The sequence below is a fragment of the Mugil cephalus genome, chromosome 20 (genome assembly GCF_022458985.1).
Source record: "Mugil cephalus isolate CIBA_MC_2020 chromosome 20, CIBA_Mcephalus_1.1, whole genome shotgun sequence".
NCBI classification, from domain to species: Eukaryota; Metazoa; Chordata; class Actinopteri; order Mugiliformes; family Mugilidae; genus Mugil; species Mugil cephalus.
Genome location: NC_061789.1, coordinates 5,008,287 through 5,121,422, shown reverse-complemented (window position 1 = coordinate 5,121,422; position 113,136 = coordinate 5,008,287). Strand labels below are relative to the sequence as shown.

General features: G+C 44.0%; 4 protein-coding genes and 1 non-coding gene across 9 annotated transcripts; 4 read left to right on the top strand and 1 right to left on the bottom strand.

Moving 5' to 3' along the window:
• The first annotated feature begins 2,731 nt into the window (after nucleotides 1–2,731).
• LOC124998150 (phosphoinositide 3-kinase regulatory subunit 5-like) lies at nucleotides 2,732–14,183 on the top strand. Its single transcript, XM_047572361.1, has 18 exons — nucleotides 2,732–2,908; nucleotides 5,302–5,413; nucleotides 5,790–5,890; nucleotides 5,979–6,047; nucleotides 6,126–6,264; nucleotides 6,793–6,862; nucleotides 6,948–7,125; nucleotides 7,216–7,387; nucleotides 7,473–7,541; nucleotides 7,622–8,463; nucleotides 9,492–9,617; nucleotides 9,879–10,010; nucleotides 10,092–10,185; nucleotides 11,389–11,465; nucleotides 11,551–11,644; nucleotides 11,747–11,826; nucleotides 11,912–12,030; nucleotides 13,705–14,183. The coding sequence occupies exons 2-18, from the start codon at nucleotides 5,302–5,304 to the stop codon at nucleotides 13,850–13,852; spliced, it is 2,622 nt and encodes an 873-aa protein (XP_047428317.1). The 5' UTR covers nucleotides 2,732–2,908; the 3' UTR covers nucleotides 13,853–14,183.
• A 914-nt stretch (nucleotides 14,184–15,097) lies between these two features.
• On the bottom strand, nucleotides 15,098–15,179 carry trnas-aga. Its single transcript has one exon. It is a non-coding gene; the product is annotated as a tRNA-Ser (tRNA).
• Nucleotides 15,180–17,083: 1,904 nt separating this feature from the next.
• Nucleotides 17,084–47,429, top strand: LOC124998147 (nucleosome-remodeling factor subunit BPTF-like). Of its 5 annotated transcripts, none has more exons than XM_047572355.1 (32): nucleotides 17,084–18,442; nucleotides 19,976–20,798; nucleotides 21,863–22,083; nucleotides 25,834–25,995; nucleotides 26,132–26,323; nucleotides 28,736–28,969; nucleotides 29,759–29,838; nucleotides 29,935–30,287; nucleotides 32,787–32,918; nucleotides 33,166–33,295; nucleotides 33,429–33,564; nucleotides 33,827–34,105; nucleotides 34,185–35,616; nucleotides 35,697–35,821; nucleotides 35,917–36,045; nucleotides 36,138–36,288; nucleotides 36,376–36,499; nucleotides 36,580–36,826; nucleotides 37,476–37,628; nucleotides 38,143–38,279; nucleotides 38,377–38,476; nucleotides 38,570–38,772; nucleotides 38,857–39,940; nucleotides 40,024–41,120; nucleotides 41,201–41,283; nucleotides 41,823–42,048; nucleotides 42,987–43,552; nucleotides 43,639–43,815; nucleotides 44,688–44,880; nucleotides 45,042–45,126; nucleotides 45,217–45,403; nucleotides 46,505–47,429. In XM_047572355.1, exons 1-32 carry the CDS (start codon nucleotides 17,887–17,889, stop codon nucleotides 46,593–46,595), a joined length of 9,888 nt encoding a protein of 3,295 aa, XP_047428311.1. In that variant the 5' UTR covers nucleotides 17,084–17,886; the 3' UTR covers nucleotides 46,596–47,429. The 5 variants fall into 5 exon arrangements, with proteins under 5 accessions (XP_047428311.1, XP_047428310.1, XP_047428314.1 ...); XM_047572354.1 differs by having other exon boundaries at nucleotides 17,085–18,442; nucleotides 33,824–34,105; XM_047572356.1 differs by having other exon boundaries at nucleotides 17,086–18,442; nucleotides 33,824–34,105; nucleotides 45,787–47,429.
• A 1,277-nt stretch (nucleotides 47,430–48,706) lies between these two features.
• Nucleotides 48,707–51,920, top strand: kpna2 (karyopherin alpha 2 (RAG cohort 1, importin alpha 1)). The gene is made up of 11 exons (XM_047572372.1): nucleotides 48,707–48,831; nucleotides 49,093–49,203; nucleotides 49,298–49,438; nucleotides 49,774–49,862; nucleotides 49,948–50,216; nucleotides 50,303–50,397; nucleotides 50,503–50,766; nucleotides 50,851–51,084; nucleotides 51,170–51,352; nucleotides 51,431–51,580; nucleotides 51,673–51,920. Exons 2-11 carry the CDS (start codon nucleotides 49,147–49,149, stop codon nucleotides 51,760–51,762), a joined length of 1,572 nt encoding a protein of 523 aa, XP_047428328.1. The 5' UTR covers nucleotides 48,707–48,831; nucleotides 49,093–49,146; the 3' UTR covers nucleotides 51,763–51,920.
• A 1,291-nt stretch (nucleotides 51,921–53,211) lies between these two features.
• Nucleotides 53,212–111,488, top strand: smurf2 (SMAD specific E3 ubiquitin protein ligase 2). Its single transcript, XM_047572366.1, has 19 exons — nucleotides 53,212–53,929; nucleotides 76,368–76,406; nucleotides 78,881–78,989; nucleotides 84,218–84,351; nucleotides 87,635–87,700; nucleotides 88,884–88,968; nucleotides 89,178–89,261; nucleotides 90,563–90,777; nucleotides 93,051–93,135; nucleotides 94,301–94,459; nucleotides 94,544–94,591; nucleotides 100,129–100,330; nucleotides 102,866–102,969; nucleotides 103,285–103,399; nucleotides 104,980–105,158; nucleotides 105,982–106,240; nucleotides 107,768–107,969; nucleotides 109,692–109,767; nucleotides 111,118–111,488. Exons 1-19 carry the CDS (start codon nucleotides 53,878–53,880, stop codon nucleotides 111,215–111,217), a joined length of 2,313 nt encoding a protein of 770 aa, XP_047428322.1. The 5' UTR covers nucleotides 53,212–53,877; the 3' UTR covers nucleotides 111,218–111,488.
• The last annotated feature ends 1,648 nt before the right edge of the window (nucleotides 111,489–113,136 follow it).

Below are 113,136 nucleotides of genomic sequence, written 5' to 3'. Positions count from 1 at the left end.
GGAAACCAGAATATGAAGACTTTTATTTATAATTTGTATACTACTCTCTAATATTAGTACTAATGCAAATAAAGTACTCTGTAGTTTTAGTACTAACGCATAAAAAGGACTCTTTAGTATTAGTAGTAATGGATATAAATCACTGTAGTATTAGTAGTAGTACAGTTAAAGGACTCTTTAGTATTAGTAGCAATGCAAGTAAAATGCTCTGTAGTTTTATTACTAGGGCAATTAAAGTACTCGGTAGTCTTAGTACTAATGCATATAAATCACTCTGTAGTATTAATAGTAGTATAAATTAAAGTACTCTTACCTAATTTCCCTGCAGGGATGAATAAAGTAATCTATCTATCCATCCATCTATCTATCTATCTATCTATCTATCTATCTATCTATCTATCTATCTATCTATCTATCTATCTATCTATCTATCTATCTATCTATCTATCTATCTATCTATCTATCTATCTATCTAAAGTATTAGTAATAATGCAAATAAAATGCTCTGAAACACTAGAAGTAGTGCAAATAAAGTACTCTGCAGTATTATTGCTACTGCGGTACTCTGTAGTATTACTGTGGTAGTTAACATAAAGTACTCTTGTACTATTATTACTGGTGCACACAATGTACTCTGTAGTATTAGTATCAGTAGTGCGTATAAAGTTCTCTGTGACACCTCAAAGTTAGAGCTACACTTTGTTTCATTAGTCCAGTGAGGAGGTATTTTCATCATTTTATGTGTATTTCTCAGGTTATACAAACCTAAACACTTAGTGTATTGAATCATATCAGGTGATGGGCGTGGCCTGAGGAGATCAACACAAGGTGTTCATAATTATTAGGCAGCTTCTTTACATTAACACTGGGACAACTAATACCTGGAGACAGATTCCTCAGAGGTTTTATGGACTGATGAGACCAGGTGGATGGACCTTGATCTGGTGTGGGCACAGAGCTCCACTTCCACTCTGACTCCAGTGAGGTGGAGGTGGGATACTGGCCTGGGTTGGTGTTATTAAAGATGCTTTTTTTTTTTTTTAGGAGACACTTTCAAGGAGTCGTACGGGAAAAAGTTTGCATCTTTCAAGAAGATTGATTCTACATGCAGTGCAATGCTGCATCACATACAAGTACTCAGCTGCATATCTACACCCAGTAAAGGCCTTAGAGATCACACAACATCAATATGACTCATTTCTTCACCTCACATAAAACCCACTGAGAACTTGTGGGCCTTTCTTAAGGCTCTTTTAAGGTCATGCAGCCTTTTATACTTGTTCCTCGTCAGTCTGTAATAACACCACCCAAACACTAGATGGCGGTGTGACATTTTTGTCAGTCGGGTTCATTTTTGTTTTCTACTTCATGCTTCACTTTCAACAACTGCAACGGAAACTTTCTCCGTACTTTCGCCAAAGACGAGTCCTACAGATGTTTGCCTCTCCTCAGTTTACCTTTCTTTGACGTGTTCCATCTTTATTGATCCAAAGCTATAAATTCTCTTGATACATTTCTGTCGAGGTGCACTTCACAGTTTGTAAACAATGTGACGGTTTTTAAGGGGCGGGGCTTAACTGGATGCCAAACATCTCAAACACTATAGCTTGTTAAAGGCAGTTAGCATATTTCAATGGACTGTTTTTCCAGGAATGGACGAGGAAAACGCATATTTGTCTCTACACTCTGACTTACTGGATGGACGATTTGTCCAAAGGAGGACACAGAGGGGACGAAGTCTGTTCTGTCTTTATGAAGTGAAGCCTGAATCTGACAAAGATATTACAGGAAGTAAGTGGAACCACTGCGGAGGATAACGTGATAAATGCAACTTCTGCTTGGAAACACGCAGCTAACGTTTGCGTTAGCTAGCGATTACCATTAGCATTGTAACAAAAATCCCCTAAACGATGATTGACGCAATTTCGGTCACGATTCAGTCAAACCCATAATGTTACCCAGGCCGAAACTGGTGGTGCATTAGATATTAATCTTATCAGATAAGAAGTGTGCACATTGTTGATTGTCTGCACTTCGAAACCAAAGTCGTCTACGACTGGCAGTGGCTGCTATGAGATAAATCTTCAAGATCGTGTTTTTGATTTTTAATACAGCACGATGACATTTTCATGGTTGACAGTGACAGTGTTCGCCTCGAGCTTCCCTCTGTTTTGCCTCCAGAGTGACGTAGGCCATGAAGGGGTCCATAAGATGGGCGATTTACTAAAGGAGGGGAGTACTAATGGGGCCTTTTGTGGACTAACCCACAAATACTTGATCAGTTTGTGATCTAGTGAATTTGGAGTCCAAGTCTGTGTCAGGCTGGATCCATCAAGGAGTGTCATAGCTATGGGGTGGGGAGTTGCCTGGTCTGGTCAATGTGGGTGCTACATGTCTAAGTAACATCCACATGAATGATCAGATACAAAAGTTTCCTAGCAAAACATTGAATTGTCAGTCCACCTGCCAGTGGTTTTAATGTTGTGACTGATTGGTTTATTTGTGCTCATATCCTCACAACTGAATCTCATCTGAATGCGAGACAGTTTCAACTTTATCCCCATTTGTGTTGGATCTGGTTACCCAGACATCACGTTCCAGAGCGTCGATTGTGTCAAACGAAGTCTGTCACAATCAGCATGACTCCTCCTCCCCCTCCTCCTCCTCCTCCTCCATCACCGGGACCGGCACAGCGTCTTGTGCAAGCGGTCGCTCTATCTGCGCAGACTCGCGCCGAGTTCCTGTTTTTCGCAGCACACGCTCTCTCGGGCGGCTGCAGTCGGAGGGGTCTATTTTTGAAAAGGCACCGTCAGGAGGAGGATGTGGTCTCCGTATTGTTTCCCTCTTCGGCGTGTCTCCGCTGCGGTAGATCTGGGATGATATAGGACACTGATTGCAGCAGCTACAGGTAAGACTCCTCTCTCCCTCTTGATTCATTTGCACGCTGCAGCATCTGTTCGCGCAGTGTGACCATTATAGCTTCATACATTCTCCGCTGTGGCAGGAACCGGGCCCCCTTACATGAGATCTTAATGCAAATTTTTTTTCAAGCTCTGCAGATTTCCTGTTTCCCCTTCTTATTTAAAAGCCGCCCAGCGCAACGAGCCGTCTATCTACTGGCTGCCGTGGGTAAATTAACGCTACCGAAGGTCAAGTTTACACTGGAAGTCTTTGCAGTGTAGCCTGACAGCACACAATGGGTTGACACCTGCTTCCTCAGAGGACAATTGATGCGGGAGATTCCAGGTAGCTGCTTCAGATAAATCACATATATAGGATTTGCTTTGCACTTTTTAAGGCTTTTGAGAGCTCGTCCCGCTGCAGCGACGGTGACTAATAAATGTCATGCGGATCCTCTAACTTAGTCCAAAAAAGAGGTAGTGTGATTGCAAACCTTTACACGTTTGACGCTGCAGATGTGATAATGGGGAAACGGTTAACGCGGATATAAAGGGGTAGTGGCTACTATATTCCTCCTACTTAATATCCAGCTTCCTGCCGCGTCTCGTCTTTAATTTTACATTGTGCGTCCCCTGAATGGGCTTTTTCCTGTTTTGTTGGGTGCAGGTGACCCCGGCTACTGTTTCCTTATTCACATCCTGGAGTAGCACCGCGGGGGGAAATATTCCTTCTCATCAGTCTCACAGCTGTAGGAAAATCAGCTCATATCTACACATCATTAGGTACACTAGTGGTGGGGAACGCATCCAGATATGAGACATGTTTGTCTCAGCTTCAAGACGGTTAGGATGTTCGGTTCATGTTGAAGCAGCGTCAGGAAGGTGGTGATTCATTTGTGTTGAACTGAATCGAAAATGACTTAAATCAAACTGAAAGAGCGCAGGGGTGTCAAAGAAGATTTGTTTCAGGGGCCACACACGCATACGGCCCCCAGTTTGATCTCAAGCATGAAAGATAGGTGTGACATTTCGGTTTAGGTGTGGGTCTCGGTGTTGTCTTCGACAGCTCTGGCTGAAACAGTGTGAACCGAAGCGAATTCACAGGACAAATTCAGATTAACAGTTATTGAAAGAATTGCAGTTAATATCTAATGTGTAATAAGTTAATCCTCAATTATTTTAAGAAGCTAATATAACTTGTTACTGAGATTCTCTTCTAGGTTCTTAGCTACGCTGATGCTTAAAACGACAACTATCACTACTCGAAATGTTATTTCATGCAGCTTGTTAAACATTTATAATGAAAAAAAAATGTAATTCACTGTTTTGTTGTCACTGTGATGCAGAGCAACAAATGCATTTACTGTAAAGTCACAACTATTAACCTCCTGAAAAAAAAAAAGAAACTTCATGTCCCCATAAGAGGACGCAGGGTCTCAGGAGGTTAATATTATTTAAACCATCCCCTTCATATTTTCCTCGTTTCAATTCAAATCTACTTGTTTTTAGTTTAAAAACACTAGTTTCCGGATATCTGATCGTTCTTTGAGACTACGATCAAGTCCACTTGTGCATGTCTAGTAACTTTCACTTTTGTGTTATTTTTATGTAACTTATTTTTCACCAAAACCACATGTAATCTGGGACAGTCCAGATGAACTAATTTGCTTGTTTTTAAGTAGGACTGAAAACAGTCGATAGTAAAAAAAAAATGAATTTTCAATGTCGTGTTAAAAATGTTAATATCATATAAAAGATCCAGTGCCGCTGTTGTTTTAAATGTAATTCGCCTCCCAAAAGCAAGAAAACAACACGCATCAAGTTAAATTTCCTGTATTTTGCTGTTAACTGTTTTCATTTCTGCGATCAATATCGTTATCGTGATATTTTTTTCGTCCTGTTTTCAAGGTTGTGGATTCGAGAAGATGTGTTGGGGTTAAAATAAGAACGGTTTTGTAACACTCTGACCCTTGAGTCATGCGAAATTTGTTGTCAGCAGCTGATTTTAAGAATGGAGAGGAAAAAAGTAGAAGTTGTGTTGCGGGTGTTTTGACGACCAGCTAATCTCCGGTCTGCTCATGCACTCTGACTCATTGGGGTTTTTTTTCTTTTTTTTTTTTCGGATAGGAAGTGCCATCGCTCTCCGTCCTCATGATGCATGTCTGTTATTTTTTATGTTAGGGTGGGGTGGAGAGGGCGAGAGGGGGTAGTAGTTGGACCTTTTTATGTATTTCATTTGATTGTTTCTGGAAAGGAACAACAGTGATTATAAAGCAGCAGCAGGAAGTTTAGATTACTGGAGAGACCCGTTGGTTTACCAGCTCACAATAAAAGGCCGTAATTCTTGTTTTTTTTATTTTTGGGACTTCCTGTTTTTCTTTGTCGTCTCTTATTTGTGAAGATGATGCAGACGATGGAGAGCAGCTCGTGCACCGAGGATCGTATCCAGCACGTCTTGGAGCGCTGCCTCTGTGACCTGGGTGTCGACACTCCTGACAAGCAGCTCTGGAACGGTAGGAATCAAAACCACATTTATTTATGACGCGAACTCAGGGACAAACACACCACGCAGTGTGGGAGAAGAAGCATGAGAAGAAATCATGTCAAAATGTCATGTAACGCGGCCGGCCGATAAGGAACATGTTGTCCGTCTGAAATGGGAAGAAATGGGAATTGAAAGTGGTGACGGACAAGACTGTGGAGGTGATTTTTTTATTATGTAAGATCAGTTGTGAAATCTCTAACAAAAAAGAACACCATTCAGAAATTTGGCCGCAAGCGAAACTACTGCAACCGAACTGCGGTTGCCTCGTGTCAAACTGATTCGTGGATCAGCGTGAAACCTGAAGAGTTCAGGTTGATGTTTTTTCCCCTCTTGTGTGATAACAGCCGGACTGTGCATAAACCGCTGGTGTTTGGAGGAACTTGTGAAGAGAGATGCCCACAACTTCCTCATCCTTCTGCAGAAAATTCTGAGGAAAACAAAGGAGGTGGAGAACTGAAAATAAAAAAACATTATTTTCGAACTTTACTATTTTTACAGCTTCCGTTCAACTTATTTTTTTATCTATTTTCCAGGTTTTAGAGCAGTGTCAGTATGAGCTGGTGGTTCCCCTCACGCTCCTGTTCTCGTCAACCCTCCTTAAGGTGAGTGGATGTCATATGTGATGAATGGAGCGGAGGCACGAGAAATTACTCATTTACGAGTTTCCTGTCTCTTTGCAGGCACCGTACGTGGCTCCGGACAGCGGCGTGCTGCAAGAGGCCTCGCTGCTGTTCCGTGGCTTCCTGACGTGGCCCGAACCTTGCAGCTCTGCCTGTAAACGTCTGCTTGAGATCATCCAGCAAGAGCTCCGAGCACCAGGTATCACTGCGCTTACAGAAAACAAGTGTGCGACACACTCAATCAGCCTCAACATTATGCCTAATATGGTGTACGTCTCTCTTGCTTCTCCAAAACTGTTGTGACTCATCAGAGAATAGACAAAGGCCTTCTGAAGGTGTCCTGTGGTGCCTTTAGGTCCTGTTTGTTGAGGGTGGGGGAATTTGTGAATCATCCCACAGATACTAGAGATACAATATGGGATTTAGTGAATTTGGAGGCCAGGTCTTTTGAGTTGTTCCTTAACTGTTTTTGCGGTTGCATCCTGCTGGGGATGGCTTCTGCCCTCAAGGAGTGTCATTGCAATGGGGTGGGGGTGCCTGCTCTGGTCTAGGTGGGTGCTACCTGAATGCCAGTTCCAGGTCCAACTGAGCACTTCTCCTGTCATAATGTCCGGTTATAATGTTGTGGCTGATTGGTGAAGGTGTTGAGTAGTTGAGAAGAAGTTGCATGGAACTGCTGTCCATGTGTCTACTCTTTATTCAGCTATTCTGCCCGTTTCTGTTGCAGGTATTTTATTCCATAGACTGGTGAGAGCAGAGCAAAGTATGTCCCATGAGGTCCACGGCACCAAAACCACGTAAGTTCATTCGAATCGCGACGTTAAAAATGAACTTCAAGCACGATCTCCGTACTTATCCAATGCGTGTGTGAACCTCCATTAGAATGGTGCTGTTGGTAAGTCAGGACGATGAAGTTTCTCCGGAGGTCCAGTCTGTGTTGGAGCAGCTGAGCACCACCCGGGAGTCCAGCAGAGACGTCACAATCACTCTGATCCTGCACAGCTTTCAGGCCACGTTGGGCACCAGACTCGACCTGCAGGCCCTCCACGCCGCCCTGCAGGTGACGCATCAGCTCAGTGCATTTAGTGCTTTTGGGTTCACAATTTCTACTATGCAGCTACAACAAAATTTTACTCACATGTTCCTCCAGAGGAAAGAGAGCGAAGAATTAGAGCAGCTCCTGGAGGAAGTGAACGACTGCATGGAGACGGCAGCCTCTGCAGCAGATCTCAGCGTAGCTAGACAGGATCTCCTCGACACCATGGAGAGACTTAGAGAAAGCCTCGCTGTTCCTGCTTCTGCTGATGAATGCAAAGACTCTGGTAAGACACAGGTTTGTGATCTGTTGCTTTGGTTTTCCTCTAATTGTCATGTGAATGTCCTAAAGTGTCACCTCCTCTCAATTAGGTGCGGTCGAGACGTTCGCGCTGCCCTTCCCCAAATGCCAAACGTGTACTTGGGAAAACGATATCTTTGGTAATTAGCTAATTTACTTCACCTTGTTGTACACCGACAGTTTTATCCGACTCTAACTCTATGGATTCTGCTTCATTAAGATATCCTGAAAGGTGTTCTTGCAGCCGAGTCCGACCTGGATTCACCTCCAGACTGTTTCCTCAAATCAGAAATGGACGAGGATTATAACAATGACACCAGCGTGGACGAGGAAGACGATTTGGACGGACCCAAAGCGTACGATGAGTTTCAGAGCCATCGGATCTCCACTGCATCTTCATCATCTAGGGACTCCATGTTTTCCAGCTATTCTCTGTCTTCCAGCTGGTCTGTGCCGTCGAGCTCGTCGGGCGTGGAAAGCGACTTGGGCGAGGACACCGCCCAAGAGGACGCAGAAGAAGGACAAGACAGTCAACCAAAACCTAGAAAGAAACCCAAAAAAAAGTCCAAATCCCTCTTGGGCATTGAGCGCTTCTCCATGCTTTTCAAGAATCCCCGCAGTCCTAACATTTGCCGCCGTGTCCAGAGTGCGGGCTTCCATGACGATTTGGGCAAAGACTTTCTAAGAATTGGGTCACAGCTCAAATACTCCAGGTCCTTGTCCCGAAAGTATCGTCCTCTGCAGACGCCCACCTCTCCGCTTTCTCCGCAGAAGCATGTGTGCGTCCGGAGGAGGCCGATCTTCAGCTGTGACGAGGAAAGTGTGGCGGAAGCGCCGACCCTGGTCAAAGTGGTGGTGTTTGGAGGCGACAGGGAGGCTGGCAGGCTGGCCAGAGCATACAGCGACCTGCATCAGAAAGAAAGCAAATGCCCCAGACTCACCAAGGTGTGCAAACTGCAGTTTTACTTTGTTCCTACGAAAAGGAGAACTGGAAGTCCAGGAGGAGGGCACACGTCAACTGAAGGGCAGACAGGAAGTTTAACCAAGACCGTTGCTTCTGTGGTGAGGACATCGACCTCAGTCACTCCTCATCTGGTTCAGTTTTTTTCCTCGTAAACATTCATAGAGGGTACAGATTTATAGCCAATAACAAATGCTAAATAAATTGATCATTTATAAGCCATTAACCATATAATGCCAAATGTATCACATTTGATATGTTTCTGAAACCCCTGCACCTTCCGCATAATCAATACTTACCTGAAAACTCTCTATATAAATAGAGCTGAAAAACCTATTTGAGACTTGCCTGCTGCCCCCTGGTGGATTTATCTGTGCTCTGCAGTCAGAGCAGGCTTTTGGCAACCTTTTCTAAAATGTCTACTTTAGTGAAATATTTTCTAATTTTTAAAAGATTACGATAAGACTGTAATTTGAATATATACTTTATTAAAGTAGCCCATGATTACTCCATATTTTATACATTATGTTACAGTAAACTTTTGTTATGCAGATATATATGATAATTTACCTTAATCATTACTTTGCCTCATTCACATTTTTTTCTAAATTTATTAAAGTGATTATCCAAAAGATTCAAATGCATTCTAAAAATATGCTTTATGCGTGATTTTTGTTTTTGCAAACTACTGTTCCAGAAGTTCACCTGGTAGCTACATATCGACAACTGAAATACATAGCAAGATAAATTGTTAATTAAACGTTAGCTAAGGATAATAGATAAAAACTTAGCTAAAAATGATGTATAAATATTGAAATAGTTGTCACATTTTAATGAATAGTGCACTAGACACAGAAGATAAATTGTTGTAATTGTTAGCAAAGAAATAGTGAATGCTGGAAGCAGCCAAAGCTAAAAGATACTGTAAATATTTAGGTAAATATAATTCATAAATGTTGGAATAGCTAGCTAAGAAGAAGAAGTAGGTTAAGTATCATCCCGAAGAAAGCTGGTATGAAAATGGTAATGTTTTATTAGACTCGCATGACTGGACAGATGATATGATGGCATTAAATATTTTCAAATAATTGAAGTATATGTTGTATCTCATATCTTTCCTTTCTGACAGGAGTCAAATGGCGAACAGATGGAGAGCAGTACAACCGAAATAGCCCAGATGTTGGGAATGGTGGATCCATGGTACGAGCGGAACATCCTCAGTCTGCTCAGTCTGTCTTCTGACGTCCTTTGTAAGGTACTTTTTCTCATGTCATCATTATAACCTTGACACAGAACACAAAAAAACTCAAAGGAGCAGCTGAAGAAAAGACCGCGGCTATCAGGTAGTGATACTATATGGACTAATACTGAAAGTCAGTTACATAAAAAATTACTCAGGCTGCTTGTATGAGTTGGTCAGAAAGAATTGTAAGCAAAAAGGAAATGGGGAACCCAACTCCTAGCATTTTCTCCATGTGTCACCACGTGTCACCATGAGTATTCTCGTATGACTCAGGCTGCTTCTAAGAACGACAGTGTCTCAGAGTGCAGTGGGCACACGCAGCACCTTCCTCTTCTGGCCGACTTGATGCTTTATTACTGCCGACATGCCGACCAGCCTGTTCTGGTGCAGCTCTATCAAGCTGAGGTCAGTGGAGCTCCAAAATGACCGTAAATTAATATGTGAGCGCTCAACGAACTAAATGTTTGACTTCCTTCCTCCACACAGCTGACCCTGGCTGGGGGAGAGAGGAGAAGGGAAGTGTTTATTCACTCTCTGGAGCTCGGGCACACCGCTGGAGCCAGAGCTGTCAAGGCCATGGGTGAGTAACACTATATTATGTGCTCTTTAATTAACAAAGACCACACCTTAATTGATGCAAGGAGGTTTATTGGATCGGATGGGAAATTGATGGTGGGAGGGAAGGGGTGATAGGAGTGGAAGGGAAGGTATGATAGTAGTGGAAGGGATAATGGGAGTCAAAGGGATGAAAGGAGTGGAAGGGAATGCATGATGGGTCCAAGGAATGAGGAGGGTTGTAGGGAGGGGATGATAGAAGTGGCATGGTAGAGATGATAGGAGTGGAAGGAAGGGAAGGGATGATAAAAGTGGAAGTGGAGGGATAATAGGAGTCAAAGGGATGATAGGAGCAGAAGGGAAGGGATGAAGGGTCCAAGGAATGAGGAGGGTTGTAGGGAGGGGATGATAGAAGTTCAAGGGTAGGGATAATAGGAGTCAAAGGTATGATAGGAGTCAAAGGGAAGGGATGATGGGTCCAAGGAATAAGGAGGATCGAAGGGAAGGTATGATAAGAATGGAAGGGAGGGATGATAGGAGTCAAATGGAAGGGGTAAGAAGGGTTGAAGGGAAGGGACAATAGGAGTGGAGGGGAAGGGATCTGAGGTGTCCAAGGAATGAGGACGGTTGTAGGGAGGGGTAGGGAAGGGTAGAGACGATAGGAGTGGAAGGGATAATAGGAGTAGAAGGGAAGGGGTGATAGGAGTTGAAGGGAAGGATTGAAGGGTCTAAGGAATGGGGTGAGTCATAGGGAAGACATGATTGAAGTGGAAGGGTAGAGATGATGGGAGTGGAAGGGGTAATAGGAGTATATTGGAAGGGATGATAGGAGTGGAAGGGAAGGGATGATCAGAGTGTAAGGAAGGGATGAAGGGTCCAAGGAATGAGGAGGGTCGTAGGGAAAGGATGAGAAGGGTCAAAGGGCTCGAATTATAGGAGTGGAAGGGAAGGGATGATAGGAGTTGAATTGAATGGATAAGAAGGGTTGAAGGAAAGGGACAATAGGAGTGGAGGGGAAGGGATGAGAGGCATCGAAGGGAGACAGTGAGAAGGATTGAATGGAAGGGATGAAAGCTTTCGAAGGGAAGGGATGAGGGTCAAAGAATGAGAAGGAAAGAAGACGCACCTTTATAGGAAAGCTCATGAAACAGAATGAAATGTGGCGTGGTATTGTTCCTCAGCTTGGACTTATAATAACTTAATAACGTTCATTGATTTGTTTTCCAAGGGGCGGCCAGCAAAAGGTTTGGGATTGACGAAGAGCGGGAGGCTGTCCCTTTAACACTAAGCGTGGCCTACAACAAGGTAGTGATTCCACGCACAGATTTCATGCAACAGCAACAATAAGAAGAGTTAAGAGTTGGAGATTTAATAAAGCTGTTGATTTCAGGTGGCTGTGAGTGGAAGAAGTCAGTGGATAAAGGCAGAAATCGTCTGCACATCGATTAATGTTTACAAAACGTACAAGAAACATGAGCAGCCAGGTGAGCACCACCCACAGTCCAAATGCTTGTGGCTGCTTTTAACTGATTCGATGGTGTGGTTTCCATTACTGTCGCTAAGAGTGTGTTGTGTTGTCTGTCCAGATTCAACAGGGAGTCTGCAGCTGACAATGACAGAAGTCCTCAAGAGGCAGTCTTCCAAGTCCAAGAAGGCATACAACCAAGTGAGTTGGAAATGTTGAACCGAAAACACTCCCCACTGAGAAACACCTCCCATCCTCTCACACTGACTTCTTCTCTGTCCGGCAGCAAATCTCAATATCAGAAGTGAAGGTGGACAGGGTGCAGGTGAACGGCGGAGAGGACGGGACAACGTTTGCTGTGTGTCTGGATCAGGACGAAAAGAAGTTCATCCAAAGCGTCACCAGGTACAACATAGCTAAATCTGAGGTCTTGTGTGTAGTTAAGATCATCCTTTCTATAGAGACTTTCTAGGGCCAGAATGCCACTTCCTAAGGCATCTCAGGCAATCGACCAGCAATCAACCTGGGATTTTATCGGCTCGGCTTCGATGCGATCATGAATGCCGCGTCGACCCGCTAATTTACACGATAACATTGGATGTACCTGCCTGTCACATTCTGATTCTGTAACTGGGCGGCCTGTCAGACTGTGTCATTGTAGAAGCTCCAGGGCTGCGAGCAGCTCAAAAACAGAGCAAAGTTTTGGTTTACTCCCATAAGAGACCGATCTCAGGAGGGCAGAGGTTTTTGTCAATTTTTTTCAATCAAACAAATCAAATGTGTTTCGATGTGACAGAGTTATTAGTTTTGTCTTTGCAGTCAGTTGTTTTCTTTTATAGATCGTGGTCTTTACTCTGAACCCCTACTTTGTTTTCTTTTGTTGTTTTTTTCTACTTGGATGTTCAGAAACTTAGGGTTAGAAGGTTAATGTTTAGGGAAACTTCCCTTCTTATTTGGTTTATTTCCCTTCTGTGTGGCTGGGTCACTGGGCAGAGGGAGCAGGGGAATTAGTCCCTGGATTGAATTTCCGGGCCACCCATGGTCTCTTTATGGATCCAGCGGAGGTCTTCACTGTGGGGAATGGACGTGAAGCTTCTCCTATTTAACAGTCTCTTAGTTTTGTCTTTGCAGTGAGTCGTTTTCTTTTTTAGATCGTAGCCCTTCCTCTGAAACCCCTACTTTCTTTCTTTTTTACTTGGTTGATCAGAAACTTAGGGTTAGGGTTAGATGCTTCCTAGAATCTGTTCCTGACAACAAGAGACAATGATTTCACTCAATCTTCTTACACATTTCTAACACTCATTCTCTGCAATGCTCCATATTTACTGAAGGTGAAGGTTCTCAGTCATCCAGGCTGAACTTGTAAAGGTTCTTTAAGATGTTCTGCCACTCATTTATGTAGACCCAAACAACCAAAAGCTGCTCGTACAATATTTATTTAATCTTTTTCATAGATTTCATACATAGATAGATTTGTGTATAATGCAGTGTTCAGTCACATCATTACACAGAGACAAGAGGAATTACAGTCATACATACATGTTATATTGTCATGTATATTTATTTAATTACATATACATACACCGATCAGCCATAACATTATGACCACCTTCCTTATAGCCAATAGCCAGCAGCCAATGCAGAAATCAGAATTTCCATTAGCCAATTTTTTTTCCCAGTGAAGGTAAGAGAGATTATGAGTGCCACTGAATGCATATGATCATTTTATTAACATTTTTTGCGTGAAAATCACACAGAAAGTACAATACATAACAATATATACACAGAAAGGTTAAATATTTCAAGTTTGGGATCAAAAAAACTTCCAAAAAACTTAGAAAACATGACGACATTTTTGTGATCTAACACAAACACGACCTGTCAGCCATGCTTTTTGTGTGTGTGATTGCCATCGTTGGTTGACATACAACTCGTGGCCTCCAGAGCACAAACACAGTGACGTAGCTACAGAGACTCCAGTTTATAGGGTCCAATAAAATGAGATTTACCTGATCCTGATAAGCTCTATTAGGATTGTGTGAACTGACCATTTAAAGTCATCTGCGTCCGTGTCTGCAGGTGTGAGGTGTCTCTGTGCTCTAAACCAGGAAGCAGTTCGGACTGGAGGTCCTACAAGGCGTTACCGGGCCAAGTCCAGCCTCTCCACCCGTCCTACTGCTCTTTGCTCTGCCTTCCCATCACCTCCTTCTCTGTCTCGTATCCGTGACACACTTGATGCTCCACCGGACCGAACTAAAAACATCTGTGTGATATTCACAAATACGCGGCTCACCACAGGAGAGCCAGGTCTTCAGGCCAGGATTCAGCCATCCACCTACACCTAGAGGACAAAGGGCGCTCCTTTGAGGACAACAGCGTCCAATAGCGTGGGATGTAATCCTATGACCTGACTACTTGAGTACTGATCCAATAATTATAATAAAATAAGCTATTTATTTAGATTTTTAACCACAAAAGCCTATATATGCATATATTCCAGATTTTATACGTGTTTTTAAATGTCACTGAACTGAATTAAAGCCTCTTTTGTTCTCGGTCTTCCTCTTCTGAGTTAATCACACAATAATTACTACCTGCTGTTATTATTTCCCTTGCGGCGAGCGGCAGAGGGGAATCTCCAGGAGGAAACTCTTTTCAAATTTAATTTTAGACTCTCACAGGAAGTTGTGAGTTACTGTAGCCACTGTATCGCAGTTTATTTACACAGGTAAGTGATTGTGGATGGAAAGTCACAGTAACCTTGGTATATCTGAAAGTATTTCCTAAATGTGAACACACATGTGTGTGGTCTGAAGTGGGACCAGTTCTCATTTTGTTATTTCCATGTTGAGGGTTCACAGGCAAAGCACGAAAACAGCAACTTTATTGTCACTGCATATAGTACAAGTGCATATGCAACGGAATTGCTCAGGTTGGCATCTAAGCAGAGGTGCAAATAGCAAAAAATTCCAAATAGTAAGATAAGATAAGATAAGATAAGATAAGATAGTACTTTATTGATCACCATTGGAGAAATTCAAAGTAGTAGAACAGTAGTAGTAGAGAACAACTATTGTATTACAAACACAAATATGTAAGTTGATACATGCAGTATTGAATAAATGATAAAATATCTTATTTTATCTTCTATGCCGTAGTGTTATTGTTTTTAGTATCAATCATTGGTCATAATTTTTGGTTCCTATCAAAAGTATTTTCTTTATTGGGAAAAAAAATAAATTAAAATGGCTATAAGCCTGCTTCAGCAGCAGAGGGCGCTGTGTCATTACTTTAAAACTATGGCAGCAGTAGTAGAGCCGAGCCTCAGTTCGTGTTTTATTACGACAACACGAACCTGGACGTGAAATCGTTTTGTAGAAACGTTCAGATATTTGTTTATTTGTGTTACTAAATAATATAATAGCTGAGAGCCGCTCAATGATAAATAGAAGAATTAACCAAAAAGGTTTTGCGTTGTCGGCAGGATTCGAACCTGCGCGGGGAGACCCCAATGGATTTCTAGTCCATCGCCTTAACCACTCGGCCACGACAACTCATAAACGTCCATATATACACGAATATATTTATAACTACATTAATACGACGGAAGACGAGAACACTACGACATTGAAATGTCCCAGCTCATCTTCTGCCTTTTAATCCTCACCAGGGTCACGGGGGTCGCTGGAGCCTATCCCAGCTGTCATCGGGCGAGAGGCGGGGTCCACCCTGGACAGGTCGCCAGCCAATCGCAGGGCTAATACACACAGGCAATTAAGAGTCAATTTACGGTCACCAATCAGATTAACGAGCATGTGTTTGGAGGTGGGAGGAAACCGGAGTACCCGGAGAAAACCTACGCAGACACAGGGAGAACATGCAAACGCAACCCGAAAAAAAGGCCCGAGCTGGACTCGAACCCGGACTTTCTCGCTGGGAGGCATCATCGCTAACCACCAACATTTAAACTACCCATGTTTAAGTATATGGCTCCAAACAGAGGTATTTTTGCGGTAATTAGTAAATGTAACAGTCCTAGGACACTGTTTTTCCGACTATTTTTGTAAACTTGTTCACAATGATAATTATATAAATATTTTATTTTTTATATATTGAATATATTGTGTGTTTATGTAAGTATACATCAGGTACATCCTGAATGTTCTGCACACACACATGCTTTAAATAATATGTTTGTACAGTACTATGTACCAAATATTGCACTAGTTTAGTAGCATGAAGTAGCTACTATATTTATTCTACACAGATACCTGCAATTACCACTTACACTGCACTTCTTGTTAAATGTGTAATGACAAACCTAATCTAAATGTAATCTAATCTAATATCCATTGACATCAGTACACAGTTAAATCAATTGATATTTTAAACAAATACCAGAAAACCAGAGCCTTGGTGAAGCTAACATGTAATGCTGCACTATTATTAGAGTGCATTTTGTTTTCAGTAGTGTAAGTAATGAACTGCCACGTGTATAAATTTAAACTAGTGACCATGTTAATGCTTTTATTGCTCAATATATTCACCCTGTGCACCTCGGACTTCAATTACAACACAGAGTCAAGTCATATGCAGAAGTACTGCAATTATGGGCTGTGTCAGGGATGGACAAGAAGAAGAATACAAAAATCTAGTAAACAACTTTGTCTCATGGTGAGAAGCGAAGCATGTATAAGTGCCTGGGTCTACATCTGGATCACACTGAACTTTTATAGGCATACAAAAGAAAAACAACAACAAAAAACAATCTAAAAGTGCATGACCTCCTCTCATTTTATTTCCCCTTTAGGTGGCCCTAATAATCTCTATATAAAAGAAAAGCAATAATACCAATAACAACAGTAACTGGTTGTTAATCCATGTCATTTCACCGTAATTAGTTTTGTATCCAATTATTTTAATTCACTTATTTAATAATTCTTATAAATATTGTCTACATAGTATATTGTGTTGTTTCTTCTGTTTTTTTTTTTTTGTTTGTTTTTTTAGTACATGTTATGTGTGGTGTCGAGTGAACTATAAGTGGTTAAATTTCTGCTGTCAAATTGGTGCCAAGGACAAAACGTATTAGTAAATTTGAAGGTAATAGGGGGGTTAAACATGAGTAATTTGGAGGATAATTGTCTTTTTGGTCGGAGACCACGTGACTCCTCTCGCTCTCTCTCCAGTGGAGGCGGGGCCTGCTGCTGTGGTGGTGTGCGATACCGTCAGTTTGGTATCAATCCGATACCAAGTAAATACAGGGCCACTATCGCCGATACCGATCCTTCTTTTTTTTTTTTTTTTTTTTTTTTTTTTTTACTAATTGGATTCATTACATTAAAAATCCAGTACAGAACGTGGGCAAAGTTTACAAGTAAATAGAAAATATTTTAGTATCGCAATAAAAGTTTTCGTCCAGAAACAAAACAAAACTGTTACTATCACCAGAGAACAAATGAAGAACACTGAAACTATTTCTCTCCTTTCATTGCACTTCTTCTTTTTATTGTTTTTTAATTAAACCAATTAGGGCTGTCAAGGTATACCAGTATCTATGATAATGGTGGTATTACAAAAAAAAAGAAAAAAATAAATTTCAATGTTATGATAAAAATGTGCAATTGTAATATCGTGTAATGATCCAGTGCCACCTGAAGCTAGTGTGTGGTTTAAATCTGTTTGTTTTCATCCGTTCTACTTTTATTTTTAGTGTAATTCATCTCCCCATAGACTAAAAACAACACAATAAAAGTTAAAGATGATTTATTTTTTTATTTTTTACAATTTTTATTTCAATTTTTGTCGATATCGTGATAATATCGTTATTTCTGTCCGCTATAATCGTGAAGTGGAAATCTCTCTATCGTGACAGACATTGACCTAAGTATACAAAACCATCACTTCAGTCGTCGTAGAAACTCGAGTATCGATGCAGTTGGTGGTATCGATCAACACCAACATTTTGTATCGATATTGTCGATATTTGGATAGATCCGCCCACCGCTAACTATCAGCCACAGAGGCAGAGAAGAACAAAGATGGCGGCTCTAGGCGAACCCGAGCGGGACGCCGGGCTAACGTTTTGAGCTTTCACTCTCGAAAAAGAAACCGGAGGGGAGGGCTTCAACGAGGGAGGGGGGTGGTCAGCGCACCGTTTGAATCCTCCCGAATCCAGGTTCGTGGCGGTGCCGCTTCTCTAAACAAAACGCTAAAGGTTGTTCAAAAAATTAAAAACAACAATAATACAGTTCGCCTATCATGCGAGGAAAAAGGGGCAGGCCGCCCAAACCGCTACAAACCGAGGAGCCATCTCCAGCCGCGGCCCGGGGCTTGAGACCCAGGAGGAATCTGAAGCCCCGGCTGAGGGACAGCGGGGATGAGGACGCCGAGAGCCCCATCAGGGAGACGCCGAAGGCGACCAGGAGGAGGAAGGGGGCGACGCCAGCGCGGGGCAGGGGGAGAGGGAGAGGTGGCGGCGGCGGCAGAGGAGGCAGAGGCGGCCGCGGAGGGAGGCGAACCACCGCGTCCAAAGCGGTGGTGTACGACGACCACGAGAGCGACGAGGACGAGGACGACGCCGTCAGCCTGAGGTCGGAGGAGGACGAGGAGTTCGTCGAGGAGGACCCTCAGTCCGAGGAGGAGGACGAGGCCCTCAAAGTCGACTCCGATTGCCTCGAAGATGATGTGCTGGACGAAGAAGAAGAAGAGGAGGAAGAGGAGGCGGCGGCGGCGATGGTGGAGGAGGAGGAGGATGGTGCCAGCTGCTGCACAGAGAGTAGCTTTCGGAGTCAGAGCACACACGCCAGCACTCCGGGTAAATAAATAAAACACAGGCCTTTATATTCTTTTATATACAGTGACCCCCTTCTCCTCAACAAACACTGTGGGTTTAGAAAATGCACCAAAAAAAAACCTGCTGCAGGTTTGAGTTTCTGGTCAGTGCAGGAAGCAGCTAAAGAAAAGGGTTATTGTTCAAAATGGAGAATGCACACACAGGCCGCAGTCCGATTTATTATTACTCCTCCTGCAGGTGGATTGAACCGGTGGGTTGTATCCCTGCCTCACCCGGTCACCATCCCCTGCCCGTGTGCACGTAATTCGGGCTTAGTTTAATGGAGCAACCGTCAAGCTATGTAGCTCCAAAACACCCATTTACATGCATGGCCTAGCTGCTAGCATGCTAACGTTAGCGAGAGAAATTAGCTTCGTCTAACTCGCAGTTTAATTAGATAACTCCAAACGTATGCAGCCACTATTATTAGTAGTAGTAGTATTCATATTACTATTTTCCTCGACATTAATTTACTTGTGTCCAATTAGAGGTAATTAACAAGGCGCTAAAGGCAGCTAACTAAACGTAGCATTCCTGTCACTTTATCTGCTCACGATTTAATTCATTCAAGTCCAAAGTTTAAAAAGACGTCGTGCGACAGAGTAGGAGAGGTTATAATAAGTACGAGGTCTGAGTAACATAATAGTAATAAATTGGCTTCGCTTGTTGGTGTTTTGCTACGTGTTGGTGGACGAAGAAGCCAATTAAAGCTAATAATGACACTGGCCATGTGTTGAGCCGGCTCAGCCAAAGCAGCAAACTGAAGCAAACTTTAAAAGTCATGCTTTTTTTCGTGCTTTTTAGTCAGATTAAATGAGTAATTAATTATACATGTATACATATGTGTTTGCATGTCGAAAATGCTACTATACTATGTAGCTTTATATTAAATTATATATAAAATATACGATTATCCACGTACTCCTTTCCTCCTGAAGGTATTTCTCATGTTTCTCATGTTTCAGCACTTTCTGAAAAATCTGCTTCTTCAAACTACTTACAAAACACTAGGGGAAGTGCAACTATGTAAATGGCTGCAGACTTGTTGGTTATTTATTTTGTTATTTATTATTTTTTAGCTTTTATTCAACTTGTTTTTTTAGTGTGTTTGTAGTAGTTGGAGAGTTTCTTTTTTGCTATTTTTAGTTTGTCTATGAGCGAGAGAAGAGCTCTGTGAAGTGCTGGTTGCTCAACTGAGGGGATTATTGTGTAAATTTGGACCATCGCAGCTTTTTTGTGTTGCCCTTTGCTCTTCATTTACTCCGTGCCAAACATTGCAGTAAACGTGCACTACCCCAGTAATCACCGTTGACAACGAAGCGCCGCTTTGTTTTCAATCGCTTTTATTTAGACCTGCTTTGCCTTTTGGCTGACGAAAAAGAGTCCCCTGCACCGCCTGTCATCACAAAAAATCTGCACAAATAGTGTGAACTTTTACGTAAAGCGGGAGCTAGAGGTTGAAATGACTTGCTCTGCCTTTTGTTTAATTCATAAATGTTGTGTGTCCCACCACAGGGAAGAGAAAAGCCCCAGCTCCCCGGCCTCGCACTCCCCTCCTCGAGGACCGGGAGATCCCTCCTCTCGAGCTTCCCGACACCTCCGAGGATCTCCTGGTGCCCAGCGAGGAGCTGCTGAACGCCACCTCCATCTACGAGGTGCTGAGGACCTTCTGCACCGTGCTGCGCCTCTCTCCGTTCCGCTTCGAGGACTTCTGCGCGGCGCTGGTCGGCCAGGAGCAGTGCACCCTGATAGCGGAGACGCACATTTCCCTGTTGAAGGCGATCCTGCGCGAGGAGGACTCCTCCAACACTACGTTCGGCCCCGCCGACCTCAAGGACAGCGTCAACTCCACTCTGTACTTTATTGACGGCATGACTTGGCCCGAGGTGTTGCGGGCGTACTGCGAGAGCGACCGGGAGTACCAGCACGTCGTGCCGTACCAGGAGGTGGACGACTATCCCTACGGCCCCCTCGAGAGCAAGATCAAGGTGCTGCAGTTCTTGGTGGACCAGTTCTTGACCACCAACATCGCGCGGGAGGAGCTCATGTCCGACGGCAGCATGCAGTACGACGACCACTGCCGGGTGTGCCACCGCCTGGGCGACCTGCTGTGCTGCGAGACCTGCTCGGCGGTCTACCACCTGGAGTGCGTGAAGCCGCCGCTGGAGGAGGTCCCCGAGGACGAGTGGCAGTGCGAGATCTGCGTGGCGCACAAGGTGCCCGGCGTCACGGACTGCGTGGCGGAGGCGCAGAAAAACAGGCCGTACATCCGCCAGGAGCCCATCGGATACGACCGCCACCAGAGGAAATACTGGTTCCTCAACAGAAGGATTATTGTGTAAGTTTGGACCGTTTGCAGCTTCTTTTTTTGTGCTGCACCTGAATTACCCTTCAAACACTAAACGAACACGGTTGCGAGGCTTTTGATTTGGTCAGAAGCTGCAAACAGTTCAAAGCGGATAGAAAACATCTGTAGCAGCCACTCGCAGTTATTAGAAATTAACATTCCACCGAGTTCTTTTGTGTTATTTTGTGTAATTATGCCATTAAAGTAATGTTTTTCAAGCAAATTGTCATCAAAAAAAGAACAATTTTTGGATTACACTTTTAATTTTCCTTCTGCTTTTGCACAAATTTGCCTCGTTACAATTTCTTTTTTGTTTCTGAATCGTTCTCATTTAGTTTTAGTGAAACATTGAGCATCGTGGGTGATATATTTAACCATAATCACACTAATGCAGAGACAGAAGCGAAGGTGTGAGAACCAAAGCCAACATGGTGATGGAGTCGGCTGCTGTTACTCGTCCTGCTCATGAAACTTTGTGATTTCACTAGATTGAACTGCGGTGACGTCGGCCGAACGTCGGCCAGGGGATTTTTCCAAATATGAAAACATGTGTAAACGTAATGGAAGCAAGTAGAACGGTTTCCTAGAGGATGGTCGCAAACGACGGGTTTTATGAGTGTTTGACTTTTCTCTTCCAGCTTTAAATATGAAACAGCTGTAGATGGGAAAGCGAAAGTCGCACAAAGCAGAAAACTGAGTCATATGTTCTTTCTAGATATTTCAAATGACATCATCAGTCTAAGTCTTTGTCTTTTACTGGCAGCTATGCTTTTCTTGAATGCATCCACGCCCCTCTGAATTCATGGTGTGTTTGAGCACAGTCTTCACAAGCAATTGATTTATTTATTTTTTTATTATTTGCATGGGGAGAATAAACAGACACGGATTAACCTCTCAAACTTTATTTTAATTTTCTTCAAAATAAATCTGCGTCCAGGTTGCAGCTAAAGATTAAAATTCACAAATCTCTGCAGATACAGTGAGTCATGTGATGGCTTTTTTTTATTATTAATACAGTCTGCATTGTACTGATGAGTCCTGGTTTCTCTTCCCAGAGAGGAGGACGGGGAGCACGAGAAGAAGAAGATCTGGTACTACAGCACCAAGGCCCAGCTGGAGGAGCTGATGGAGTGCCTGGATAAGGAGTACTGGGAGATGGACCTCCACGCCACCCTGGAGGAGATGAAGGAGGAAGTGGAAGCTCACATGGACATCACAGAGGACCTCACCAACAGAGCCCGTGGAAACAATAAAGCCTACCTCACTGCACTCAACGGTATAGATTTCATATTGTCCCCCCCCCAAAAAAAAAAATGACGGTTCGGTTTTGGTTGCGTTTACGTCGACGATACACCGATTAGCCAGAACAGTTGCGACTCATCTGAGAATGGACGTTGGTCTTCTGAGGGTGTCAGGATGTTGTTAATGGGCCTTTTGGGTCCTATGGGTTGAGATGAGGATCCTCTGTGGATCATCCCACAGATGCTTATGAATTCAGAGGCCAGGTCAACACCTTGTGCTGCTCTTCATGTCTTTTTTTGAGAACTTTTTGTGTAAAAGTAAAAAGTAACTCTTTTAGTTAATTGATCAGTTTGAGATGTAGTGAATTCGGAGGCCAGGTCAACACCTTGTGTTGTTTTTTTTTTTTTTTTTGTTGTTGTTGTTGTTCCTAAACCGTTTTTGTGGTTGCATCCTGCTGGTCTTGTCTACTTGTCTAAGTAACATCCACACAAATGAATACAAGGTCCTAAAGTTTCCCAGCAGAATATTGAACTGAAGCAAGATGGTCATAATCTTATTTACTTCTTCCTGGTCATAAAGTTGTGGCGGATCGGTGTACGTGTTAATGCTGATGCTGTGGAGTGAGTCCAATGATGTCCACATGGATTCAGGCTTTCATCTTCTTTCACTCCTATTTTAAACAACTGGTTGTTTTTTCCACCTCCATGTTTTTGTCCCTCCTGGAAACTCTTGATGTTTACACCACATGAGGCGAACATGCTCAGAAACAATGGATTTATTCCAACCAGAGAGAAACCATCACACCAAGTGTTTACATTTAGGCTTAACCGACCCCTCTGAATCAGTCGTTTACATTTACATGCACAGATTAATGGAGCTGTGCTCAAAATTCGACTTTCTGAATGAGTTTACAGTTTATATGCGAGAACATGTCCTCCTCCTCCTCCACACTAGGTGGCGATACGTGTCTTTTTAGCGGGTTAATACGACCCCCTTTCCGGTTGACCCATTGTGTCATATGATAAACGACCGGAGTCGATCATGTGGCAGACCGGCATTTCAAACAACAAGATGGATAATGGTTCAGCTTTTTAATGTGCGTGCTGCTTCTGGTGCAGATAAGATGAACGCTATCCCTCAGGTTGTTCTTCTTGTCTAGTTGAACTCGGTTTAGGGCGAGTACATGGCGGTGAAAATCGCATTATCTGTGTGTCTTAATTGGATAACTCCGATATAAGTTACTAGGGGTGGAAAAAAAATATCAATGTGGCAATATATTGCGAAAGTTTTTCTTCTGATACAATACCAGTTTTGAATGTCTCAACCCTCCGGAGTCCAGAGTATAATTAGCTGTTTTTGACTACTTTTGGTTTTACCTTTATATTTCATCTTAAAAAACGGTTTACAGTGCTTGTTTGGTTTCATTCTTTTCAGCTCAACCTCATTTTACAATTATTTTATTCATTTTGACAAACTGTATTAACACATTGGACCTAAAAACCATCAAATCCGAGTAGGAAAAAGTTCGATGAACATGGTTTCGAGCATTTGAAGCTGGTTAGTGATCTCCGCTAGCATTTTCCTTCTCACTGTTGTTTCTCTGTGCACCACTTGCACAATATTAAGAAATACTGTGCGGTAAATTATTTCTAATAAGCCTAGTTTTACTTGGCCTATCAACACAATTTAAAAACTGGTTTGTAGTTTGAAGTTGGCACTTTCTTCAAAAGGTGAAACGGAGACTCGGTGACGCTGTGTCTTGCTGCTACGTCGTCTTAAATTGGTCATGTGATTTGGACGCTCCGTCACATCCGTTGACTCTACAAGGTTAATGTTGATTTTAAAAGAAAAAGAATTTGTGTTTGTCTTTGGACTCAATTTTGTCCAATGAACTATCACTGATGTCATCTGATTTACATATATATACATTGTGTATTTTAGGCTGCGTTTAAAGTTTCTCAGTGAACTATGCAGTACATTACAATATATCGCGATATCATAACGTCGCAATAATGTATCGTATCGTGACTTAAGTATCGTGATACGTATTGTTGTATTCTATTAGTTTACATGCGCGTGAGTTGTCCAGTTAAAGTCAGATTAAGGCAATATTTTTTCTTTTGTAATTCTTGTGTAATGTGAACCCTTGTTCAGATGCTCGTTGGAGCAGATTTTGAAGGTGACATGGAGGAAATAATCGATTAGTCCACGTGTGTGAATCAAGCTGTGCGGCGTCTGTTTTGCATGGCTGCAGGGTCACGTTCTGCAGGGTCACGTTCTGCATGGTCACGTTCTGCAGGGTTATGTTCTGCATGGTCACGTTCTGCAGGGTTATGTTCTGCAGGGTTATGTTCTGCAGGGTTAGGTTCTCCAGCTGTGCGTCCAGAGCTCAGCCTCAGGATAGTTCTTCTCTTCACGCAGCTGTGGGACAAATGAAGGATTTTCACGTCTTATCTCACCTTCGCATCGATGACAGTTAGCTGCTGCGTTTTTCTTCCTCTGCCTCACATTCTCTCAGACACAACCAACTGTTATGGTTTTTCTTTTTTCTTCCCCCCTCCTCCTCCCCCGTCCTCCCCCTCCCTCCCGCTCGCTGCCTTCCTCCAAGGAGCCAGAGTGGTTAGAAGAGTTTTTGATTACCGAGCCAGCAGCTTCCGTTCCTGTTTGACACGCTGCCATATCTGTCTGTTTTTGTAACAGTTTTCCTGTGCGCCTGAGACCGTTCTCTCACACACACACACACACACACAAAAAAAAAAGTGACATTGCTGTGTTTTATTGAGGATCTGCCTCCGGTGTTCAGTCACAGGCTCGAAGGTCTGAGTGGATGAAGCCTGAAATGGAAGAAAGTGTGTTTTTGTAAATGTGATTTATGGGTATTGCTGGTTGTTTTTTTTCATTAACAGCTTCTACTACTTTTCTGCATTTCCACTCGTTGGGACGGTTTTCTCAAGATAAAATAAGAAAATCTGCCTTGTCTTAGGTCTGTGTGTGGAAATAGCTTTAATTTGTAAAGGACAGTTTATTCTCTTTATAATATAAGAAACTTGGTTAGTTGGACTAATTTGAATATGGGAACTAAGAAAATGTAAATTAATTAATTATTAACACATCATGAAAGATTAATCAATAATAGAAATAGTAAGATCGGTACAGTGCTGCCTTTATTTGAATAAGTTTTTATTAGGAAAAGTTCAGTTATCGTTCAGTTATTGTATCTTGCAGCTTAAATACCATGTTACAGCCATAACATTATGACCACCTTCCTAATATTTTGTAGGTCTCATTTGTTTCTCCAAAACTATCGCCAGAGGATGGACATTGGTCTTCTGAGGGTAGTGTTGTTAGTGGGGGGGGGCCCTTTGGGTCCTATGGGTTGAGGGGAGGGTCATCTGTGGATCATCCCACAGATGCTTATGAATTCAGAGGCCAGGTCAACACCTCGTGCTGCTCTTTATGTGTTTTTTGAGAACTTTTTGAGAACTTTTCACGCTCCTGCCATCAAGGAGTGTCACTGCCATGGGGTGGGGGTGTCTGGTCTGGTCTAGGTGGGGGCTACGTGTCTAAGTAACATCCACATGAATGAATGCCAGGTCCAACAGTTTCCCAGCAGAACACTGAATGGTCACAAAGATGTGTAAATGTTAATAACTTCTTCTCCTGTCAGTGGTCGTAATGTTATGCCGGATCGGTGGATACCATCGTTAAAAAAAATACTGCATCATAATTGAACTGTCGTACACATGCATTTTGCTTAAAGATGATTGTGTCCCCTCGTCTGCAGACGTGGTCACGGAGCATTTGAAGGTCAGACGGGAGTCGAGGAGGCGAGCGGAGGAGGCGAAGCAGGGAGCAGATCCCGATCCCGACTCCGCCGAGGTCGCGTCCCCGCTCAACAACGGGGAGCACAGAGCGGCCGAGCCGGCGGAAGAGTCTCGCTCGCAAGGTAAAAAAAAAAAAAAAAAAAAAACGCACCTGAAAATATAATTTACTCACCTGCCTTTCAACCCCTACACACACACACACGTGGAAACCTTAGACTTATTACCACATGAGTTCACCTCCGCCTTGTGCAACCGCAGCCGCCACCGAGGAGAGCTCGGACCCCGGCCTCGGCTCCGGCGGCCAGGATGCGACCGTGCCTAAAACAGAGCCCCTCCAACCGAACATGGAGCCACAGCATCAGCAGCAGCAGCAGCAGCAGCCGCCGCCTGTTCAGTCTGTGAACCAGGAGAGCGAGGAGGGCCCCCCGGTGGCGAAGCAGGAAAGGACAGGTAGCCCGAGTCGGGGTCTCGTGTTTGGTCCTCGGTCCACTTCATGCCAGCAGCCTGGGTGTCCATCCATCCATCCGTCCGTCCATCCATGTCCATCTGTCTGCTTGTCTCCTCCGTTTGCTGCTAACCGCACCCCGTCCTCTTATTTCATCAGAGATTTTGAGGCGTTTGCACATTTCTGGACGGAGGCTTTAATTTATGGGCATGCACCATCCCTGGAAGAGCGTCTTTCGGATTTAGTCGTCTCTCTGAACTCGTGTCTGATCACTTAGCATCGTGCAACCCCCGCCCCCACCTCCAGCCTCTAACTGCATTGCGTTGAGTCTTTGTTATTGTTGGCTGGCTGCTGGTGAATAAAACATTGGCATGACTTCCATGTTGTGATAAATATTCCCTCAGGCGAAAAAGAAACCAGCTTCTGTGGATGTCGCTGTCGTGCACATGCATAACAAAAACCCTCACGCTTCCTCAGGTGTTTCAGGCCTTCCTCTTCGCTCCGGACTAAGGCTTTATTTCTCTTCTGCTTTATTTCGCCTCTTGCTCGCATGTTCTTGAGAAGCACGTTTTTGGCAGCGCTGCAGCCGCGTCTGTCAAAAACTTTTTTTTTAAATATATATATATATATATATTCCTTATTCTGATTTATGTTGGGTTCCTGTTGCTCGCACAAAAGCCTCTTTGCCTGGAGGCCCCCACCCCGTCAACAAAGAGTCTTGATTTATTTATCGTTTGTTGATTTATTTCATAGGGACAGTGCACATTAAAGAACGTAGTAAACGTAAATATGCTGGATTATAGCAGTAAAGTGACAAGATTGGTTTGGTTTTGAAGGTTTGTCAGACATGGGAGGTGCAGTCCTTGTACATCACACAAGCAAATTTAAATTTTTTAAAAAATCCTCTACGATCATTAAATTGTACTTTGTAACTTGGGTTTGCAGCAGGTGTGCAGCTCGTTTCCCTCTGGGCTCTGGAAGATCAGCCTGATCCAGCCTGATCTTCTGCAGTTAATTGTTTTAGTCCTGCTGTAAACCACAACCAGCTCCCTGTAATCCAGTCGCACGGTTCTCACGTCATTTAGGAGAATACGAGGAAGATAAGGAACAGGAAATATACTGTTGATTTACGATGGGTGAGCAGAAAAACTTGATCGGGACGTCCCTAGTTTTGGAAGTGTGTCCTAGATTTTACTCTGACAATCAACTCAATGTACAAAACATTTGTACGACTCGTTTTTCGCAAAATTTCAGCGAAAGTTTCAGTTGCCAGTGAAGTAGGAAGTGGAAACGAAAATGAACCCAAGTATAAATGACTTTCACCAGCGTAGGCTACGTACGTAAGTTACGGCATCTATGTCCTACGGAGGCAGAAATGAGCCTTAAAGACAGAAAAACGTCTTCGTAACATACTGTAAACATGTTTATTCCCACTGTATTTTAACGTTTTTCAATCTCAGAATTTGCTGCTTGCTTCAAATGAATACTACTGAGAATTAAAGGTCCGATATGATGCACATGTGCATATGCATGTGGGGCCCCAGAAGTGACAAAATTCTGTCACTTGATCGCTCGCTTGCTCCACATTTTAGCAAATATGTGCTGAAATAGGCAGATCTGAGATTTTTCTCGTCTTGACGACATGAAATAACCACTCCCTCCAGTAGTGGATACTGCTTTTGATGAATCCGCCCTCTAAAATTACAGAGGAGGCGGCATTTTTTATTTCACATGGCAAAGGTGCTAGCAAAGCACGGCCGTCGCTTTGTTGTTGGCTGCATTAACGAACTGTAATAATTACTCTTACAGTTAGCGGAAGCTAGCGTTAGTTACATGGCAGTAACTGTAACAACACATACGGACAAACTAAGTATTCAGACACAATATTTTGTAGTAACCATTCAGAAACGTCTGAACTTCTTAAGGAACCTCTTCTTCTGGGTCAAATTCTGGTCCAAATTGGTTGAATGACAGCATCTCTACCAGCCATAGTCATAAACCCACTGTAAACATTGGCGCCAGTGAAAGTTACATCCTCTCCCTGAGAGAGGGGCGTGGAGTGGGCGTGGCCATACACAGCTCATTAGCATTTAAAGGTACAGACACAGAAGCAGCCAGTTCTCAGTAGAACTCTGACTTTTTCAGGACCAAGGCTGAATTTGGAGTAATACTCTTTCAAAACAATGACGTTGGACCTCTGATTCCTATATGAAATATTTGAAAAAATGTATAATATGGGACCTTTAAATAACTGCGGACGTTGTTTTTCTTTTTTTTTGTCCTGTGCTGATTTCGTTGTTTGCTTGCACAGTTTACCATCTTTACTCACAGCTTGCTGCTTTCTCTTGCACTTTTTCAAGTTAACTTTTTGCTCTTACCATCTACTGTTCTCACTCTTTCTCATCATATTTTTCTAGATGAAGTTGGGAAAGCAGAGCCCAGCAGTGAAAACACGCACCTTAATGACTCGAAAGCTCCGACCCAGGACGAACCTGGGCAACAGCAGCAGCAGCAGCAGCAGCACTCGTCTCATCCGGAGGCGAATACCGTCAGCAGCTACGTTTCTGGGTCTGGGAGCATCAAGAAGCCGGATCCACCGGACCTGGCGGACAGATCGTCCCAGTCGTCTTTCACCAGTCAGGATGGCACAGGTCAGCGTTTCCTTATGTGCATTTGGTCAGAATTTCTTTCCTGTATTACCGATAGTAGGGTCAGTTTTGAATTGGTCTTCCTTTGAAAGATCCATCTTCTGGTTAGAAATCTCACAAAACTGTTTTTCGTACGACTGGTCAAGCAGGACTAGTCCACGAAGAAGTGAAGAAGATCAGAAACATGACAGCAGCTCCGTCAGGCCTGACATGAAGACTGAGGCCAAACTGAGTATTGTGGAAAAAACCCACATCTTCAAGTCCCATGATCACAATGTTTCTGAAAAGTCTGTTTCATAATTAAGCAACAACCTTTTGAAAGTAGAACAGCTCTTAACCCAAGGCAGTTGTCAGTGCCACCTCAGGAAGCACTAAAGGTCTCATGAGTAAATTGTACCATGGTGTCAAATCATTGGATGAGGATACTACAAACAAGTCAAGACTGGAAAGAGAATTAGACACTGAAATGACTGAAAACATCTTCTGCCACCAACCTGATAACGATATTGCGTCACCCCAAGAAAGACCTGAGGCAATGCAGAGAAATCTCAGCTGATCGGGGACATATTTTCTTGACATGCCAATTAATTGAGATTTTCTGGAAAGAGGTGTCTATTTCTTGGGTTGTAGCTTGTAGGGTAAATAATGTGTCCTTATCGATCCAATAAGACACATGTTGACTAATATTTGGTATGGACCTTGTGTAGACCCTTTTTGTTTAGTTTGCCTGGTTTTTGCATCTGCTCGTTTGCACGTTTTAATGCAAAATCAAAATGCTTTGTGAATAAACAGACGAGTACAACGAAAGGGTCAAGTCCGAGAAAGGACCCGGACAGGAATCAAATAACCAAACGTCCAAAGGCAGCAAAGAGGTGAGTCCTGCTGGTCTTTTATATATCGTTTTTATTTAACGACGACATTCGCTCGATCGACGCCCGCGATTCATCTCCGCTCTCTTCACGTTCCAGTCGTCTCCCGTTGGCTCCGAGTCCGATTCCTCGCGCCTCAGCTTCCTGAAGCGGGACCTGACGGTGAATCTGAACAACCTGTTCAAACTGGGCCAGGAGGGCAAGTACAGGGTGTACCACAACCAGTACAGCACCAACGTCCTGGCGCTCAACAAGCACCAGCACCGCGAGGACCACGACAAGAGGCGCCACCTCTCCCACAAGTTCAGCCTCACCACGGCCGCCGAGTTCAAGTGGAACGGCTCCATCTACGGTTCGCGAAGCCTGACCATCTCCACCCTGCGCCTCACCATCATCCAGCTGGAGACCAACGTCCCGGGACCGTTCATGCATCCAAACTGGGCGTCTCACAGGTACACGTGTGAACATTGTCAAAAATTGGCTAAAAGTCCGTTTCCTAATCTGACCGGTAAGCTAACGGTACCAGCATATGAGCTACCGTTGGGAAGGTTTTCTCCTGCAGAAGTCTGTCGCGTCCAAATATGGTTGTATCCTTTGTATTAGCAGCTAATCGTGAAAGTAGAAAGGCTGATCCGAAGTTAAACTGAAACTCTCGATGGTTGGTGTCGATTTCTGACAACGTGATTGGTTCAAAAGCGTCACATGACCGGATTTTCTGACAGTCTGTGTTTTTCTGCAAGATTTCTGCAAAGCATGTTGTTTTCTCAAAATGAGTTTTTCTGCTACTCTGAGCCGGAAATCTCCACTTCAGTAGCACTTGCACACAGCAAACGTTACAGATTTATTCCCAACTACATTCTGCAGGTATTGACAGATGGGATTTTTTATATATCATCCAGAGCTGGATTTTTACAATGTTTTACTCCTAAAAACATGTCAAAATTTGATTTTCTTTTGGACAATTGACAGTGTTTTGTGATTTATAGAGAGACAAATACAGATTCTCTCTGTAAATACCTGGAGATCCAATATGTTAACAAAATGAAACAAGAATTTTGAACCTCACTTTAATCATTATTCAGATTTCTGTTCTGGAAATGTATGCAAATTAGCACATATTTAAGTAGATAAGTCCTCAATTTCATATTTTAATATGAATTCACAGTAACCTTTTAATACAAAAAAATGTTGTATTAATGTACAGGTGCTGGCCAGTAAATTAGAATATCATCAAAAAGTTGAATTATTTCAGTAATTCCATTCAAAAGGTGAAACTTGTATACTGTATACTTTCCTTCCACACATAGTGATATATTTCAAGTGTTTATTCATTTTCATTTTTATTATTACAACTGACAGCTAATGAAAACACCAAATTCAGTATCTCAGAAAATTAGAATATTCTGAAAAGGCTCAATATAGAAGACACCTGGTGCCACACTAATCAGCTGATTAACTCAAAACACCTGCAAAGGCCTTTAAAAGGTTCCTCAGTCTTGTTCTGAAGGCTCCACAATCATGGGGAAGACTTCCGACTTAACAGTTGTCCAAAAGACGACCATTGACACCTTGTACAAGGAGGGCAAGACACAAAAGTTGATTGCTAAAGAAGCTGGCTGTTCGCAGAGCTCTGTGTCCAAGCACATTAACAGACAGGCGAAGGGACGGAAAAAATGTGGTAGAAAAAAGTGTACAAGCTCTAGGGATAACCGCACCCTGCAGAGAATTGTGACGACAAACCCATTCAAAAATGTGGGGAGATCCACAAAGAGTGGACTGCAGCTGGAGTCAGCGCTTCAAGAACCACCACGAAGAGACGCATGAAAGACATGGGATTCAGCTGTCGCATTCCGTGTGTCAAGCCACTCTTGAACAAGAAACAGCGTAAGAAGCGTCTCGCCTGGGCCAAGGATAAAAAGGACTGGACTGCTGCTGAAGTTATGTTTTCTGATGAAAGCAAATTTTGCATTTCCTTTGGAAATCAAGGACCCAGAGTCTGGAGGAAGAGCGGAGAAGCACAGAATCCACGTTGCATGAGGTCCAGTGTAAAGTTTCCACCGTCAGTGATGGTGTGGGGTGCCATGTCATCTGCCGGTGTTGGCCCACTCTGTTTCCTGAGGTCCAAGGTCAATGCAGCTGTCTACCAGGAAGTTTTAGAGCACTTCATGCTTCCTGCTGCTGACCAACTTTATGGAGATGCAGATTTCACTTTTCAACAGGACTTGGCACCTGCACACAGTGCGAAAACCACCAGTACCTGGTTCAAGGACCATGGTATCCCTGTCCTTGATTGGCCAGCAAACTCGCCTGACCTTAACCCCATAGAAAATCTATGGGGTATTGTGAAGCGGAAGATGCAATGCGCTAGACCCAACAATGCAGAGGAGCTGAAGACGACTATCAGAGCAACCTGGGCTCTCATAACACCTGAGCAGTGCCACAGACTGATCGAGTCCATGGCACGCCGCATTAATGCAGTGATTGAGGCAAAAGGAGCCCCGACTAAGTATTGAGTGCTATACATGCGCATGCTTTTCATGTTCATTCTTTTCAGTTGGCCAACATTTCTAAAAAAAACATTTTTTTCATTGGCCTTTTCAATATTCTAATTTTTTGAGATGCCAAATTTGGTGTTTTCATTAGTTGTCACTTATAAATATCAAAATTAAAAGAAATAAACACTTGAAATATATCACTATGTGTGGAAGGAAAGTATACAGTATACAAGTTTCACCTTTTGAATGGAATTACTGAAATAATTCAACTTTTTGATGATATTCTAATTTACTGGCCAGCACCTGTAAGTAATTAGCTGGAGAAGTTTCATGGTGATATCTATTAGTTAAAATTTTTACCCTATTCACCTGTAGTGTCTGGCCTTAATATAGGACAAAGAAAGCTATTATACTGCTGTTTTAGTTTGTCTCTGTTCTGTTTTTTGTTTTTTCTAGGACCAACTGGAACAAAGCGGTGCAGATGTGCAGCAAGGCCAGAGAGTTCGCTTTAGCCCTGGGTATCCTGGAGTGTGCCATCAAACCAGTGGTCATGCTACCGGTGTGGAAAGATTCCCTCGGACACACCAGGTAAACAACACCAGTAGGAAGTAGTGTCTGGCGAGACTGTGTTTACATCAACGTCGACTTTCTACTAACTGGATTTTAACAATAAAAGTGCAAAAACACAACTAGAATTGACAACAAGTCTTTAATAATAAATAAGTTTGCTGCTTCTCTATATTCAGAACACTCAGACATTAAGTCAGTTGTCGTATCTTCTGTCATAAAGCCTAAAATTACATCTGAATATTGTTCCAATTTTTTTTTACTACAGGCTACATCGCATGACTTCCATGGAGCGGGAGGACAAGGAGAAGGTGAAAAAGCGTGAGAAAAAACTGGAGGACGAGGAGACGCTGCAGCAGGCCACTTGGGTGAAGTACACCATCCCCATCAAACACCAGGTAAAAGAGCAGCAGTTGTTCTCAGCGGTTCGTTGCTTTGGTTCTGTGCCCGTCTGCTCCTCCAAGCTGAAACCAAACCATTCCTTTCAGCCTGTTCTTTTTGTTATCGTGTGTGTGTGTTTTGCAAATAAAGGTGTGGAAGCAGAAGGGGGAGGAGTACAGAGTGACGGGTTACGGAGGTTGGAGTTGGGTCAGTAAAACCCGCGTGCCGCGGTTCCTTCCAAAGCTACCAGGAAACACAAACGTAAACTACCGCAAAGAACTGGAGGGTAAGCTTTTTATTTTCATCTGTATGGTCTACACCATCACACACATCAGCCATAACATTAATATTGTGTAGGTCAGGTCCGAAACACCATTGGATTGTCAGAAGATGGTTAATGTAACTTACTTCCTCCTGTCAGTGGTCATAATGTTGTGGCTGATGTGGTGTGTTATCTCCTCCTGCTGCTGCTGGTGACAGCTTTGGTGCATTTACTTTTATTTTATATATATATATGTTCTTGTTTTCTTTTGCTGTGTTCGCAGCAGCTAAAGTGAAAATGGAGAATGCAGCAGCTTGCACAACTAAGTCGAAACCAGAAACTGAGAAGCAAATGCCTCAAAACCCAGAAGAGACGGAACAAGCATCTGACGCTGCGTCGTCTCAGAGCCCTTCTTTAGAGGACGACTGCAAACCTGAGACTTCCGAAGAGGAAGAAAAACCTGCGAAAGAGGATCAGGGAAAAAGCGTAGACGAAGAGAAGACGGAAGATGAAAAGATGGAGCTCGACCCTTGCCCCAATGATGCTGCTTTAACCGACAAGAAAGGTAAATGCTTCAGATTAAAGTCTTTTCTTTATATTTGGATTTTTCTAGAAGCTAATTATGAACAAATATGTGTTTTTAGATGAAGCTGAAAACAAAGCGCCCTCTTCGCCTCCTGTGCATCCAACCGAGACGATCGAAGAACCCAAGAAGGTGGACGACGCGATGTCGAAACTCTTCTCGGATGTCGTGAACGTCAGCGAGGGCTTCCAGCTGCGGACCGTTTACAAGAAGAAGGTAAAGCCGTCCAAACTGGATGGGCTCCTGGAGCGCCGGGTGAAACAGTTCACGTTGGAGGAGAAGCAGCGACTAGAGCGGATGAAACAGGCACATTTGTTGTCCAAAATGGCGGCCGCAAAGTCCACTCCTGGGGTTAAGACGGAAGAATCTGCATCGAGCAAACTGCAGTCGGGTTTGACGCCGAGTGTCAAAGAAGAAGTGGTGAAGGACAGCGTGGTTAAGAAGCTTGACTTTGAGCAGGAGCAGATAAAAACTGACAACTCGGATGTCAAATCAGACGCCGCCACGGAGCCTAGCAATAGTAAAGAGAAGGAGGTAAACGCAGTGCATGGGAACGGAGGGGAGGCCTGTTCTCACAAAGAAGTGAACGGAGAACCCTTGGCAAGCACCGACCTCAATAATAAAAACAACTGCGTGTCAGAGGCAACCGAAAACAGCGAACAGAAGCAAGAGGTGGCTCGAGTGGGAGACAATCCCAAGAAACGAGGGTATGAAGAGATGGAGCAAGGCACCGGACAGAGCGCGGAGGTCTCCCCGAGCAAGACCGGTCCGTTGCAGGTCAATGGAAAAACAGCAGTTGACGCGCCGGCAGAACCAAACGCCGACAACTCGGACCTGACGAGTCGAGTCCAAGTTGATGTCAAAGAGCCTGTTAAGTCTCTGATGAACGGAAACATCTCGCAAAATGACGTGTCCAACATGGGTCACCCACCTCCACTGAAAGTCCCAAAGCTGGAGAACCATATTGGAGATAGGGAGCTTCAAACCTCAAGCACTTCAATCAATTGCACTACTAACGAAGATTTAAAGACTTCAATCGCTGCCGACATCTCCACGAAAGAGTCTCAAAATGCTGCTGAAGCATCTATTAGTAAGCCAGCAAGTAGCAGCGGTTCCTCCACCCAGCCCAACTCGGGAGCGGTTGTGCCTCAGAAGACGAAACCTCCCATTGCCGACACTAAATCGGGCGCCGCCGGTTCCACAGCGACCAACTCCATGACAATTAGCAAAGAGTATTCCACCAGAGACCGGGTCAGCCTGCTCAGGTTCTCTAAATCCAAGAAGGCGCGGTCTGGCACCGCCCTCCCGTCCTATCGCAAATTTGTCACCAAGAGCAGCAAGAAGAGCATCTTTGTCCTCCCGAATGACGACCTGAAGAGGATGGCAAGGAAGGCGGGCATCAGAGAGGTTCCCATCTTCAACTACAACGCCAAGCCGGCCCTGGATATCTGGCCGTACCCTTCACCTCGGCCCACCTTTGCGATCACGTGGAGGTTGGTAAAACATACCGTTTCTACCACATTGTGCATGTCTCACACATGTGCTTATGTTTTTTGTTTTGTTTTTTGTCCAGGTACCGTCTCCAGACTGTGAGGTCGCTGGCTGGGGTCAGTTTGATGCTAAGGCTGCTGTGGGCCTGCCTACGATGGGACGACATGGCCGTGAAACCCTCCGCTGCCGTAGGGACGACTCGGAAAGGTGAGAAAATGCACTTCGAAACACTTCGTCTTCCGCTCATATGTGCACGTTCCTCTTGTATTTCATGGTAATAAAAATATGCAATATTTCTAAAGAAACTACGGACACAGACATCACCACGACAGAGATTATAAAACGAAGAGACGTGGGGCCGTACGGCATCCGATCGGAGTACTGCATTAGGAAGATTATCTGCCCTCTCGGAAACAGAGACACTCCCAAAGGTACAAAACGTGATGTTTGGTCAGTCCAAAAGTTGGCGCTGGAGTTTCATGTGCACAAATAATGGTGAATTTGTTTGCTTTCCTTTGTGTAGAAACCCCAACTCCACAGAGGAAAGGCCTGCGCTCAAGTGCCTTGAGGCCGAAGAAGCAGGAACCAGCCAAACTGACTGGACCCATCGCTGTGGAGACGTGGGTGGCTGAAGAGGAACTGGAGCTGTGGGAGATCAGAGCCTTTGCAGAGAGGTGAGTGAATTACTTCTGGGCAGACAATTATTCTTCTGATCGGTCTCTAATTCACCATATTTTCGTCTGTTTATCCGGTTGTTACAGAGTGGAGAGGGAGAAGTCTCAAGGTATAGATCCCTCCAAGACTGGCAGTACTCTAAAGACGGCAGAGGAAGTGAAGGCCCATCTGGAGAATCAGCTAAAGCAGGCCAGACTGGCCGCACAGCAGGTGGGAACTCAGAGAACTGCACACAACTCAGGTTTAAGTCGATCAGAGGCAAGAAAATAATATGTCCATATTTCTTTTAGAAACGTTTTGAGCAGCAGAGGCCGATTACGACCGCCACCACGTCCACAACGACCGCCGCCGCCACCTCCTCCACCAACTCCCCCAGCACCCCGCTGTCCACAGGCCAGAGGGCAGGTCAAGTAACACCCGGAACCAAGATGGTCCTGGCCTCCAAACTGGGCTCTCCGGTTTCGTTCCAGCAGGACAAGAACTTCCACCAGTCCTTTGCAACCTGGGTGAAGCAGGGTCAGACCAACAACGGTTCAGGTGAGCGGGAAGACGGGGAGGGCTGTAACGTTTTGTTCATTTCCATCCATTGCCATCAGATCGAGACAGGAGGCCAATAAGAAGGCAGGTATATCATACGTATATCCACAAAAAAAAACAAGCTTGACCCAGGAGATTTAGTGTTTCATGTAGACATTTCATCCAAGTAGCTTAGAGAGTCTAGTTTCTGATGAGCAACACCCCAACTCTCTACTCGTCTTTAAGAATTCAAGACTTGGATGAAACGTCTTTAAGAAACTCTTCAAGTCCAGTTCGTGTTGTCTCAGCTTGTTTTTTTTTTCTTGGGGATATAATAAACCATGGATAACCGAGAACCTTCACAGACAAACGTCATCAGCGTCTTTCCATTTTTTTTTTTTTCCAACCCTGAGTGAAAAGTGAACCATCGGCATGACTTTTCATGACTTTTTTTCGTATCATTTTTCCACATCCGTTGCCGAAATTGTTTTGTGGCTCGTGGTGTCCACTCTTTTTTTATCCTCTTAATTAACTTAATATAAAACTATTAAATACAACGATAGAAAATGAACAAATAAATCTCCCAGTGGACACCACAGCCTGGTAGACTGGCTGTTGTGGTGGCCCTTGTGGGTACACATGACTGCAGGTGGCCTGGTGTGTCTTGCAGCCTCCACTGTGGCTAGCAGCGTCACCACCTCAGAGCAAACCTTCCAGATCGCTGGCAGCCCAGTGACTGTGGCTGGCCAGGTCCTCGCCGCCAAGCTACCGCTGCCCGCTAACAGCAAGATTGTCACGCTCAACATGCCCACTACTCAAGGAGGTAGGGAGCGCGAGTGTCATCGTTGTCTTTTTTTTTTTTGGCTAACACCTGCCAGAAATGGATGGAAGTGTGTCATGCAAGAAGCAAACATCTGTCTTGTGAACGTTGTGGACGCTGAGCATGGATGATGCCACGAGTGCCTGGTATAGGGTAGCATTCCCAAGAAGGATTCATTCCAGGAAGTATGTTTATGGACAATTTTAGTTTGCGATAACTTCATGTAGTGCAGAACCGCAACTTGTAAAGTGCTTATTGGTCTGAGAGTGTCCATTATCCAATCCAGTGTACCAAGAGATCATGTATTTTGAATGTCCTGTCTTGTCTTGTTAACATTTTGTCGTAGTTGTTATCATCGGACGTTAGTTTGAGCTCGTCAACGTCTCGTCTTGGGCTCAGAAATCATCAAAGTCTTCTTTTAAACAACTGTTATCCCACAAACTGAACTTCTGTACAACCTTGACTACTTCATAGTATGTATTTGCTTCCCTTGTTACAAAATTGTTGTTTTCAACAGGTGTAGTCCAACAAAAAGTCTTGGGCATCTTCCCCTCTGGACCTCCTGCGAATCTTAGGACGTACAGCACATTGCACCCCACGACCGGAAACATCAACCTCAGAGCCACAACCTCTGCCTCAACTACTCAGCAACAGGTCCGCTTGTCTTTCGTCACTTGCTTTTCAGTTTTTTGTAAAAATTCAATGCAAGGCAAAGTCACTGATGGATTTGCTGTTGGCTTTTATTTTCCAGGCCTCCACACCAGGAGTCCAAGCACAGCCTGGAACGACGATTAACCAGTCTCCAAATGCATCTACCTCTGTGGTTAGAAGTTCAACAGTGGCTCCTCAAGGTGTTCTGTCTAGACCTTTATCCTCAAATCAATGTCTTCAGCCATCGCGCCTTGCAAAAAGAAAACAAGTAAATTAATATTTCTTCCTTCCAGGCCAAGTTCAGCAGACTGCCACCCAGGTGGTGCGTGGCCAGCCTGCAGCCACAGCTGCACCTCGTTCCACGCCTGTGCAGAGAGCGGCAGGTCCTGCACCGACCACTCAGCCTCCGGTAGCTTCCCCTCAGACACCAAGACCACAGCAGGGTCAGGTCAAACTCACCATGGCACAGCTCATGCAGCTAACACAGGGTGCACAGGTAAGGTTCAGTTTCTGAAGTGTCCAAATAATTTTAAGGAGAAGGTTCGCGCTCTTCTAATTAGCTTTTTCTGCAACTCTGCAGGGAGGAAATCCAGGTCTGACGGTGGTGATCCAGGGTCAAGGCCAGACCCAGGGACAGCTGCAAATCATCCCACAGGGTGTAACAGTAATCCCTGGTCCGGGGCAGCAGTTGATGCAGGCAGCCATGCCCAACGGCCAGGTCCAGCGCTTCCTCTTCACTCCTGTGCCCCCATCCTCATCTGCAACATCAACTACAGCCCCTGCAGCTGCGAGCCCGGCAAAACCCGCCACAGCCCAGATCCCTCAAACCCAAATGCCAGCTCAAGTGAGAAGCATCGCGCAGGTCCAGACGACTCCATCATCTTTTGCCCAAACGCAGATGACGGCCCCGGTCCCGGCCCCAACGCATGTTGCAACCCCAACACAAATGCCAAGTTTAGCCCCAGCGCCAGTCACAGCACCCGTGTCTGCTCCACCACATTCCCAGCCCTCATTGCAAACACAAGTTTTACCCTCTACCACATCGTCCCTCCCTGCACAGATATCCACTCCTGTGTCTGCTTGGCAACAAGCTACAGCACAGACCTCCACCCAGGTTTTATCCTCCGTTGCTACACAACCCCAAACGTTAAACTCTGTTCCTGCCCCGGCTCAGACCCAAGTTCACTTTGCTGCCCAAACACAAGTCTCTGCCGTCACACAGTGTACTCTCCCCACTCAAACCCAAACTTTAGGTTCCCTTCCTGCCCCAGGACAAGTTGTAACCCAATCCCAAATCCCGGCACAAGCCCTAAACCCTGCCCCAGGCTTAACCTCAACCCTGGTCCAGATGCGTGTTCCTGCCCCGGCTTCATCCCCTCTATCAGTCAGGACCCAAGTTGCCGATACAGGGGCACCCGCTGTAACGAACGTGGCCCAGATCCCAGGTTCTGCCTCTCTTCCCTCACCAGTCCAAGTCCCAACCCCTGCTCTAGCGCCCGTCTCAGCCCCTGTCATGGCGGTTGTATCGACCCAGATCGCTGTCCCATCCCCAGCCAGGGCTTTAACCCAAATACAAGCTGCGGCTCCGTTTCCGCTTCATGCTGCCGTGGCAAATGCCGTCGTCACACCGGTCACAGCCACCTCTACTACGCCTTCAGTGCCAGGTAAAGAAATGAAATCAACACCGCCTTGCTTACGATTACCTAGAAACTTTCGTCGCTAACTTTTCTTCTCTGTCCTCTTGCAGCCCTGACGGAGCAGAGGGCAGCTCAGACTCCAGTTCAGCCGGCTCAGCAAGCTGCAGCTCCGGTTCAGCCTCCGACGTTGGCAACTGTAGCCTCCTCTGCCCCCACATTGATCTCCACGCTCTCCCCCGTTACCCCTTTGCCTCAAGCTTCTCTGACCCCTCAGTCTCAAGCACAAGTCCCGCACCCTGCCGTTGTCTCCATGCAGCAAATGTCTCAAATTCCAGTCTCGGCGGTGCAAGTTCACATGAAAGGATTGCCAGTGTCCTCCGTTGTGACCACCGTGAGACCCACGCAGCCTCCACTCCAGCCCCAAACTCAGCTTCAACCCCAGGCCCAGATCCGTGCACAGGTCCAAGTCCAGCCCTGTGCACAAGTCCAACAAATGCCACATGTTCAGACTCAAGCGCATCTTCAAGCACAAGGTCAGATTCACCCCCAAGTCCGAGTTCAGTTCCAGCCTCAAACTCCCCCAACCCAGATTCAACCTCAGGTGCAGTTTCAGTCCCCAACCAAGACCTTGCCCCAGCCCCAGCTCCAGCCAAGGATCCAGCCTCAGTACCAGCACCAGCTACAAGCTTCATTTCAAGCGCAGCCGCAAACTCAGCAACAGCTTCAGGTCCAAGCTCAACCCCAAGTCCAAGCGAAGCTCCAAGTCCAGTTCCAGCCTCAGAACCAAACTCAAGTTCAAACGCAACCTCAGCTTCAGGTCCAGTCTCCAATCAGGCAACTCATCACCGTTCCAGGCCTCCAGCAGCCGGTCCAGCTGCTCTCAGCGCTCCCGCCCCACGTTGCGGCGCAGATCCAAGCGCAGATCCAGGCGCAGCAGCAGCAGCAGGGCGGCGCTGTTCCCCAGCAGATCAAGCTGCAGCTACCGATCCAGATCCAGCAGACGGGGGGGCAACATCAGGCCCACCAGATCCAGAACATGGTCACCATACAGGCGCCAGCAAGCGTCCAGGAGCAGCTTCAGAGGATTCAGCAGCAGCAGCAGCAGCAGCAACTACAGCAACAACAACCAAAGAAGAAGAAACACCACGAGGCCAAAAAGGAGCAGAAAGAGCAGGTGGTTAGTCCTGGAGACGGCGTCCAGAAACAGGTGTGACTCAATGATTTAGAAGCATTCACACATGAGGTGTTTATATAACGTGTAAATGAACGTATTTGTTTCTAAATCAGGTGTTCGTGAAACCGAATTCATCATCGGAACAACTGAAACAGAGGAAGAGTTTGGCTGCAGCTGAGCGAGAGGAGAACCAGAGGTTTGGATTTTATAAATCAATGGACTGGAGACATTTAATATTCTCTATAAATTGAGTATTTCAATTTCCTTTTTTTTTCCCTTTTCATCTTTTCCTCCACCTTCTTCTTCTCCTACTCATTGTTTTTTTGTTCTTCTTTTCCTTCATATTTGTCTCTCATTTTTTTCTCAATATTCTCCTTCTTTTCCTGCCCTTCATGCTCTTGGCCTCTTCACATTGTTCTTCATCTTATTCTCATCCTCATTCATCTACTTCATCTCCTTCTCCACTTTTTTCTTCTTTTTCCTCCTCTTTTTAATCTTCACCCTTCATCTCCTTGATCTTCTCTTTCTTCTTCTCCTCATCTCCCCTTATTCTACTCCCTCTCCTCTTCCTTCATCTCTTGATCTCCGTCTTCTCATTCTTCTTCATCATCTTCTCCTCCTTCCTTCTTTTTCTTCTTCTTGCCAGAAGACTCGACCTGTTTTTGTTTTATGTCAGACACAGACACAGGTCTGATCGTTTTGAGATGATAATAATCCGCCGTCGTCTGTCCTCAGAATGATCGTGTGCAACCAGGTGATGAAGTTCATCCTGGACAAGATTGAGAAGGACGAGAAGCAGGCGGCGAAGAAGAGGAAGAAGGAGGAGGTGGTGGAGCAGAAACGCTCCAAGCAGAACGCGACCAAGCTGACAGCGCTGCTCTACAAGCACAAGGAACAGCTGAAGGCCGAAATCCTCAAGAAGAGGGCTCTGCTGGACAAGGAGCTGCAGCTGCAAGTGCAGGTCAGTGGGCAGGTTTTCTAATCATCGGGTGACTTCGCTGCATAGCTAAAGTGAGCTAAGGAGGTTTGGAGACATTTATATGAATCAGACTGGCCAAAAAAAAAAGAAAAAAAGACACACCGCCATCTAGTGTTTGGGTGGTGTTGTTACAGAGCGAGACCAGAATGTCTCACACTAGTGGGGGAGTTTAAACACGGGGTATTAATGATGTCACACCAGAGTTATCGGCTTTCCAGTTACAGAAGTCGAAAAACAAGATGGCGTCGTCCATGGAAGTGCTAGCCTTTTCCGAAAATGTAACTTTTTGAGTGCAAAGTGTATATATATATATATATATATATATATATATATATATATTTTTTTTTTTTTTTTAATTCTTGATATTAACTAACTGTTATTGCTATAATGTTAAACTAAGTTTAGACTGTTTAAGTTACACAAATTGCAAAGGGAGCAGATAACTTGAACCAACTCATGAGGTTTTTTTTTTTAACTAGAATTATTTGCAGTGATGAAATCTTCAAGACCACATGAGGATATATAAAAATATTCAAAATTGTAGAGAAAACAAATACACTTTTCATCACAATTTACCACGTTAGTGTTTAACCAGGCTACTATTTTTAGCCATTGTTAGTTGTTCCCAATGCATGAAAAACTTTAGTTTCACTGCATGTATGTGGAAAAATACCATCTATATGACGAATTAATGCCACAAAAACTAATCAGAAGTGCTAATAAACTCAATATCACAGGAGCTTCTGATTAATGTTTACACACGGGGCGGCCATCTTTGTAACTCAACTCGGATGTAGTGAGGATCCTCCGACTTTACGAGTAGGAAATCCCGACTTTCATGGCCGTTCCTCGGAAATTCTAACTTCTTAGTACAAATGTATCACACCATAAACCCGTTAAATGTCTCGTGTGTCTTCCAGGAGGAGCTGAGGCGAGACATCGTCAGGCTGCAGAGAGAAAAGGAGAAAGCCAGAGCTGCTATCGCCCAAGCCGCCGCCGCCACCGTCAAGGCCGCCGCCGCCACCGTCAAGGCCGCCGCCGCCTCCCACTCCTCACACTCCGCCCACCTCCCTCCCCCCTCACATTCCTCCCACGGCAGCCACGCCGCCACCACCTCGGCGCCCCCGTCCCACAAACGCAAGAGGGAAGACGAGAGGGACAAAGACAGGAACCGGGACCGGGACAGGCACCACGATAAGGATAAGAAACGGGACCGGGACAAGGACAAGGACAGAGACCGGCACCGGGACAGAGATAAAGATAAAGACAGAGAGCGGGAACGGGAGAGGGAGAGGGAGAGGGACAGAGAGCGGGACAAACACCGGGACAGGGACAGAGATAAGGACAAGGTCAGAGACGGGGAAAGAGAAAAGGACAGAGACTCACTAAAACACAAGAAGAAGAAGAAGCTGTCTTCTACCTCAAAGGATCACAAGAAGGACACCAAACTGTACTGTATCTGTAAAACGCCCTACGACGAGTCCAAGTAAGTAGAAGGGACGTCCCTCAACGTCTCATGTCTCATGTCAACCGGGTCCACGATCTAAATCGCTGTGTCTCCCGTCCCCTCAGGTTTTACATCGGGTGTGACCTCTGCTCCAACTGGTTCCACGGAGCCTGTGTGGGCATCACAGAGAAGGAGGCCAAGAAGCTGGAGGACTTCGTCTGCAACGACTGTAAACGAGGACAGGAGGGAGGAGCCAACGAGGAGCTGTACTGTATCTGTAGGACGCCCTACGACGAGTCACAGTGAGACGCCTTCTTCTCCTTCACTGAGACACAACCAGGAGGCTTCTCTCTCTCTTTCTTCTTCTTCCTTGCCTGCTCCTTCTTTTCCTTTCTTTTTCTTTCTGGTTTATTCCTCGTCCACCTCCTCTTCTTTCCCTACCTATTTTCTTCTTTGTCTTCATTTTCTTTCTTATTCTTCATCTTTTTCTCCTACTTCTTCCTCTTCTTCTTCTCCTGCTTCCTGCTTCTTTTCTGCTCCCTCCTCATCTTCTTTTTTGCTTCCCTTCTTATTTCTTCTTCCTCTTCTATTCTTCCTCCTCTTCTTCTCTTGTTCTTCTTTGTATTTCCTCTTCCTTTTCTTGCATTCTTGCTCTTCCTTTTCTTCCTCCTCTTCTGCTTTCTTCTTCCTCTTCCTTGTCTCCTTCTCTTTCTTTTTTCTTCCTTATTTATTTGACTTCCTCCTCTTCTTTTTCCAAGTCCTCCTCTTCTTCTCTTCTTCCTCCTCCTCTTCTTTTTCCAAGTCCTCCTCTTCTTCCACCTCATCTTCTTTCTACTTCTTTCATTCTTCCTCTTCTTTTTCTTGCTCTTCTTATTTCTTCTTCCTTGTCTTTTTCTTTCTCATGTATTCATCTTATTCTTCTTCCTTCTCTTTCTTCTTCTTCCTACTTTGATCTTCCTCCTCTTCCTTTTTTGTGTTGTGGTAGCTTTGATGCTAACCGACATTAAAAATTAAGAACCCTGTTCTTCTTCCTCTTTCTCTTGTTTCTTCATCTTCATCAGCAGAAGTCTTCTGAGTGGTTGAAGGACTCGCCACTTGTTTTTGTCGCTCTCTGTAAAGGGTTGAAAGAAGACTCACGGTGCTGCTGTTATATTTTTCTATTTATTTCTCTCAGGTTCTACATCGGCTGCGACCGCTGTCAGAACTGGTACCACGGGCGCTGCGTGGGGATCCTGCAGAGCGAGGCGAACCACATCGACGTGTACGTGTGTCCGCAGTGTCAGTCGACGGAAGACGCCATGACGGTGCTCACGCCGCTAACGGACAAAGACTACGAAGGCTTGAAGAGAATACTGCGCTCGTTACAGGTGCGTGACCCTACGACTCAGTGAAGCCACATTCTTCTCCAGCCTTTAAATGGTTTACGAATAATATTCATATCTTCTTCACCTTCTTCTTCTTTTATGTAGTATTTTTTACCTGAGAAAGGTGCTTTATAAATAAAGTTTTTTTTTTATTTACATCACAGTCTCATAAGATGGCATGGCCTTTCCTCGAACCGGTGGATCCCCACGACGCTCCTGATTACTACCGTGTCATCAAGGAGCCCATGGGTAAGATCTGAGCCGCCGACTGAGCTCAGTGCATTGAAGCCCGTCCTCCAGGCTGGTTTGTGGATTAACCCTGTGACTGTGACCTCGTAGATTTCTTGACGATGGAAACCCGCCTGCACAAGCGACACTACCACAAGCTCACCGAGTTCGTGGCGGACGTGACCAAAATCTTCGACAACTGCCGCTACTACAACCCCAACGACACGCCCTTCTTTCACTGCGCCGAGGTGCTCGAGGCCTTCTTCGTCCAGAAGCTCAAGGGTTTCAAAGCGAGCAGGTACGACTAAATCCCTCCTCCTCCTTCCTTACCTTCTTTACTTTCTACGTCTTTACCGCCTTCCTGTTCTCGTTCTCTTCTTCTTCTTCTTTACCATCTACTTCCTCTTCTTCATCAGACGCTCCATGTTTCCGTCTCTTTCTCCTCTTTCAGTCTTGACTGATGTTGTAACTCTTAAACTGTTGTTTTTGTTCCACTGTCATAGTGACCACTCTTATAGTGTCCGTTTAAAGCAACATGAAGACGTTGTTGTTGTTGTTATTATTATTATTACTACTACTCTGTGTCCTCTAGCGTGTGTCATCTTTGCATTTGTGTCTGTTCACCTGTTTGCTGCATGCCTTTTTGATTTATACCATCCCATTCTCTTCTTTTTCTTCCAGATTGTCAGATTCTTAAGTGGGGCCAGTCTAGCTGGAGTCTGGACTGGGAGATAATGACATAAAACAAACTTTTATGTTTCCAAAACCACAAAGAAAGAAAAAGTAAAAAAACACCAAATGTGCTTTCATGTAAAAAAACAAAACAAAAAAAACAAAACAAAAAAAACTTTCAGGAACCAGTTGTGATCACAGTTTTCATTTAACAGCAGCCACCTCGTTATTTCCTTCTCATCCCAAATCGGGGCCTTTCTGTGAACAATCACTCAACTCTAGCTTTTAGGTTGTGTTTCGGTAGAGTTTTAAAATCTGTATTTATTTCTGTTCCACGCCCGAAGTTCACTGAGGAGATAAAGCTGCACATTTTATTATAGAGAAATATTTATGAGATGTTTTTGTTTCCCTCTTCATGAGTTTGACTTGGCTGGCTGTTAAAGGTCTTGAATGTACATAACATTTTCTTTTTTTTTTATTATTATTATTACCATCATGTACAGTTGATGTAAGATGAATCTGTTTTAATAATAATAATGATAATAATAAAAAACATTTAAGATAGTATTATTTTATGAGACTAAAATCTTTTCCTTACTTCCCAGAGTAGTTTGTAGGACGTCTCTTCACTAATAAAAAAGGGGTTCATTAAACCACCGCGGCTGCAGGATCCTTCACTGTGTCCATCTACGGCAGTAAACTCTTCCCCTCTCTCCACATCCTGTAGGTCTCATAACAACAAGCTTCAGCCTCCTCCTCCTCCTCCTCCTCCTTCTTCTTCTTCTTCTTCTTCTACTTCTTCTTCTTCGGCCTCTTAGAAAGCGCCGCAGGTTGCGCAGATTTAAAAGGAAAAAAAAAATGAGGAAAAAAAAAAACAAAATGCACTTGCCAAGAATATGGCTTCTTTTTCTGAACTGTTGACTGTGTGACGGACTCATGCCTCCTCCTCCTCGGCCTCCTTCTCCTCCTCCTCCTCCTCCTCCTCCTCCACGGCCTCTGGAAGCTGCAACCACCTCTTTTCCACCTTTTCCAGGTGTTAAGGGACCTTTTCTGGACATCGGTGGGACTTCGTAACGCGAGGAGCGAGAAAACACCGGAGGCGTTTCAGAGAAAAAAGAAAGTTTACCTCGGAGAAAAGACTCTCACGTTTCCATGTCTTTTTATTATTTTGTTTCCTACCTCCCCTTCCCCTCCCCGTCGTCTCTCCTCAGGCCGTCCTCGTGTCCAGATATACAGTACATTAGACCGGCTGAGTTTTACTGAGCGTAATGTATCAAGAGTTTTGTGTCTGAATTCAGATATATCGCAGTGGAACGATGTTTTTCGCCCATTTCCACTCATTGTTTCGTCTGAAGTGGCATGAAAGACCATTTAAGTACTAAAGTACTAACTATCCGCTTGGTTAAACTCCTATAACGCTGGTGTTAAGCTATTGTAAATGAATTGCTTTGCAGTAGTGACTGACTGAGAAGGATGTATTTGAAGGTTCCTGCCCTGTTTGTTAAAAAACAACAAAAAAAAACTACAAAAAAAACTACAAAAAAAAAAGAAACTCATCTGATTTTTGACTTTATTTCTTTTTCTTTCTTTTTTTGTATTACAGCTGAAGAAATATTGATGTATATGGAACTTAATACAATTGAAAACACTGATTTCTTCCTCTGAGTTCTTTTTGAGTGGCACTACATGTAAAGCTGGACTAAAATAAAGACGACAGAAGTTATGTTGGCGGAAAGTTTTATAGTGACTCCGCTATAAAAATGAAGAATAAGAAATCTGGGATCGTACAAACCATGTACAGTTGTCATACAAAGTATTACATTTAAATTTAGGATTTTTTCCATACTTTTGTTTAAATTTTCTAAAAATTGTATTTAAAATTAATGAATCTTATTTGGGCTAGTGGCGAGTTTATTACTGTAAATTATACAATAACACGATCATTACTTTACGTTTTTTTATTAACATAAAATGTAAATATATGAAAATATATAGAATTAATTTTGTAGTGATAAAGTCAGAAATTTTAAATAATGGGTAGTAAATATCGCTTGTTTATATAATTATGAATCTTATTTTACTAGTAGCAAATGCATTGTAATGATGCGTATTTCCTTATGAGATAAGTTGTTAATTGTATGATTTATTAGAAGATGCATAGATGGATATAATACTTAATACTTTAACCAATTTATCTCAAACATGTATATTATTTTAAATGAAATATTTCTATATTATTCATATATAATGTTCAAAATCTAAATGTATTTGAGACATTAATAATTTAATTAATTAGTAGCAAATATGTCCTATTAGTTAATTATTAACCTAATTAGTAAAATCATGCAAATATTTGTGATTCACATAAATATATATGAATAATTAAAAAAAAAAACATTTATTTTAGACTAATTTACTTAATTAGATCAGTGTCCAGTACCTTCATCACACAGATTATTATTATTGTTACATTATTATTATAATTATTTAATAAATGGCAAATACATGATTTTAGGAGAAGAAAAACTTTAACACAAGTTTCAATGAAATTTTGTTTGTCTAGTACGTCTTGAGGTCAGATTATTTTTTATAAAGATAATAAATATGTATTAAATGTATAAATATAAAATAGATCACCGTGTCACCGTGTCATCTACAATATAAATATACTGCAGTATATAGTATTTCAGATTAAATTAGAAATAGAGGAGGGTTAACGTTCCTTCAGAAACAATAAAATGTTTTAAATATAATTTATTAAATACAATATATATCATATTACTTTGTATTAACTTGAAATATACATTTATTTGAGAGTAATAAAACATTTTCTTGTAGTTTACTTCCCAAGTTCACGAACAACTGGTTCTTACGACGTCTCGCGATATTTCGTGACGCCATTTCCGGTGCGATACGTGATTTTTTTCAAACGGCCCAATGAACGAAGGCGGCCGGATGCTTTTGCTCGAATCGCCCAATCACAGGAGTTTGTTGCAGGAATTTAAAGGTCTTTGCGGCATTTTCGACTAGACATAACCTCTGCTCGTGGATTAGGTAAGTTCCTATCGGCCTATTATGCACCAATTTAAACAAGAATCTCGTTATATTTGTTGAAAAGTTACATTTTTATGCGTTGCCTTCACTGTCATTGTAGCCATAAGTGACTGGCGGTGGGATTTTTTTGCCAAGTATGTCAAAAAAAAAGAAGCTGTTTGACATACTTGTCACCCCTGTCGAATCACGAGGCGAGCTCAAAGCGTTTCCGATAACCTTTCAATTCATTTATCGTTATTATTGTTATTATTTAATATCCAGGAATAAAACCTCAAGTTTCTCCGCTGCTGCTAAAACTTCCTGACACTTGGAAAAATGTCCGAGAACGTCGCACGGCTGACTCAGTTCAAGAACAAAGGCAAAGATGCTGGTGTAAGTTTCCCTCGGAACAAAACTGCTTTATAAAGCACCAAAAAAAGAAGGAAGATGAAGTTGTAAAGCTTGTATTTATTTATCTTTAATGCAGGAGCTTCGACGCAGGAGGGTGGAGGTGAACGTGGAGCTCAGAAAGGCGAAGAAAGATGACCAGATGTTCAAAAGGAGGAATGTGTCCGCCCTTCCTGAAGAGGCCACTTCTCCCCTTCAAGAAAGGACCCAAAACTCCCAGGTAAGATACTAAATTAACAAAGTATAGTCTGTTTATAGTCCTGCTGGCTTTCTTTTGTCTGAAACACATGTGTCAAACATATGGCCCGCGGGCCAAAAGCTGCACGCGAGAAGGTCTAAACTGGGCCCAAGAATGAATTTGCAAAAAAAATTACATATACATTTATTAAATGTAAATTGAATTTACTTCTTCTTTGCACTAAAAAAAAATAGGAAAACTATGGAGTTGTTGTTGCTTATAGGTTATTATGCTGTTATCTTACTGGTTGAGATTTACTTGGACGCCCCTCGTCTTAAAAACACCACATAAATGGGACTCTGATGATGCGTTCGCAGGCTATGAGGCAGTGGTCCGTCGCGGAGATCGTGGCAGGAGTGAACAGCGACAACGCCGAGTCCCAGCTCCAGGCCACCCAAGCTGCACGGTAATAAATCGTCGTCAAAAAATTTGCCGCGTGCCGCGTTTCACCGCTCTCTTTGTGACCCGTCTGTTATCTTGACGATTCGCAGGAAGCTGCTCTCCCGTGACAAGCACCCCCCCATCGACCAGATGATCAGCGCCGGCCTCATCCCCAAGTTCGTGGCTTTCCTGGGCCTCGCCGACTGCCCCCCCGTCCAGTTCGAGGCGTCCTGGGCTCTGACCAACATCGCCTCTGGGACGTCCGACCAGACGGCCGCCGTCGTGGAGGGCGGGGCCATTCCGGCCTTCATTAACCTGGTGCTGTCCCCTCACCAGCACATCAGCGAGCAGGCCATCTGGGCCTTGGGAAACATTGCTGGTACGATATTTAAATCTTTTATTTTGTATAAAACCTGAATCAACAAATGTATATATTTTTATTCGTAATGTATTCTTGTGTTTTAGGTGATGGATCCGCTCTGAGAGACAGGGTCATCAAGCATGGAGCCGTGGCCCCTCTGCTCAGTCTGCTGGCCGTCCCTGACCTCAATGCGTTTAGCGTAAGTGGGTTAATTTATGAATTTTATTGACCACTAGGAGGCGTCCTAGCTCAGTTAAATCCTAAAAAATGACACTTTATCCTCTTACATTTGACTGCCCTACAGGCCGGCTACCTCCGCAACGTGACATGGACGCTGTCAAACCTCTGCCGCAACAAGAACCCCTCCCCTCCCATGGCCGCCATCCAGCAGATCCTCCCCGCCCTCGTCCGCCTGCTCCACCACGACGACCCGGAGGTCCTCGCCGACGCCTGTTGGGCCGTTTCCTACCTCACGGACGGCACCAACGACCGGATCGAGGTGGTGGTGCAGACCGGTTTGATCCCCCGCCTGGTGAAGCTGCTCGGCTTTGAGGAGCTGGCTGTTGTCGTACGTATAAAACTCTCGTTTGTGTTGCATCATAACGGTCTCGTCCATCGTCCCAGGTTTTAACGCGACCTCTTCCCTGTTCAGACTCCTTCTCTGAGGGCGCTCGGCAACATCGTGACCGGCACGGACGAGCAGACTCAGGCGGTGCTGGACGCCGGAGCCCTGAGCATGTTCCCCCGTCTGCTGCGCCACAAAAAGGCCAACATCCAGAAGGAGGCGGCCTGGACTCTGTCCAACATCACAGCCGGGAAGGACACTCAGATCCAGGAGGTCATCAACTCAGGCATCGTTCCATACCTGGTTGAAATTCTTGTGCACGTAAGTTTGTTTTTGTTTCGTTTTGTGACTTTTTTTTTTAGCACTCGTTAGGATCCCAACATAATAACATTTCCTTTCTCCGCAGGGTGATTACAAAACTCAGAAAGAGGCCGTGTGGGCAGTTACAAACTTCACCAGCGGGGGCACTGTTCAGCAGGTGGTTTACCTGGTGCAGGCCAACGTGATCGAGCCTCTTCTGAACCTGCTCTCCTCCAAAGACAGCAAAACCGTCCTCGTCATCTTGGACGCGATCACCAACATCTTCTTGGTGAGTGAACAGCAGACGAAATTGGATTAGATGAGTCGACCGGCTAGATTACTTAAATGTTTCTGTTTCGTTCGCCAGGCCGGGGATAAAATCGGTGAGTCCGACAAGCTGAGCCTGATGATCGAAGAATGCGGCGGCCTGGACAAGATCGAAGCGCTGCAGTCCCACGAGAACGAGATGATCTACAAAGCTTCCCTCAACCTGATAGAGAAATACTTCTCTGAGGAGGTGGGCGTCGAGATATGTCGGCTAATTTGACCCTGTCCTGATCCCTTGTGTCTTCTAACTTTTGGTTTCTGTTATGTTTCGTTTTTTTAAAGGAGGAGGTGGTGGAGTGCGTCGCTCCGGACTCGACCGAAGACGGTTACGCGTTCCAGATCAGTGAAAACCAGAGCACTTTCAACTTCTAGATGACTGAAAAACCTCTTCTCTGAACTGTACTGTACCTCCACTGCCTCTGTTTGTCTTTTGTTCATGTAATTATGAGTTTGTTTTTTTTGTATGTTTTGTACATACTGTTTTATCATAACTGATCAAACAAGACTGTAAATAAAGTTGTCAGATCATGTGTTTGCTTGTGTCTTTGTGTGTGTGTATTGTACTTATTTTAGGGCGTTGGCACAAGTAACGTTTTGTTTCATTTCAATATATTTGGGCTCATTTAGCAGAAACACTGAGATGAACTCTTGATTTGCTGCCAGTTGAAGACTTTTACTTAAATAATTTACAATCCAAGCTTATCCTAAAATTGTCTAAAAAAGAAAATTGTGTCAACTTTCTATATTTACAAAGATATGGAATTGGATTTCTGCCAAAAACAACCAAAACATTTTGAGTTGCCATAAGGAAAATTTCTCACTTTCTGTATTGGCACAATGAGAAACCAATTGTGGTTTCCAATGGGTTTTCAAACCCAGAAATGACTCAGAATGTCACTTTCATATAAACGTTTCTCTTGAAAAGCAGTGACACCTTTACCTTTCCAAATTATGATCCATCACTGAAGCTAAATTTCCATCCAAACTGTGGAAATTTTTTGTCTGAATTTATATTTAACACAAACTTTGGTAAAAATTTGGCATTAATCTGCATTCTTACTGTTTCTGAGGTGGTTATTGATATGAACACTTGGTGGCGCCAGTTCTCCAGTTGAATGTAGGTGAACCACTGCTGGTGAAAAAGGTGACTTTCTGCTCCTACTGTGAAAGAAGTCGGTGAGAGACAAAAATAAATCTATTTTGGGTAATGTTTGGTAATTCAGGAGCTAATTATGCAAGTCAGGAAAGTCTCAGGTTCTTGTAAAGATAGTTAAGTAAACACTAATCTTTTTTGGGGGCGTTATATTTTAAGATGTTTTCCCCAGGTTTTGGCTTTTTGTTTCACTGAGTTCTTTTGCTTGGTGGTTGACTAAGCGGATGGAAACTCGTCACAGTTTTCTTTTTTTTCTTCTTTTTTTTTTGAGAATCCTTGAATATGAAATACGTGATGGGGTCATTCAGGGGCCTTGGAGATTTAAGGATGCTAGACAGCAGAGTTAAAAAAAAAAATCTTTTAAACCAGAAACCATACCCAGCAGCCCTCCGATTATCTATACACCTTTTAAGAGTAAGATTTTTTTTGTAAAATTTTTTAATAGCTCAAATTTGTAATTGAGTAAAGTTGTTTAAAACTGGTGAGGGGGGATCCTGGAGCTTTATGGAGAGTAGCTAAAGCCCTTAAATTGTGGTAAAACTGTTGAAATATTTCGAATCTAATTCTTGTAAATGGGATCTTTTCGGGAAGGGGTGGGGTGGGGGGGCACATGAGGGGGCCCTGTAGCTTTACGGATGGTAGCTACGCCCCTGTTAAAACTCGTAAATTGCTGCGTTTACTGCATCATACTTAAAATCGGCGATCAGAACCGCTCAGAAATACACTGGGTGTATGTGTGCGTGTGCTTGATTCACGGTTATGCGCCACATGTCGGAGAAATGTTTCACTCCCCCCAAAGAGCGCTGTCGTCACTGGTCAGATTCCCCGCAGCAGCTTCCTCCCGAAAGTGGGATCCACCGCCGTGGAGGGAGGAGGTCTCCGCACTCCTCCAACAACTCTCCAACCCGAGCTCAGAGGAAGGAGGACTCGGTCCGAGGCGGAGGACTCGCTCTCTCTCTTCTGAAGATGTGAACACAAACAGCGACTCGTACAATACCTCCCTTTTTTTTTAAAAAAAATTAATTTATTTTTTCTAAAAAAAATATTTTTAAAAAACCAAGGAAGTGAATTCTGGTAAATGCAAATCGCAGAATTCGATATTTTTTTTTATTTTTATTTTTTATTTTTTATTTTTTTTTTCATTCGCTATGGCAGTTGAGTCCACATCCGGGCCACAATGCTTTGACTCCATTATTGTCTAAAAACTGGCGGAGGGGTTCTTAAACCTTTCTTTTTTTATTCTTTAGCGACACATTTTTATTTTTGTATTTTTTTGTATTTTTTTTTAATTATTTTTTTTTATATACTGCGGTGAAGGCCGGGACCTAGAGGAGATGTCTAACCAAGGAGTTCGGCGGAATGGGCCGGTGAAGCTGCGATTAACAGGTATCTAGCAAAGCCTTTAAATCCCCCCCACTCAATATTCCCACACACTTCGCTGAGGAGGGCTCCGTCTACTTGCTGGACGGGGAAACAGCTCAACCCCTATGGCTAATGGAGTTGGCTCCTTCTCCTTTTATTTGCCACAATTTTATTTTCTAGAAACGCCACAATGCACGTTCAACACAAACCGCGTTGCCCTTTTGTGGGAAAACCCATGTGAAAATAGTGGAATTTGTGTGTTATTGCTCTTGGAAGTAGTCGCAGCCCTTGTGCCAGACATAACACGGGTCCCAGAGGAGAGGAAAGGAGAGGAGAGGAGGGGGGGGTTAGCGCAGTTTTATGTTGCTCTGCAAATTAACCGGTTCTCGCTTAATAAATCTAATAAATACGTGTATTTCTGTAACATTTGGACATATTTGCCCCCACGGTTTGCGTTGTGCGGGCTCACAGAAAGTTGACTAGCTGATGTTAGCGTAGCTTTAGCCTCCTAGCCTGGAGTCGAGCCTTTTATGCCCAGAACAAGGGCTTCTAGGGTCAGAGCTTTAGGGGTGCATTACATTTAAATAGATTCAACTTCATTGTTATTACACGTGTGCAGGTACAGAGCAGCGAAATGCAGCTTAGCATCCAACCAGAAGTGCATGTAGCATAAGTATGTAAGCGGTGTGGCACATGTATGGACAGTATTTACAGATAAAACCGTATGTGCAGGTGAGGGAGCAAGATGTGCAAGACAATGTTTGACTGAGATACTGTGGACACATCATACAGGCTGGACCGGGGGGACAACAGTGATGCTGTGGACAAGAAGGTCCTGAGTTGACTCTGAGGAAGCTCAGGTCTTTCGATGTGTGCAGCAAGTTGCTGGAGTCTCTCTACCTGTGTGTTGTCGTCAATCTGTTGGTTGTGGTTTGTTGAGGGAGCAGTATTAGCAAAAACAGAGACATCGACATATTGATCCGAACGGCTGGACGTGTGGAGACCTCGGTGAGGGGACAGGAGGACACCGGATAAACTGCTCTCTCCGTCATGGACAATCCATCCCATGCACTGCACGAAACATTAGAAATATGCAAGAGGAGCTTCACGACTTCGCTTATACCAAACCTTATCCAGCTGTGTAACAGCTAAGCCACTATGACCGAGTAATTTCCCTCGTGGGTCGTTAAAGTCGAACATAATCTACAGTAAAGGAAATGGGCAGGTGATAAATTGGGCGATACATAATAGTGAGCAGTGCATGAATAATAATAAGCAGTAGCTACGTAATCTTACCAAACTAGTGCGGTTATTCAGTCCACAGTACTGTGCCAGCTAGTGATGTCAAACTACTGTGTCGTTAAGAAAATTGCATTTAAATGAGGAGATGAGGTGGAGATGATAAGTGCAAAACAAAGTTAAAGATGGGCTGTGGGACACGCCTATGGTCTGCAGACAGACAGACAGACAGACAGCTGCCTCCTTTGTTTGTTAAACAGGTCAACTTTAAGTCCCTGCAACACAGCAGCAGCAGCATCAGTCCATCCAGAACCAAATGACCCACTCTCATCTGTATTTAAAACTCAAGACCAAGCGGTTTGTTGTCAGGATATGTGAGTTCGGACTCTCTCCTTCTAGTTTATCTTTACATGAGAGGCAGTGAAAAGACTCTGAACGGGGTCAGACAGCTGCCCCCCCCCCTTTCCTTTTTTTTTTTTTTGTGTTTGAACGTCCAGGATCTGACCTGAATCCAATTCCAGAGAAGAGCTTTCTGTTCCAGCAGGAAGGGCCAAATTAAACATTTAAGCTGGTGCTGTTTCTGATAGTGAATAAAAGTGGAGAAGGGCGGGGATCTCAAACGAACCGACCGGAGATGCTTTCTGCAGTATCTCTGCGGTCGCTCAAAGAGAAAAGTTTGGTGCGGGGGATACCTTTTAAGGCAGCCGGTGGACGATCGGACACATGGACGTTGGCTGTTATGGCATGAAATGTTGTAAAGACGGCATCGCAGCGTCGGCCTTGGTCTTATATAGTTACAGTCACAGTGACGCATCAACCACATTTGGGCCACAGCAGGCGACGAGAAGCTTAAAAAGCTGACGCCAAACGCTTGTCGATATAATTTCATCATTTTTTTAAACCCATTTTTCAACCAGGGCCGGGTTTTAATAAAACCTCCTCATGGTCTTGCGAGATTTTGGTTTGCCAAGAGCCAAGCAGATCTTGCGAAAGTGCGCACCAGGATCATTTCACGTCTGATGAAGATCCAATAGCAGGATCCAAAAGAAGCTCCAACTCCGAGAGCATATTGATTAGATTTAAAAAAAAAAGTGCAACGACGTGAGCGATGAGCTGGACAAAAGCAAAGGCAACACAAATTAGACTAGAGGTGAAATGTCTGGGGGATACCCGCGGTTACAAAACCGCATTAGTTTTGTAAAAAATCTCTTTGGTAACCGGGAGAAATAGTTTATGTGGTAACGTTGTGGTTACGTTGACCGTGTTAGTCGTTGACCAAGTTGCCTACGGTGTGTGTGAGCATTTATACGTGTGCGCTGGTTTGTTGCCGAGCTAATCACATTTGAGTTATTCAAGTTATTCAAGTAGTGTCAGTAAGAATAAAATTGGTCTCTACGTGGCAGAAAACTCCAGAACAAGCACGAAGGCAAAGTAAAAAAAGAGGAAACCACCATCATATGGAGAAACATGGCAGCTTCAGGCGGAAGGAGGGTGGATTTTTCTTTTCATGTCCAATCAGGGGGATGTTAGTGCGTCTTCTTGTTTGTGCGTAGTAAGTGCTTCTGGCATGAAGCTGAAGACAGCAAGTAAAAATATTTTGAGGAAACCTTGAGCAGAAACCACCATCAAACGGAGAGAGGATGCTCGAGAAGGAGGAAGGAGGATGGATTTCGCTGTGTTTCCATAAACCCCTAGACACAAGCAAAACCTAAATATCGTAATGGAAACGGCTACGTTTCTATAAACCTCTCGAATATCGTCTTTTTTCAGACGTGTCGATATGCGGAGATGATGCAGGGGGTCATGTGACCAGTTCATTCGAAGCCCTTCTTCCTCAAAGTGAAGGTCTCTGTGGAGAATTTAAGAGATTAATGGGTAAATATCGCGAGACGAGACTTTACGAGAGTTACCGCGAAACACCTTTCAATGGAAAGAAAGCGCAGTTTCAGTAAAAAAAAAACGCTTTTATTTGGAAAACGCAGCTACTGTGAGACATGGATGAGGAATGCGTAACTACATGGACCCTGGTGAAATGCTCGTTGTTGTGCATCCAGGACAGAAAAAGAACACGTTGTGGTTAGAGAGGAAATGCAACGGTGACCAACGGTAGTTACGCATCTGCAGCGCAAAAACTACAAATGAACCTCCTTCGTCCTAAAACGCGTCTTTTACGCTGAAACTCGGGCGAATCTACGCGAGTTTGTCGCTGCAGTTTGAGTGATTTTTCTGCTGGAATGCTAAGAATGTAAGTCCACCTCTTTTCTTAATGCTGAGCGCCACAGTGCACCCCCCCATTTTCCACCTTACCTACATCAGTCCCCCTTTTTTAAAGAAACCACCACCGCAAAAATCTATATAAAATCAGCGTCCTCTCGCATTCGTGTCGGTGGTTTAATAACCACCTGCAAACGCTGCTCACGGAAACTTTCCTGCAGAAATTACATAACGCATGTCCTCCGCTCGCTGAGCTCAGAGCAGGAGAGGAATCCCGCTTCCTAACTTTTTTTTCCGAGACGAGGAGTTTTCATTTCGCCGCGCGCCGCCGCCGCCGCCGCCGCTGCGTGCGTCTTTTGTTTAGCCCTGCGCCGCACACAGCTGTGTGTGTACTCGGCTGATTAGATCGCTGCAGAGGGAGTAATGAGCCCGGAGTGGTTGTTGCGTCACTCGAGCTCCGCGCTGTCATCCCCAGACGCACGAAGCTGCCGATTCATTTCATTTTTTTTTTTTTTTTTCGTTCCCAGGCAGGTTGTGAATGATGTTGTGAGTTGCTAGACTCAAACTAGTCCCCCTTTAGCTGTTTGTAGCAACCACCACCTCCACCACCACCACCACCACCACCACCTCCACCCCGTCCGTCCATTTGAACCAGATGTTGCAGATGTTTTGCCAGCTATTGAAGTGGAAGAAAAATATCTGCCTAAACCAACACATCACAACGCGGCGGGGGTCGAGATGGGGGGGGGGGGGCAGGTTTCCGTTATGCTAGTGGCGTAAGAATTACATCACTCTGTCAGGTCGTCTCTCCTGATACGGGGAAAGAGAACACGGCCCCCGTCAGAGAACCGAAGCTCTCGGACGTCCGGCTCGAGTCTCCTTATTTGCTGTTTTGTCTTCGCTTCGAGTTTACATGTGACTCGTCGCAGCATATGGTTTGCTCGTCTGAATTCTTTGGCCGGCGAAGGCGGGGGGGGGCGGGGGGGCGGGGGGCTATCTCAGTGGGATTCCCTAGTATTCTCCATTTGCGTTCCCACCTCTTCCTCTCCTCTTGAGTCACTCCCGTTCTTTTTTTTCCGACTGTAAGCTCCTTCCCCGGTCAGAGCCGAGCACATTTCAGTCCCAGCCTTACGTAACCCGGCTTCCTCTGCTCCTCTCTTTCTTTCCCTTCGTTTGTCACGTCTTTTCCTTTATTTAATGCTAAATTACGTAGCTCTATAAATATTATTATTTAAAGATGGCCGACGCAGAATAAAGCCGTATTTTTGGAGGTGCAACAAAGCCGTACTGTGCAGCTTGGTGTGATTTTTAGTGTAGTCTGCAGATGAGGGTCTCTGGATGTTGGTTAATTGAAGAAGAACCACCCCCCCCCTTCAAACACACAGCTGGGCACAGATGGGGCTATGGAGGGCGGCGTAGGACCTGATGATGAAGAAACTTTTCATGTGGTCCGCTGCATGGAAGTGATTTTAAGCTTCATCTGGGTGTTCAGACGGGGATACGTTGTAAATACAAAGTGATTAGCTGCATGTGGTGAAAGCGGCATTTTTTTATTTATTTTTTTAATTTTTGCTCTGACAAGTCGTGAAATAAAACACAATAATAATAGATAATACAAGAGGGAAGTTACGAGCAATTACAGCCCCCCCCCCTCAATGAGATCCGCCCATAATTTTAATTAATTGACTGGCCCGTTGTTGGTTCAGCTGCTCCACAACGAGGACAAAAGCCTTCTGCGGTCTCTCTGCCCTCGGCCGCCGCCAGCAGACGAGCCTCCGACTGCACCAGATGTAAGGGAGAGGAAGTGCTCCCCAGACCCCAACACTTGTCCAAACGTCGGCCCTGACAGGTGGGGGAGCAGAGCAATCCAGAAGAAACCCTCCCTTTTTCTTTTTGTTTCTTTTTTTGAGGTTTCCTTATCATAATAAAGCAAAGCGTTGCGGCCGTATTACTCAGCGGTCGCCCCGTGCAGCTTCGCCGTGTGTCGCCGTGTCTTTACCAGACAACGCCGCGGGTTTGAATAGTGGGCGGTGTGTGTGTGTGTGTGTGTGCGGTTTCGGGAGAGCGGCTCATCCCGCTGAGTCGTGTGCATCAGCACTTCATAATGGCTGCTTTGTGACATTAAAATAACAATGTTACTTTCCTGCATCGACTTGCACTGTTTTACCTGGTGACTGAGCGAAGAGGGAAACCGACCCACCGCGTTCTCTGCTCAGCGTGAACTCACCGCTCGCTAAGTTTTCATGGTTTTGGACGAGTTCTGCACGATTATGGCCAGAATGATAATCACGTTAGGGGAAAACATCTGTATTTTTATTGCACTACTTTTAAAACGAACAATATTCAAACAGTTTTCAGTGCAAAATGAAACTTTAAATTAGAATAAATGGATGTTTTTTTTTCGTCGATTGAACAGATGTGTTACTCTGCTGCACTTTTTGCATATAACTCCTTCTTGTTTCACGTCACTCGCCCTAAATCCAAAACAAGTCCGTGATTGCGCCGGGTAACTTGCTTATTATTTGTGCAGCTTAATGACGCCTGAGCCATGTGTTTGCCCCCTGGTGGTTGGCTGACTACTGGTGGAGAGACCGTAAATATCGCCGGCGATCAGATTCTTTCAATCGTGGCAGCCGAGATTGTGATCACGGTTAAAATTCGATTAAGTGTGCAGCCCTGGGGCTGGACGGCACGCCGGTTCATACTGAGCTTTTAATATACAGGCGGACCGTTGCATTGAACGGTGCGCAGCGAGTCAATATTTCAGACCGGACTATTTTAGATACTAGTAGTACTTCTAAACACGCATGGTGTGGCTGCATCACTTCGAGGCGTGGTGAAGGTGGAAAGGTCCGAAAAATGAAGCGGCAGATTGAAAAAAAATGTGACATTGACCAAAATAAATGAATAAATTTGCAAGTGTTGTTGGATTAAAGTTGTCGCAAAACGTGGCAACACAAGCAGTTTCCTCCACCACCTTGGCCGCAACCTTGGCCACGCTAACCTGTTTTTACTACTAATATGGGATTATTCTACCATATTTACTCACCATCACAGTAAAACAGTCCATCCTTAGTCAGTCTACTGCATTAACTCATCTCTCAACCCGTAGGAAATGTTGTGAACATTTGATTATGCATAAAAAATTTAGAAAAATACCGCGATATACATTTTCGTTCATACCTCCCAGCCCTAATTTGACCTGCACATACTAAGTTTTTGTGCGTTAACTGTGTGTGTCATGTCAGATCAGTCATTATAAGTTTTAGAAGGGCAACCAGAAAATCTAGTGGCGCTCCTTTAATCGACCTGCAGCGTAATTATACCCCCCCCACCACCTCCTCCACACCCATACGAACCACAAAAGGTGCAAACTGAACTCAACCACGTCCTTAAGAGCTACATGCTAATACAGGTGGCATGCAGCTGTGGCACATGAGTTAGCATAGTAGTTAGCGGATAACTTTACGCAACTAAAACACATTCATGTTGAGTTCTAGCTCATTAACCGAATCGACCGCAGCGTCTGAACGTTAACTCTGCTGGTTTGACGCACGTGCAGTTTCTTGTAGTAGAGTCTCTAAACCTTTTTTAGATGCACTATTATTAAACCTCTCTGACGATCCTTCACGTGGGCCGCAACTCATCCTTTGACCTATTTCGTACTCAAAACACACGCTCCGCTTCATCCTTGCACCCTCCAGGTAGAGCAGGATGATCGTCTCGCCCCCGAAAAGCGCTGGAAATTATGCAGTCGGTGCAGCGCGAGCCACGGTTAATTACAGCTCGTAAAAGAATTTAAATGAGTGCTGCGTTTTCAGGGTCTGACTGGGATGAGTCAGATGGGGATCTGTGTAAAGCCGTGCGCAGACGGAGACCGTCCCTTTGGTCTCGGAGAGGTCTCAGTCCTCCTGGGTGGTTTCGGGGAAAGACCTTCTTCAAAGGGGCCGCTCTGTTAACTCGGCTGCGGTGGTTAATGGGTCAGAATTGGATTAGTGGTGTGAGTGTGAGGGTGGGGAAACTCCAACCGAAAACTAAACTGATTCTTGTCCGCAGGCTTTTTTTTTTCTTTCCCTATCATTCCTCTGCATTCTGGCTGTTCCAACAACCCTGCCCCTCCCACCAAATCTTCGCCTCCTTGCTTCTTGACCGTTTTCACAAAAAAACGAGCGCTCCCTTTTTGAAGTCAGAAACTCGACTTGAGGCTGTTTTTCCAATGTCGGTCGAGAACCTCGTTTGACTTCAGACGCCCTTATTTTTTCACGAAACCCAAGTGCACTTGACATCAGACGTTTTTAGCAAAGACCTACGACTCTCTGGGTGATTTGCGAGGGATCTTGTGTCACGTTGATGGTTCAGACTTTGCAGGAATGTGTGAAATGAAAATGATGATTTCGTTTTCCGAAATAGTCGTGTTACGCGGTTTTATTGCTCCAGAGGAAACTGTGTTAAATCTGATAAATTGCTTCCATTGACGTCACTTGAGCCAGCGTCATTTTGGTCCGACGACTATGAAACAGGAAAGAAATACATGAATCTTGGAGTGTGAAGTTGGAAAGAATTAAGCCGAGAAAAGTGTGATGAGCTGGTTATTGTGCTGGTGTCGCTACATTACACACCTCGCTGCAAAGACACGGCTACGTCTTTAATAAGGACGTCCCGATCTGATACGGATCTTTTAATATCGAGCTCTGATCTTAACTAAAGTAAATTTCCTCCCGTGGACGTTCATGAAGGTTTTTCTTATCTCACTTTTATCCTCGCTGTCTCCAGGAAACTTTTCTCTTCTTTTAACGTAGCCCTCAGTGTTTGTTGTTTTTGTTTCCATGCAGTGCGAGTGGACTCTTCATATTCTGTTTTGTGGATGTTGAATCAGTTCGGTCGTATTGAATCATGATCTCCTGCTACCAACGCCGTTGCACAATGTGCTAATTTATGTCTGACTGACTTCATTATCCACAGAACAGACGTTATTAGTCATGTGTTTTTGCTTCTTCTTCTTCTTCTTCTGGGATTTCCAGCAGCTCTGGCTGCCAGTCACCCAGGAGAAGAAGAAGTTTTGACGCTATAGGAACATGGTTTTGGTTTATTTTCAGATGCGAAACAAGTAACTGTAAAAGAAGCTCGATTAAAAGCATGAATCATCGGGCCCGGTACCGATTGGGACATCTCTCGTCTGCACTAATATGTGTGTTTTTTTTTTCTGCGGTTAAAACTAAGGCTTTTTGGAAATGCTGTTCAACTTTGGGAAAACTTTGTGGTTGTAATTTTGTCAGAACAAATCTGCGTCATGTATCTGCCCTTAGCCTGATTCTCCACAGTCAAATCACATGCCCCCGTTTTTTTCTAAAATAAACTACAGGTGTCGTTCACGATAGCAGCTGTCGAATGCAACAGTTAATTTCTGCATTTTTAGCTAAAGCCACGTGCACGAGACGCAAGCTGTTATTTGAGCAACCCAATATATATTTAAGACACAATGGAAGAGCTCCCTTCTGCATGTTGAGCCAGCTATTATTAGTGTGGACTAAAGCCTTCAGGTTGCAGCCTTTTAAAAAAAAAAAAACGTCCTGACTTTTGATCTGCGGCATTGAAGCCCGAGGCGTTCGGTTTCATTTATCATCATCTCTCAGCAGCGTGAGCCCAGGTGAGCTCACTCAGCAAGTTTGCACAAGGTGTCGTTAGCTCTGATGAACATTCACACGTGCAAAGGGTCATTTCACTTTCCCTGGAAACGGAGTTGGTGGTGGTGGAGGCAGGTTCCCGCCCCAGCTGTCTGGAGAAAGGAGGGTAACCTGAGATTAATTCCTGGACGTGCCGGCTCGGCTTTAAACCTGGGACGGACACGGGGGTTGACGCGATTAACTCTGACTAACCTCAAGCAGATAGGGGTGGGGGTAGGGGGGGGTCGCTGTTACTTTAAGGGTGGTGGTGGCGGCGGAGGGGAGTGCCGGTGCAAAAGCCACAAGACGCCAACAGCTGACTGGAGACGTCTGTCCGTGCCTTCGCCCGACGTTTCGAGCCCCTTCGGTCCTCAGAGGAAGGCAGGATCAGACGGGAGATGTTTATATTCACACCAGATCGCATTTCAAATAACATCTCCGCTGAAGTTGAACAAATACACCAACAGGATTCTTGGGTAGTAAAAAAAAAAAAAAAAGAGAAGCAAATGTGACTCTTGGCTTGGATTTAAAAAAGAATCTTAAACATGTGTAGGACTCATAACGAGGCTCTGAGGTGAAACTGTCTGTGGTTGATAAGAGTCATGGTTTGCTTTCGCAGGAAGTCTGTAGTGAAACTAAGTGTTAAGCTCGACCAAAACTGGGAGTGCCTGATGATTCACCTCCCCGGCAGATGCTGCAGATGCCGTGATCCGTCATGTACGGAGACATAAACCAATATTTATCGTCGGGGTAATCGGTTGATTCACAAGTAAACCATCCAGACTCTAAGATAAAAAGGAGTTTACTCAGACGCTACTTCCTCTTGGGTTTCCTCCAACCCTGTCGCAAATAATCCAAATCATTCTGAAACCGAAGCCAGAAACACGTTTTAAAAAAAAAAAAAAAGACAAATGATTTCATCAGAGCTCAAGGTTAAATCCGGGATTAGACGTGATGACACGTGTCCCGTCGACGCTTTAAATATAACCTGCATTGAAAAAAAAAAAAAAAAAGATGAAGTTTACGGCGTGCACCTGCACAGAGTTCGCTCATGGCTTCGGATCAAAGGCACCACCGCTGGATCCTCCTTGAATCACCGCCGCTAATGTCTGCGATTAGCGTTAACGAGCGCCTCACGTCACTGAGGACCATCTTTGATTACGACACGATTATTATCCAGTCTAAGATTTAAAAAAAAAAGGGAAGATTAGAGATTCTTGGACGCCTACGCAGACGCTACTTCCTCCTCGGTTTCCTCCAAACCCTCATCCATATAATTTAAATCATTAGTAACTCGACGCCGGCAGCACGTTTAAAAATAAAAAGTCACACGGCTAAATTTGGGTTTAGACACAATGACCCTTGTCCCGTCCACGATGACGACACGATTCCGTCCGAACGCATTCGTTGGCGAAGCGCACGGCACAAAAAAAGAGTGTGGGGGGTAATGTGTCCGGGGGTTGGTGGCAATGATGTAACGCCGCTCCCAGACGAAGCTGTGAAATCATTCTTAGAAACCCGGGAGGGGGGAAATTCACGGGGAGGGGTGAAGCAAGCAGCATACGAAGCTAACACAGAAATGCGGTGGTCCTCGAACTTCTGTTAAACAGGTTGGTGCTACATCCACCCCCCCCCACTTTTTTTTTAGCTGCAGCGCCGGGTCCAGGCCTCTCCTTTTTTTTTTTTTTTTACTCTCCTCCATTACATCAGAGCGGCCGAACCAGCCAAAGGAGCTATAGGAGTAGCCAGCCGTGGACCGGGCCAACAGTGGGGTGCAAGCTTGCAGAAGCCCCGAAGCTGCTGCCTCCGCTCCGCTGGCATGTTTTTTTTTGACTCCGTCTTAGTCAGTGATGGCACTGTGGAAGACTTTACTCGGCCCTGGACGGCTGCATCACAGGAGTGGAAAAGACAGGGGAAGAGAGTGTGATGTGCTTTGCAGGGGTAACAGGAATGCCGCGAGGAGAAATTTTGCCATTGTGGCATGGTTTCCCCCACTATTCGGAGCTGAAAATAGGAGGAGCTGTTATGCAATTACAGTGGACTGTATCGCGGAGGGAAAAAGGTGACGTGAGATGGATGAAATGTTCTCACACTCGAGAAGCGCTGCCAGCCTCTTTCCCCTCACATGTGGATGTGCGTGGTGAGTTTTTTTTTTTTTTTTCCCCCCCGCATGTCGCGGATCAGGTTCTTTTTTTTTTGAAAAGGGAGATAAGCCCTTTTTGTTTTGCTTGTCTCCATTAGTGGATTTGTTATTTGTGTTTTTCCTCCTTGGCTTTTTTTTTTTTTTGTTTGAAGACCGGTCTGGCTGGAAAGCAGGCTTAGCTCATCACCAGGGTTTCCCACAGATTTCGCTGTCACACACACCAGAAAATATTTATATCTGAGAATGTGAACTCCGCTGTTTTTCAGCCTTTTAAAAAAATGACTCAGTCCGTTATTAAAACACTTGCTGGCTAATTTTACGCCGTTTGAAGACAAATCAGGTGATCGCCTCTTCCAGGATTTGATTCCATCCATTCAATCTGACGATATTTAGATGGAGTTTTGTGGTATTTCCATAATATTTTACCTCTACTTGGCACATGTTGGCTTTTCTTTTTGCACACCTCTCTCCGTCTTTCCTCTTCTTTTAAACGCAGCTTGTTGTGTGTCATTTATTTCGGCGTAGCCTTCGCCCTGAGAGGACTCGACCCGTTCCCCTCGGTCATCGTTCCTGTTGTTGTTGGTGAATCGAGCATCGAATGACGACGTCCCGCCAGCACCGCGCCAAGCGTCCGCATTGCACAATTTACACATATTTGTCGGACTGAGCTCACTTTCCAGATAAAAATACTTCCACCGCAGACATTCTTAGTCATGTGATTTAGTTTTTTTTCTTCTTCTCCTGGGATTTTTTTTTTTTTTTAGCAGCTTTGACGCCATTAAAAGAAGAGGAAGACGGTGTTTCGGTGGTTTTGGTTTATGACGGGCTCTGACTTCACCCTGATATCAATCGAATTTGAAGTAATCTCGGAGGTGACACCATGTTTAATTGCGCCATCCACAACTACAGTTTCTACCACCAAATTCAGGGTTGACGCCGAGGAGCAAATTGGGTTTATTATATGTGGAAGGAGGATTTAGCTTTTGCATTTAGCGTATTCTGTATCGCGTATCGTCAAATCTTTAAATTAAACAAACCAAACCCGAACTTCCTCGACTCGTTGCCTGTACATGAATAACGATCGCAGGGATTTACTGCTGCATCTTTTCTTTTTTTTTTTCTAACCGCAGCCATGTCGTCTATATTTTAACGCCACCTGGCAGAGCAGGAACCTGCTTCCTGTCAGTATCACGGGATCACTTTTCCACCAGCTGTTGAGCGCGATGCATAATGATATATCACGTCTTCTCGTAGCCGCCGGCTTCCATGAAAAGGAGCTGTGTGGTGGTGGGGGGGGGGTATCTTATGTTTTCATTTTCCTCCACTTCTTCTAGCCACAGTGATTTGACGCAACAGATGTCCCCAGATGTCTTTTTCCTGGTCGCAGCAGGAAGCCTGGGGAACCTAAATCTAATCCTCCGTGGTTTTTCCTTCGTTGTGTTTAATGAACGTCAGCGGGAGCGTCTTTAATATCCCCGGTTTCCTCGGTTGTCGGTGAGGTTGCTACGTCGCCTCCTGACTTCGGACGCATGTGAAAAAAGGAGATGGAGCGCCTGGAGTGCGTGTGCAGTTTTTTTTGAAAGGAACTCAATCACCGCTTTCCAGTTGTTCCTTTCTGTTTTCCTCTCGGTATAAAATTATACACAGGGAGGTATTTTGTTTCTCCCCTTTTTTTTCCTTTCTGATTTGCTAAATCCTGGAAATTGCAGGTCTGTTTAGAGGTATTTGGAGATTTTCCTGGCAGCTCCGCGGTTCCATGATCGCTCCAGCTACCCGAGACTGTAACATCTGTATTATGTGACCAGGAGAAAGTCTTATCAGATTTGCATATTACATAAGTGGATTTGCCAAGATAGAAAACCTTGAGCTTAGTGCCTACAAGAAGTCTTTTTTTTTTTTTTTTTTCACAGTAGCCTGCACCCTGTGAGGAGTTGGACTGAAATTCAACCCCACTTCCTCGCTCTATTCTGCCTGACTGCGTTTTAAGGCCTACAGTTAAGTGGTGTAGCGAGGTCTTTAAAAAGTAACCCACTTTTGTTATGGACGGCTCTGGTTGTGCTCGGTAAATGGGTGGTGCGGTCGCCTCTGTGGCAGACGCGCTGGACTTCCCCCATAAAGCGGGGCCTCTTTTTTTAGAGTTTAATTACCTCGCATCAGTCGTTAAGAGCTAATTAGGGGTTTTTTCGCTGCACTTCCACTTGTTTACATTAGGCATTCATAAAAAAAAAAAAAAAAAAAAATGTAAGTTGGCGTTAAATCATCTGTCATGTCGGTCGTTTTCGGTCCCGTGACGAGATGAGGTTCTCACGATGAGCTCAGAGGACTATAAATGTTTTTGAGGAAGTTGCGAAACTGAACTTTGATTCATGGAAACCGTGGTTCCATTAATAACTACTGGATTAATAACAATGGAGAAGTGACCCGAAATAGCATCAGCTTCAAATGTTACAGATAAGTGTATCAGTGACAACATGAAAATATCCACAGACGAGCATCAACCGTTGTGTTTATCATTGAGGCAACTTTAAAATAAGACGACGGGATACGACTCCTAAGATTCAGGTCTTTTTGAAGCACTTAAAGATCTTTTTACCCAATTCAGTCTTTACACTTGGTGCAGACGATGCTTTAACATCTTGCGATCTCAAGCTACAGCTGCCACCAGCTTTCTGAGCAATCACAGAGCAAATATAAAGAAGGGAGCCTGCCTGGCATTGCTTTATAGATGAACTGGCACCAATGACTGAGCCTATGTAATAGTCAGCGAGGACCAACCAGTCCTGGAGTCCATCGTCCTCCAACGTCCAACATCCTCCAGCAATGGGCCGGAGCATTCGTGTGTAAACTGAGGTGAAAAGGTTGCAGAGGTTCATTTCTTTCTGGCCCTCAAAGGAGAAATTTGAGTTTGAGTTGGTCGAGATTCTCACCGACCAACTTCCTGTCCCTGCAGACATGAAGCTTTAAATAAAATAATCACATCAACGAGGAATTAAGAAGATCCGGACGCCGCGTTACAAGATGGCGCCTCTTTCTTTTCGTTTATCTTAATGTGTCTCAGTCAGACGCGCTTTTTTTAAAATGTTTCCCAAGCTTCAACCCCCATGTTCCACGCAATTTGACATTATTCCCACCAACTTTAACGTCCTGTTTTTGCCGCCCACGCGCCCACTCGTACATGTGAACGGGCTGAGCCAAGTTAATCATAAGGCTTGTCAGGACTTTCCAAAACGCATCTTTTGTTGGATTCCAAAAAACCGTGGCGCGGCCCCGCTTTCACATGGAGTCTGCAGGAAAACACCGACGGCTATTTAGCTGTAGCACCTCATTTACAAGTCGAGGGAGGACTTTGTCGTTTAATATCGTGACAAAGTGTGGAAATGGGGTTTTCTCGCACCACTTCCTAGATGCACGGACGATTGATGCTCATCTCTACCTCTCATACATGTTTCTCCGTTATTTATTTATTCTTTACTAATTAAACACTTGCAATAAAGCCAATTTCCAGATCTTGATTTTAAAGATCTGTCATCGATTCAGAAAATCCAAACAACTTCGGTTACAAATCATGGTAAAATCTAGTGAGATGAGTCCACGTGTGATGGAGATGTAAAACATCAGACCTGGAAAAGTGGATTTTAAAAGTCATACGACAGAGAAGACATGTTTGAAAGACGTATGGAGGATGTGAAATCAGAGGTTGGAAACACCTGACTCCATCAGGACTTTTCGGTGCCTTCCTGGTGTTTTTTAATCAAACAGATCTATTGGTCTCTCGCTGAATCGCTTCAATCTAAAACCTACCCAGACGTACCCTCGCTGCACTCTGCTTTATTTCCTTCCTGCGTCACGTCGTGGGAGATTGCCGCTCGCTGACGCTCCAGTTCCCAGTGAGTTATCGGCCCTCGGCTGCAGCCCCCCTCCCCCTCTCCTCCCCCCTCCCTCCCTCCCCCCCGGTGATAGTCGTCTACAAAGAGCCCTGAAGACCAAACATTACCCAAAAACACGCTGTCACTGGTGACAGATTAGGAGTCGGCTCTGAGATTACGTCAGGAAGGCAGATAAAGAACAGGTTGACTTTCGCGCAGGTTTTCTCGGGAGTTTGCTCGCTCCCTCTCGGGGCTTTTAGCCCCAGAGTGGGTAGTGAGAGGGGGGGTGAGAGGGAGGGAGGAAGGCCCCCCCCACCTTTGTTTATGGAAGAACAATACTGCGCATGACGGTGCACGATCCTGGGCCGGGAGTCAAAACAGGACAGACGGGGGGGAAAGGATTGGATGAGTGGAGTACTCTTCTTCCTTGAAGATGTGTCAGACTGTCTGGTGGGGGGAGGAGAGTGGGGGGAGGATGGGTGGGAGGAGGGGGGGTGCACTAGACCAGAGGAACCAGGTAGATTCGGGTCAGAAGTCGGTCAACTTCTACAAATACCTCCTCCTCTCCAGCTTCTTCTCCTTCTTCTGCTGCTGCTGCCTGGGAAAAAGGATGGGAGTCATGGAGTATTACCAGGAGAGTGTCTCTGCCCCCCCCCCATCCCCCTCCACACCCCCCCACCCCGTTTCCTCTATACCTCATGTGCTCCAGTGTACTGGTTAACCACAGAGCCCAGAGGCGGCTCTTTTCCCATGCAGCCAACACGACGGATGAAAGTGGATCTACTTCCATCTTGTCCCGGGCCGAGACCAGCGATTGCTGCCATGGCAACGCAGCCTTACCCCTCGCCTCCTCCATGGACGCCACGTGATCCCTCCCACCCTCGCAAGCCAGGTGTTTGGCTTGCGCCCGGCCGGACTTCATTGATTCGCCCTCACACTGGGGCTCTTTGTGCCCCGGCCTGTGAGAAACTCTGTCCATCCTGTCCTACACAGGTGGACGACTTTAAGTTCTTCGTTGCCGCCGTTACCGTCGTCTTCGTCGTCGTCGTCGTCGCCGTTCAGATTGGGTAATTGATTTTTTTTTTTAACTGAGACGCAGGCCGGCGGAGGAAGGAGCTGAGCAAATGCAAGCTGATAACCACTTGTGTGTGGTGTTTGTTTAGCTTTGCCAGCTGTCCTCGGGGGGAGAAGCCGTGATGTGAAAAGCCATTATGTGACTAGTAAGTTGCAGTCGGCGTAAACACAACTCCCCTGCTCCTCATTGTGAGCGCATTTCTGTTTATTTCTGCCACGTTATAGCTGTTTGACACCAGATTCCTTCGATTATCTTTTCAAACTAAAGACACAGTGAAGGGAAGAGGAACTTCATCCTAAAAACTTTCGATATTAAATCCGAAGCCGGTGTAAATGAAGTCCCTGCAGCGTCTCCGTCTCTTTTATTGTAATATTTAATACCCGTCTCTTGGTGTGAATGCCTCAGTGGTGTCCCCCCCGCCTCCCCCCAGCGCTACAGTCCCTCGCTGTGTGAGGCGCTGCGACCGGAATGAGAAACACAGGCCAGCACAGAGAAACCCTTCTCTGTCAGCTTCGCCTCGATACCCGCCGTCGCTATGACGACAAAGGGGTTTTATATGGGCCGTGATGCTGCAGGGGTGAGAAGGGACGGTTTTTCGAAGGACTGTAAGGACGTCGGAGGCACGTCGAGGTTTAGCACCTTAGTGGTCGATACAGAACTCATAAAACGACAAACTTTTGACGACACGGTTTTTCTTTCTTTTTATGTATTTAGGGTGTGTTTTTGCAAATTTAAAGCACTTGAATTGAGTTGTTTTATGTAAATTTTGGTGCAAATGATGAACTGAAATATGAGAATAAAACAGAAAAATACTTGATTCATCCCCTGGAGGAAAATTCAATGTACAAATAATAAATAAAAATAAATAATACATAAAAAAATGAAAAAAATAAATATTAAATAAAAACATAATAAATTAAAAAATATAAATACAGTAAAAAATTATAAATTGAACTGGATCTGTTTTATTTTTTTCCAATTTTATTATAATATTCCACCTCATATTTTTTGCACTTTCTGACATTTTAAAGTATAAAGTCACACTTAGATGAGAAGACAAATTAATTGATAATAATAATAATAATAAAGCATGAGAAATTAAAATGATAAAGATTTGATGCTGCTTCAACTCAACTATGAGGCAAATTGTACAAATGATTCTTTAAAATAAGGAAGTTTAAACCTTTTCCTTTACTTTCTGATGTTTTATCGCACCAAAGATTCATTCGAAGAAATAAACACCACTGCTGACTCTCTCTACCCTTTATTTGCCCTTTTTATTTTATATTTTTTTTGACACAGCCCAAGTGAAACACAAAAAAAATCTTTTATATTCCCCACAAAGGGGCGAGAACATAACTGTCGGCATCCATGAGATTTATTTCCCGTCGCCGTCCCGCTTTATGATGCACGTTGTCACATTTTTTGTGTTGTGAAATATGGTGCCACCCTGAGACTGTCCCTCTAAAGTAAGGACGCCGTAAATATTTACCGCCTGGCTTCTGACCCGCCGCACCTTCGAAAAAAAAGTAAAGGTCTGCATCCGAGTTTCCTCCGTGTTTATGGCTTAATTATTCGGTTGTACCCGAAAATGTAAGCACGGGCCGCTTTCTGCCATTTCTTATAAATCATGCGCCGATGTTTACGCGCCTCGTGGACCTTTCTTTCATCTTTAAACACGTGCCGAGAGAGCGCGTAATTATGTTTGTCTGTGTGCGAGCATGAGAAAGCCCGGTGGAGTCCGGGGTGACCAATAAAACGACAGATTTACGACGCTGCCCCCGTAGGCGCGATCCCACTTCCTTCGCTCTGAAAGGGGGACTTCGGTAATCAGCAGCCGGTTTCGGTGAAGAGCGGTAAAAGAGCCACTGCGTTTTTCACTGGAGGTGATCGGAACGAGCTTGTGAATTGGGTCATTTAGCTGCTGATGACTTTTCCCTGCGAAGGGCTTTGATCGTATAAATCTATCGGCCGAGCCAGAAGCTTTCAACTCCGAATACTCGTGTGCGAACTGAAGAGTTTTCTCTTTGGCCCGCTTCCTCCTTCTGTTTATTTATTCTCCCGAATCGATTCAAAGGCTCGACAAGCTGGAGGTGTGTTAGAAATTCAGACCCTCAGAGAAGCTTCTTGAAACGTAAGTAACCAAGGGTCCGCAACAAAAAAAAAAAAAACCCTTTATGTCAACGATGTGACTCTCCCAGCATCAGTGGCTCTTTGCTTTGCTGATACTCTCAGTGGAACAGGAAGTAGCTCGCTCAGTGGCCGAATGTTTCGCTTAAAGCAAACAAAACTATGTGCGTGCACGCGACTGTTTCTCGGAAAATGCGGAGCATCACAACATTGGAATTTCAGTGCCACAATCCGTCCGAGAGACGCTCCTTCACACCCTTTAGAACCGAAACTGATGGTTTCTGAATTACCATAAACTCACGATGGTTTGACAAAAGCTCAAAGTGTGGCTGAACGCTGGGAAGTCGTGCTTTTTGACCTTCGTGACGTCTCAAGTGTTTAACTAACTTCGCTATTACCAACAAATTCCTCTCTTCCCGGGTCGACCTGCAGCCAACAGCAGCAGCAGCGCGTCATCGTTACCGTAAAGGCAGCTTATTTAGATCTTAAAGGGTTAAAGTTGATCCAGAGGAACGGCTTGTTAGGCGTCTTAATTCCATTCTTACTGAGTAGATAACAGATGTTTTCATTGTTTTCCTGTATGATTGATATATGGCGAAGGGACTGCCGGTGTAAATGAGCCTTTCTGCGGACGCATTTATATTGTCAGGATGTAGATTAATGGGCCATTGTCCCTTTTCAGATAAAGAATTGATTTGAGTTGAATCGGAAACTGAACCTGGAGCAGCAGAAATCTGACTCATATCACATCCTTTGGTGCCATGTGGTGTTTCAGATCCAGATATTTCTAAATCCCATTGTAGCAGATTTGATCAGCATTGATAATCAGTTAATAATCAGATATATTTTTTTTATTTTTATCAATCACTATGCCATTTACATTGTCTAAACCCGTTTTGAGCTCGCTGCCCAAATGCGTAAAGTCGGGTGTGGCTGGAGTACTTAGGGTTGGGAATGTCAACATGTCGATGGACGTCATGGCTGAGCTCATCACATTATTATCAGGGCTGGGTCTAATTCTGATTAAAATCGATCTTGACGTAGTAAATATATTGATTCAGAAACACGTGACGTTTCCTGCATCCGCTTTTTTTGAAATCTCCGCGAGACGCAACAAGATCAGTCCACACTTTTCTTCTGACCTAGATCCGAAGCACGATGGTGGAGGCTTTAAAGAGACAGATGAGTTGCACAGAAGCAACATTAGTTTTGTGAAAATCTCTTTCATAGCTTGTTGTTCAGAACTGTTGTATCTTTGAATAAATCCAACCCTTAAAGCCGTGTGAATTAGAGCTGAATCTGGAAATCAATTTAAATTCCCAGCCGTACAAACTACATGCATGTTTTTAACATCCGTATCTTTAGAATGCGTCTCACCTTAAATGTGGTTACATGCGTCATCATTAGACTTTATAATGTTACAATAACATTTATTAGTAGGTCTCACATTCCACTTCAGAGACCTCGATGTCTTCGGGCTCTTTCCTTTAATTGGCCTTCCTCGCTGCCATTGTCTAACAATTCCAGCGGGTTTGTTTTTTTTTTCTCCCCGATTTCTGTTTGCAGCTGCAGCTCGGCCCCTTGTGTGTTTTCGTAAGGATCCTATACGGGTATAATTGCAGCGTTGCCTCCCTGCCAGTGTGGCGAGCTGAGGGCTGCGTATGCGCTCGCATGAGGGTCCCGTGGTGTGGGCCTCGTCACGTCTCGCCTTCCCCTGCTTTCGTTTTTGTCTTAAGTCACGAGAACGCGTGTTTTTTGTTTTTTTTCCGCCGCCGTCCCTCGCTCGCGTTAAAATCATATTTCCGCCCTGTGGATTTATTTGCGTCGTGACTTTTACGCGTCTGGAAAGGCCATCGAGTCGAGACTACTGTGTAAAAAGTCTTCGTTTCATGCGAGGAGGAAGGGATTGTTGTTTTAAAAGCGATTCCACGAATGGTTTTTATTTTATTTATGTCCAGTAAACCTTTGGGATCTAGACGTCTGTCTGGCTCCTTCATCTTCTTGTCACCGGAGACAGTTCCTTCATGACTCTGTTTGGGGTTAGCTGACATCCGGCAGCTAAAAGCTAAAAAGCTTTTACCCTGAGATCGTACTGTTAGATGGATAATCTAGTATGCATCGACCTGTTACCTTAATCCTCCCCCCCTCCTCTTTTTTTCACTCCCTGAAGCACACACACACATGCATTCCCCCTGTTCTTGTTAAACAATTAATTAGATCAGGGGAGTCGTGTTGCAGAGCGAGGTGTCTCCAGGGCCTGTGTGCCCACATTCAGCGCTCACCAAGAATGCAAACCAAAAATGATGCGTACCAGATGTTTTAGCAGGAACGAGGCGGGTTTGCGCTGGAACGTAACGCATTCCCGGGGATGTTTGCGGAAAGAAATCCTTCGTCGTCTGTCGGGCATGTTCTGCGTCGCGAGACGACGACGACGACGAGCGTGCATCCAGTTTGTTGTTTATTCTCGTCTGTCTTTCGCTTCCCGTATGTGTTTCCTCCGTTTTCACGGTGGGCGAAACGTTTTCGGCTCCGGCCCCCGGAGCGATTCAGGGCGATATTTGCCGTGGCGTGTTTGTGTCTGAGTGTGTGTGGCACGGACTGGAGGGGCAGAGGAAGAGGCAGCGGCCGCGGATCGCTGCTCGTGGGCGCGCCTTTTATTGTCTCATTTGTATTGGTTAAGTTGGAAAAAAGTGTAAAAATGGCCTCGATCGACGAAACGATTCTACTGCTCGTATCTGCTCAGTCTGATAATGAAGCAACAACCGTTCCACGTTTATCACCAAATGTGTATCTAGATTAAGGCTCCATCCACCAGTATGTAGTCAACTTATCATTTGATTAGCTTCAGATGATTTATCCCTGATCTAGTCTGTGTATGTATTGATTTGTTTAAACTAGTCTTAAATTCGGATTTGTAGTGATCACAGACAAACTTTTGATTCTGAGTCTCAGCACCTCTATCGTTTTGCATAATAGGCTTTTTTAGACTTCTGTGTAACGTTGACGCAGAAGCTTTGGCAACAGCGCAGACCCCTGCATAGAACCTAACGACGTAGCCTGATGTTCACCTCCCCAGACAAAAAACTAGCCTAGTTTTGCATCAGTAAAGATGTAACACGTCCAGGTGAGATTAGCTGAGGAACTAGTGTTTGGGTTGGAGTCGTTAAAGAGCGAGTGCACAAGTGTAAATGGCTCACGTCAGCGTAGGCTACTGCGTCTAAAGTACCTTAAATAGAGCCTTAATGAAGGCCCACCCAAATGCATGGACTTAATAGCATTACCTCTCAGATTCAGATTCTGAAAACTTTATTGTACATGCAAGAACAGGACATTTTTAAGTTACAAATAACCAAAAATAGAACAATACAAACTGTTCATGGAGGATGTAAGCACTACTGTATGAGTAAAGTGACTAAAGTGCAAGCGTAAACAGTATTTACAGGGGTTATAGATTTACATGTTGTTGCGGTGGGTAATATATATAAATCTGGGTTGTTTACACTTTAAAAACATCAGCGTATCAGTAGGAACAGGTTTTTGCAGATCGGCTGAATAAAACTGAAACAAAAAGTGAAATGGCAGCAATAAGGTCACTCACATTGTGTCTGAGAATCGTTTTTTTATTGTTATGATTATCGCGTATCGCACGTCCTCCAACTGTTTAATCCTCAGCATCCACGTCCAGATCAGTTAACGCTTCCTGCCCCTCAGACTTTTGTTTCCACGCCGCCTGACTCACCGGCTGCAGCCGTGAACCCCAGACGCCCAGGTGGCCTCCGAGCTTCCTCGTCCATCCACACTTTGCTTCGAGGAAGCTGTTGGCGGCTCTGTCTCGTCTCCTCGGCAACCGCCTCCGTGGCTTCTCGGAGTAGAACGAGCTGTTTTAGGGAAGAGAACGAAAGACAAAACATCTCCCGGTCGAGCTTAAAATCCGAATAATGCAATAAATACACAGACAAAGGTGTTGTTATTTTAAAACACTAAGAGTGACTAAGGGTTCAGACATTTGTTGTTGCTTTTTCCCCCTGTTCCTGCGGAAAAATGTTATACTTCAAAGTGCCCTAATGCTAACCATGTTGTCTGGGTTTAATTTTAATTTAATTCTTGCCTTTTCCTTCTCTTTCTTTTTCAGTCCTCTGTGCCAAAAACCTGGTGAAGAAGGACTTCTTCCGTAAGTATCTACCAGCCGTTTGTGATATAACACACAAAAAAAAGTGCAGCAAGCACATGTGTTTGCTTTTTAAACCCCGTTCTGATTTGTGGGAATATGATACATGCACTGCAGAGACTTAAGTCTGATAAAGAGCCGCCGTTGGCCGTCAACAACACACACAAGGATCTATTTATTTAGCCATTTAAACAGATTTGGATGCCTTTCCGCACACATATATAATACATCATCGGGAGCAGAGGAGTTTTTGTCCGCATCCCTTTTTTTTTTTTTTTTTTTTTTGGCTAAATTTTTTAACAACTTGTGTGTCTGTGGCGTTTGCTGAGTGTTTTGCTGTGTTTGGGTCGGGCTGTCATGGTGAACGAGCACGTAAAAAGTCTTCTGCTAACTCAGGTGGTTTCTGTGGTGCCCATTCCTGCCATTCCACCGCTCAGGAGCTGAGCAAACATTCGCGCTCGGCCAGTTGAGAACATGGATAAAAATATCTGGGTGTGTGTGTCCATGTATCACAACGTCTCGTCTGCGCTTACATGGACGACTTTTCTTCAGCCTGATTGAGCTCATTCTCATTAGAGACGCCAGCTTAACTGGTTACGTTGGGTCGAAAATTAAGTTATATCGAATCTCCTGCAACCACCTCACAAAACATCCACATTTTTAATGCATAAAGTGCAGCAGACATGTTTGGTCGCGTGATTTTGTTTTTTCTTCGTCTTCTTCTTCTGGGATTTTTAGCAGATTTTTAGATGCTATCCAATCTGGAGTCGATAACAACCAGTTTAAGACGACTTAGCAGCAAGACACAGCATCGCAGAGTCTCTGTTTCAACTTTTGTAGAGAGTGCTAACTTCAAGCTATTTACCAGTTTTTAAAATGTGTTGACTGGCATTGATTACACAGCATTAGGAACACTGTGCCACAAGACACTGTTTCACACAGGACCACTTTCAATGTAGCGCTTCTAAATACGCACGGTGCAACTATGTCACTGCGAGATGTGGTGGAGATGGAAAGGTTTCGAAAAATTAAGTGGCAGAACGAGACTTGTGCCAAAAAAAGGTGCCGTTAATGTCCCTAATTTTAGCTTTTTATGAATGAGGAAATAATGTTGTGGTCAGACTATAATTATTACAGTAGCTGGTCACGCTGTTCATTTATACACATAGCAGTAATATATTTAAATATACGGTATTAAGAGGCATGGTGAAGATGGAAAGGTCCAAAAATCAGCTAAAGTTGTCTATAACTGTGGCAACACAAGCATTTTCCTCCACCACCTTAGCCGCAAGCATTTCTTGGAATATCAAGAGCGTATCAAGCTAACTCGTTTTTACTACTAATGTGGAATTATTCTGTAATATTCACTCATCATCACAGTAAAAAAGTCCATCCTTAGTCAATCTGCTGCATTAACTCCTCTCTCAACCAGTAGGAAATGTTTTGAACACGTGATTATGCATGAAACCAAAAACAAAAATACAATGATAGAAATATACTGTGATATACACCTTTGGTAGCCCAGCCCTATGTTGATAGGCCAAGTAAAACTAGGCTTATTATTAATAATCTACGCCATGTTCATTTCTGAATATTGTCTTTATGTTTGGTGCACGGAGAAACGGTGAAAACGCTAAAAAGAAACATCTTTTGAGCATGTTTTGACATTTGAGAGATTTGGGACGTTTAGACATTACTTATTAGGAGCCGGAAAAAATATCGATATGCCGATATATCGCGATACTGTATCGATCTTAAAAGAAAAAGCCATGTTTTTGGTCGACTGTGAATTTTAATTTTTAAGCCGCATTTAACTCAAGTATTGTGATGTGTATCATTAAGTCCTTGCCAATACCCACCCCTATTACTTATAACGTGTAGTTCAAACGATACCTGATGCATTTCCTGTATCTTAATGTAAATAGTTGTAAATAACACTGTTGTTTGCTAAATTTGTACGTAAGCTTTTGAAAGGGACAGTTTAGATTCAAAGTTATAAAAAATGGGTTGTTAAACATGACAAATCTTCCAATATGTTAATACAGATTGTCAGATGTCAAAATTGCTGTTTACATTTTATAATCTTAGTTATTATATAATTTATTATATTATATATGTATTTTCCTCTATATTTTCCAGACTGCTGTTATTTTTTTGTATGTTATGCTGTTTTATTTAATTCCGTGCTACTTGTTGGGCTGAAAAGAATGAAACCAAACAAGGCAACCGTTTTTTAAGATGAAATATGAAGATAAAAACAAAAGTAGCCATAAAAACTACACTCAGAGGGTTGAAACAGAAGAGGAAGACGACGTTTTGGTTTATGGCAGAGCTAAAATAAACAGCTACAAAGGATCCCGTCATTTTAAAAAACGCCTGAATCAGACATCCTGTTGTTTCTTCTCCAACATTTTATTCCTCTATTCTTGTGGTGACTCCTCCTCCTCCTCTTTCTCCTCTTTCTTTTCTCCACGCAGGCCTACCAGATCCCTTTGCCAAGGTGGTTGTGGACGGTTCGGGACAATGCCACTCGACAGACACTGTGAGGAACACGCTTGACCCCAAGTGGAACCAACACTATGATCTGTGAGTTCCTCCGACGACATCCCTTCTCAAAGACGGCTTATTTGAAATACCTCCCTGCTACCTAAATGTTTGACCAGATTAGTCACGCTTTGGCTGGTACAGTGCCTCACTATTTGTACGCGTCTCTTTATTTAACCTTGATAAATACCAGGCTTTGCCATTAACAGGATCTAAACAGTAACTTTCATCTGGCCTGGATGCTCCGCAATGACATAACCCTCCAGTCTAAAAATGTTCCCTGGAACAATATTTAAAGAATCAGGGGAGCCGTCTCCAATAGTATTTTCTTCCATCGACCGAAACACGTGCATGTCTTGTTGTAACCCCGGCTGCCTTTTTTTCCCAAAGATGGTGCGTCCCGTGAAAAGCAACCTGGAAAAAAAGTCGAGGCAGAGCGTGTGAGAGTGAAAGTTTCCAGTGTTCGGCCCCGGTGTTTATCCAAAGCGTTTCGCGTAGTCAACAGCAAAGAGGAAGCACGTGTCTCCGTTTGTTTGGTTGCCGGGGGATACAGGATCTTCTCCGTCTCTCTGCGCGGCCATTAAATTAGCTGCTCGTGTCACATTTGACAAGAGGGGGGTGGTGGTGGAGGTGGTGGAGGTGGTGCTGGTGGTGGGGGGGGGAACAAAAGTCACGCGCACCTTAGGGATGAGACGACGGGTGGAACGTCTCCGCTCTTAATTTCTTTTTCGAGAACCTGCAGACTGCAGCTGACTGGAACAGAAATATACTCATAAATTCCAGCGATGAGTTTACTATCAGGGTCGGTGTTTATTCTCAGATGGACTCTGAGAGGTTTTAATTGACTGAGAGCAGCCTCGGCTAGCCGGGGCCCCGTCTGGCTGGCTCACACTTATTAAAATAGAGCCTCGCAACACCTGGTGTTTGAGAGCGCAGCCTGGTGCGTTAAAAGCTCCTGGCACAGACTCTTTTTTTCCATTTGTTCTATGTGCTCATGTGAAGCGGCAGAAATTCTGTGGAAGTGTGTTTTCGTGTGTGCGTCCAGGACTGCGGTTGCTCTGGTGTGCCAGCAAACTGCTCGGTGAACTGTGACCCTTCGTCGGCGTTGTTGCAGGATGTGGCCGGCATGCCAAAGATAGTAGACAGTCTATCTGGCTGCCGGCCTCACACTCACTCATCCTGCCTGTTTGTAAACTACAACAGGATATGATTGAAATACGGGGAATGTAAGCAGTAACGAGCCGCCACGGTAATAATTATCCACTGTCCACTCGATCTCGTTTGGTTCATTAAGAGCCCTTCACTTTATTAAATAGAGTCTGGTCAGATTATGTGCACTCCACTCACATGAGTTGTTTCTGTGGAAGTAGTTGGGAGGCTCCATCAGATCCGTAACCATTATTAGTACCATTAATGTGTACCTGGTATTGTATTGGCCATGTAAGGTTTTTATACACAGATATCAAACCCTGAGACAAACAACCATTCACACTCACACCGAGGGTCAATTTAGGGTCACCGATTAGTCTAACAAGCGTCCCTTTGGAGGTGGGAGGAAACCGCCTTGTCACAATTCAGTGTTCTGCTGGAAAATTTGTGGACCTGGCATTTATGTGGATATTACTTAGCCAGGCCGTAGCCTGTTGTACACCACACTACGCATTACGGCGATGCAGCTAGCAAGAGCCGTGATTGGTCCGCTAGGTGGTAGCAACGTGTTTCCTCTTTAGTATTTCCGGCTCAAATTGATTGTGTTGGATCAATAAAGATGGAAGACATTGAGGAAAGGTTACCTGAGGAGTTTCAGTGATGCAAATATTTGTATGACTCGTCTTTGGCAAAGTTTCGGCACACAAAAATAAATGGCTCGCACAGGTGTAGGCTGCGTGCATAGGTTTTTTAACATGTAGCACCCGCCTAAACCAGACCAGTCACCCCCACCCCGTAACAATGACACAACTTGATGGCAGCAGCCATCTCCAGAAGCTACAAAAAACACATGAAGCACAGCACATGGTGTTGACCTGGCCTCCAAATTCACTGGATCCCAAACTGATTAAGTATCTGTGTCTCAAGTGTCACACGACCAAATGTCCTGAGACAAAGCAACGAGATTAGTCCACGTGTGAGGGAGATCCAAAACATTACAGAAGCTGCAACTCTGGCTAGCCAATTGGATTTAAAATATATGATAACAGAAAAGAGCTGGACAAAAACAAAGACATGTGATAGTTGTAAAACTTATCAATTTCGATATTGTATCTTAAAAATCTAAATTTCCTTAGTTTGAAGGCATTGGCAGGTTCCAGTTAATCTTAGTCGGCCCACCTTTTTCTAGTATCTCAGAGCAGTTTGAAGTCTTTCCTCTACTTCTTGGACCACATGTTCTTGGCATTAACTTTTGCGCAGCAGAAAATGACAACAAATAAACATAGCAAAGATGTCTCTTGGACGAAACCTTGTTTAGATTTTTAGAAAGCGTGTGCTGCTTGTTCCTTTTTTTATTGCAATTTTTTTTCCATTGTCTCGTGTATGTGTGTGTGTGTGTGTCTATGACTGTATTAAAAATCTTTGCCAGACTAATGAATTTTATTACATGCAGGGTGATCCAGATGACTGGGCTTTGGTTATAATACTTCCCCTCCCGTCACGTCTGTCTGACATAGCAGCTCTCTCACATTGCACCCCAGACAGGCATTTGGCATGGACTCAAAATGTCCAGACGTCTTACTCACAGCCTCATTGTTTCATATCCCTTTTGGTAAGCGGCATGATAATTACTGTGGGGATGCATTTCTTCGAGTCGCACAGACGATTAGCTTTTTCGACTGAAGGAGGGAAGCCACACGAGCAGATGTGCCACAACAAGTTCACATGCTGAGATTTTATCACACTCTTGTCTGACACAGACAGTTAGGAAATGACTTTTATCTATAGACGCGTCTCTCATTTCCAACACATCCAACTTTGGATGTTTCCCATTAACTGATAGTGTTTTGCTCTGAGGATGTCGTTCTGTCAGATGTTTGGTCCAATGTGGAACCATATGGTTTTCCTTTCACGTATAATTATGACTTCAGAGAGAAAATCGCTCACAATTACAAGATAGTATCTCACAATAATGGGATCCCAATTCATCATGACCATAATTGATGACAAGATTCTCCATCCCAGCTCATTTATTACAGTTTTCTGATAATTATGAGATGATGAATAAGGCAAATGGGACTGGAATTGGTAGCAGCGTTGCCAGATGTTGGGTTATTTTTATGCCTCCGGGCCAGCAATTAGCTGGCAAAGGCATAAGACCGTGAGGTGGTAATCCTCATTTGTTTAATTAAGCAGTTAATTGAGGACTTGGTGGCCTACTTCTGCTGTTAGGCAGTTCTGCAACCAGCAAAAAGTTGGTCTGTATTCAAGGGTTTGTTTTCATGATTCCCAGAGGATAAATCTTGACTTTTACTCTCATGTCTTCGACAGCATTAAATGTCTGGCTATAGGTTGAATCGCCATGAAATTTGGTGCATCCATTCACGGTCCTCCCAGGATGAAATGTCCTGAAAGTCATTGTGCTCAACGTTATGTCTGCTAAAAATCAGCTTGGTGAACATGTTAGCATTTAGCTCAAAGTGGCGCTGCTAGTTGAGTTCTGCTGTGGAGTTGTGTGTGGTAGTTATTTATTGATTGTCATTTCTCACTGGGTGATGTGTCCTGATTTCCACATATTAGTCCAATCATTAGTTAGCTTATTCAGTTAATAATTAATTGGGGACCTGGTGACCTATTTCTGCTATTATGCAGACCAGCAAAATGTTGGTCTATATATTCTAAGGTTTTCTTTTATGATTCCCAGAGGATGAATCTTGACTTTGACTCTCATGTCTTTGACAGCATTAAATCTCTGGCTATAGGTTGAATCGCCATGAAACTTGGTGCACCCATTCATGGTCCTCTCAGGATGAAATGTCCTGAGAGTCAATGTGGTCAGCGTTATATCTACCAAAAATCAGCTTGGTAAACGTGTTGGTATTTAGCTCCTAGTTCGGTTCTGCTATAAAGTTGTGTTTGTTAGTTATTTATTGAACATTTTAGTGAAGAATTAGTTGAGAACTTGGTGGCCCACTTCTGCTATCGTGCAGTTTCAACTAGGAAAAAGTTGGTTTATATTTGGGGTTTTCTTTCTGGAGTCTTGTACATGTACTCATGAGCCACAGAAGACCAGCTTATAGGTTGAATTCCCGTGGTTTTTGGTGCAACCAATTCATGATCCTCTCAGGATAATTTGTCCTGAAAGTCATTGTAGTCAACATTATATCTGCCAAAAATCTGGTGCTGCTGCTGTTTCTCAAAGATATGTTAGTTCTACTATACTCTTTATATTGTTGTAGTTGGTAGTTATTTATTAATTGTCATTTCTCACTAGAGGATTCGTCCAATCATTAGCCAGCTTCTTCGGTTAAGATTAGGGAGTTTATACATTAAACATCACATGTTTTCAGTATAGCTTGTGAACTCCTCTTTGAGCTGAACTCCTGGTTTAGTTTGAGGCTTCCTATTATAAAACTAATAATACAACCCTCTGCATGTGGCACCATGATGGATGATTATACCTAATTTCATTTTTTAATTAAGCCATTTATTTCTACTCATTTTTCTTAAAATGACGTTTGCAAGTTGAAGAAACCAAAAGCGGGTTATAGAGCCGAAGACTTGTCGTTAGTTTAATTTAAAAAGCCATTTATTCTTATATAGCTTATTAGTTATTCTTAATAGTTTTATGCAGCCTTGTTGCTGCTACGTCACTGTGAGTAAAATCTAAAATGATTCATTTACAAATGATTCAGAGGATAACACTTTGCTTTTTGGTGCTTTTTCACACCATTTTAATCAGATTTACACGTCCAGAAACACAAGCTACAAGTCCAGAGTGTCCCGAATGTGTCTTGTGATATGTCCTTGAGAGACTTGGTGGCAGCCTCCCTCTGTAATGGATGTTTATGTCCACTGTAGTGACATTCATACTACTTCTTGTCGGCACATTCGCCAGAGCCCACGTCGTAGCAAGCTGTAACTCTGTAATTACGCTGCTCAAAACGCAACTCGGCAAAGTTTGTAGCTAATATATGTTGCACTGCAGTGTTTTGAAGAGTTGTCAGAGCTGGATGGTGTGTGTGACCACTGATGTGACTGAGGCAAGGAAAAGGAAAGCTTCACTTTGATGGTAGCGCAGCACGTCGTGTAATATTAATTCTGTCCCTTTTTACCCTCAGATACATCGGAAAATCGGATTCAATCACGATCAGCGTCTGGAACCACAAGAAGATTCATAAGAAGCAAGGAGCTGGCTTCCTGGGATGTGTCCGCCTGCTGTCCAACGCCATCAACCGCCTTAAAGACACGGGCTGTGAGTGCTATTGTTTGTTTTTTGTCTGATGTTTTATGCTAAAAACCTGCAGTTCCTCTAATGTCCACTTGAGGCTGGTTCCAAAAGTGAGCCTATCCACAAACGTACCACGTTAAAAAACTTCACAGCAGAAATAAACATTTTTAGACCTGATACTGATACCTACTTAACAAATGGTGCTTTTTCCTTTACATTCAATCATTTATAATAGCTTTTTATTCCTGAATGAACGGCACAAGATCACCCCTGTTGACTAGGTGGTCTTTAATATGACCTACGACTCATTGTGTGTTCACACAACCTCACAATGTGGTCTGACATCAGATTTCTCAAATGCCCGTACACCTTCACTTTATGCAGGGCATTTGTGATTGGATTCTCAAGGACAAATGTTAATGCAAAGTCCGAATGGGGCCAGGGAGACTTTACAGCTTGTTCCAAAATACTGATCATCTCCTCAAGTCATGACACCCAAACGTACACAATAAACAACAAACGGCTGGGTATGGTTCTGAAACAGCAGCAGAGATTCATTAGAGACAATTAGAGGCTGTTATAATGCAGCTGAGGTTGGTGTTTATTTACATACAGAGCGTGACTCTAAGGTCACGTCCACACTAATACAAGTTTTGGGTGAAACTGCATTAAGTCTTGTGCATTTCTGCCGACCGTCAATGACGGATCCGGATTTTTGACTGGAACTGCACCTTTTTGAATTAGTGTCCCAGAGTAAACAAGACAAATACGGAGCCTGTGCTCCAGTGTCATCGCCCCACCCCAGGACAACAACAACACCAATCAGTGGTGGACTACAGGCCGGTGACGGTGCTGCTTCAGATATGGACCCTTGTTGGGTGGCTAGGGTTATATAATAATAATAATCCATTGGTTTTATATAGCGCTTTTCCATAAGATGTCAAAACGCTTTCGATTGAATACATTATTCATCCGCTTGCACAGTCACACCCTGCTGTCCTGGTAGTCACAACTGATGGAAAAGTGGCTGCCAATCGACACCAACGACCTCTTCCAAGATGGGTTAATAGAACCGCCAACCTTTCAGCAGCACCAGTTTATTTGCTTCGCCACTACGATAAACTAAAAGGGAGCACGGACTGTAATCTGGACTTTATGTTCGTACACGGTGCACAGGGTTGATGCACATGCTCTGCCTCTTCTTCTTCTACTTTTTTAGGCTCATTTCTGTAACAGAAACAGCGCCACGCATAGGCCTGGAATATGTACTACAGCCTTTCTACAACTCGATGTGGTTTTGCAGTGGATCGACGTTTAGGGAGAAATTCTCGAAATGACACCAAGGAAAACCCAAAGGTGGTTTTTGGTACGTGTGGACTGAGATCAGACCTCAGGTGATCAGTGAGGACGCTTGTAGAGACGCATTTTCATACCAGTTGTGAACACAGGCGCTTAAAGCTCTTGATTGATTCAGATCGCCCAGGTCGGATGTTAACGCTGAGGTCCGATCGAGGTCTGAAGCGCGTCGCCGGTCTGCGCTCGTTAATCTTCCCTGCAGAGGAGAAGCGCTGTTAAATAATCGATTGCATGTCGAGCTATCAGACTTCCGCTGCACCTTAAGTGTGATTAAATAAAGAAGTAGCACAGCGCTGCTGCTGCCAGAGCTCAGAGGCTCCCGACGTAAAGTAGCTCCACTTAATGTCCCGTCTCGCTCACCGAGTCTGACAGAGGCCAGACCTGGGTGTGAGAGGGGTCAACTCTCTGCCACCAGCGCCAGAGCAGGAAGAGCCAATCAGCATCACCTTAAAATTAAAATAAAAAAAAATAAAAAAAGAAGAAAGTCTCCTGTCAGAGTGTAACAGGATAAATGAGACGGAGGCTTTTTCGTTGAAGCAGCGCCAGACGGTGTTGGAGCTGCATTTTCTTGCACGTTGATCCGGTACTTGCTCCATGAGCCTGCGGTCTTGTAGGCGAAGAGTTGGGAAAATGTCCCGCTGGCGTTTTTTTTTTTTTTTTTTTTCCTAGAAGCCCCTCTTGTTGTTTTCCTGGAGTGACACAGGAAACCTGAACCTTCGTTGCCCACAGCTGTGAGCGGTTTGCCTCTGCATTTCATTTTCCCTCCTGGCCTTCTCCTCACCCCTCGTTCTTTTTTTTAATTCTTAAACTTTTTTCCCCCCGTCCAGTCTCCGCCATGCGCTGGCACACAAATACACAAAATGCCACTGTGACTAACCTCCCTCAATCTCCGTCTGCTGATCTAGACAACCGGACATTTTACGCAGACGCGCATAATTGTGCAGCTATTTAAGTGTAAGCCTTTTCCCTCTGTTGTGGATTTGTCATTCTTCTGTTGGTGTTTTTTTTTTTTTTATTCCCATTTCCTCCTCTTCCACGAGCCTTTAGCAAAGGCACCGAGTTAACTACAACATTTGTGTATAATTGCAGAGTGTCTCGGGTTCACTGTAACCTTTATCTATAATTGCATGGTGCTTATATTCCTCGTCTTCTTTTTCTATATGACTGCACAAGTTTTTTTTTTCTTTTACATTCTCCTCCTTGCATACATTTCACTAGCCCGTGTGCACTTTTCTGTTTTCTCTTGTGGCCGCTGACCTCCGTCCAGCCTTGTAAGGGTTTTGACCGTTGCCTGTTTTGTTCCTTGTTTAGTCTAGACATGACATCCTGCGCCTGAATCTGCATGACACCTAGACAACAGAGAGCAGATAGTGGCATTTCTCATGTCTGCAGGCAACTTGGACGTTTCTTTTTGGGTTTTATTTATTTATTTTTTTATTTTTTTTTTTTTCTCCCTCTCGCTCTCAAATTCCGCAGACTTTAAGAAGTTCAGACAAAGAGTTTCCAGACTTTGGCAGAAGTTCATGTCCATGCTAAGGCTGAGCGGAATAGTGCCGGCTTTGTACTGAAATTTGTCAAATGTTTGACCCCTGCATTTGAACTGAAGCCTGCTCTGTACCGACGCTCGGTGAGATTTTTACGGCCCCCGTGGCTGCTCCAAGCAGACCAGACCATCTGTTCCGGGGCAAAGCCAAGCTGTGGTCTGCAGACAGAAGAATGAGAGACAGATAATGAGGGAGAACGAGAGGGGAACTGGCTCTTGAGCGATGTAAATGATACGGAGCAACAGGACTCCACGTGCTGGTTTAACATGTATCTTTTCTCAAATTGATGAGTCCTCTTTTCTCCGTTCTGTTTCCTACCCCTCCTTTCTACTCATGCTACTCATTTCCTGTCTGTCTGATTGTTCTCTTTCTTTCTTTCTTTCTTTCTTTCTTTCTGCTCCAAACAGACCAGAGGCTAGACTTGAACAAGCTGAGTCCAAACGACAGCGACACAGTCAGAGGCCAGATAGTGGGTGAGTACAGTTTAGAGCATGTGTGTTCTGGTTTGTTCCTCATGTGTTAATGAACACAATGATCAGGTCACATGTGTAATACACTCTGCCACTCTGTTGTTTAACCCTCATGCCCCTAAAAGAACAAAAGTGTCCTTTTCCAATTTTTTTTCAAACTCAGATCCCATAATGCTCCATTTTTGCACTGAATTGTTACGTTGTTACCATTAAGGAACAAAAGTGTCCTCTTAAAACGCCCTAAAAATGGCATATTTTAATATTTTTTCTACCTTTTTATTTACATAAATATTTTAATCCACTTCAGTACTAATCACAAATACCAAAAGTTTGATTGTTTTCTGTCTTTTAACCCTTTATATGCCAGTGTTTGTGATGGAATCAATGTTTTTTTGTAAAAAAACAAAAACAAAACATAAATTGGAATATTTTCAACAATCTAAATGCAAAGTGGATTTTTCTTGGGGGGTTATTAGAACCTTGTACATGTCAATGATTAGTAGCAACATTGATTTTGATGGATTTCTGTTCTTTTTGTAGTGCCCAATTAAAAAAAAATAGATAAATTGTTACCATTAAAGGTCAAAGGTGTCCCATTCAAAAATGTCCTAAAAATAGCATATCTTAATATTTTTTTTTGTACTTTGTGTTAAATCTTTTAATCCACTCCAGTTCTAATCACAAATATCAAAAGTTTTGATTAATTTTGACTTTTAACCTTTTATGTGCCAGAGTTTGTGATGGAATCAAAATGTTTTTGAAAAAAAGAAAAAAAAACACAAAAAATTGAATATTTTCAATAATCTAAATGCAAAATGGATTTTATTAGAGCCCAGATCCCACGAGACCCAGAAGTAAAGCAGCAGAAGGCAGCAACGTGCCAAAATTGTGCTACTTTTACTCAAAAAACATCATCTTGTTCATAAAACGTTTTGATACTTAAGACATTCAGAGTTAGTTATTTATAGGTTACCATGCTGTTACGTCACGAGTCCGGGCCCCCGCGTGAGATCAAATCGTGCCGTATGTGGCCCTTGAACTGAAATTAGTTTGACACCTTTTTTCCTCCAGCCCGTAAAGAAACGTCGCTCCGTTTTGTGCCGTGATTTAATATCTGCGCCGAGGCCCCGATCCGCTGTCTAGTAACGCTGGTGTGTGCATCTGTCTGCCATGTGTGTTGCTGCAGTGAGCCTGCAGTCGAGGGACCGGATAGGCACGGGAGGTCCTGTGGTGGACTGCAGTCGACTCTTTGACAACGATCTTCCCGATGGGTGAGTGAAGTTGGGAGGGACTGGGGAGGGAGGTGGGGGGTCTTGTAGCGGCCTGCTGCAAAATCCCAAACAATAAATCCTCACTTTAGAGTTTGAAATTCATATCGGGATACGATATTTGCATGTGGCTTAAACGGCAGCGAGTCTAGATGTTCCCTGCGGCTCGGTGGCTGCATCCGCTCAACTGCTGTGTTTGTTTCTGTTGCCAGCTGGGAGGAGAGGAGGACGGCGTCTGGACGAATCCAGTACTTGAACCACATCACACGCACCACACAGTGGGAGAGGCCTACCAGGTGAGTACGCGCCGCAGCCAGGCAGGAAAAAAAACTCCAACCCGCTCGGATTTAAAAAAGGCGGCGTCGGGCGGCCGACGGACGACCTCGTCTCCGACCCCGGCGCTCCCAGACTCCCGGGGAGAGAGAGCTGGAGCGGTTTCAGACATGTCAGACGGCGGTCGTTTAACGACACGGAGCAGAAATACGCGGCTTTCACGCTGAAAATAGCGCGTCGTTAACGCCCGGGATCGACCCGCCCGCCTTGGTGTGCTTTCTGTGAGAGCTCCCCCCTCCCTTGTCTCATACGTCACCACGTTGGCAACATGCGGGGTGAACAATAGACACCGTGGACGTCAGCGAGTCCAATGCTGGTGTGGTTTCGTGCGTTGCAATTTTTGTCACTTGTGACAAGACGTGGGATGCCTTTGACACTGCGGACGAGCCAAGACGCTAAAATCCTCCTGGGTCGATTCCAGGGTAATTTGACCTGGGAAGAAATGCCGCGGAAACGCTTTCACACTGCAAAAAAAGACCCAGGGCAACCGAGGCCAACGCAGGATTTTCGTGCAGTGTGAAAGGGGCTATAGAGGCACCTCCTACGTGCACGTGTTTGCTACTACCGTATTTTCCGCACTATAAGGCGCACCGGATTATAAGGCGCACTGTCAGATTTTGAGAAAATTTTTAGGTGCGCCTTATAGTGCGGAAAATACGGTAGTTTATCGGTTACGAGAGGAAGGGCAGCGGAGCGGTGTTTTTTATCGCGGGAGAAAAAGCTCTTTGGCGCCATCGCGGTGAAGAGATGAATGACTGCGGCCATCTCGCTTTGTTCCCTCGGAAACTCTGTTTAGTCTTCTTCACTTGGCGCAGGTCGTCTTGTTGCTCCCTCCACTTCCGCACCATTGATTCGTTAATGTTAAATTCTCTCGCTGCTGCTCTATTCCCGTGTTCTACTGCGCGACTGATCGCCTTGAGTTTAAACTCTGCGTCGTAAGCGTGTCTCTTAACAGGAGCCACTTTGGGGTCTTTACATAAACACACAAATGGAAATGAAACGGCACGCCTCGCGCAGTCATATATCCCAGCATGCACCGCGCGCTTCTTCTTCTTCTACGGGGGAAAATGAAGTCGGCGGCTGCTTCCTGTAGTTGCGAGACCTGTTGTGGCTCAATATTGGTCCATATATAAGGCGCACTGTCAGCTTTTGAGAAAATTGGAGGTTTTTAGGTGCGCCTTATAGTGCGGAAAATACGGTACTTTCATTTCCTAGTTGGCACCTGAAGGCTAAACTCTCCCCCTCTCTGTGACCCGTGGTCCAGGCCTGCGTCCGAGTACTCCAGCCCGGGCCGGCCGCTCAGCTGCATCGTGGACGAGAACACGCCCATCAGCACGAACGGCGCCACGCCCACCACGGCGCTGCCGCCCAGCAACGGCGAGCAGCGGGCCCAGGAGAGACGCGTCCGCTCGCAGAGGCACCGCAACTACATGAGCAGGACTCACCTGCACACGCCGCCGGACCTCCCGGAGGGATACGGTCAGTCCATCACTTACCTCCTAATCTCGTTGCTCCGTCTCCTGCTCTGGATTAATTACATCCCAACTGGGTTCAAAGTGTATTTACCTGCGTTCTGGCAGCTCCTCCTGCGTCAGCGAGTCGCGTTAAGCGCTCGGCCTCGACCCCTGCGCTCGCTAACCCAGCTAATCCGCCCTCGTTCAGCCTGGTGACGCTGCAGCTCCGCACAAGGAGCCTGAAATACTGGCTCCGTTTTAGACGATCTAATTGAATTGATCTAGCTGTTAGAAGCTGGCGGCAGCCGTTCGCCCCTCCTCCCCCCGTTCTAGTTTCTGCACACAGTCAAACAATCAAACACATTCATGCGGCAGCAAACACACACACACACACACACACACACACACACAGATACGCCATGATCCCCCATCACATGGCTAAAGGGAGTTTTGTTCGTTCCTCACAATAAAATCTTGTGTAGCTTTCAGGGAGAAAGAGACGTTGAAGTGTATCACGGCTTCTGGTGAGCGGCTCCCGACTTAACGAGGTCACTGTCTCACTTTGAATATGAAACAAGCGCTCTTTACATACACGCTGAATAAACTAAGTGATTAATAGTGATAATCTTGTTTCAGTGAAGTGTTCTGCTTGGAAAACCTTTGTACCACCCTCCAAAAAATATAAATGTTGCTGGTCAGGCACCTTCCACATGAAAAGTAACTGTTGCATGTGTCTCCAAACTGGAACAAGGCTGATGTACAGACACTCCGCTAATGTCCTCGTGCCAATGCAGAGGAGAAAAAAAACACCGCTGCAGCCGTTCATTCATTCATTCATTTTCTGTAACCGTTTGTCCTGTGGAGGCTGGCGGGGGGGGGGGGGGGGGGCTGGAGACTGTCCCAGCTGTCACTGGACAAGAGGCGGGGTCCAACGTGGACAGGTCTCCGGTTTATCACAGGGCTAACGCACAGCACGTTTACATGCACAAACAAATTACTGCTTTAACACGACTTTAACTGGACAAAATGTTACGCCGACTAAACAGGAAGTTAAACAGAGCCGGTAGAAGAACCACCTGAGGGATATAGTTCATCTTATCTGCACCATAATTAGCCCTCACTTTAAAAAGCTGAACTATTATCTAACAGAAGAGTAACATGTAAACTGAGCCTCCTTGCTCCACTCTGCCGCCCCCCCCTCTGCAGCCAATCAGAGCTCGGCCCTGCAGATCTTTGCCGAAGCATAATCAGTTCCCAAGGGAGCGAATCCAGACCAACTTTCCACCACAAAAATATCGTTCTTGTGAAGTAATTTTTAGGTTTCCAAAAACATAAATCTACCGTTTTAATTCTTCTCTCTGTGGAGCATGAAATCTTTTTGTTTTATTTATTGTCACACTTGGGATAATTCACTAGAAGTAGATAGTCAGTGATTCAATAAAAGTCTCCACGCTTCCAACTTTTTACTCCACCTGGAGCAAACATGCAAATGTTTACATGGTTATTAGCAGGTGAGGTTTTCCTATTAAACACATTGTCGACTCATAATCTGATTGAACACTCCCTCATTTCAATCCAGATCATTATTTCTAAAGTAGCCTCCATGCAGACGTCGTTCGGGAGCAGCCGGCTCGACGGCCAGTGATGAATAGTTTGGGATATTTTAGGTGTAAATATTGAAAGGAGGGCTTCTCTGCTTCAGCCTCGAGTCTTTAACATTTCAAATATAACACATGTTTCTAAAAGCTTTAAAGTGTCCGGCCTGATGGAGACGGCAGGGCTGGATCTCTGTCCTGACTTTTTCTGTAAAACCTGTCAGCGGCTTTAATTCTTTTTATGACGGGACACGCTAAGCTAAAAGCTGTCTGCGTGTGTGTGTGTGTGTGTGTGTGTGGTGGTGGTGGTGGTATAGCGCGCTCATGGAAGACTGGAAGGTTTTGCATACATGCGTGTTAAAGCTGAGATGCCAGCAAAGAGCTTTACTGGCAGGCAGCTCCACGGAAACATCTCTGTCGGGCCGTGATGAATGAGCTCACCAGCTGAAAAGTCAGACGTCCACCTCCCCCCCTCCCCCCCTCCGTCCGTCCGTCCGTCCGTCTCCCCCCCCCAACCACTCCCTCCTCCCCCTTTTCCCTTTTGACTGCCTTCTGGGATCTCCTCTGACTCACGCCTTTTCCCTTCATCTCCACGTGTCCGATCACCCCGTCCCGCATCTCGATGCCAAAACATTAGGGCGCGTTTTAGCTCGGCTGAATTTTTATTTTTTTTTTGTTTTGTTTTGTTTTTGTCTCCCTGCAGAGCAAAGGACGACGCAGCAAGGCCAGGTTTACTTTCTCCACACTCAGACAGGCGTCAGCACGTGGCACGACCCCAGGGTGCCCAGGTAAATTCACCGCCATCACCCACGAATGTAAAATACACCAATCAGCCACAACATTATGACCGTGTGAAGAAGTGAAGTGAAGAACGTTGACCATCTTGTGACATTTCAATGTTCTGCTGGGAAACTTTTGGACTTGGGTGTTATTTAGACATGTAGCATCCTACCTGGACCAGACCAGGCAATGACGCTCCTTGATGGCAGCCACAAACAGTTTAGGAACAACCTGACAAAACATGAAGATCCCAAACGGATCAAGTATCTGTGGGATGATCCACAGTAGCAACAGCGTTGTGTTTCCAGATGCCTTCAGAAGGTCCATGTCCATTCTCTGATGAGTCAAAACTGTTTTGAAAGGCACAAGGAGACCTACACAATGTTAGGAAGGTTGTCATAATGTTATGCCTCATTGGTGTATAGTAACTAAGTTGAGAAGAACAAGGAGGACAAAAAAAGCTGCCTGGTCGTCAACGGGAAGACAATACGAAGGTTGAAGCAGTCGTTCCTCCTGGAATAACTATTCGCTGGAGTCTTCCTCCCGGCCTCCTTCTTATAGTTTGTCGTAAAACCTGCAGCTGATTACGAGTCGGCCATGCTGCGAGAAGACCCGTGTCACGGGGCTTTAAGAGTAATTCTGTCCTCTGGCACGAGCGCTAAAAGTTCCTCATGCTACCAGTGGCCGTCGGTGCCTTATTGATCACCGCATCCCTAAAGAATGCACACTCACGATATCTGCACGTGCACTCGCTCAATAAACCGGGACCGATCGCGGCTCTCATGTTCGTTCTGTCAGCGCACGGGTGACGGATGTTTCTTTTATTGCCGCGGACACGAGGCCCCGTCGGTCACGCCGCACCTTAGCGAGAGCTTCTCGGAGAGCTCCGGCATTAGCAGGAGGCTTAGCTGCCGCTTTGACTTTCACTCTCTAAAGCAGAGAAGTTAGCGCCTGCTGCAACTCCCGGCCTCCGCGGAGCTCTGCAGCAAATGATTCAGTTCGGAGAAAGAGGGGAGAAAAAAAAAAAAATGCAATAAATGTGATTTTTCTCAGACATCTTGCAATCGCTCTGTCCACTCAAGTCCAGTTAGTGGACGCTCTGCCAGCTTTTCCGTCTGTGCCGTCCCGCCCTGTTTCTCAGATTCTTGTGCGCTAATGTTTTCTGCTCCTCAGAGACCTGAGTAATGTGAACTGCGAGGAACTGGGTCCTCTACCGCCGGGATGGGAGATCAGGAACACGGCCACCGGGAGGGTTTACTTTGTGGACCACAACAACCGGACCACGCAGTTCACAGACCCGCGGCTCTCCGCTAACCTGCATCTAGTCCTAAAGTAAGCACCACATCACCTCCTGTTACCCTCGATGCATTTAACTATTAAAGACATGCGTTTTAAGATTTATCTTTATCTTTGTAGTCCGAGCCCCAACGGTTCCCGAGGAGTCATCGAAACTCAGAATGTCAGGTAAGTTTCAGGCTTCAGGCCAGCGACCTTACTACACACACACACACACACACACACCAGAAGAAATAATCTGTAGCACAGCAGCTGTGATTCGTCTCCAAGTGGCCGGACGAACGCAGACAATTCTCCTTCCTCTCGCCTCCTACACACCATCTACTCAGATGTCTTCTCTCCTTTTTTTCTTTTTTTTTTTCTGTTGCTGTTACTTCAGTAAAAGTCGCTGTTATTCGGTCGTCTTCTCCTAAATGCGACTGGATTCAGTCAAATAAATATTTCTGTCCGAGTTAACGTAGTGTGAGGAGGTTAGCTCGTACCTCCGCTCCAGAAATGTTCATGCAACACCATAAACTCTCTAACCCCCGAGGTTCCTACGCAAGTATGGGAGGTATGGAAAATGAAAACAAGTATATGGAAAAATATTCGTGTTTCCAAGACTGTTTCCACTGTGAACTTTTCTACAATATAAAATTCTGAATATCTAAAAACGATAAATGGATCAATCTGTTTTTTTGCTTGGCAGCACAGCTAACATACATAGATGATCATAGATGATTCATGTGCAACAAAAAAACAAATTTGAGTTTATCTGGGTTTGATCTTAATTATTTGTTACATTTGCTACATATATTATATATATTCATAGTAATAAAAACGATTAATTCCATAATTTATTTACATGATACACAACTTTTTACTCAAATTCCATAAATTAGATTTTTCTTTTTGGAAATTCGAGCCTGGAAAAAGTTTCAAATGTGTAGCATCACTACATATTTTCCTCCTTGACGTTGTCTCCAGGAAACTTTTACTATTTTTTTTTAAACCTTTCAACGTTTTTTCAGGCCAAGGACCCCCCCAAAACTGACCCCCCACCTACCTACCCACTATGTGTTCTATACTAAACTATAGCTGTTTATAAATATACATTATTATTATCAATATAATAACATTTAATGCATAGTTAAAGAAATTTAAATTTGTGGAGGGGGATTAAAAACAATATATAAAAAAATGTCTAATCAACCAAAAATTCTGTGACCCTGCCCCCCTGCAGTACCTCCACGTACCCACTAGGGGTCACGGACCCCCTTGTTGGAGACCTATGTTTTAAACGCAGCGCTCAGTGTTTTGCGTATCACGTGTTGAATGTCGATCCACCACCTCACCAGACGTCCACATTGCATAATTTACAAATTCCTGTCTGACTGACTGACTTAATTTCTTAGAGGAAAGTTCCTCCGCGCACACAGCAGACGTGTTTAGTCACGGGATTTTGATTTTTCCTTATGGGATTTTCAACATCTCTGACAATCGCAAACCGCCATCAAAACAGCGGAGGAAGAAGAGGTTCAGACGCTGCAGGAATGCGGTTTTGGTTTATGGTAGACCTAAAATAAATGACTACAAAAGATCAAGCTCGGCTGAAGCCCGATACGATCCAGTTATTTAAAAAAAATAACTCGTTACAGCTACAGCGAGACGGCTCTGCTGAAACGCCGGCCCCGCTGAACCCAGCTTCAGCCGATGTTTTACTCTGGAATCCGGGGGCTGAGGCGTGTTCACCACCTGCAGAAGTTCAACAAACCCGAACGTAGCGGTTCTGCTGAGCACACGTCTGCAGCCGGCGCTCAGAAACGCATACACAGCTCCCTCCCCCCCTCGCAGCCTTTCTTTCCTCCTCACGAAAAAAAAAAAAAAAGTTCTAATTCCTCAGCCCTGCAGAGGTTTTGATCATAAAGGCGTTTTAGCACACAATCCATCACAAAGCTGTCTTTGGCCAGACATCAAATAGCAGAGTGGAAACCGAGGCTGCTGTGTCTGTGGCTGAGGAGCGTCTTACGTCCAGGAAACGAAGCATAAATTCTATGCCCAAGTCAATGAATGAGCTGTATCTGTGTGTGTGAGTGTGTGCGTTAGGCTTCGTGCTCGGTGCAGGCCTGCGTGCATGGATGCACATACTCAGAATTTCTTCCCCTGTGCAGCTGTTCAAACACATACTGCGCAGCAATAGCCGTAGAATTACCCAGAGGTCTTTGCTCCTCACAAGGTGGAGGAGAAGCGTACGGGGTGGTTTGGTTTGGTGGGCCTCCTCCGCCCTGACCTCATTTCTCCTCGGTGCGGAGACGGTATGCGTAAGATCAGGTTTCTCTCTTTTCTTTTTGTTTTTTCTCCCTCCGTTCGTTCGTCTGGATCAAAGAACAAGTTTGGGATTTTGTGTTCGTGCTTTTTTTTTTTTTTTTAATGTAAAGAATTTTGTCTTGAGCACGATTGTGTGTGAAATTCCCATACGTGGAATTCAGATTTTATATGTTTGACACTGGGGTTGATTAGTTAGGAAGTGGAAAATATCACAGATATTTGAAATTATTGTAAAAGAAATGTCTTCGCTTCTATGCAAACTGTTAATTAGCCGAACTACTTTTATTCAGATGGATCTTTTTCTATCTCGTGACAAAAAATCCGGAGAAGATATCAAGTCTTCCTGGATTTCCATAAAGACAGACATCCAAGACATCTGCCTTTTATCAGATCAGGGATTTTAGAAATTTTCACCCCTCGTGTGCCGTCATCCCACAAAAATGTTTGATATATATTTAAATATATATGTGTGTGTGTGTGTGTGTGTGTGTGTGTGTGTGTGTCCATCCAGTTTATGGGTTTTTTTATCCGCTAAAGACACCGTCTGAGCATTTTTTGGAGCATGGTTTTGGTTAAGTCTGCTGCAGATTGATGCTGCTATCTTCTTCTTCTTCTTCTTCTGCCTGCGTCAGGGTCAGTGTCCAATAAGGTAACTGGATCCGTGTCTGGCTGTTTTTTTTTTTTTTTTTTTTTCCCCAGATGTTTTGCGATTTGTCGTGTAGCGAAAACATCTTCAGGTAGTACGCTCGTCAATAAGCAGCTGGACGGAGAACAGAGAAAGACGGAGAGAGAGAGAGGGGAAAGATTTACGGGCGAAAGTGCAGGAAGAGATGCCTCCTCTCCCTCCCGGCCCGACTTGACTCGTCTGCAGTGTTTGGGTGCTGTCAGGAGAGTGCCCTTCCCCTGCCTCCCCCCTCCCCCCCTCCCTCCCTTCAGAGTCTAGTCTGCAGGAAATAAAGGGATTCATGAGGAGGTCTCGAGTGTCCTATGGGGCCCTGTGGTTTTTCTGGGATAGCAGGAAGTGATTGAAAGGCCAAACTGGATTCTGTTGGGCAGACACCAGAAAACCAAACTCTTTGTTAAGGAGAAGTTGTCATTGTGGTGAAGGGTGGATTTAGTCTCGAGCTAAATGAATCCTGTGTTCTGGTATATCCAAAAAAAGCTGAAGAACGGCGCCTCGGAGACGTTTCATCCCAGGCTTCGTTCGCATGACTAGTGTCTGCGAGGACCAGATACTTACCTGTCGTTGGGGGGGAAACTCTTTGACTCTGAATGAATGAATGGTGCTGTAACGACCATTCATCAGTCAGTAAATGGCTCCAGCCCCCCCAGGTGGGAATTTCAAACCGTCCGTCTCCTCCGGCTGAAACGTGGACTGACCGTTAGTCACGCTTTTTTTCCCGTCTGTGTGTATTTTGCTTCACTGAAAAACTCTGTGGTTTGACGTAATTAGGGTTTCGCCGTCTCTGTACCGGCATTTCGACCGCTAACCCTCTGGTTCGTGATCAGCCTGCCCCACCTACTGAGCCGTGCCCCCCCCCCCTCCTCCCGTGCATGTATGTGAGCCGTCTGCCACCCCAGAGTGTGGTGTTTACGACCCTGCTCAGGGCCGAGCACGCCCACCACCACCACCACCACCACCGAAGTGCAGAAGTGCAAAAGGCCATTGTGCAAATAATCCTTTCGTGCCGGCCCCCCCACAGAGACTCTTTTGATACTGTTCTTCCCAACCCAGTTCAAAAGTTCTTCATCTTTTATTAATTAATGGGGTGAACTGAAGGGAGCATGAAGATGGTAATGAGGTCTAATTTCAAATCGACATGCTAACTGCTCGCTAGCTCTTAAAGTTTATCACCCTGTCCACATTTACCGTATTTCCTCTAATAGTCGGGGCCTTTATTTACTTAGCCAGCCATTATTGGAGGCAGTTTTTTATTAGAGGGAGGCCTTTATTTCTAATTCCCTTCGGGCCAGCCGGCTAAGATTAATAAACGTACGGGTGGTCAGAATGGACAAACGAATGAATAATAATGATTATAATCATACATTTTATTTAAGAAGTGCCTTTCAACCCACCCAAAGACACTTTGGATAGACAACAATGGACAGAAGCATTCAAACATCCAAATACAAGAAACGTTCAATAAGCAACATTCAAGCATTGACGAACAGACCGAACGCAGCCTTTACTAAACCAAGCGTGAGTAAAATAAAACTTGGAAATGCAGAAGCGGAGAAGCAGGGCGGTGTCTGAGTTCAGGGTGGTGCAGTGAGTAAGCGACTCTAAACAGGTGGGTTTTCAAAACAGGGAGAGAGTCAATATTACGGCTGTCGGAGGGTAAAGAGTTTCAGAGCGTGGGAGCAGAGTGTCCATTGTGTCAGTCTCAACTCAGGGTTCATTTATTGGGCAAATTGATAATTAAAAAAAAATAAAAAATACAAAAAACTTAAGTGGTCACAGTGCACCGGTATCTTATTCTTCACGGGTCACTATTAAAGCCTTTCGCAGCTTTTCCTGCATATTTTCAAAACTTCTCCTTTAAGTTCACGTCAAGTTTTCTTGTTTGCGCCACGCGGCTAAATCTCTCTTCGTAGAAAAGTTTGGCGCTTCAGATGTAGCTACTGCCATCTGCTGGCACTTGTTGTTACTACTTCTATAATTGGCTGAATGAATATACGATTATTTATTTCTTTGTATTTGATCCCAGCCTTTATCTTTTTGTGTAAACCATTGAATACCAACCACTCTTAGAGGAAATACGGTATAAAGTGATTCACTTCCATGTTTATGTTAGTGACTAGTGGATGTTTCAGGCGGCTCCTGTTCCCGTCTGTCTCTTTGTATTAAAACATATTATATATATTAACCTAGTTATGACCAAATATCTACATTTTGAGCTTTGTGCAATCTTCTCTCTCCGTCGCGGACCAACTGAGCAGTGGCCTTGTTGACCCGTCATTACCTGCAGTGCACAAGATGAGTCAAAAACAACAGAGCATCAGTAAAAACCTTGTTTTAGTTCAGCCACAAGGTCTGTGCCAGGTGGACAGGAGGAGGAGGAGGAGGAGGAGGAGGAGGAGGAAGATGTGGCAGTGAAGGAGAGGTCTTTCCTCCAGTTATCCCACCACCACCACCACCACCACCACCTACGTCTGAGTGTTTGTGAGCGGCTGAGGCAGCTGTTTGACTTGATGTGCTTCCCAGATGACCTCAGTGTGTTTACTCCTCCTCCTCCGAGTTCTTGGCCTCCCTCTTGTTATTTTTGCTCTGATGCTTGCTTCTTTTTCCTCCCGGGTAATCTTGTTTGTAATCGCCGCTGGTGCACCTAACACTTGCGCCTTTTTTCATCTTGTTCCTCTCTGTCTCTTTCCCTCCCGTTCCTCCTGTCATCGCTCAGTCGTCAGAACCAGCTGAAGGATCAGGCCCAGCAGGCTCTGGTGTCCCCCGGTCAGCTCCCAGAGGAGGCCGAGTGCCTCACGGTGCCCAAGTACAAGAGGGACCTTGTTCAGAAGCTCAAGATCCTTCGCCAGGAACTGTCCCAGCAGCAACCGCAAGCTGGCCACTGCCGCATCGAGGTGTCCCGAGAGGAGATCTTTGAGGTGAGTTTAGGAAAAATGGCGTAATGTCATCGAGAGCTCACAAGAGGTGCCTGTCGGTAAAGATGAAACGCAACCACCTGTCAGCTAATGGATGTTTGGTGCTTTAAAACAAGTCTGTGTTTAAAATTATAGAACACAAAATTTTCCTGAGGTAATTTTTTTTTACTGAGAAGTTGAATTTGTTTGCAAAAAAAAAATGGCGAGATGTTTAGATTCTGCTGTTATACCTGCTGTAAAACATCTTAACCATAGACTGTATAAAAAGTGGACGCCATGATAGCCCTTGGAAAGTGAAGACAAAGCAAGTAGAGCTCCCCCTAGTGACTGGCTGCAGTATAGATCCATAAGCACCTCCTCCATGTTAGTGAATGGGACGTACACATCAAATAATATTATTTTTTTATTTTAGGTAGTTGGCTAGCTATTTGGCTAGCTATTTGGTTAGCTATTTGACGCTATAGAAACAGGATGTGACATCATGACCATCGACAGTTGCACTGAAGCTATTTAGTAGCTCGTATCCAAGGGATACTAGCAAAAATTGACCAATGTTGTTCGTTCTCTATAGTCTTAAGAGTCTTTTATAGTGAACAAATTTTGTCGTTTAGTATATGTAATAATAATTAGTTGGTTGTAGGACTTCACACTAAACACGTCTCATAACAAAATCCAGATTTCAGCCTTCTACACGATTCTTCTATTATGTTAAATTATATATTTTTTTCCTGCAGAGCTGCTTGTAATTACACGTGTTATTTATAGACTCGAGTTATTTTAAACGTTGTCTGAAGGTATTTTTTTTCTCTTCGTTCGTCTCGTGTACTCGCATAAAGGTCACGAGAACGATCTCGCACACACACACACACACACACACACACACACACAACACACAAGGTTGTCTGCGATGTGTGAAGGTAGAGTCTGGTCAAAATCTAAACCAGGATTTTCTCGGCAGGGGTGGGCGAGGAGTTCTTTTTTTTTTTTCTTTTCATGCTTTTTATTTTTTGTTTTCTGCATCTGAGAGGTGTAGGGCCTTTGTCTGAACAACAACACCTGCAGCAGACTGCGTGACCCTCATAAAATATGCACTGGAATGTGCTGGAACGGCCGCGTCTGTTAATCTGAACGAAGACATTTTTGTTGGCTGATCTCAATGTGAAGGAGGAGGAGGAGGGAGGAAGGAGGAGGGAGGAAGGAGGGAGGAGGAGGGGGCGGAGGACGTCTTGAGGTTGAGCGAGACATAACTGCATAGCTTCTCCAGACCAGCTGAGGCATTAAATTATGACTGAATAGGAAAGTGTTAGCTGGTGGGCTGTCAGAGCCGCCTGACTACTCAGATAAGACATTCCCGTTTTCTTTTTCCCGGAGCGGCTCTGACCTGGAGGGCACACGGGATCCTGGCAGCGTCGTCGTTATCGCAGTCTTACGGCTTTGTTTAGGCCTCTAATTCACTTTAAATGAACCCTCCCTCTGGTGCTGGGTGCAAACACTGAATTAGCAAAGAGATGCCTCGCAACAAACAAACACTACAATCCTCTTGTTTCTGCAAAACTTCCACCAGTAGATTTATGTCGAGTGTTGTTGGAGCAGCCCCAACTACTTTAGAGGTTCCCAATTAAGTTTTCTTAATATTCATTCTGGTGTTAAATTAGAGAGAGTCCTAAAGTCTTTCCTTGGAATCAGTACAGTGAGTATTTCTGTCAAAGTTGGGCCATGTCCACACTTACCAAAACGATCTTTGTTTCTCTGCTTTTTTCTTGGCGTCGTTTAGAGAATTTCTTCATAAAGATCCATCTATTACAAAACCACATCTAGAAAGGCTGTAGTACATATACCAGGCCTAGGGGTGGCGCTGTTTCTGCCGCAGAATTCAGCCAACCCTGCACGCTGTGTACAAACATACTGTCCAGATTACTTCTAAAAGAGAAGCAAGAGTGTATATACATATATATATGTATATATCCATTGATGTTGTCGCTGTTATGACATCATCAAAAACAAATTAAACCACACAGGCTTCGTATTTGTCTTTTTCATCCTGGGACCTGGATTTAAAAAGGCTCCAGTCACCTAAAAATCATGACGGTCGGCAGAAACGTGCAAGAGCTATGCGGTTTCACCCAAAAGTCCTATTTGCGTAAATGTGGCCTTAATGTAGTGTGGAGAACGTTAGCTCGTACCTCTACTCCAGAAATGTTCTGGTCATCCAATGCCATAAACTCACACTGCACAATTTACAAAATTTCTGTCTGACTTCCCTCGCAGCAGACATGTTTAATCTCCTGATTTTGGTTCCTTCTTCCTTTTATTTTTGGCAGCTTTGATGCTAAAACAGAAGAAGAAGAAGAAGAACAAGACGTTTTGACGTTAAAATAAACTCCTGCTAAAGATCAGCCACAAACTAAAGCCTGATAAAAAATACTGATCACTTTAAAAATGTCCGGATTGACTCAGAAAGAGAGACACGCTCTCTGAAGACCACGTAGCAGCCGAACTGCTCCCTGACGAGGAGGCGTTTGTTTGTCTGCGTTGCAGGAATCGTACCGACAGGTGATGAAGATGAGGCCGAAGGACCTGTGGAAGAGGCTAATGGTGAAGTTCAGAGGGGAAGAGGGGCTCGACTACGGAGGAGTGGCCAGGTAAGGAGGTTTTTTTTAAGCCCTTATGGTTAAAGGGACGGCGGCCGTAACCATAGAAACATGGAGCCGTGGAAACCGTCGCCATGGTACGACATAGATGTAGGAAGTTCATAGTTTGAGACGGTGAAACCAGTATAGATACTTTTATATGCAGCTGTTGCAGCCGTCCCCAGATGTGTTCATTGATGTCTCCTCCTTGTCCCCGTGTCCCTGTGTCCCCGTGTCCCCGTGTCCCCGTGTCCCCGTGTCCCCGTGTCCCCGTGTCTCCGTGTCTCCGTGTCTCCGTGTCCCCGTGTCCCCGTGTCTCCATTGCAGGGAGTGGCTCTACCTGCTGTCACATGAGATGCTGAACCCGTACTACGGCCTGTTCCAGTATTCCCGCGACGACATCTACACGCTGCAGATCAACCCTGATTCCGCCGTAAACCCTGTGAGTCACAGCTCGGTGTCGGCCATGTTGGATGTAGTTTTCCTGGGCTTCACGAAACACACAAACATGCTCCTGTGTCTTCATCAACGTGTTATTGATGTTACTGAAAACAAGAAGAATCATTAGTCATGTTATTACGTTTTCTTCTCTTTCACTTTTCTCTTTTCCTTCTGTTCTTCTTCTTTCTTCTCTCCTCCTCCTTCTCCTCCTTCTTGTTGTTGTTCTTCTCTTCATCCTCCGCCTCGTCCTTTTTCTCCTCCTTCTTCTTGTCTTTCTCCTCCTCCTTCTCTTGCTCTTGTTTCTCCTCCTCTTTCTTCTTATTCTCCTCCTCCCCTCCTCTTTCTCCCCCTTCTTCTTCTTTTCCTCCTCCTCTTTCTCCTTTGTCCTCCCTTTTCTTCTTCTCCTCCTCCTCCTCTTCTACCTCCTCCTCTTTCTCCACCTTCTTCTTCTTTTCCTCCTCCTATTTCTCCTCTTTGTTCTCCCTTTTCTTCTTCTTCTCTTCCTCTTGTTTCTCCTCCTCTTTCTTCTTATCTCCTCCTCCCCTCGTCCTTCTTCTCCTTCTTGTCTTCCTCCTCCTCTTTCTCCCCCTTCTTCTTTTCCTCCTCCTATTTCTCCTCTTTGTTCTCCCTTTTCTTCTTCTTCTTCTCCTCCTCCTCCTTTTTCTCCTCCTTCTTCCTCTTCTCCTCCCTGTCCTTGTTCTTCTGCTCCTTCTCTTTCTCCTCCCCCCTCCTCTTCCTCCTTCCTCATCTACACTCCTCCTCTTCTTTCTCCTCCTCCGTTTCTTCCTCCTTATCTTTTTCCCCCCCTTCTTCTTCTCCTTCTTCATCTCCCCTCCTCCATATCTTCCTCCTCATCTTTCTCCTCCTTCTTCTCCTTTTCCTCCTCCTCCTCTTCTTCGTCCTCTTTCTTCCCCTCCTCCTCCTCTTTCTCCTCCTTCTTCTTCCTCTTCTCCTTCCTGTCCTTGTTCTTCTCCTTCATCTCCCCTCCTTCTTCCCCCTCCCCTGCTCCTCCTCCTTCTCTTCCTCCTCTTCTTTCTTCTCCTATTTCTTCTTATTCTCCTGCTCCTCATCTTCCTCCTTGTTCCTCCTCATGTTGGTAGTTCTTACAGTTTATAGTTGTAGTTTATAGTTGTAGTTGGTAGTTGTAGTTTTTAGTTGTAGTTGTAGTTTATAGTTGGTAGTTTGTAGTTTATATTTGTAGTTTGTAGTTTGTAGTTTATAGTTGTAGTTGGTAGTTGTAGTTTTTAGTTGTAGTTTGTAGTTTATGGTTTATAGTTGTAGTTTGTAGTTTATAGCTGTAGCTGTAGTTGTAGTTTGTAGTTGTAGTTGTAGTTGTAGTTTATAGTTGTAGTTGTAGCTGTAGTTGTAGTTTGTAGTTGTAGTTGTAGTTTATAGCTGTAGTTGTAGTTTGTAGTTTATAGTTGTAGTTTGTAGTTGTAGTTTATAGTTGTAGTTGTAGTTGTAGTTTGTAGTTTGTAGTTGTCTGTACCATCAGAGAGGATCGTCTGTGTGAACACAGCCTCCAGTTCCCGGGCGTCTTGTCGTTGTGGAGCCTAAACGTTGTGTCTTGTCTTCCTTCAGGAGCACTTGTCGTACTTTCACTTCGTGGGTCGCATCATGGGGATGGCGGTGTTCCACGGCCACTACATAGACGGAGGTTTCACTTTACCCTTCTACAAACAGCTGCTGGGTAAACCCATCACTCTGGACGACATGGAGTCTGTCGACCCCGACCTGCACAACAGCCTCGTCTGGATCCTGTACGTTAGAGAGAGACGTTACGCAAACACATGTTTTCTGTGTAAATAAACAGCGAGACATCAAAATATTACCAGGCTTTACCCTCGTATGCTACAGAACTGGTCAAACAGCGCCCCCCTGAGTCTAAGCACGTGTTTTACCACCTATTTAAATGTTTATCTTGATTTTATTTATTGTTTATTATGCTTTTACGGTATCACACTAAATTTCCCTAATTTATTCAATTATTAATTAATTAATGTATTATTATTATTATTTGTAGTAGTAGTATTTTTTATTCTGTCCTCCTTTTTTATTATATTATTTTAAATAATTTTATACCATTGTCTTTTTGTCAATATAATATAATATAATATAATATAATGTTAAATTACTGGTTGAACATTTGATTTTTTTTATTTATTATTTATTATTATTATTATTCTGTCCTCCTCCTTGTATCATGTTATTTTAAATAATGATATACCATTGTCTTGTAATAATATAATATAATATAATGTTAAATCACTGGTTGAACATTAGATTATTTTTATTATTATTATTATTATTCTGTCCTCCTCGTATTATGTTATTTTAAATAATTATAGGCCATTGTCCTGTAATAATATAATATAATAATAATAGTGTTAAATTAGTTGGTGAAAATGTCAAACATTTGATTATTTTTATTTAATATTATTAATGTTTTATTCTCTATACACTATAAACTCTATATACACACAGTGCATATATGTTGTAGATTTAAAGTCTTTGTTTGTCCTCAACAACAATAATAATAATAATAATACTAATACTAATGAGTGTCTGTCTGTCTGTCTCCAGGGACAACGACATCGCAGGTGTGCTGGACCACACCTTCTGTGTCGAACACAACGCTTACGGCGAGATCATCCAACACGAGCTGAAGCCCAACGGTAAAAGCATCCCCGTCACCCAGGACACCAAGAAGGAGTACGTCCGCCTCTACGTCAACTGGCGCTTCCTGAGAGGCATCGAGGCTCAGTTCCTGGCTCTGCAGAAGGGCTTCAACGAGGTCATCCCCCAACACCTGCTCAAGGCCTTCGACGAGAAGGAGCTGGAGGTGAGGAAATGTCTCCTCCGTCCACTTCTTCTTTCCCCCTGATTCAAAGCCCACCTCTCTGATCTCAGCTGATCCAAGATATTAAATTAACTAAATGTCCTCCACTGAAATCTTCTATTCTCCTTAAGTCACTGTCTCCTCCACCTTCTTCCTCTATTCTTCCTCCTTCTCCTCCTCCTTTTTTTGGTCCTTCTTCTTCATCCTTTCCTCATTCTTATTCTTCACCCCCTTCTTCTTCTTATCTTGTCCTCCTCTTTCTTTGTCTTCCTCCTTACCTATTCCTCTAATTCTTCTTCGTCTCCACCTCCTCCGTCTTTTTGTCCTTCTTCTTCTCTTTCTCTTCCTCCTTCTTCTTTGCCTTCCTCCTTTCCTATCCCTTTAATTCTTCTTCTTCTCCTCCATCTTCCTCCCTCCCTCTCCCCATTCTTCTTCCTCTCCTCCCCATCCTCCTTCCTTTCCTCCTCCTTCTTTGTCTTCCTCCTTTCCTATTCCTCTAATTCTTCTTCGTCTCCACCTCCTCCTTCTTTTTGTCCTTCTTCCTATCCTCCTCCTCCTCCTCCTTTATCCTTTCCTCTTTTTTCTTTTCCTGTTGTCCTCCTCCTCCTCCCTCTCCACCTCCTCCATCTTTTTGCCCTTCTTCTTCTCCCTCTCTTTCTTTTCCCTCTCCTTCTTTGCCTTCCTCCTTTCCTATCCCTTTAATTCTTCTTCCTCTCTTCTCCTCATCTCCTTCTCTTCCTCTCCTCTGTCTTCCTTCATTTACTTCCTCATCTCCTCCTCCTCTCCTCTCGTCTTTGTCTTTCTCTTCCCTCTCTTTCTCTTCTCTCTCTTGCTTCTCTTTCCTATCCTTTTAATTCTTCTTCCTCTCCTCCTTCTTTGTCCTCTCCTCCCGTCCTCATTCTTGTTCTCCTTCTTCTTCTTCTCCTCCTCTGTCTTCTCTTTCATTTTAAAATCCCCGTTCTCCTCATGAACTCCTCCTCCCTCTCCACCTCCTCCGTCTTTTTGTCCTTCTTCTTCTTCTCTTTCTCTTCCTCCTTTCCTATCCCTTTAATTCTCCTTCCTCTCCTCCATCTTCCTCCCTCCCTCTCCTCCTTCCTTTCCTCCCCATTCTTCTTCCTCTCCTCCCCGTCCTCCTTCCTTTCCTCCTCCTTCTTTGTCTTCCTCCTTTCCTATTCCTCTAATTCTTCTTTGTCTCCACCTCTTCCTTATTTTTGTCCTTCTTCCTATCCTCCTCCTCCTCCTTCTTCATCCTTTCCTCTTTCTTCTTCTTTCTGTTGTCCTCCTCCTCCTCCCTCTCCACCTCCTCTGTCTTTTTGTCTTTCTTCCTCTTCGTCTCTTTCTCTTCCTCCTTCTTCTTTGTCTTCCTCCTTTCCTATCCCTTTAATTCTTCTTCCTCTCCTCCCCGTCCTTCTCCTCCTCCTAATCCTCCTCCGTCTTCTCTTTCATTTTAAAATCCCCGTTCTCCTCATGAACTCCTCCTCCTGACGTCCTGTCGTTTGTGAACGTTCTCCTCCTCCTCTGCCCCTGCAGCTCATCGTTTGTGGTTTGGGTAAAATCGACATCAACGACTGGAAGTCCAACACGAGGCTCAAACACTGCACCCCGGACAGCAACATCGTCAAGTGGTTCTGGAAAGCCGTGGAGTCTTTTGACGAGGAGCGCCGGGCCCGACTCCTGCAGTTTGTCACGGGCTCCTCCAGGGTCCCCCTTCAAGGCTTCAAGGCCCTTCAAGGTAACGTTGGCCCCACTAGATCCTGGTCTCTGCCTGAGTCTCCGGGTTTTCTCCGACCTGAGGCGAACCCTCCACTGTGACAAAGCGCTGAGGCACGAGGAGGAACACCGTGATCCAATCCTACGCCTCCAATAACAATGGCCGAAACTGGATTCACACAATTTATTTATATATTTTAATATTTCAAGTTTGCTTTTAAAACCTCGGGGGAGGAAAAAACAACAACAACAGAAATAAACCTTTCTTTAGTTCTGTTGCCTAAGAAGTTAATGTCTGACCTAATGTTCTTTCTACTAAAATGATTTAAAAAAAAAATAAAAGTGCAACAAGTCAAAAATAAGAACACAGGAAGTAATCTAGGTAAATTCAAAGGTTTTTATTTGTCATATTTGCTATAACAGAAGCATAAGATGGAACAAAATTATGCATCGGTTTATTTCCCATTAAGTAACTATAGTTACGGACCTGGGCATTTTACGGCCCTTTGGGCATCACTTGTGTCATAAACACAAATGAACAAGTATTTATGTTGTGCATGCAGTACAACTGTGTTGCTTTTATTTTGAAAAGCAAAGTATGACGTACTATTTACCTCATGGTGCTGTTAGAATCTGTGTTTGTTAATTCTTCAAAAAGGATGATTGAGACAGCTTCTTGCTTTCTGTTAAATATTTATTGAGATTTGTTGAGATACACAAAATAATTCATGTAGCTTCATCCTATATCCAAAACTACAGATCGATTGTGTTTTATTTTCCTCTTTGATCTACACCAAAATTCATTAATTTAAATAAAAATTTACAGAATATTCTTATACTTCTTGATAACCAGTAGCAGCTTATCAAAAATATATAATTTACTGCTTTTTACGATCGTAGAAAATTAATATTGAGCAGAATTTAGTTAAGTTCTCCAACACAGTTCAGATTTTTCATGTGTAGGAATTAATTGCCCAGCTCTGCTATAGTATACAGATACTATCCCTGTCCACTGTCCCTTATCCTTTTATTAAAATATGTTGGACTCATGGCCTTTAATGAAATTTAAATTAGTTTAAGTTTGTTCAGTGAATTATCACTGATGTCATCTGATGTACACATACTGTGTACAATGTGTATTTTAAACTTGCATTTAAAATTTCTCAGTGAACTATGTAGAATATTTCAATATATCGCAATATCATAATATCGCAATAACGTATCGTATCGTGACTCAAGTATCATGATACGTATCGTGATGTCTTTGTCAATAACCACCTCTAAAATTGTTGTTTTGGATTCTAAAGGCAAACTTGAAACATCAGAAAGTACAAGAAAAAAAAAAAACAGAAAATTATGAATGGTCATATAAATTGTGCTTTAAGTAATTAATTTTCACTTTTGTTTCTTATTAACTGTAGAAATGTGGTGAAATGGAGGACATGAGCAGGTTTTACTACCTATAAACAAAATTGATTGATATTTTCAAAATCCAATTTCAAATTTCAAAGAAATCGGATATTTTCCCCCTATATGTTCAGCTATTCCAGTTTCCAGTGACTCTTTTCTTTGTCTTGGCTCCTGATCAGATACAGTTTAGGCCTCATTGGTCATTTTAAGACTTTATCGAGACATTACCTTTGTTAACTTGTATTTTCTAATCAAACTATTTCTATCAAAAGAAAACAAACTTTTCTTTTCTCCTTCATTACATAAGGTTTAATTATTATTTTTTTTCCTACAGGTGCAGCCGGCCCACGACTCTTCACCATCCATCAAATCGACGCCAGCACCAACAACCTGCCCAAAGCCCACACCTGGTAGGAACCTGCTCTAGATACAAAAAGCTTGTGATCGATGAGCTACGTTTACATGGACACGATTATTCCACTGATAATCATAATAATAATAACCTCAATCAGAACAGATTAGCTCCTTTTCACCATGTAGATGTAAATCTGTTTGACTCACGTGGGCTAAAAATCATGTGACGAGTTTACAACAGGGACAGAAACTTGGAGGTCGTCGGCACATGTTTAACACAGTAGGAGGAACAATTATTCACACCTCTGTGTGTTTTCATTAACATACTATGGAAGAGACAATAAACGCAGCTTGAATCTTTAACAACTTAAAAAACCCCAACACCGTAACTGACGTACGACTCTCCAGAAACGTAACGATGCATCGCAACAGCCGTGATTGGTCCACTTTAGTATTTCCTGCTGCTTCCCCATCTCCACAATTTTCAAATTAGTTGTTTTGGATCAATAAACCGGGCTTAAAGTATCAGTAGCTTTAAGACGGATCTTCGTCGTGTGTCGTTTGACAGAGATAAAGAATAAAAACATCAACGTTTAGAAGAAACAACTTGTTGATGCAGGATATCGTCAGGTTCAAGCAGTCAGTTGAGTTCGCCTACCTGTGGAATGAGATTCATGACAGAAACTAACATCATTAGCCAACCAGAGGTAGGGTGGGGGTGGGGCTCGGAACTAGATTTTCTTCGGAAAAAAATGAGCTCTGAGTGGTCAAACTCAGAAATTTCCAAAAAGAAAATCGATAGCTGTTGCACATATTTTAGCATTCAGCAAACAGTGACAATATGGCAAACTTATTTTTTGCGTTAACCTGTTACGTGAACGCTATTTCTAAAATTTCTGAGTTGGAATATAGAATTCTAATTTACGAGTTTTCATGAACACATCATCATCAAAAAAAAAAGTTCAGGCTCTGGATTTTTAAAAAAATTTTTGTTTAGCCCTGGATAGCGATGGAACACACTGAGGAGGTTCAGAGACACAAACATTAGTACGACTCATCTTTGGTGAAAAATTTGGCAAAAGTTCAGTCGCCTTTTGTCGAAAGTGAAACAGGAAGTAGAAACAAAAATTAATCCGAAGACAGCGCCGACTAGTGTTTGGGAGGTGTTGTGACAGAGCAAATCAGACTGATGAGTGCACAAGTATAACGCTCTCGTAACACCGTAGACTACGTACGGAAGTTACGTCATCTAGGTTTTATTTTTAAATTGACAAAAAGAAACCTTTCTTTTATTTTTTTTTTGTATTTTGTAGCATACGGAGCGTGAAAACTCGTATTTAAAGATGTGTTTCTGATGATAAACCGTGACCTCACAAACCTCTCTCTCTCTTTTTTTATTTTCGTAGCTTCAACCGGATCGACATTCCTCCGTACGAGCATTACGACAAACTGTACGACAAGTTGCTGACGGCCATCGAGGAGACGTGCGGCTTCGCTGTGGAGTGAGACGTTTGACGGTGAGCTGAGCTCGCGACGACAACGAGGAGCAACACGGTTTCGGCCTCGACGAGCCACTCGGACGGACACGGGGTGGGAGGGGGGACGTCGACCGTTGCTTCGCCCGGGGGGGACGCTCATAACCTCCTGGGGGACAAGCTAAGAGAGAGGGGGAGGGGCTTAGACGACCAGAGAACGTACGTCACCTGACTCTGGGTTTGTTTTCTTTCAAGATTTCAAGAAGCCCTCCCTAAAATCTTTTTTTTTTTTTTTTTTTTAAATCATTGAAAGATCTCTCAGTGCTATAACCAGACTATTACTAACTCTGGAACTGCAAAATTGCTGGTTTTTTTTTTTTTTTTTTTTTTTTTCCTAAATTCATCTTAGCATTTAAAAAAAATAAAATAAAAACGAAAAAAAATAGACAAATATTCCATGTAGCAAATCTGTTCCCATCTTTTTTTTTTTATTTTACAAAAACACTAAGCCATTAATCTAAACAGTAGAACGCCTCGAGTGAAAATATTCCATGTAGCAAATCTCCATCTTACCATCTTACAAGCAGAACACAAAGGCCAGTGTACTCTGAAACGGTAGCCGCCTCGAGGAGGAAAAACAAAAAAAAAAAAAAAAACACTAAATTTGGACGTGGAGCCGTTGCTGCCTTGGGGGGTGGATGGGTTTTTGGGTGGGTGGGGGGACGGGACTGGGACGAGAAGGTCGAGACTCGAGACTGAATCAACAACCGACTGTTTACAACCTTCTCCAAAGACGACAGCAGCGGGGGGACATCTACTCCTTGCATTCCCAGATTTAAAGACAAAAAAAAAACAACAACAACAACAACCCTGTTTCGCACATTTGACAACAAGTTGCATCTGAGGATGAATAAGCTTGTTATTTTTTATACATAACAGGGGAAAAAAAAAGAAATCTGAAACAATAAAATTCTATATAATATATATAATTTATTGCTGTTATATTTCAGAACCCCCTCTTTTTTCTATTGTTTCAGAAAAAGAAATAAATCTTTTAAATGTTAAGTGTTAAATTATATATACATATATATATATATATATTAAAAAAAAAAAAAAAAAGCAATTTGTGGCTTTCAAGCTTGACTAAATTTCACTAAACGATGCTGTGGTCTGTACTGTACACCGAGGAGGTTTGGCCAAAAAAAACAAAAGATATTTAAACATTTGTGCCATAATCAGTTTTTTTTTACTTATTGACCCTTTAAATTCTACTGATTTCATTCTGGGGCTAGTGGTTAAAAGACATTTGTAGCTACCATTGATTTCCATGTTTATCTCCTCTGTGCTGATCCATGTCATTTATTCTTATTAAAAAAAGCAAAACAAACAATAAAAAAAAACTACCTTATAACCACGTGGTGCTAAGCTACTGCTTAAAAAAAAAAGTACACGACATTTCCAAGAGCTCCACCTAGTAGCCACATACTCAGGAGACGTCATGTGTAGTCGTTGATTCGAAACTTTATTTAAAAAAAAAAAAAATGAGACCATCAGTGAGCATTTGTTGGTTGAAAATCAGTCCTGTCGCTTTTTATTTGGAGATATTATTATTTTAATTTTTTTTTTTTTTGTTTTTTTTTTAACGATCTTGAATGTTTTTAAAAGATGCTGCCTGTCTAGCAATCTCTACGACCGCGGACTGTTCTTAAACGTTTGCATACGCTCCTTTAAAACGAAAGTAAAAGAAAAGAAGTCTGTTTCACGAGGGTATGCAAAGTGAAAAGTGTCCTCCGATGGTGCTTTGTACAGTAATAAGATATATGTTCGTATATGTGGATCACGAGAAAAGAAAAAAACAACTGTAATTTATCTTTAACTTAAAAATAAATAAATTTAAAAAAAAAAAAAAAAAGGATTTTCTTGAATTGCACACAAGCAGAACGAAGTCGC

Bases quoted from the DNA above. Each gene is read 5' to 3' on its own strand.
- LOC124998150 (XM_047572361.1), top strand. From the start codon at position 5,302: ATGATGCAGACGATGGAGAGCAGCTCGTGCACCGAGGATCGTATCCAG. The intron at 5,891-5,978 runs GTGGAGAACTGA...TCTATTTTCCAG, and splicing joins TTCTGAGGAAAACAAAGGAG to GTTTTAGAGCAGTGTCAGTA. The intron at 12,031-13,704 runs GTACAACATAGC...CCGTGTCTGCAG, and splicing joins TTCATCCAAAGCGTCACCAG to GTGTGAGGTGTCTCTGTGCT.
- LOC124998147 (XM_047572354.1), top strand. From the start codon at position 17,887: ATGCGAGGAAAAAGGGGCAGGCCGCCCAAACCGCTACAAACCGAGGAG. The intron at 29,839-29,934 runs GTGAGTCCTGCT...TTCACGTTCCAG, and splicing joins CGTCCAAAGGCAGCAAAGAG to TCGTCTCCCGTTGGCTCCGA. The intron at 32,919-33,165 runs GTAAACAACACC...TTTTTACTACAG, and splicing joins GATTCCCTCGGACACACCAG to GCTACATCGCATGACTTCCA.
- smurf2 (XM_047572366.1), top strand. From the start codon at position 53,878: ATGTCTAACCAAGGAGTTCGGCGGAATGGGCCGGTGAAGCTGCGATTA. The intron at 76,407-78,880 runs GTAAGTATCTAC...TTCTCCACGCAG, and splicing joins GGTGAAGAAGGACTTCTTCC to GCCTACCAGATCCCTTTGCC. The intron at 78,990-84,217 runs GTGAGTTCCTCC...TTTTACCCTCAG, and splicing joins TGGAACCAACACTATGATCT to ATACATCGGAAAATCGGATT.
- kpna2 (XM_047572372.1), top strand. From the start codon at position 49,147: ATGTCCGAGAACGTCGCACGGCTGACTCAGTTCAAGAACAAAGGCAAA. The intron at 51,353-51,430 runs GTGAGTGAACAG...TTCGTTCGCCAG, and splicing joins CGATCACCAACATCTTCTTG to GCCGGGGATAAAATCGGTGA. The intron at 51,581-51,672 runs GTGGGCGTCGAG...GTTTTTTTAAAG, and splicing joins AGAAATACTTCTCTGAGGAG to GAGGAGGTGGTGGAGTGCGT.